The sequence below is a fragment of the Gavia stellata genome, chromosome 22 (genome assembly GCF_030936135.1).
Source record: "Gavia stellata isolate bGavSte3 chromosome 22, bGavSte3.hap2, whole genome shotgun sequence".
Classification (NCBI taxonomy): Eukaryota; Metazoa; Chordata; class Aves; order Gaviiformes; family Gaviidae; genus Gavia; species Gavia stellata.
The window spans coordinates 5,879,784-6,017,962 of NC_082615.1; the positions used below are offsets into that span (position 1 = coordinate 5,879,784).

Here is a 138,179-nt window from a genome sequence, read left to right on the forward strand (position 1 = left end):
TCCTGCAGTGGGACGACTGGGCTCGTGCCACATGCCACAGCTCCATTGGCACCCGGGTTTGTGCACCGACATCCTTGGGAGGCAAAAATGCAGCTGCCCTGAAAGCAAATGCCCTCTTCCAAACATACTTGAATTATATGAGAAAAAGTCCTGCTACAGGGATACCAAGGCCAAGGGAAGCGGGCTGAGCTTGTGTCTGAAAATCCTCTTTAAAATGCCCTGAAACCTTGGCTCTGGTTTCTAACGAAGCAAACCCGATGCTGCTCAGATCTCCTCCCTGCCGGGCGCTGCAATATGTCTCCATGTCGAGGGACGGGACCTGCCCTGGCAGCAGCCACCTCCCAGCCTTCGGCAGGACCTTGCCCAGCCCCGAGCTGCTGGGGACGGATCCCACCCTGGAGGATTTCATGGCGTCACAGGGAGGGATGGCTCCTGCCGAGATGACCCAGCCCCAAGCCTGGGACATTGCACCGGGAGCTCCCAGCAGCACCGCTGCAGGGTGCACCCTGCACAGAGCGGGTCTCCCAACGCCGGGGTGCGCAGCGCTGTGTCCCCTCCCTGCTTTCCTTTGGGGACAGGCCAGCTGGGATATTTCTGGCCAGACTGGGCTGTGGGCTGGTTTGCACCGCAGAGGGAAGTGCTCTGCAGAGCATCTCCCCAGCACGCTGACGCAATGCCCTGACATTGCTGACTTGGGGTTTTTTGGTCATTTCTTTCGCTTCCTTATTGCCCAACGCTCCACGGGGTTTGCACAGGTGGCAGTCACCATCCTCCCTTTCCCTCCGTGGGCCTCCCCAGCCCACACGGGGCTCTGCCCGGCTCCTCCACGGAAGGAGATATCCTGCAGGTCCAAGCCTTGGAGCGGGATGCAGGCAGGGCCATGGCAGCGATGCATTTTGTCGGCCGTTGTTTGTCCCAGCCGAAGACAGGCTGGTCTGTCCCCACCCAGACGCAGGGAGAAGTCAATGCCTGGTGTCTTGGCACAGGTCCCTGCTTGCCACCTGCCCCAGCTTGCAGCTCGGACACCCCCACCTCACCCCTCCCTCACCCCTGAGTCACAGGCAGGGAGCATCCACCCACCCCACGGCACAGCCTGCGTCGGGGTGTCCGTGCCCAGCCACCCACCCCAGCACCTGCCCGGCTCTCCCTTTCTCCACCCGCTTCAAAACACAACTTCAAAGGAGCTGGGAGGAACCGAAAGCTTTTTCCACCCTTTTTTCTACCAGGAACTGGGAGCAGATCTGCTGAGCAAGAACCCATGGAAGTGGAAGGTGCAGGGCCACTGCGAGCACGAGCTCAACACCCTACTAGACATCAGCGAATCCAAGCTGGACCCGAGCTGCAGCACCCAGGGACAGTTTTAGCACAGCGGGCTTGCTTGAAGTGTCCCTGTGCGGGTAAGATAAATATAAAGGAAAAATGCAGTTTTGAACAGCGAGGCAAAATTAATTCCTGGTCTTGGCTGTGAATTCAGTCTGCGCTCACCTGAGACCTGCCGCCGGTCATGAACCAAGAATCTATTTTGTGGCAAAAACCAGGGCATATTTTCCCGTATAAAAGCCTCAGCAATATAGCCATGCCAAACCCACTCTATAAAGGTCTCTCCTCAGCCCCCCAAATCCTGCCGGCATCCGATCTCCTCCGTAGGGATGGGAGGAAGCTGACTGTGAAGCTGTTGTGGAAGAAGAGCGACCCAGTGCTGAGGGCGAGGGGAGCAGGGGCGGCTCCCCGGGGGGCTCAGCTCTGCCGGGCTCTGGGGGTGCCACCGCTGCGAAAGCCAACAGGACCGGCTCTGCCGCCGCTGCCCCGGCCTCGCCATGCGGCGCCTGGATCCGGCCCGGCCGGTGGGGCGTGCCTGAGCCCGCGGTGCGCTCTGGGGTGTGCCAGCCCGCACCGTGCCCGCCGCGCTGCCTGCCACGCCGGGGTCCCCGCTGCTTGGAGGTGGGGTTGGGGGGCCCATGCCCTGGGGTGACCAGTCCTAATAGTGTCCGGTCCTAATAGTGACCGGTCCTAGTAGTAGCTTGTCCTGATGGTGACCAGTCCTAATGGTGACCAGTCCTAATAGCGACCAGTCCTAATGGTGACCAGTCCTAATAGTGACTGGTCATAATACTGCCTTGTCCTAATAGTGACTGGTCCTAATAGTGGCCAGTCCTAATAGTGACCAGTCCTAATACTGGCCAGTCCTAATAGTGACTGGTCATAATACTGCCTGGTCTTAATAGAGACCGGTCCTAATAGTGGCCAGTCCTAATAGTGACCAGTCCTAATAGTGGTCAGTCCTAATAGTGACTGGTCATAATACTGCCTGGTCCTAATAGTGACCAGTCCCAATAGTGACCAGTCCTAATAGTGACCAGTCCTAATAGTGGCCAGTCCTAATAGTGACTGGTCATAATACTGCCTGGTCCTAATAGTGACTGGTCCTAATAGTGGCCAGTCCCAATAGTGGCCAGTCCTAATAGTGACTGGTCATAATGCTGCCTTGTCCTAATAGTGACTGGTCCTAATACTGCCTGGTCCTAATAGTGACCGGTCCTAATAGTGGCCAGTCCTAATAGTGACTGGTCATAATACTGCCTGGTCCTAATAGTGACTGGTCATAATACTGCCTGGTCCTAATAGTGACTGGTCCTAATAGTGGCCAGTCCTAATAGTGACTGGTCATAATGCTGCCTTGTCCTAATAGTGACTGGTCCTAATACTGCCTGGTCCTAATAGTGACCGGTCCTAATAGTGGCCAGTCCTAATAGTGCCCAGCTCTGACAGTGCCCGGCCCTGGCAGCGCCCGGTGCCGGCGGTGCCCCGTTCCCAGCTCCCAGTCCGGTGCCCCGGGGCAGAGGGCCGGGGGAGGCCGCAGGGGCTCAGGCCCCCCGTGCGGGCCGACAGCCGCCGGGGCCGCGGGGCGCGGGGACCGACCGGCGGGGCGGGGCCCCGCGGGAGAACGCACGCGTGACGCCGTGGGCGGGCGCTCTGCGGGGCGGACCCCGGGCGGGGGCCCCGCCCCCGGTGAGGCCCCGCCCCCGGTGAGGCCCCGCCCCGTGAGGCCCCGCCCCTGTGCCACCCCCCAGGCCCCGCCCGGCCCAGGTGGAGGCGGTGGCGAGCGGCGGCCGGTGCCGGCGGGACCGGGACCGGGACCGGGACCAGAGCCGGAGCCACGCCGAGGTGAGCGGGGCCGAGGGTGGCAGCGGAGCGGAACGCGGGGTTCCGGTGCCTCCGCTCCTCTCCGTGACCGCCCGGTTTGTTGCCGCTTTGTGATCGACCGCGTCCCGCCAGCTTCCTCCTCCGCCCCGCCGCCGCTCTGCCCGGCCCGGGGTACCGGCGCCGGCGGGGGAGGGCGCCTGCCCCTACCCCCCGGGGGCCCTTTGCCGGGGGAGGGGGGCGGATCTCCCTGCCCGGGCTGCGGCCGTGCCCCGCGCCCTCCCCGGCAGCCCGGGCGGGTGGCGGGGACCCTCCTCTTCCTCCTCTTCATCGCGGGGGGAAGTGGGTGCGGGTGACCCCACCGTGCGCTCCGGGCGGAGGGGAAACTGCGGGGCGGGGGGGCGGCCCTGCCCGCTCCCCTGCCCGCTCCCCTGCCCGCTCCCCTGCCCGCTCCCCCGCTCCCCTGCCCGCTCCCCTGCTCCCCTGCCCGTTCCCCCGCTCCCCCGCTCCCCTGCCCGCTCCCCCGCTCCCCTGCCCGCTCCCCTGCCCGCTCCCCTGCCCGCTCCCCTGCCCGCTCCCCTGCTCCCCTGCCCGTTCCCCCGCTCCCCCGCTCCCCTGCCCGCTCCCCCGCTCCCCTGCCCGCTCCCCTGCCCGCTCCCCCGCTCCCCTGCCCGCTGCCGGCTCCCCTGCCCGGGCTCGGGAGGAAAGCCCTAACCTACTTTCTGGAACCGATGGCCCGATAAACAAGCGAGCGTGCGGTTTTGTTTTTGTTTTGTGGGTTTCCCCCTTCCCGGGCGAGCGGGGTTGGCAGCGCCCTTCGGAAGCGGCAGCAGCCTCGAAGTCACAGGCGATGGTGCCCCGGTCCCTGCCCGCTCCCGCTCTGCCCGAGAGCATCGTCCTCCCCTCCCGACGCCGGGGTTCGGTGGTTGTTGCGGGGTTGAGGTTTGGTTTAAAGGCTCTGGCACGCTCGCACGTGCCGCCTGAAGTGGCGAGTGCTGCCGCCAGCCCTTTGCAAACAAACAAAACCCTTCGAGATCAGAAGGGCCCGGTCATCCTGCGTCCGCACGTGCATCCCCCCGGGAAGAGAGGGATGCTGGGTGGGGATGTTTTAGCCGGTTGGGTTTTTTGCTGTTGGCCCTCAGCGGTTTTGGGGCAGAGGGGGGAGGCTGGGCTTTACCCTGCTCCTGCCCTGCCGTGCTGCCAGGCCAGCAGGACCGGGAAGAAGCTGTCCCTCCAGCCTTGCCCGCCGCCAGATTGCAGTGCCCACAGTGGGCCACTGTGCCTGCTGCCCTCTTCCCCAGCGCGGCGCCATCATTCCTGCTGCAGGGAGCCGGGAAGTTCGCCTGCCTGCATGCGCCTGGGTCCTGGATTGTCACTCCCAGGGATTTCCAGGGTGAGCTCGTTGTGTCGCCACTGCCCCGGGCTTGCAACACATTGGCCCGGCTGGAGGGTTTGGGAGCGCACCCCACCACCATCCCATGGCTGCTCGGCTCGGCTCACTCCATCGTGGCCTCCAAACGAGCATCCTTTGGCTCCTGCCTGTTTTCCAAGTGGAAAACCTCCCACAGCTTGAAAACATCCCACCTCCAAAATGAGCTGGAGGATTCAACTGTAGCCATGCCCTGGAGAAACCGGGGCTGCCGCTGCCTGCTCTGCCCCGGGTGCCACGGGCTCTGCACCGTGGCTGGCTTCGCGAGTGGCTTCCTGGGCTCCCCAGCTGCTGTGCCTGGGCTCTGTCGTTCTGAGCTCCTTTGCAATTAACGGGGCGATCAACGCCTATTGCTGCTTGCTCATTTGGAGGATGGCTTCTGCCTGTTTTGCTCCTGTTTGCGGGTGACCGAAGCAAGCCTCGGTGGCCTCCCCGCCTGCCCTGCTTGGGGGTTTCTTTGGCACCGCTGCAGCTGCCTTGGAAACTGCACCTGGAGGTGCTGCAAGCCCCAGGGTGAGAAAGGGTAAACCACAGTGAGGGGAGCGGGGTTTGACACCCAAACAGCTGCCCCGGTACAAATTCTGCAAGATGGGGGTGAGCCTGATGTCGGTGTCGGAGGCATGTGTGAGCGCTTGATGTGTTTCGTGCGTGCCGGGAGAGCGGTACTGCCGGAGCGTGTCCGCAGATGCTGGCAGGAGGAACAATAGATGCTGGAGGGTGCTGGGAGAGCAGCTCAGAGGCTGGAGATGTGGAGCGCAGGAGTGGGGAAGGGGGCTGGCTGGGTCATCTCTCCTCGGGGGAGCTATATTCCTTGGGATGCGCTGGGGGAGCTGGGGAATTCAGGCGGTGTTTGCATTGTTTGGCTGCGCTGGGCTGAAAGACGAGCACGTGGCTCTTCTGGTTACGCATCTTTTTGCCTTTGATACTGCTCCTGTTTAACTGTTACAGTGAACCTGAGGGAACCCCCAGATAAATCCTTATTCCTTCCCTTGGGTTGTTGGTCTCGATCTGAAAACAACCCTTGGGATGAGCCTGGGGTCAAAGCAGCACTCGTCGCCAAAGAAAGTGGGGATGGGTGATGGAGAACCGGCCGGCGGAGGGGGGTTGCAAGGGGGGGGTGTGATAGTGGGAGCACTGGTCTCACATCTTAAAGCATCCGTGGCAGCGTGCCACAGTCTGCGAGGAGGGGGCTTGTTCTTCTCCCGCCGTCCCTTACCCGCTGGGCGGGTGCTGCCCAGGCCAGCACGGGGCTCCCAAGACATTTCCCACAGACACTGGGAGCCCTGCAGGGACCTGAGCCCGGAGGAGTGAGCGTGGGCTTGGTGCTGGCAGGGGCTCTGCACCAGAGGAGTCAATTAGTGTAGGCTGAAAGCTAATTACTTAAATCTACATGAGCCCAAGATCATAAACTCTTCTCCTCTTGAAGAGCTTTTTATCTAATGACCACTGGTCCCCGCTGTCCTGCCCGGCCAGGGGACGTCTGGTAACGTGACGAGCCCCCGGTGCAGATGGGCACAGTGCCTCTTAATTACGAGGATCCAGGAGCTGTGGTCGTTTGGGAGCATGTGGTGCTTTGGGTTCTGGTCGTTTCCCGGTCTCTCAGTGAGCACTGAAAGCTGTGCGTGTGCTTGAGAGTACGGAAGAAACCCTTGGCACTGGTACCCTTTTTCTCACTTAATCCCTGTTTCTTAAAGAACAAAAAGCAGTTGGTTGGTTGTTGCTCTCTTAATGAGGCATTTGGGGTGGTGAATGGACCCAGGGAGGACGCCTTGGGGAAGGTCCATGTGCTGGGTGGCCCTGGGACTGACCCTGCCCTCTGCTTGGCCACTGCACAGGACCCCCGTGTCTCCCTCATCCTCGGGGACCTGCACCCCAAAGGCCAGCATCAAGGGGTGCTGGTCGCGTTAGCCGAGCACGGGGCAGGGGCAACCCCCAAATAACTGTTTTAGGAGGGCAGGGGAGCAGCCCGCACCCCTCATGGAAATCAAGTATTCATGGGTTTTGCATGTGAGGACTTCCCCCCTCCTCCCTTGTCCTCCAGTAACTTAAATCTGGGGGAGTTGTAAGGACTTTATTGAAGTAAAGTCCTTACAAGCTGCCTGGGGCAGGGACCAGCTCCCTGCCTGCCAGGGCAGCAGGGGGGTGGGAAGCCAGGGAGTCTTATTGTACTGCAGTGCCTCAGTTTCCCCACCTGTAAAATGCCACAAGTGAGTCAGAAAGCTCCCCACCGTTTATCACCTGGAGGGGAGTTTGGGCAGCCACCGCTGCAGGACTCGCAACTGTGGCCGTACCCCGAGAGGGGGGAGCGTGGGTGCAAACCGACTCGCTTGACACCTGCGGCGCTGGGGGATGCGGCAGGGCATGGGGCACCCCGGGCTCTGCCACCCCATGGGAGTCACTGGTGCCTGCAAGGGGAGGGAGCAGGGCAAGCGCCCGGTGATGCTCCTTGGCCTTTTCCCAAGCTGCTGGTGTGGGGTCGGAGGGACAAATCAGCCAGTGCCCAGGGGACACGATCTCTGTGCTGGATGTCCAGCCCTGCAGTGACCCTCTCAGCCGGGTGGCACGTGGCCGGTCACTCCTCGGTGGGATGCTCCTGCTTTCCACTCCTATCCCGGCGGCTTTCACACGGCTGGCCATCCCTCCCATCCACGGGCGCCTTTTTGGGGTGCTGCAGCTCCCAGGGTGGTGGTCCCCTCTTTCCAGCAGTCTGTGGGGTTGTTTTAATTGGTCTTTTGCTTCAAAATAATAATTCCTCATGTATTCCTCTGGTGTGATGGACCACTTGGGGGAGGGCAGATGTGGCTTGCGCCCCCTGAGATGCCCAACGTGCTGGTGCCCCCCTCTCACACCACGGAGCTGCCACTGGCCTCACTGGGGCTGCCTTCGCTCCTCGTGCGTCATGCGGCAGCTTGTGCCGGGGATTTGACGTGGTTATCCCTGTAATTTGCCAGCCTGCAGGAACGCCGGGGCAGGGCTGGGAGTGACCTCCCATTACGTGTAAGCCCGAAGGCTGCATGCCGTGCTCATGGGCAGCCGGGGCGAATCCCCGACGCTTGGCGTTGGCGTGTCCTGCCCTTTCCTTGGCTCCTCTGCAGTGTGAGCAGGGAAGTCTTGCTGGGACCGGCATCGTGCTGCTGGCGTAAGGCTTTTCCATGGGTGATGCCATAACCAGGGTGAAGTCGGCTCACACATGTGGTGGCTTAACCCACTCCGAGCGCTTCTGGGGAAGACATGGAGATGGCTCCTTAAAAATCAGCATCTCCAACCCCTGCAGTGAAGTGTGTGGCTTCCCTGTGGGCGCAGCATCCCTGGGCTGGGATGGCAGGCAGGAGGAAGATGAGGATGGTGGGGGAGACCCCACCACCACCTCTTGGCAGCCGTGAGGCTGCAAAGTGCGTTGCTGGCACAGGTCCATGGCGATGCTGCGGTGGGGGAGAGCATCACACTGTTTCCGTAGGCACCGGTGAATGTAGGATCCCCCGTGCTGAGCTCGTGCTGCGTTGGATGGGGATGAGCTGTTCCTGCTCCAGCTTTCCTCTGCAGGGTGTGGACCTGGGTGCTTCTGGCCTCGTGGCAATCGGGAGCGAAGGGAAGGAGGCCGAGGAGTGGCCCAGGTTTGGCTGCTGGCTCTTGGGAGGAGGGAGGGGTGGGCAGGGAGCAGCCTCCCCGGGTTGCACCAGGGCCAGGGGAGCACCGAGGCTTTCGGGAGGGATTAGCCTCTGGTTTTGCGACCCGCCGGGGATGTGGCCCCTTTGCAGGGATGGCTGGAGGGCAGCGAAATGGGGTGTCCGAGGGGGCAGCCCCAGCCTGCTGCCAGCAGAGATGCCACCTTCATCCGCGGCGCAAAGGGACGCTCCCCCATGGCTGCCGGGTGCTGTGGGGTCCTTGTCCTGCCTTGGGGAGCTGCTGGCCCCGGGGGGGCTCAAAGGAGGCTGCTGGCGTCCACCCGGGGCTCTCCCTTTGCACGGGGGGCTGGCGGGGCGAGCAGCTGCATTGGACAAGCCTTGAAGTGGCTGCGTTGAGATAAGGAGCCTGTTCCCGGAGATAAGGAACTTTAGCTGAGGGGGCTCATCCTGCCGCCAGCCCAGGGCTCATCTCGTGCCTGGGATGAGCTGAATTCACGCAGGGGGCTGAGCATCACCTTCCGCTGCTGCGTCCCACGTGGCGCAGGGATGCTCACGGCGAGAGGACCCTCTGCAAATATGGGGCACTTCTCCCAGACGGTGCTGCTCCGGATGGCTCGGTGCTCTCTGAAACAGGCAGCGGAGGATTGGAGAAGTCTGCAAGTCCGGCCTGAGCCCTCGTGTCAAGAGTTGCTGTCAAAACGAGTGTTTTGCAGAGGAACCGGAGGAAGAAACGTGTTCCCCCCTCATCCCCATTGTGCTCTCGCACCAAGAATTTTGCTTCAAAGAGGGAAGCGAGAATGAACTCAGTAACAACCCGTGGCGTGGGGATTGCAGGCGGATGGCCCGCAGGGAGGCTGCCCTCTCCTCGCCTCGGGGAAATAATGACCTGGGACCCCTCAGCCCCTTCCAGAAGGTGCAGCCGGGGCAGGAGCACTTTTGCACCATCATGCTTATACACCCCACGTTTAAGCCAAGCTAATGAGGAATTGGAGTAGCTCTAGGTAATTACGCAGCTCTTGGATAAAACCAAGTTAAATCAATCTGGTAGCCTGAGGAATGCATGTGGCACCTGGAAAAGACCTTTCCTTGGGTCTGGAGAGTCCTGCAACCCTGCCTGCAGTGCTGCCAGGGAGCAGCCGACCCCTCCATGCTTTCACTGGTGGAGCCACCCTTGCTTCCCTCGCCGCCGGTGGAGACTTTCGCCCTTTGCTCTTTCCGAAGCCGTTGAGGTGACTCAAAGCCTCCACGTGCGCGTCCCCTGCTCGGCTGGGGCTCCAGCACGGGGAAAGGGCCGGCAGGCTTGGGGTCCCCCTGCGCAGCCACGGCCCCGCCAGCAGCACCGGCTGCCCTGGCCGGTGCATCTCCACCCTGGGAAGCAGAGTGGGTTTGTGCAGTGCCGCCCGTTTGGGGTTATTTTGCTGTGCAGGTGCGTGGACCCCCCCAGAGCCCCCCGGGAAGGGGGAGCGGGGAGGTGCTGGGGTGGGTGGGCAGCGGCGCAGAGGGACCCTGGCTCGCAGGGGCTCGCTGCCCACCCCAGCAGGTTGGGAAGCCTTTGGGTGCTGGCACTTGCTCTGCCAGGGCAGGGGCTTTGCTGCACTGGGAAAAATTAACGAGGGTGGGAAACGGGCCGTGGCTGGGATGTGGGAAATCCTCCACGTGGCTTTTTCCATCTGCTCGCATATCCTGCGGGCAAATCTTTCCCTTTCTGTGCAGATACTGGTGGCGTCACCCAGGACTGCCGGAGAGACCGGGGCCACGCACGCTCCCAGCGATCAAGCCCTTGCAGTGGGGAAGCCCAGCGCATGGCTGCCTTGTGCAACCACGCGAGCAGCCGTGCACCCTCCCCGGCCCTCGCTTCCTTCCCTGCAGGCAGGCAGGGCTCTGCCCACTGTGCCTTTATCAACGGCATCCAGCGCAGCTCTCCCAGGCCGGCTCTATCTCCCCTGGTAGTTTTGCTTCCTTCCAGGGTGTGCCGCGCGCTCCAAGCTCGCCCAGGCTCAACAAACCCGCTGCAGTTGCCCAATGTCCTGCCCGACGCAGAAAATGGGAGAGGATTTCCTAATGGCAGCGTGGGTGAGGTGCGTGCCGGCTGCCTGCGCACCCTGGGAACCGGCCGGGCTCTCGCCACCCATCAGGCACCCGTACCCCATCTTCTTACCCCAGCAGCCGTGCTGGAGACGGGGAGTAAAGCTCCTGCAGGTGTTGGTGCTGACTGAGTGGCTCAGCGATGCGGGAGAAGGAGGGGGCAACTTAAAATACCCCCTGAAACACAACGGTCCGCTCTCAAGACTCAGAGTGAAACCTTGCATCTTGCAGGTTTGCCGTCCGGTCCCGTTGCGGTGGGGTTGGTACATGGAGTTGCCTTCTTTCTGGTGGGGGGAGAGAAAAATCAGCCTGATGTCGTGGTGTGAAAAGGGTGTGCGAGGGCTGGGGGGGGGGTTCTATGCCGTGGGCACGGGGCCACACAGGGACACAAAGTCCCTTAGAGACAGGAGGGTTCCTGCAGCAATGCCGTAAAGTGTATTTTGTCCTTTTAAAAAAAAAAAAAGCCTAAATATTCAAAGCACAAAAAATAAGCGGAGCTTGAGAGGAGGGAGGCAGCGGACGGAGCCTGGCTGCTCCTCAGCTTGCAGGGTTGATGCTCTCTGGGTCTCCCCATTTGAGTGGGTCCACGAGGGACTGAGACACACACGGGGTCCGGGCTTTCTGAGAAGAGAGAAAAATATTAAGATACTTCTGGGGTAGGGAACTAAGTATTTTTCCTTTTTTTTTTAATATCTTTTCATTTCAAGAGCTGTTTGTCTTGGGCTGCTTTTCTCAGGTCTGAAATTTGAGACTGGAAAATGGTAAAAAGCTTTTAGAAAGGGAGCAGAAGGGGGGGAAGGTGCTGGGCGGCCGCTCGGGGTCCTCTGCTCGGGTGCGACTCCACAGGGGCTTGATGCTCGGAGTGATTGGACCAATTGACTTTCCTATCCGGGGCTCTTAATAACCAGGAGCACCTTTTAACGAGGCTCCAGCCTTGAGAGAGGTCTTTAACGCGCTGGTGAATCATTTATGGGCAGCCGTTGGCGCGCGGCAGTGGCACGCTCTGCCTAATGGACTCTTGGGTGCGAGCGTCGGTGATGACTGCAGGTGTGTTTTGGGGGCTCCGCAGCATCGCTGACCCCTTTCTCGCTCCCCTACAGAGATGGAGAGGGAAGAGCAGGGGCTTGTCGTGCTCGGGATGATGGGAGTGATGGGTGCTCACAGGGGTCCCGCTCCCAGCCCCTCAGCCTCGGGTGGCTCAGAGCTGCTTTCTCCTCCTGGCTTAATTGCACCAGCCTGATGCACTTTTATTCCAGCGTCAGTAATGCCGGCTCCCCACACGCCAACAGGCGTGGGGAGAGTGATCCTGGTCTTTCTCTGAGTCTCTCTGCATCTGCTGTGTGCTGTGTACATCCCCCTGCGATCAGGGCTGCTCTTCAGGGTTGTCTCTGGTGTCTCGTACGACAGTTGTATTCAGTTGTCCCCAGCTCTGCTCTGCAGGTTGCCACTTGGCCTTGCTGACGGTCCCTTTGCATTGCTCGGAGCATCCCGGCGTGTCCCATGGTAATGCCTTGTATGAGCCGCATCACTTTTTCCATCGCTTTCTTCCTTGGGCGTGCTTCCTTGGGGCAGCGTCTGTCATGATTCACCCTGGGACTGGGAGCCAGCCCTGGTTGCCCTCGCTGTGCCCTCCCTGGTTAAAGACTAAAGCCTCGTCCCAGTTGCTCACCAGTGCCCCCCCCCATACCTGCCCTCTTAGGAGGGGATGGGGGCTTCACCTGCTTGTTGCTGGGGCAAGGGCAGTGTCCCTCGATGTCAGGCTTTGGTGAGCTTCGGTGGGCAGCTTTGACAGCTTTGGGAGGGAAGGTGGTGATGGTCGACCGGACCAGGTTACCCCCCTCTGCCCCCCACCCATTTATCATTCCCCCACAGGTCATGGCAGCATCCCCAGTGCATTTTTCACTCTCCCTGGAGATCTTTTCCAGCCTGAAGTGACACTGTGCTGTCCTGCGACCCATCTTCCAGCTGGAAGCACAGCTCCTACCAAGCTCAGGACATGCTCATGGGTGCTGACTCCCGTGTCTGTCACCCCTGCGCTGCTGTCACCGCTTTGTCCCCGTGGCAGGGCGTTCACACAGCTGTCCCCATGCCAGCTCACCACGTCGCCTTTCACTTCCCTTTCCTCTCCCCAGAGCAGAGCCATCATGTCCACCCTGAGCGCCTGGGGACCGGGCTGAGGCTCCCTGGGGACGCGCAGCCGCCAGCGCCGAGGGGCTGTGCCCTGCGGATGGGGGTGCCGAGGCTGCCAGGCAGAGAGCGATGCTCCCGGCGGCATAGCCCTCCATCCCGGGGCCACGGGAGGGTGAAGGGGACCTGGAGGGCTGAGCTCATCGCGGGCTTGCTCTGGATGGAGGTGCTGGCTTGCTTGTTCTCATGCCCAGCACGCTGGGCGAGAGCAGTGCCAGCACCAGAGGGGTTGGGTGCCAGCGGTAAACACGTGGGGAGCTGGAAAACGCCTTCCCAGCACTGTCCCTGGGGGATTTCTCCGGCTGGCACGGGGTAGAACTTCTTGCAGGTCAGGATCTGTGCTCGGGGGACGGCCGCTGTACCTAACCCATATGGCCAAGGGGACTTCAGCCCTCAGGGGCTGCTCCCTTCCTCCCCCCCTCTCTCAGTGCCAAATATTGCGTTAACGCACAGAGCCGTGAAAACTGCTGCGGCCGCACCGCGTGACCGGGACGGCAGGTGCCCGCCGGGTTGTGCCAGCTCCCCCGGGAGCTGCGTCACCTCGCCCACGGCTCGGGGGAGGCCGGGTCTGTCCCTCCACGCGCACTGCCCGGGAGCTGGCGGGGACTGGGACCAGGCTTTTAAATGTGCTGCAAACCCGCTTCGCCAGGAAGCACGGAGGTCCTCGCCAAGGGCTGCCTGGGGTGTGATGGGAGCAATTGGGGATGGGATTTTGGGACAGGGGGGTAAGAGCGGGGCTGTGCGAGAGCACCTTGTCCTCTTGCATCGCTGAACAACGCAGTTCGGCTCCAATTTCTGCGCTCCTGGCTGTCTCGGCTCCCACCACCAAGAGCCATTTCTCAGGGCTGGAGGAGGATGAGGGTGTCCCAGGACTCACTCTGACCTCAGCGTGTTCCCATCCCCGGCTCTCCGGAGCAGCTGGCATCTCGAGCTCATTGCTGGCTGCCCAGGGAGGAAAACAAACAGCGTCTCCAGCTCACCAGTGGGACGGAAAGTTTTGCTTGCAGGGGCTGGACCGGCCGGCTGGCATTCTCCCAGCTTAGCAGCTATTAAATACCGCAGCGAGGCACCCGTGTTTCGTGCCCGCTCTTTGCGGGTGTCTTGCTTCCCAAAAGCTTTGCCAGGCAGCAGGCAAACACTCCCTGCCTGTCCTGCATGATTCCCCTGCCACGGAGCAAGGTGCATCGCTGCAAACAGCAGCTTTTCCTCCTTCTGCCGCCCTGTGCCAGCGGCTGGTCCATGTCCCCGGTGTCTGGTCACGAGCAGCCCCGTCCCCAGGGCCTGGGGAGTGTTGAGCTCAGCTCTCCCTTTGCCCAGGATGCTCCTGCAGCCCTCTGCTTTCCCTCGCCTGGCTTTTCACTGCAGCCTCTCTCCTCACCAGGCAAGGCAGGAGGAGTTTGGCCGTGCCCCGGGGCTCCCGTGCGTGAAGGACGGAGAAGGAGGAGGAAGAATAAGAGGAAGGCTGCTGCGGGTGTTTGCCATCGACACGCGCTGCATGGGATCCCTGCCACTCTTATGAGGTAAGGAGACCCTGGAAAGGACCGGCACTGGCTGAGCCCCCAGGAGAAATTTGGGAGCTGGTTGCTCCCAGCTTTGGTGCTTAATGGCAGCAAGGGGTGAGAGAGCAGCTGAGCTGCCAGCAGCACCCAAGGGTGCTGCTTTGGTGCCTCTGGGGAGGAGGGGAGGCAGGCACTGCCTCCAGCAACATCTTGCCCGGTCCTAGTGGTGTTTGTGTGACGACTGCCTTGCGTCTTCCCGTCTGGATCCCCACCATGAACTGATTTATCGCTGGAGAGGAGCAGGGCTAATTTGGGAATGAGGACCCTGCCCTGCCACCAGCCGGGGCTGCTGGTGCCCCTCGAGGGAGGGGTCTCAGTGAAGCCACTGCTTGGGTTGCATCTGACATTCCCCCCTCGCGTGTCTCACGCGTCTCCAGCGTCTCGCCCCGTCCCTGCCCTGCAGCACCCCAGCTAGCCCAGCACCCGTTTTAAGCTGTGCAGGGGCAGGCAGGAGCAGCAGGCTGTCACCTGGCCCAGGAGCCGGCGGAGAGCAGCGATGCCCTCTAATGCTACCGGCTCGGGGCTCCCATGTCCCCAGGGAGCTGGTCCTGGACTCCGGCATCCCCAGGGAGCTGGTCCCATGGGGTCCCCATCCTCCTAAAGCCAGGCTTTGCTTGTGGTGGGGTCTGAGGGGAGGGTCGTGCTCGGGACTCGGGAGTGGTGGCGGAGCTACGGAAGTGCCCCTGTGCCTGAGTCCTGCTTCGGGAACGGGCTGCCAAGGGGGGACCCTGTTGCAGAGGGGGCTGGTGGGGTCCCAATCACTCAGCTGATGGCTCAAGCGCCATTACCTAAGGAGAGCGGAGCCGTACGAGGCTGGTTATTGGGATCCTGGGCAGAGAGAGGAGCCAGGCCTGTGGATCGGGTTTTGCAGCCAGTGCCACTGTTGGACTCTGAGCTCCACTCGCAGCCGGGGAGCCCCAGCGGGACGCCTGGTCCCCCCAGGGTACTCTGCCGTCCCCCTCGGGTGGAGAGGGCCAGCTTCCATCTCCCCTTGGGAGCAGATCCTGTGGGGATGCCAGTCCTCGTGGCCGGCCCGCGGCAGGGCTCAGTGCATGCCGCATGGGGTGAGCGCTGCAGGTGACACCGTTCCTATGGCCACGGCTGTGCCGGGAGGATGAGGGATGCTCACGAGACCTGTGCAAGTCCCCTGGGTGCTGGCACGTGGCCGGGGGGATGTGGAGAGGCCAGAGAGGGCCGTGCCTCCCTTCGAGAGCCCCAGTAGCCCCTAATAGGATCTGGGACTCGCTCCCTTGCTCTAGGATGGAATTATCTTTCCTGCAAGGTCCTGCCCGGGGACCCTTGGGAGGGGATTGCTTGAGGAATTAACCACCTCTTGGCCATTAAGCTTGCCCCTCCTTGCACGTGGTGCCAAGGAGGATTCAGTCTCTCAGCCTGGTGTGTGCATGCACGTGCTGGAGGGGAGCATCCCGCATCTCCCCTCCCATGGGACACCCCGACATGCAGCAGGTCCCGGCCCTGTGGCTGGAGGTGGCACGGGCTGCCCCAGCCCCTCTCCCTGCAGCAGGAGCCATCCTCTGCATGGGGGCTGTGGTGCAGGTGGGGATGTGAAGAATTTGCTGAGCACGGGGTGTTTTCAGGCTTTGCATGTCCCCTGCCTGGCTGCGTCCCCTCCCTTCCCACCACTTGCCCCTGCATGGGCAGCTCAAGCTCTTTGCAGACCCTCCAGGAGCACCTGCGATCCCCCCTCGGCTCCCTCGCTGTGCCGAACCGTGGGGGCCGGTCCCCCTGTGTCCAAGAGCCGCGGCTGTGTTCCGTGGGCCCAGCCAGGGCTCGCAGGGACCCCCCCCCAGATTTCCCATGCACGTGCCAAGCGGGTCAGGCACATCCTGACGGGGTGGGGACTGCAACCTGGGCATCCCACAGGCACGTGCAGGGGCGATGGGGATGGTCTGACGCTCTCTCTCCTGCCATCACTCGCTCTGCTCCCGGCAGGTGAAGGGGTGGTGGTCCCGGGGGACTGGGAGTGAGTGGGAGATGGAACCCACTGTCCACCCAGACCCAGGGAGGGGGTGCAGGCGTCAGGGATGCGGTGGCTGGGCTGATGACGATGAGGTCGACAGCACAGCCAGTGGCATGGGGGGCTGAGGCTGGTGAGATCCTGCTGGTGAGGCCCCATCTCCTGCTGGGACCCCGCATCTCCTCATGCGTGAGCTCCTGGGGCCATATTTCTTCTCATCTCGCTGACTCCTTGCACCTTCCCAGCGTGCCAACCACCACTGGCCCAAGATGTCAACTGGCGACAAGAACGGGGGCAGCCGCTCCAACAGCAGCCGCCTGCAGAGCAAGAAGCCCCCCAACCTCTCCATCATCATCCCCCCGCGGGAGGCGGAGGAGGACGGTGCCCACAAGGAGGTGAGTGACAGGGAGCTGCATCCATCCCATGCTGGGCTTGGGGGTCTGCTGTCCCCGGGGGACTCCCCCATGCCATCCCATCCCTAACACACTGCTCTGCCTTCCAGCCCTCCAAGGTCCCCATCTACCGAAAGAGCAAGAGCCTGCAGGAGCCCCGCTCGAAGGGATGCGACGGCTCGGAGCGCCGGCCCGGCTTCCGCCGGCAGACTTCCCTGTCCCAGAGCATCCGCAAGTGAGGGCCGGGGAGCGGTGGCGTGAGGGCAGGGCAGGCTCCAGCAGCGGCTGGATCACCGGAGGGGTCCCTTGGTCCCCATCGGAGTGTTGTGGCTGTGGGTACTGGCAGAGGACTTGGGATGGGGATGGAGAGTTGGGGCTCGGAAGGGAATGCCTTGGAGGTTTTTCTGCAGCTCTGCTTTGACTCGCTGGTGTCTGCCTGGGAATAATCCTGCAGCAGAATTGTTTAGCGCTAATTCACACCATTGTTTTGTACATTGAGGAAATTTCTCAGCCCCATTTTTGTAGGACCTTCACAAGCACCTCGAGCTGGATGTCTGCTGCAGCCCAGAGCTGATGCGCTGTCCTGTGCAAGGTGCAAGTCTTGATGGAGTTACCTCTCCAGAGAGACCCAAAGGCCAGCGACCGCTCTGCAGCATCCCTTTCCGACCCGTAGCCAGGTCAAAACTACCCTGCTAAGGGCTGAACTGAGACATCCTAACCCAACTCACCTGCCAGAGGGGATGCCCGGGTGGGGCGGCAGTACCTGGGGTGGGGGGACCAGCTGGGTGACAGGCGTGCCCATCGTGTGTCCAGGGGCACGGCGCAATGGTTTGGCGTCAGCAGCGACTGGGAGGGGAAGCGGCAGCAGTGGCAACGCAAGAGCTTGCAGCACTGCAGCATGAGATACGGCAAGTTGAAGCCTGCCTACCGCGACATGGAGCTGCCCAGCCAGGAGGTTCCCTCCTTCCAAGGCACCGAGTCGCCCAAGCCTGCCAAGATGCCTAAGGTAGAGCTCGGGATACGGGGTCCAGCTCCCAGCCTTGCTCTCCCAGCACCGACACCTCTTCCCTCCTCCAGATCGTGGACCCACTGGCCAGGGGCCGTCCCTTCCGCCATCCCGATGAGACCGACCGTCCCCACACGCCCCACCATGTCCTGCCCCCGCTCACCCCCGGCGTCGTTTCCTTGGCGTCCTTCAACAGCATTCGCTCCGGCTACGGCCGCCTGCCGCGCAGGAAGAGGGAGTCCGTTGCCCATATGAGCTTCAAGGCGGCAGCAGCCCTTCTCCGCGTGAGTTTTGGGGACCTGGGGGGCGTCATCTTCTTCCTGACCCAGATTTCAGCTCTGTCCCTCGTGGGACAAGCCTTGCTTCTTGGCTTTTTGCTTTGCACAGAGACCGTTGTCTCTCCAGGGTGGGTTTGAGGGGGGAGATTGGTGTTTTTTAACCTGAGCTCTCTTAAAAAGAGAAGTTTTGGTGATAACTGGACATCTCTAGAAAAAAGTAGCTTCTGGGTTTCACTGCTGAGGAGCCAGGAATCTTCTCCGGCAGCTTTCTAGCCCCTGGGGAGCCCTGGGCAAGCCTCGGTGCCGGGTTTGTGGGACCAATACCAAACAGGGGGTTTAGAGTTCGCTTGTCGTGCTGACTAACGTGGTCATGGTCCAACGCTGGCTCTCAGGAGCTAAAGGCAGTATCTGCTGCCAGCTCCTGCTGCCTGCCCTTCCCATGCAGGGGAAATGGCAGCCGGTTGGGATTTAATTCTTGCCACTTGGCTTTGGGGAGGGAAGCTACAAGAAGCCCTCGGTGCTGCAAAAACTGGGGGGCTTCTGGTTGCTTACCCTCCTTTGCTTCCCCTGCCAAAGGGACGCTCTGTCCTGGAGCCACTGGCTCCCAAGCGGAGGATCAACAAGAGGAGCTTCGTGTACCCCAGCTTCATGGACGAGGACATGGTGGATGCTGCCGATACCCTGGACTCGTCCTTCTTCAGTAAGGCAAGCGCCGTTCCATGCCAGCCGCCGGAGCGGGGAGGGGTCCCGGTGCCCCAGCCCCCGCTGGGCATGGAGCGGGGCTCTGACGGGGACCCCCGTGTCAGTGCTGCCCCGGGAGCAGGGGCATCGGTGGCCACTGCACCCGGCGCTGCAGAGCCCCGGTCTTGGTGATGCTCCTTGGGGGTGGCAGGGAGCGACACCACCATCGTGGGCACGTTTCACACCCTGTGACATGCAGTTAATGGGGTGTCGATGGGGATCCCCAGAAGTGGAGCCGGGCTGGCCTGGTGATGGGCATCCTCGGTCAGGGGGAGCTTTCTCACCCATTGCACACATCCAAGAACGCGTCTCCATCCTCCTTCCAGATGGATATGCACGACGAGACGTACTCCATGCCCGATGATGTCTTCGAGTCGCCGCCTCTATCGGCCACGTATTTACGCATGCACCCGGTGGGGGAGGATGCCAGGGTGTCCCCCGAGGTGGAGCAGCCCACCCCGTGAGTACCAGCTGTCGGAGGGTGCTGCCCCCAAGGCTGCCCAGCTCCCCTGCCGCGGTCAGGACAATGTCCCCAGCCATCCCTGCCGTGGGGCACTGGGCACTTTTGGCGTGCTCCTAGGAGGATGAAGCCAAGAGGTGCCCTAGCCCACATCCCAGGCATCCTCTGGCCTTCCCCAGCTCTGGGCTGTGGCCGTGGGGTTGCACGTGGGGGATTTCTCAGCAGGCATGATGGGTTTCTCCTCTCTCTGCAGGCGGGAGGGTGTCCGGCTCACTTCGGCCTCCACCGGCACTGGCCCGGCTCCCCGGCGAGGCAGGCGCATCGCTTCCAAAGTGAAGCACTTTGCCTTTGACCGCAAGAAACGTTACTATGGGCTGGGGGTGGTGGGGAAGTGGCTGAACAGGACGTACCGCCGCAGCCTGAGCAGCATCGTGCAGTCGCAGCTGGAGATCACCGACAGCCACCGGTGAGGAGGGACCGATGGGACGGGGATGGGCACGGGGCTCCTTGGGGCTCCCCAGCTGTAACTCAGATGTGTGTCCCCCTCGATGCTTGGGGACCAGGGCTTGGGGGACTGCAGTGCCCCTTCGCCCAGCCATCCTTGAGCTGCTCAAATTTTGGGTCCTTTCCCCCGCAGGCCATATTTCACGTACTGGATCACCTTTGTCCACATCCTCATCACCTTGCTGGTCATCGGCACCTACGGCATTGCTCCCATCGGCTTCGCCCAGCATGTGACGACAGAGTTAGTAAGTTTAAAAGCTTCTGGCTGGGACTGTCCCCTCCCAGCTCTCCAATGACATGTCTGGCTCTGAAATGGCAACCAGCTAGCTGCTAAGGAAAGCAAGGCTGGTGTCTGAGGGGTGCCTTCAACATCTCAGAGGGGCGATCCTCCCTCTGGGGTTAATCCTAGGAACCTGCAGCTGGCTGCATTGCTCCCCGGCACCCAGGCTGGAGAGAAGAGCGGGCATCCATCTTCCCGGGGGGGACTGTGACCACCTGTGTCCCGCGCTGTCGTGCTCCCTGCTAGGGCTGGGAGCATCCTGGGGTGCCGCTGGCTCCTGCTGTTTGGGGGGCTCCATTAAATAACCAGGGCAGGGGGTCCACGTGTGCTGGACGAGCAGCGGCATGTTGCAGCAACACACGTGCTGGCAGCAGTGCTGCTCTCCCTCCCACCTTGCTGGTGGGACCCAGAGCCCTTCCCCTCAGATGAAGGGGGCTGCTCAGCCCCCTACGAGCAGAGGGAGAGGGGGCTGCGCCTGACCCGGCCCCCTCGGTGGGAGCTGACCCTGGCCTGGCTCGGCAGGTGCTGAGGAACAAGGGCGTCTACGAGAGTGTCAAGTACATCCAGCAGGAAAACTTCTGGATCGGGCCCAGCTCGGTAAGGGCTCTGCCGGACCCTCGCCCCCCAGCCCAAGGCTCTGCCCTCTGCCAGCCTCTGCTCCCCCTGCCCTGAGCCGAGGGGTGGCCCTGGGGCGCTCCTCTCCCCGGGGGGAAAGCTCGACCCCTCGTCCCAGCCTGCTGCCCCACACCCTCGGTGCCCCGATCCATCCGGGACCTGCTGCCCGGTCCCAGCCTGGGCTGGGGGCTCAGCAGCGCTTCCCAGAGCTGCAGCATCATGGTGGGAAGGTCAGAAGAGATCCCATCCCCTTCCCACCTGCCTTCCCCCCCACTGGGGTAACGGAGACTCAGGGCTGTCGCCTGTGGGGACCCCCTGCCCCTGCTGAGCTCTCCCTGGGGGCAACTGGAGGGAAGGAAGGTGCGGGAGGGCCACGGAGTATCCCCTGGACTGGCATCTCCCTCCCAGATCGACCTGATCCACCTGGGAGCCAAGTTCTCCCCCTGCATCCGGAAGGATCAGCAGGTGGAGCGGCTCATCCAGCGCGAGCGGGACCGGGAGCGTGGCTCCGGCTGCTGCGTCCAGAATGACAACTCGGGCTGCATCCAGACCCTGCCGCAGGACTGTTCGGTGCGTGCCACCACTGCCATGGGCTCCGGGAAGTGCTGGGGATCCCTGGGGAAAAGGGGGAAAACCATCTCCGCCCTGCACAACACCAGTGCAGGATGTGTGCAGGGTCAGAGCGGTGCATTCCTGCCACATCCTCAATCTCTTCGTCCTCCCCAGGAGACGCTGGCGACGTTCATCAAGTGGCCAGGCACCAACGCACCAGCCGTGGGCTCGGGTGCGAGGCGGACATCGGGGGCCGTGTGTCACCAGGACCCTAGGTAGGAGTGACGGCTGGGGAGAGGCACCACGGTCACCCAGCTGTATGTGGGGCTGTGTTTCCAGCTTGGATGCCTTGAATCCTCTTGTCCAAGGGGCTGGGGAGCTTTTACACACCATAGGAGAGTGATAAGGAAGAGGGAGGCAGTGGGGAAACTGAGGTGGGGTCTGTCCAAAATGTAGGCAGCAATGGGTGATGCCGTTGTCTTGCGCTGGCTCCTGCCTGCCCTGCTCCGCTGGGATGGGTGATGCTGGGAGGGGGTGTCAATGGGCTTGTCCGACAGATGCGAGTGCCGTGGGGCTCACCGGCAGAAGGTGCTGCTGTGGAGTGTTGCAGGACACCGATGTGCAGGATCCCTCCCAAACCAGGGGAAGGGGCAGGTCCCGGGGCTGTCTGTGCCCGAGGGCGGTTACTAGTCTGTGGGGAGTGATGTGTTAGGGGGGGACCCATCCTGACCCCCACCTCCTTCCGCCAGGACGTGTGAGGAGCCGGCATCCAACCCACCCCACGTTTGGCCAGACGATATCACCAAGTGGCCGGTAAGAGCCCGGTGCCACTGCGGGCTGGGTGGCACCGTGGCGGCAGCCGCCGTGGGAGGCACGGTGGGTGACAAGCCAGGCACGGGGGCCGCAGGGAGCGCTTGGGGCCAGACCCTGACCTTGGCTCCTCTCCCTCCTGCTTGTAGATCTGCACCTACGAGACTAAAACCAATCACACGGGCTTCACCCACATGGACTGCCAGATCAAGGGCAGGCCCTGCTGCATCGGCACCAAGGGCAGGTGGGTCGCAGCGATGGGGGCACCCAGCCGGGCTCGGCTCCCCCCTCTGCTCCGCTGCCTGTTGTTGTCCCATTAGCATCCTGTGCCAGGGGGGAGAGGGAGGTTACGGAGCCTTGGCAGGGTGGGAAGTGCAGTGGCGGCACTGCGGGAACGGAGGGGGATGCTTGGGGGATCAGGGAGCGAGCCCTGCCCCGAGCGAGCCCGCTGCCTGCCCTCTGCCCAGCTGCGAGATCACGACGCGGGAGTACTGCGAGTTCATGCACGGCTACTTCCATGAGGAGGCAACGCTCTGCTCGCAGGTGAGTGGGGTCGGGGACACGGGACGCGATGCTATCAGCCGGGTCACACGTTGCCATGCTGATGCCAAAGGGTTTTATAGTATCCTGGGATGTGGCTGGGATGGGTGTGAGCAGGGGGGATGCAAAGTGCAGGGACTTGCCCAGCTATCGGCTGGACTGCTGCTGCTGTGGCATGCCTGCCTTGCTGCTGTGGGGCAGGAGGATACGGGGCTTGAGCCAGCCTCACCCGGGCATCACCGCTGTCCTTGGGAGGGGCACATTCCGGGCAGGAAAACGGCCCTTCAGCATCTCCTGGGGCAGTAGGGATGCTCGGTTGCTCCATCCCCAGTGTCATCAGTCATATGTCCCCATGACCCGTCCGTTGCTCCCTGCGGCTCTGGGCCCCCGTCACCTCCCCATCCTCCCTGTCTTCGTAGGTGCACTGCCTGGACGAGGTCTGCGGCCTCCTGCCCTTCCTCAACCCGGAGGTCCCCGACCAGTTCTACCGCCTGTGGCTGTCCCTGTTCCTGCACGCCGGGTGAGCCGCGGCCCCTCGCACCCCCAGGGGATGATAGGGGTGACTGGGGACCGGAGTGTCCGTTGGGATGGTCTGTGATCCCTGATGGGCTGGGAGAGAAGAGGGGAGGACACCCCCAGACTACAGTTGACACATGCCATTGGCGGAGGGTGTCTTGTAAGATGTCTCGTGCCCCGGGGCGGTGGGTGGGAGGGCTGGGCAGGGGCTCTGGCAGGGCAGGGGTCTCTAACGCAGGGTCTCTCCCCATAGCATCATCCACTGCCTGGTGTCAGTGACTTTCCAGATGACGGTGCTGAGGGACCTGGAGAAGCTGGCGGGCTGGCATCGCATCTCCATCATTTTCATCCTCAGCGGTATCACGGGCAATCTGGCCAGTGCCATCTTCCTGCCATACAGGGCGGAGGTGAGGGCTGGGGGGGGGGTGCTCTGCCCACATCACCCTGAACCCAGCCAGCTCCCCAGGGACCAAAGGACGCCCCTCCCTGCCCCTGTCCTGGCAGAGGTTTGGGGAAGGGGCTGCAGCTCTCAGCACGAAGCTCTCAGCCACTGGCAGGTTTTGGTGCGGGGGGGTGGGAGGCTGGTGCCCCTGCGGCGGGGGGAGTCTCTGCCCCACGTGTAGAGTTCAGACATGCCGCGTGGGTCACACGTCGTCACGTGTCGGTGTGTACGCGGGGTCCCCGGGCAGGCAGATGGCTAATCTGCTGGCAGCAAAACCCTGCCAGGCTTTAAATGAGATCACGCCAAGCACCCTAATCCCCCCCGGGGGTGCGTCAGGACCGGGGAGGGGGGGCTGTGGCCTGGGAGGGGGTGATGCTGCCTGGCTGCTGAGTCACCAAAAGCACCGGCTCTGCTGAAACAGGGCTGGCGTGCTCCCCTCCCCTTTCTCCCGTGCCAGGGCTCCCACCCTGTGCCAGTACGAGTGTGGCTGCCCCATTGTAGCGCAGCCTCGGAGGGATGCAGGAGCCAAATGCATTTTGCGAGGGGAAGAGGTGGTCTCTGGGGACAGGAGGACATGTCCTGGGTGATGTGCACAGGGTCCGGCCATGACTTTCCCCATCCCCGCAGGTGGGCCCCGCTGGGTCCCAGTTTGGCTTGCTGGCCTGCCTCTTCGTGGAGCTCTTCCAGAGCTGGCAAGTACTGGAGAAACCCTGGAAAGCCTTCCTCAACCTCTTCGGCATCGTCCTCTTCCTCTTCATCTGCGGCCTCTTGCCATGGATTGATAACATCGCTCACCTCTTCGGCTTCCTCAGCGGTCTCCTCCTCTCCTTCGCCTTCCTGCCCTACATCACCTTTGGCACGGTGGACAAATACCGCAAGCGAGCCATGATCATCATCTCCTTGCTGGTCTTCGTGGGGCTTTTCGCCTCGCTGGTGGTCTGGCTCTACGTCTACCCCGTGAACTGGCGCTGGGTGGAGTATCTCACCTGCCTGCCCTTCACCAGCAAGTTCTGCGAGAAGTACGAGCTGGAGCAGGTCCTGCACTGACCCCGCCGGCGGGGACGGGGCTGGGAGAGGCGCTGGCGGTGATGCTTTCCATGGGGTGGGTCTTCACCATCCTGCAGGAGACAGTGGCTGCTCCGGGATGGGGCAGACCCCGGGCACAGCTTCATCCCCGGGGCTGGCGGGTTTGGGCTCACCCCTGTTAAATGCTGGGGATGCGCTGGGGAGCGGGGCTGGAGCCACCCTGCTTTGCACCCCTTTGGGGCTGCCTCTTGAAAAGCCATAACTGATTTGGGGACGGACCCCAGCTGCTGCCTGTGTGGGGAAAGGGCTGAGGGAAGCAGGATTTCGGTGCATCCATGGCCAGGCTGGGCTCCTGGCCTCGGGGCTGAAGCTGCTGACATCTCTTGCCTGTGCCCCTGCCTGCACGGGGTCCCGTCCCACCTCGGTGCCCCGGGGTGCTGCAGCTCATACTGTGAACACAACCCCCTTTTTTGCAGGGGCAATTTTTTTTTATCCGCAGCTCTTTGGCCCGAGGGTTTCCCCAGCTTTGGGCTCCCCGGAGCCTCTGCTGCAGCTCGGAGGTGTTCAGAGCTGAGCCTCGAAGGTATTTTTCAGTCCTGCTCTCACATCTAATGCTCCCCTGAGGCTGTGGAAGGAGGCTTGTGCTTCCCCAGCTGGGCTCCTTGCTGGATGGAGAGTCAGGACTCGGCGTGGGGGTGCTTCTTTTCCCCTTATTTCAGTGAAATTCCCTTTTTGGAAGCAGAGAAGTGGCACATACTGCCTTTGTAGCACTGTGCCGGGAGGCAGGCATGGAGAAAAATACCATGGGGGGTTTGTGTGGCTGCTCCTGAAGCCCATGGACCCCTCTGGAAGCCATCGGTGCTCCCACCTTTCACTGCTGCCTCCAGTGCCTGCTGTTACCCCTTTCCCTTTTTCAAAGGTGTGGAGATCCAGGCAGCCTTCCCCACATCAAGTGGTGCTGGACGGATGAAGCGCAGGACAGGGGCCGTCGCCTTCCCCCTTCCCTGCCTTGAGGCTGCAGGTCCCCACCTGCCCCCAGCCCTGGGCTGCTGCTCCCCAGCATCTCCTCCTCCCTCCCACCGGCCTCGGTGCGAAGGCAGGTCCTTCCTGGGGTCTGGGTGACTCCTCTGGGCTGGTTTGGAACCAGACTGGTGCCGGGCAGTCTCTCCCCTTGTATGTGTCGCTTTGGTGCTGGTGGGTCTCAGCGCTGCTAAACAGGGGAAGATGTGAATCCCCCAGCTGGGATGTCCCAGGATGAGTATTCAAGGGCTGGGAGCTCAGCTCCCTCTGCCACAACTGCTCTCCGGGTGACCCCAGGAGCTCTCTGGCACCTGCATCCCTACCTCCACCACGGGCCAGTTTTCAGCCCCGCTCCATCACTCCGGTTGCAGCTCCAGCCAAAGACAGAGACTCCACCTCATTTGTCTCTTTTTGATACTTTTTTTTTTTTAAAAGCTGTGGGTTTTTTTCCCCCTCAATAAATTTCTACCTGTATTTAATGAGATGCACAAGGCCTCTTCTCCCTTCTCGAGCGTGGGGATGCAGCACTTTTAGGGGGTTTTGGTTGTTTTGGTGATGGTCAGCGTGGCAGGGAGAGAGGCAGAGATAGGAGTGCCTGCGGCTGGTACCCTGATATGCAGGGCTGTACTCTCCCCCGGTACCCCTGAAACCCCTCCCTGGGAGGGGGACAGGGTTTGGAGGGTCTCTAGCAGAAGGGGAAGCCAAATGCCTGGAGAAAAAAGTCCCACGGAGCCTCCTCACCCTGCCCAAGGGCAGAGCCACCCCTGCCTGTATCCCACCCTTCGTCGCATGACCCAGGGCGGGATTCGCCCCAGCTCCCCCAAAGCTGCGATGCCCCGAGGGGTGTTGGATGGCTCCCCTCCTGCCAGCTGGTGCCCTGCCTCTGGCTGTCGTGGCAAGGTGATGGTTGGAGTAGGGCAGGAACACACACGGGCTGCGTAGAAAACCACTGCCACATCTTTATTTGCTGCTTCCCAACAGCCCAAGGCATTTGTAGAAGGCTTGCCCTGGGCCAGCTGTGGGTCTGGGTGGGGGGGGAACTGCTTTGGGTTGGCCCCCCCCAGGGAGGCTCTGCAATGTGTGGCTGGGGGTGGCCGTGGGCTGGGAGTGCGCTCCAAGGGGTCTGGAAAAATGTCTGCGGGCAGAGGGTGGCTGCCGGAACCCCTGCCTGGTCTGGGGGCTGCTCAGGGGGGGCTTGGCCATGGTGTGCTTCACTTGTGGTGGTGGGAGGGGGGCGCAGGGCTGGGGGCACATGGATGTAGGGGCTCTGCTGGGTGTCTCAGCGACACGTGGCTGTGAGTGCCCTTAAATCAGCGGAGCTCCTAGGGTAATGCCTTTCCATCCCCGTGGGGCAAGTGGCCCTGCAGCCCACACTGGCTTGGTGTACAGCCCCAGCTAAAGCAGAGACTGGGGGGTTGGTGCTTCCAGTGGGGCCGGGGGGGGAGATTGTGGTCCCCAGCCCTGCAGGGCTGGGATGGGGCTGGGCTGATCTCCTGGCTAGAAGGCGGATGTGGCAGAGGGATCAGCTGGAGCCAGAGCCAACCAAGAAAGATGTAGAGCCATGATGGGGATGGAGAGGGGTCACAGCCCCCCTCGAACCTGTCTGCTGCCCCCCCCCAAGCAGAGCCGGACCCAGGGGGGGGACTCAGCAGCCGCTGTTCCTGCGCATGAAGGCGTGTCCCTGCACGGGATGCTGCATCTCGATGAAGGCCAGCTCCCCCACCGTCACCTCGCAGGGACCCAGCGCCTCGAAACCGCACTTCTGGTAGAAGGGCACGAGGAAGTCTTCGCACATGAGCAGGGCGCGCCGGGCGAAGGGCAGGCACCGCAGGTATTGCAGGTACCGCCACATGAGGATGGAGCCCTTGCCCTGCTGCCGGAAGGTGCGGTGCACGGCCAGCACGTGGATGTGCACCGCCGTGCCCCGCGGCTTGTGCAGGGTCAGCGCCGCCTGCCAAGGGGGGAACGGGGGTTAGTGTGACTGGGGGAGGTCCCATCCTGCATATGTCTTGGTTCCCCACCCCAATGAACCAGGGTCCATGTCCTTCCCCCAAAGGGAGAAGGGTCCCAGTGTCATCCCCCTTCACCTCTCCCCGTCATCCCTGCAGGCTTTTTAATTTTAAAATGAATGTTGTGGGGAAATGCTGAGCCTATTCTTTACCAGCATCAGTAAAATTAATTAATGAGAAAGTTCATTTCTGCCAGAGCAGCCCTGTAGCAATGAGTCTTGGGAGAAGATTGGTGAGTAGTCTCAGGGCCCCGGGGAGCTTCTCCTCGTCCCCAGGCTCCGGCAGTGCCTCTCCCAGCACACGAGCCGGGAAGAGCAGGGTCCGGCTCTTACCTGGCTGAGCCTCTCCTGGTCCCAGAGGGAGCCAATGATGAACGCCACGAGCCGCCCTTCCTCAAACCAGCCGAGGGAGAGCTCCGGGCACAGGTTCAGAAAGTGGCGGATCTCATCCAGGTGGAGGGGACAGTCCCCAGAGACGGATATAAAGGCTGGAGGGGGACAGTGGTGAGCACAGCGAGGGGGACCGAGGACACCCGGACCCAGAAAACCCCCCAGCACCAATGCAGTGGGGAAAAGCGGGATGTGATGGGGGGCGATGGCATGTGTCCTGCTGCCTACTTGGTCTACAGGAGCTCTAAGGGACAGGACAGCTCCAGGGAGCAGCTCTGCTCCTCCCCAGGCAGCCCCCCACAGCCCAGGGACCTGCTCTCTGTTCTCGTTGCTGATTCCAGGGCTACAGCAGCGGGGGCTGAGATGAACCCTCCCTCCCGGCATCCCCCTGGCTGCCCTTGCCCTTTGGAGAGGAGGGAGAAATGGGCCGGTGAGTCTGGGTGAGGGGAGCTGGGGTCCCTGGGATGGAGGGGAAGGGGGAGGTTGCTGGGGGTGCATCTCAAAGTGCCCCTGTGCAATAGGAGGTTGAATATGGTGTCCTTCCTCCCGTCTTCCCCCTCTCCTGTCCGCTTGCTTCTGGCAGGGCTGTTTCGGGAAAGCTGTTCCCCATTTGCCTGGTCCTGCTTCAGGATCGTCTCCCACCATCCCCATCCCGGGGAGCTGGCGGCCGTGTTCTCCAACTCCGTAGCCACAGCCTCCCCCACCCCATCAGGGAGCCCGTGGTGGCCTGGCCACAAGTCACGTCCGTTGGCTCCCTCCCTCATCACCCACGAGGGCATACATGGGGGTTTTGCCACCATGGTGTACCCCCAAGAAGCATGAGGGACCGGGGGAGGGACGGGACAGGGCATCTCCAGCCGACGCCACCAGGCAGGACCTCCCCGGGGCAGCCCCTCACCTTCCCGCTCGATCTCGAACACGCTGACGGCGTCCTCGGGGCTGAGACAGCGGAACTCGCTGGCGGGCAGCGTGTGGCGGCGCTGGCCCCCCGGCAAGCTTCGGGGGGACCGCAGGTGAACGGGCTTCAGGAACGGCAACGCGCTGAGCGCCGACATCCTCCTCCTCCTTCTCCTGCCCTGCTTCCCACCGCTCCCTCTGTTCGGGGCAGCCTCTGCCGGCTCCCGGCCCCAGCGGTGGCACGGCACCCTTTATTTCAGCCAATCTCCTCCAGCGCTCTTAGTCACCAAAAATACCTGTTGATCACGCACAGGATTAGGCTGCTTGCTGCCCTTTTCCTATACATATGTGTGTGTATATATATATATATATAAATAAAGCAAATACCCGCCCACAGTGACCCCATTGCCCGTCTGCCATCGCCGTGAGCTGCGGCTGGTGCTTGGGGACCGGCAGCCTGGCACCAGCCGTGGGCTGTAGCAAACCCGTGGCCCCAGGGACTAGGGGGACAAAAGCCCGGTGACCAGCTAGGGGGGCCGGGTGGTGGGACAGAGCAGGGACAGGGGCTGTTGGAGCTAGAGCAGGGGGAGCAGGCGTGGAGCTGAGCATCCTGCCCAGCACCTCCCAACCCATGGCAAAGCCAGGTGGTGGGACAGGCAGGAGAGCCCTGGGACAAGAAAAGCCACAGGCCCTGGGGACAGGCAGGGTGGGATGTGGCTGCAGGAAGCCAAGAGATGGCAAAATAAGCCTTTCTGGGTGAACCTTCTCGCATTTGTGGTGCTGCAGGGCTGTATGCGAGCAGGAGGACAGTGCCGGCCCACGGTACATGCACTGTGGTGTCCCGGCACGGACACGTCAGGCAGCCAGAGCTATTGGGATTTACTCCCTTTTCCGGCTCGCTCAGCGGCTAAGCAACACAGCTTAGCCCCTTTGGGCTCTTAGGTCACGTCCACGCTCACAGACAGAGCTGAGATGGGTCTGTGGCAGGACAAGTGGGTGCCTGTGGCCGCAAGCCTCGGGCATCCTGCCTGGGTGAGGTGGCCCCAGGCTTTGCCCCCTGTCCCAGGAACTTCAGGCAGTGTGATCCCACCTGGCACAGCCAGCCCTGGGACGCACCACCTGCAACATGGGACCCCAGACCCCTCGGTTCCCCCAGGAGGGTCATTGGTCCCCAAGCTCATCCGGCAGCACCCATCCTGCACAGCACGTCCAAATCCCTCAACCTGGGTCAGAGCCTGTAGCTTCAATCTGCCTCTGGTTTCATATGTGAGCAACCCAAGTTAATAAATCCGGAGAGAACCACAGACTGAGCTAATAACTTTGCTAAGCACAGGCAGCCCACAGGCAGAAATAGTGGGAATTGCTCCCGGAGCCATCCATCCATCCGTCCCTGCTCAGCCCAATACTCAAGCAATTTGCAGCAAAGCCAGGTCATTTTTGATTATTGTTTGAGAGGTGCCAGCTTTCCCTGCTAATTATAGGCTTGCCTCCAGCTAATAGGATTTATAGAAACAAAAGCATTACCAGCACAAACATTGCGCAGGGCAGAACCAGCGCAAGCTGGGAATTTTCCATCCTGAAATGCCGAAGGCCGGGTGCTTGAAACGCCTGTTTTATCCAGTCTGAGGTGAGACGGGGTGTCGTCGTGATTTATTTTCAGTGAATTGCTGGTTTGGCGGTGGATGTGTATCTAAGGGATGGGGTCCATCAGGGAGAGGGGGTTTCTTTGACGGGGGAATTTTAGCATCCCCAGTGCCAGTTCTAGGCACCAAGGACTAACTGAAATGGTGCTGGGAATGGGTGATTCATGCTCCCGGGAACAGCGCATGGGTGGCCAAGCTGGAGGGGAGAGCAGGGTGCTGGGGGAGTTGTAGTGTTTGTAGAGCTTATTATCAAATCATCTGGAACTCCTCATCCTGCTAATTGGATTAGGGGCTCATCTACCTGGATAAATCCCAGAGCAGGCAAGAGGGTAGGCTCTGGGCACCTAGAAAATGCAACGATGGTTTGATCCTGGGCAGTGCTGAGCGCCTGGGGCAGGTTCTGGGGATGCTGCTGGATCAGGCCTGGGGATGGCTGTGAGGGGATGGCAGGGCAGAGCGGCCAGCTGAGTACGGCCTCCGTCAGGGCTGGCGTTTCAGCTGCCGCGGGAATTATGGAGCAGGATCACGGAATCATAGAACAGTTTGGGTTGGGAGGGACCATTAAAGGTCATCTAGTCCAACCCCCCTGCAATGAACAGGGACATCTTCAACCAGATCAGGTTGCTCAGGGATGTTTGCTCACTGATAGCCACTGTTAAAGAGTTCACTGTCCAAGAGCAAGTCTTTATCCCAGATCATATAAAGTCTGGAAAGAACTGAAGAGTGGAAAATCTCTACAGGGGCATCCACAGAGCAGTGGGGTTCAAGACCTCTTCTGTGAGTGGCTGCTGCGTTCCCATTAGAGATAACCAGGAAAGGGGAATCAGATCCCTCCAGCTATTTTTAGAGATTTCTTGAGACCCCAACCAGTCAGAGCAGAAGTGGGAGATGGGGAAAGGCTGCTCCTTGGCTTGTTTTCCTTGTATTTTTTCTCCTCCAGCACTTTATTCCTGGCAACCCGGGTTACACAGCTGGAGGGCTGATATATTTGTGGGTTTTTTTGGAAATGAACTTTTTGCTTTGCTTCTCAGCTCCCGTCCCCAGAGCCACCCCCGGGCCCTTGCATGGCCATGGGGGTACCAGCAGTGCAGTTACACCCGGGAAGCATCCAACTTGCAGAGGTGAAGGAAACTCACCCCAGGTCACAGAGTAAGTGAGAACCAGCGTGAGGAGGAAAATCCCCTCTCCCTGGCTCAAGACATCTGTCTTCCATGCGCCAACACAGCCTCCTGTATATTGTTCAAGTCACTTACACCCCAAGCTAAATTTTGTGCCATAGCTCCTTACCAGACCTGCCTGAGATGAGTCCAATACAATTGTGTGTATGTGGCAGCGTACTAAAAGCTCGCTCTGTAAATTTTTCCCCTACTTGTGTTTGTGCGCTAGAGATCAAAGCATCCACACGGTCCGTAGAGATGCTCACATGGAAAAAAACAGGCAAGTCCACAGTACCCCCCCCCTTAACAGCATCTTTTTATTATGTTATGAATGTCTGCCTGGATTTGAAGCTTGAATTTTTGAATTAGTTGATAGTAAGGAGTTATTCACGCAGTTTTGAAGTCAAATATTCTTTGCAAAAGAGCTTGAGTTCTTCCCACCCCCCCCCAGTATGGAGGGTTTCAATGAGAAGAGTCCCTACTACACCAAGGTTTTGATAGCACGTGTTGGAAGTGTAGGGATGAGACATGGGCTGTGATGAGTCACGCTCCTATCTCCACCAAAGTCATGTTTCAGGCAAGCTAAGCTCCATGCACCAACCTCCCTCCCCTCTGGGGCAATTCCCCCCATCCTGGGATACTGGGGCTGGCAAGTCGCAGTGGCCTTGGGACCACCAGCTGTCCCCAGGGCTGTTAGTACCACCGGGATGCGACAGAAACATGGGTGCTTACCGGACGGGGACCCCGCGCCGCTCCTCTGCCTGGCTGGCTCCTGTGGTGCTGCCTCGCAGCTGGCGGGAGAGGAGGACCAGGGGTTTTGCCTCCCCTCTTCTTCGTCTGCCTCACCCTCCACAGCCCTTGCTTATATATTTGTTATTTATGGAGCACGTGATGACATCCTAAGGAGTTTATAACCCCGATGAAAGACAGGGAGAGGTGAGAGGCTTTAAGGTGACAGGCCAGCAAAAGGATCCCATCAGGCTTTTATTTTTTTCTTTCCCCTGGCGTGACTGCCTGCAGAGGGATAAAGCATTTAGCTGATTGCTCTGCGCTGAGTCCCCGCTGCAAGCCGGGCAGGGAGAGCAGAGGACTTAGCTAGGAAAGGAGAGCAACGTACTGTGCCTGATCCAGACCTCTCTGACGGCAGCGGGAACCCAGAGGAAGCTGAAGGCAGCCCTGCCGAGCGTGGATGAGCTCTCTTTGTGCCAAGGATGGGGGGAGGCTGCTGACTGTGCCAGGCACGATCATCCCTTGGGCTTGAGCAGTGGGGAGTTTCTCAGGGAAACCAGCTGGTTTCTTGTAGGATGGGGGGCTAGACCTAGGGTTTCTGCCCCAAGGAGCTTCCTCCAAGCATCTCTCCTCCACGCAGCCCACAGTCCCTGGGTGCTACTTACATGAGAAACTCGATGGACGAAGCCAGCGCTATGTGTCCCCATCAGGACACGTGTAATAAAAGGGGGATTATCCCAGGCATGAGCTCCTAGAAAGGAAATGGCTGGGAAGGTCAGCAAAAATAATAATTAAAAAATGTTAGCATTATCATCATGGACCAGATGCAGCCATAAAGAAGCCCAGAGCAGAAGGCAGAGCTGGCTTTGCTCCACCAGAGACGCTTCCAGGGAAGCTCAGGACCTGCTTTTGTTTCCAGTCATGGGCAAAGTGACCTGGGGCTACACCCTTATCTCCCTCTTTCAAGTCTTTTTCGTGGAATTGAAACAGAAATATGACCCAGCAGATTTCTGCTCTTCAGAAATAGTATTTCAAAGCAACTCCCAGCCGTTCAGACTGAGCCCAGCCGAGCAGAGGCTGGCCCACGGCCGGAATAGTCAAGCAGGGATGCTGCTCTCAGTGGTTTTAGCTGGGTTCATCTCTCCCTGATCCTACACAGCTGCAGAGGGTCAAAAACTCCATTAAATGCGAGCCACAGCAGTGTGCTGAGATTTGCATATGTAGCAGCTCTCTCAGCATCTTCAAAGAGCCCCAAGCTGTCACTCCGGCCCCGCAGCCAGGCTGGTCCCTCCATTGGGGTGCCGGCTCAGGAAGACAGCAATTATCTCCGGGTAGGATTTGCAGCAAGGGGCGACACGTGGGAGGCAGATGAATCACGACTCGTCCCCCCGCTCTGCCAGGACTGGGGAACGAAGCGACACGCATGCAGCCCAGGGCCTCCTCAGCTGTGGTGCTGGGTTATTGCGGTGCTCAGGGGGGATTAAGCTGCTTTTGGTGGCTGCAGCCTTTGCAGTCCCTTGGCCTCAAGGGACAGGGTCTGCCATCACAGGGGACACGGGTGGCCTCAGGGTCCTCCCCACGTGGGGAGGTTTCTCTCCCAACCTCACATAATTACTCACGTAATTACCAAGCTGGGCACTGGATTTATATCCCTGTTTTGCACCTTCCCCTGGCTTAGCCAAGGGGATCCACGTACCCAAAGAGGGTGACGCTTTTCTCCTGGCAGTGGCATAACAGAGGTGGCAGCAGGGCTCTGCAGTTTGGCATCGCCGCAAGGTCAGCTGCGGGCTCTGATTTCATTCTCCCTTGTCTCCTGCCTTTTCATCAGCTGCCGCAGACTGGCAGCATGCAAGTGCTTCTCGTTGCTGTAACTTCACAGCAGGACGCAGCTCTTTGGACATACATGGTATTCTCAGCATTGCCAGGCTGGCTACCTGCTGCTTTTAGCCCCCAGTGCTCCCCTCTCGTGCTGCCAAGGGCAGTTCAAAATGGCTAGCAGGTCCTGCGAAGCCAGCGTGCCTCCAGCCTCTCCGCTGGAGCGGGGCATTCGGTGTGGCTTAGGAGCCTGCGAGCTGATGCTCTTTTGAAATAGCAACACAGGGCTCCTATGGATGGTGGCCAGACCCCAGCCCCAGGCTCTAAACAGACCCCAGAGGGGCTGGTTTTGCTCTGCGCTTTGAAATGCTTATATATATAAAATATACATAATATGTAAATATACATGTATGTGGCTTTCCTCTGGCATAGTCCTCTTGGCCCATCAGTGCAGCTGATGCCCTTCTGCGAGGGTGCAGGGGTGACTCCCTCGCAGACAGTCACAGGGAGCTGGGGAAGGGATGAAGGGATGCTACTTCACAGCTTATTTGGGATCCCAGCGATGGTCAGGGGCAGCAAGCTTTGAACTCTGGCTTTGACCTGCACTAGATTAACACATGCCTTTGCAGGGCTGGTGTAGCTTGTTAGTCCTCTACGTGGGCCATTGAGGGAAGAGTGCAAGCAGAGAAGGAGACAGTTTCAGCCACGTCTGCTTGGCCATGGCAACCTCAGCCAAAAGCAGGAGGCCAAGACCCAGCCGGGACCTCTTTTATCCCCTCTAGAGCACAGGCACTGGTGGTGATTAGCTTCTTTTCCTTCTCTCGTCTGTAACTAGGTGACGGCCACTCATGACAATCCCCGGGAGGAAGGAGGATGGGGTTCAGTGGGGGCTGCACAGGCTCCTTTGGGAAAAACGGGCCGGGCAATGGGAAGAGGTCTGGCAGAGGCAGCCCCCATCCTCCAGTCCCAGACCTCCAGGCAGTTTAGATCCAGTTCTGACTTTGGGATCTGGCAGTTGGGTGATTGTTGTGGGGGCATCCTGCTTCTGAGAGGAGCTCTCCTGCCCTTGGTCCAGCCCCAGCCCCGGCACGCTGCTGGTGGGAGCCAGGGTGACCCCATGGAGATGGCTGGGGACCAGATGCCACCTATGAGGAAGCCAAATCCTGCATCCTAGAGCAAGGCTGGGCCTGGATCAGTCCTGTCAGGGGATTTGTAAGGTCTTGGTCTCAGCGAAGAGGATGAGAGAGTGTGAAGGAGGATTGCGCTTGCATGAAGTTATACGGATACAAGGTGACGCCACTCCAAGGCCATTTGTGGGGAGGGCCGGAGGTGTTTGACCAGGGCAGCACAAGCAAGGAGGGAAGGGCCAGGTATCCCGTGCCGGAGAGGGACACCGGGCACTGCTCTGGGCCCCTCCTGCAGGGGAGGGGTTCTCCCCTGCCCACCCGGCCTTGGGAGATTTGCTGGGCTCACCGAAGCAGGACGAAAGATTTCCATTGCGTCACTTGCTAATATTTCTGTTCCTTGATGTGATCAGGGCGCAGCGATTCCTGCTAAGCTGTTACGGCCATAAACTCCCAGCCTGTCGCTGTGGGAGGGTCTGGAGGCATTTCCCGGGACCTGAGCAGCAAGCTCTACTCCGAAGCACCTTTTCTGAAGGTATCAGCTCTTCCGAGCAGCTGGTAGCGGTGGTGCAGGAACACGTGTGCTTCTGGGAAGCAGCAAAAGAAGAAAATATTGGCAGGCTTGGCCAGGGAGGAGCTGCACAGCAGAGCAGAGGGGTGCTGAGAGCTCTCCAGCCTCTGAGCCAGGAGCCCCACCAGCCGCCCAGAGCGGCGGCCGGACCCCGTCTGCAGGTGCCGGGGCTGCCCAGCAAAGCCTCTGCTCCTCCGCACCAACGAGCCCGTACCGCCCTGGGGAGCCCCGCCGGGAGCCGCGGGGCCGGACCCTGCGCGGCGGCGGGAGGCGGCAGCCCACGAGGTGGCACCAGAGCCCCGCCGCAGCGCGGGCACCGGGCACCCTGCGGGCACCCAGCACCCTGCGGGCACCCTGCGGGCACCCAGCACCGTGTGGGCATCCCCGGCACCCTGCGGGCATCCCGGCACCCTGCGGGCACCCAGCACCGTGTGGGCATCCCGGCACCCTGCGGGCACCCTGCGGGCACCCAGCACCGTGTGGGCATCCCGGCACCCTGCGGGCACCCTGCGGGCACCCAGCACCCTGCGGGCACCCTGCGGGCATCCCCGGCATCGTGTGGGCATCCCGGCACCCTGCGGGCATCCCCGGCACCCTGCGGGCACCCAGCACCCTGAGGGCACCCTGGCACCCTGCGGGCACCCAGCACCCTGCGGGCACCCTGCGGGTATCCCCGGCACCGTGTGGGCATCCCGGCACCCTGCGGGCACCCAGCACCCTGCGGGCACCCTGCGGGCATCCCTGGCACCCTGCGGGCACCCTGGCAGCCTGCGGGCATCCCCAGCACCGTGCGGGCATCCCGGCACCCTGCGGGCATCCCCAGCACCCTGTGGGCATCCCGGCACCCTTTGGGCACCCAGCACCCTGCGGCATCACGGCACCCTGCGGGCATTCCCAGCACCCTGCAGGCACCCAGCACCCTGTGGGCACTCCGGCACCCTGCGGGCACCCTGGCACCCTGCGGGCACCCAGCACCGTGTGGGCATCCCGGCACCCTGCAGGCACCCTGCAGGCATCCTGACACCCTGCGGGCATCCCCAGCACGCTGTGGGCACCCTGTGGGCACCCAGCACCCTGTGGGCATCCCCAGCACCCTGCAGGCACCCTGCGGGCATCCCCGGCACCCTGCGGGCACCCAGCACCCTGCGGGCATCCCCGGCACCCTGCGGGCATCCTGGCAACCTGCGGGCATCCCAGCACCCTGCGGGCATCCCAGCACCCTCCGGGCATCCTGGCACCCTGCGGGCATCCCCAGCATCCTGCCAGCACCCCGGCATCCAGCAGGCATCCCAGCACCCTTTGGGCACCCTGGCATACAGCAGGCACCCCGGCACCCTTTGGGCACCCCAGCACCCTCCGGGCATCCGGTGGGCATCCCAGCACCCTTTGGGCACCTTGGCACTCTGCAGGCATCCTGACAGCCAGTGGGCACCCCAGCACCCTGTGGGCATCACAGCACCCTGCAGGCATCTCCAGCACCCTGTGGGTACCCTGGCACCCTGCAGGCATGCCAGCATCTGCTCCTTAACCCCCACAAGGCCCGTGCAAAGATGCCCCATGAGAGGTGCTCCCAGCACCAGCCAGGTCTCAGGGAGGAAGAACTGGTCTTGCTTTTCACCAGTATCTTGGTCCAGCGATAGGTAGGCGGTTAGATCACACGAGCAACTTGCTTGCAGGGAGGATGTTCTCCTGCAAAGAGAGTAAAGGCCAATGCTTCCCGAAACAACCTAACACCAGGGATTGTTACTAAACAGGGTGGGAAGCTGTTTGATGTGTGTCACTTTGCAGAAGTCCTGCGTGTTCAAGACCTCCTACTGAAACAGTCTCATTCTCAAAAAAAAAAAAAAAAAAAAAAATCATGCACGCAAAATGTTTCTTGGGTTTGCCTTAGTATTTTGCAGGGTGGTCTGTCTTGCTGAGGTCCCTCAGCGGAGATCCGAACGGCCTGGCTTGTAGAATGGGAGATGCTCCTTTCGACACCCAGGGACTGTAATGTGCCCAAAGCACGTCAGTGTTGTGGCAGTCCAGGCCCCGGGTTCTTGTGTCCTGAAAAAGCGCTGAGTTCTCCTTCAGTGCCACTTCCCGATGGAAGCACGTCAGAGCCCCAGCTGGGATCACAGTGCAAAAACACACCCAGCTCAGCTCCTGCTAATGAGCAAACAGCCCTGACTTGTCCCCATTAAAATCCCCCTACCATGAGCCCGGTGGGTTGTATAATGTGGTTGTTTGCATGGCTATTTGTGGCTACCTGAAACCCCACCGCTGCTCTTCAGCATGTAATTGCTCCGAAGGGGGACAGTTTCCATCTACACGCACGCTTATGCCCATTATGTGTATCTTTATTTTATTAGTGGCTGTTAGAATGTACGTTAAGGAGGTGATGAGAAGCATCACCGTGCTGGATAAAGCTGCGCTTTGAAACCTTAAGAACATGCCACCGATTCCAATGGAGCCAGAGGGCACTCTCTCCCCATCCCAAAGGCCTCATCCTGTTCCCACAAAGGCACAAATCTCCCTGGCTACAGAGGGAGAGAGGTCAGTACCTTATCCCCAGCTCCAGGTGGGCTGGCTGAGTGCCCTGGGGAGCTGTGCCACACTCCCCGCTCCAGCACAGCAATGGTCGGAGGGTGAAATCCTCGTGCCAGAGGCACTCGCGTGCTCAGCAAGTGCTGAGCACTGCCTTGCTACTCTCCGCCTCATCCACTTTACAGAGGTCATGGCTTACGGACAGAGGTCTGTACTCCCAGAAGCACATCCCTGTAAAAAGCTGTGGCACTGAACAGATACTTAAACTGTCTTTCCCCAAGGGTATGCCGCTATTTTCCCACCCAGTCGTCCCTTTTAGCTCTATTCCATTCCTTATCCCTGGAGTCGATGCTGAGAAATGCTCCAGCAGGGAACCACATCAACATGATACCCCTCTGATTAAAATGATGCTGGACCGAGGAATTAAACACTGGCGTGGAGGTCGGGCTGGCCCAGGGGAAGACAGGCGTTGAGAGCGCTGCATCACCTGCAGCTCCCTGATTTGGAGGCAGGACAGGAATAGTTCGTACTTAGCCAGTACTTAGAGCTGCTGCCCACACCTGGGGATAGCTGAGGAGCTGGGCAGAGCTGAAACACCAGCCAGCTCCCAGCGTATCCCTCACCCACACACCACCCGTCTGCTCCAGCCTCTTCCCAGCTGCTTCCCAGGGGTTTAGGGCCATTTGCAAGGTTGGAAAATCCCAGCAGACCTGAGGAGAGGGTCCCTGTTCCCTCGCAGGGCAGTGAATCTCAGAGGTGAGCATGGGCAGACCTTTATCCTGGTTGCTTTTCTTAAAAGGAGAAACTTTGGATGGAGAACCGATAGCCAGCTCGTTGATCCAAGCAAGGCAGAGCAGCCTCGCGTTTGCGGGAGGGAGAGGGCAAGAGGGAAAACACTACTCTGCTGTTCCTGGGGTCTTCCCTGCAACAAAATAAGTCAAGCTGAGGATTTCAGGCATTTCCCTGATATTCCAGCCAGTGCCACACAGGTGGGGAGATCTAGGGAGTGAAGAGGCAGGATATCTTTGGGTGAAGGACAGGCAGTGAAGGCTGTTTTGGATTCCTTTAGCCCTTCACCTGCCAGAGCAGAGGGACCCGCTCAAGAAACCACTTTATTCCAAAAATCCCTGCAGATGGAGGGGAAAAAAACCCCAACATTAGAGTCACTGAAGCCAAATATTTGGCTCATTTGTACACCCCAATGAGGTTCTTCTAGCAGCCATAAAATCAAGACTGGGCTTTGCTGTCGGCTGGGGAGCACCTCCCAGCACGGGGCAGTGCCGGGTGCCAGGGTGGACCCCCACCCAGCGCCCAGGGTGGCCACCTCGGCAGGGCAGGGGGGGCCGGGTGGGGGTGAGGGGTGGTGGGTGGGCTTTGTACCCCCTCCCCGTGCAGATACCTGCATCTGTGTTGCAATATCGAGGCTTTTTATAGTAGAGGCACACACGATTCTGGGGGAAGACCCATCAGCCGCTCCAGCTGAGCACCAGGGCTGGGGACAGCTCTGCCCCCCCATGACCGGGGACCCGGGGACGATGCGGTGCAGCCCCCCGGTGACCGGGGACCCGGTGGTGATGCGGTGCAGCCCCCCGGTGACCGGGGACCCGGGGACGATGCGGTGCAGCCCCCCGGTGACCGGGGACACGGCGGTGATGCAGTGCAGCCCCCCCGGTGACCGGGGACCCGGGACGATGCGGTGCAGCCCCCCGGTGACCGGGGACCCGGTGGTGATGCGGTGCAGCCCACCGGTGACCGGGGACCCGGGGACGATGCGGTGCAGCCCCCCGGTGACCGGGGACCCGGGGACGATGCGGTGCAGCCCCCCGGTGACCGGGGACCCGGGGACGATGCAGTGCAGCCCCCCGGTGACCGGGGACCCGGTGGTGATGCGGTGCAGCCCCCCCGGTGACCGGGGACCCGGTGGTGATGCAGTGCAGCCCCCGGTGACCGGGGACCCCGGGACGATGCGGTGCAGCCCCCCGGTGACCGGGGACACGGCGGTGATGCACTGCAGCCCCCCCGGTGAGCGGGGACCCCGGGACGATGCGGTGCAGCCCCCCGGTGACCGGGGACCCCGGGACGATGCGGTGCAGCCCCCCCGCCGGCCGGCTCCGAACCCGTCACCTCCCGCCCCTCCCGCGCGGTGGGCGTGGCGCGGCGGTGGGCGTGTCCCCACCGGGCCCCGCCCCCGGGCCGTTACTTGCGCGCGGCCCGCGCCGCCCCTCCCCTCCCCCAGCCTGCGCCGGCGGCCGCGCGCTCTCCCGCTCTGCCCGGCGCCATGGCGGACCAGCCCGCTGAGGCGGCCCCGGCCCCCGCCGCCCCGGCCCCCCCCGCCGCCCTGCCCCTGCCGGCCCCGCCGGGCGGCTCGCAGCGCCTCCTCTTCTCCCACGGGGCGGCGGGGGCGGGCCCGCCTCAGCGGGCTGGTCTCGCCATCGGCGCCCGGGCCACGAGCGGCGAGTGCGCGCGGCCGCCGAGCCGCAGGCTCGGGCGGACCGGCGGCGGCGGCGGCGCCGCCAGCTCGGGAGGCTCCGAGTCGGGAGGCCCCGGCACGGGCGGCGCGGAGGAGGGCCGCGCCAGCCCGCTGCGGCGGGGCTACGTGCGGGTGCAGTGGTACCCGGAGGGCATCAAGCAGCACGTCAAGGAGACCAAGGTAACCGGGGCGGCCTCGGGCTCCGCCGGCTCCCGCCGAGGGGGGCTGCCCGCCGCCGGGCTCGGCCTCCGCGGCCCTGTGTCCCGCCCCGGGGGGCCCGGCTCCGGCTGCAAGGCCGGGGCTCCGCCTTGGAGGCCTCCCGGGGCCGGGGCCTGCCGGCTTGCGGGGCTGCCGGCCGGCTGCCTCCCCCGCGGGCGGTGGCGTTTGTCCGCTGCGGGGGCAGCCGGGAAGGGGGTTACTGCTCCTTTTCCCGCATTACCCCCCGGCCTCGCCCGCCGGTGGTGGCGTGCAGCAGCCTGAGCCTGGGGAAGGTGGACGGTGTCTTCCAGAGGCTGAAATCCCTTTCCCCTCCTTCGTCGCGCTCCTTCTGGAAGGCCGGTGCGGGTACCGCTGGTAGCCAAGCCCGGCTGTTTCGCTGGGGTTTGATGGCATAGGGAAAGGCCTGCCTGTGAAGGTGGTTTGAGCGAGCTTCCAGACCCCTCTTACTCGCTGGGGATGTGGGCCAGTATCTGCCTTTATTCGACAGTGTTGTCATCGCCTGTTTCAGGGGAGTCAGCAGCCCAAGAGGGAAGCCTCGACTAGATAAAGATTTCAGCAGCGAGTAACCATGGTTTGGCTCTGCCCTTGTTTACGTGAGCGTTTCCCCCCTGCTGCTGAGGCATACGTAAATCCCTGACCTCTTAATTATATCTGAAGAGCCACAAGGTGCAGGTCTGCGTTAGGATATTCCCACTTCCCAAAGTTCGTCTGGCGTGGGGTTTCGCACAGGCTGACTGACAGTACGGAGACAAAAGCGAGCGAGGGGGCACTGTAATATAGCACAAAGGGGCCTGCGAGGAATGAGGAATGGGCGAGGAATGAGGAATGGGCGTTGCACTGAACAAAACAGGCGGCCTGCGCTGTCCTTGCAGCGGAGTGGGTCCAAGTGCTCCTCTGGGGTGGCAGGGAAAAGCGGGAGGCTTCTGGTATGTCGTCTGCTTTGCTGTTTTAGAAATGGCCCCGTACGCCGAAGGAGAGACTGGGAGGAAGAAAGGTGTGTTGCAGTCCTACAGGCATCGGTAGGATTGCAAGTGCTAACAGAATGAGCTAAATTTAGGTGGTAGTGTCATTAAACACGTGACCGGTTGGAGATAAGGAAAATGAAAACAGGTATTCAGAAAAGATATCGCCGTGTGATGTATTTCTACCTTAAAAAAAAAAAAAGCCTTTCTCTAAAGAACCACAGTTCAATCACTGCAGCCTTCCAATAAAATCCTTGTGTGCTCTTGCAACAAAAATTTGTCCCAAGCTGAGTGTTCTTTTCAGCATCTAAACAAAGCTGCCTCAATTTTGGTGAGTAAACACGGTCTTAGGAGTTTGTTATTGGGTTCCCAAATCCAGAAGTGTTAGCTCTGACGTCAGTCGCTTGGTAACTATACTCTTTGCAATGTTAGAAAAAAGCTAGAGGGGAGAGGGTCAGAAATCAAAGACAGTTACATAAATAAACGGTCTGTCCATCTTTCCTTTCCGTGGTCCTTCTCCTCTGGTGTAGGCGTCTTTACCACTCAGGTAATAGACCCTGGGGGGAAGTTTCCTAAGCGCTTGAGGAATTTAGGTGTACTTATCATATTGATTTTTCCATTTGAAAAGCTGCCCGCCAGCAAAATTGAGAGGCATTGTGTACCATCTGCGCTGCAGCTCAGGGTTGGTAAAAACAAATCTGACGCCATTGGAAGCATGTTACGGGACCTACCATTTCGTGGTTATAATCAGGTTTTTTTAGCTGTCCACTGACCCAGCCCTTTCTGCGTTACACTATGTGTGAGAACCAGCCAGGTAAGCCTGACGTCCGTGTCATTGTCCGCGCTGGGAGGGGTACAAACCGTCAGCACCACGTGGTTGTTCTGGGCTTAAAGTTTGTTGGCTTTTGGGTGCTGTTGCCTGTTGTTATTTGCAGGTACATCTTTTGGCTGTGACTCTGACTCCCTAGCATCTTTGGCTGTGAGTTTCTACTTTGACGTCCTTAAAAATGTTAACCTGTCTTCGTCGCAGCCCAACCATGGATTCAAGAGGGTGCTTGTTGCACCCTTTTATTTCCTTTTATTTCCCTGAGCTCTTAATTCTGCAATGGGCAGAGGGTAAAGGTGCTCCTGGAGCCAGAGCTTTCACTAGCCCCGTCTTGTGCCATTGTGTGCCTGTTTTATGTTAGATCCTGCTTTCATGTAGAAGGCTGGGTGCCTGTTTATATCCTGTTTGTCAAGCACTTTAAGGTCTATGAATCCCGGCACATGTGTTGGATAGAGCGAGTGTTGTAACCGAGGAAGGGGAGAAATAAAGTTGTTGCAAACTTTGAGGATAGTGAAACAACACCTTTGGCTCCCAGTGCAAAGGTCAAAAGCAGCTTTCTGTACCCAATTATAATCCTAGAGCTTTCCTGTCTTTTCTGTAAACTATGGGTGGTTAAATAATTTTGATTTTCAGCTAGGGAGGGCTAATCACTTTTACTGTTGCTTCTAGAGGTTCAACGCTTGCTGTTGCTTTTTCCTGTTGGAAATGGTAGGCAGACTGCCACTTAAACCCAACCACACGATTACTGATGTTAGTAAGTAATAGAAACTTTCTCTTAAAATAGAGCTAGCATTTGGTACAAAGCCCCGCTAGCTCCTCTAACTGAATAAGTGGCTTATCTGAGTGCATTCCTGCCTTTGATTCCTGTGTTGATAGTCATTAGCAGTATCATGACAATGATGTGAATAAAATAAGAGCCAGGATTTTTTACCCTCTGGCTCCAGGTGCTCCTTTCCTGCCTTCCATGACCACTTCCCCATGCAAAACACCAGGAGCTCATTGTTGCTGAATACTGTAAAGCCCAAGCAGCCCTGGAAGCAGAAAGCTTCCCTTCCCAAATATGTTGGCCATCAATGTCTTGCCTGACCCAACAAACCTGAAGAGCAGTTCCTCTTCTATGGCTAAAGCTATCTCTTGTCTTCGTGGTACTGTTTGAATGGTTGATGTAATTTGCAACTCAGGTTTTGAAAGTACTGCAAACCGGTGTGAACACTTGATGCTTTTTCCAACAAATTAGCGGGAGTACTTGAGACCCAGCTGAATTTTAATTTCAGGATTTCTCAGCTGTAGGTTAGCATTCCTGCTGCACACTTGAGCTGCCTTTGGGAACTTTACAAAAGTGCTCCAACATATTAGATATTAGGAAGGCTCATAGGGTGCTTTAAAATGCTGCTACCCTTCCTCCTGCCTCTGACCTGAAAGCCTCAGAGCTCTCTGCCACCTTTAATTTTCACAAAGCCTGTGCGAGGCAGATATGCCTCTTCTGCAGCTGGGGGAAATGGAAAGTGCAGGTGTTGTATTTCAGCACCTTATCTAAAGGCCTTCAGCTGGCCAAGTTCCCTGCCTCCCAGTTCCCTTCCTCCTGCTCCGGCTCTGCCCCTGGGAGTGGATACTTGCATTAGTGTCTTGGTGTGACGCTGTGGTATGCACGCCCAGTGCTGACTGATTAACCTGTAGGGAACCCTACAGGGCCCCAGGATTGCCATAACAGTCAAGGTGTAATTTTTTTTAAAGTTTTCAGCAGCCTTTTGTTTTGTAAGGCCTAGAATACTACTTGGTTCGGGTGGCACGCTTACTGCATTCAGCTTTGCTTTGGAAACGGATTCAAACTATCAGGGCTCCTCAGACATAATCCAGTGCCTGATCAGCTTGTTAGCTGGAAATTATCTGATGTTATCTCCACAAGTCTGTCTATGAATTCACCTCTGCTTCATCCCACACAGTCCTTCTGTTCCTTCCCACCCTTCACTGCTATAATTTCTTGACCTCAAATACTGAGTCATGAATATAAGGTTGCAGGAGAAGTTTCTGAAGACGTTATGCTTGCATCATTTCAATATTTTAGTGAATATTTTGTTTCTTGTCTGAATTCTGCCATGTAGTTATTGCCGTGACCTAAACTTTTAAGTTGCAATCTTTCTGTGCTTATACCATGGGAGAAGGAAATATTTCCTTTTACTGAAGGTCTGGGTTTTCCCTCTCTGTCCCTTTACAGCCACTCTCAGCCCTCGCTGAGATCCCAGCCCACCAATGTGCGCTCTTCAGATGTTAATCCTAGCTAGTGACTCTGTGGAACCTATTTGCAATTGAGGGAGGAGAATAGAGAGCCTTTAAAAATCTTCCATCTTCAAACTTGGCGAGGCGTTGGCCGTCTGAAGCGCGGCGATGCAGCGTAGGTACGTTGTAGCCGGTGAAGAGGGTAGCTCTGCCTTCCGCGGGCAGGGTCCTTTTCAGGAGCCGTGAGGAAACGCTGCTCACAGTGCAGAACTCTAGTTTTGTTGCAGTGCACAAATTCAAGGCCCATGAACTATGAATACTGGGTTTTATTGCGTGAGGAAGCTGTATCTAACCCTCTTCTTGCATCTGACATTTCAGTTCGTCTCCCAGGGGTGTTCTCTGAAACCACCTGATGTTTGTAGCTGTTAAGAGACAGGAGAGGAGAAAAGGCTTACTGGAATTTTTGCAGTTCTGTGTAAAGTAGAACCACTTTAATGGGTGACCTTTCCATCCCGTGAGTATCCATTGCAAGATGACATACACGTGAGTCAGTTCCCTGTTTTACTTTGATTTGTTTGGCTCTTGCAATATAGACTTGGGGATCATCATTAATATTTTACTGCAAAAGTGGAATCCGGCGCAGCTCGCAGTATGGAAGTCTCAGGAGTACTAAATAGTGTACGCTGTTATTGTACGGAGAATTGTTTTGTGTACAGTGTGCAGAGCGAATTGATAATTCGGGAGTTGCAAGTGGTCACCTGGGCTGAGCAATTAATTATAACTATTCCAAATCTAGACAGGAGTGTTATTTTTAAAATGGACAAAACCTCTCCCCAGGCAAGCAGTTTTTGTGATGCACTCTCTTCCAAGGTGTGCTCACTTTCAGTGTGCTGGTATAGCTTAAAAAAAAAAAAAGGCTAAATTAGTAATGCTCTTAGGACTAGTAAACAAACTAATGTGCACTAAAAGCTTTAGAAGGAATGAATCAAAGCCCATGACAGGCTTTGAAATACCTGTGTGAGGCATTTTGCTGCAAAGTTCTCATACAAGTTCTTCCTTTTCTGATGTGATGCAGCTCCAATGCAGACTTCTGCAAAGAAGCATCTTTAAGCAATTTTGTAAAGTTACTTTTTTGGCTGAAGATTCTTCACTGAAGTTAAATGGCAGAAGCTTTGGCAGATGCTTTTTGGGGCAAGGTCTTCCTTGCTTATGGCAGCTGTCCTCAGCTCCTCTCAGAGGAAAGACACTGTTTTTAATGTTCGGCATCCGTGTTGGTGCTGGGAAGTAATTGGTGTTGGCGAAGCTAAAAGCCTCTTCTTGTTTGACTGTTTAATTGCTTGGGGGATTTCAAAGGCTCAGAAGGTGATGACACCTTCCTAAATGCTACTCAGGAAAAACCTGCCTCATTGTTTCCACTCTACTGTTACCTCCCACCATGTGCTGGGTTTTTGCCCAAATGGGTCCTTGTAAGTACAGGAGCTGATACTTTCATCTGAAGTCTTTGCATTTGCTTTTGAGGTTGTCAGTGCTGAATTTCCTGGAACTGAGAGATGTGAGATGATGGCTTGATTTGCTCTCTTCTTTTTATGCTGTGCTCTGGAGCACTCGACCTGTAACTTGGTTCAGGCTCTACCTTGTATAGCTGGTGTGTCCCACTCTTGAGACCTTTAGACCTGTGGCAAGGTAGGAGAATACTAACTCCATGTCTGGAACAACAAAAAAAACCATAGGGAGACTCCATGGTAGTGTTTGAGCTTTTTACTATTGGCTGTTAGGCTGCTAAATAGATGTGTGCATGTTTGTGGCTGAAACTAAAATTTTCTGCTGACTTGAATTTGCAAAGTTACCAAACTTCAGCAAAAGTGATTTTCTCTTATTGGCAAGGTCCTGGGACTGCGTGGGGATTTACTTTTGACAGATATTAATAAGTATTTTTATATTTCTGAATATGAAGTGTTTCTGTGAAGGGAACAGGAGGCTGTCTGGAGGGTAGAGCAATAACGATTTAAGGGGTGATTACAAACATCAAACCCTATGAAAAACATGTGGTTTTGGCTGTAGAGGTGGTGGGGATTACTGATAACCATAATAGCTACAGTGCTTTCAGATGTGCCTGAGTTTCAAGCTGACAGGTGTCCTTTCAGTTTTATTGCTCTTTTCGGTCTGTGCCGAATGAATTGCGTGGAGGATCCTCTGCCTGCGGTGGCAAGCCAGAGCACACGCAGCCCGGCTTCACGCACTTCCCTGCCTTGTGGGCTCGACTGTGTTTCTTGATGGAAAGCATCTCTTACTGTGCGTTTCAGGATTATTCTTACCTACCTCATGCATTTGACTGTCCATATGTCAAAAAGAGAGGTATGGAGTCATGTCTGCTGCGCTCTCTGCCCCAGCATTTGGGGAGTGCTTGGCCCAGGCGATGGAAGCAGCCCAAGTGGAAGCTGTGAATGTTTACTGGGCTGAAATCTTCAGAGCGTGGTGTAAGATGGAAACAAACATACTCATTGGAGTGGATGTGGACTCGATAACTGTATTGTGTGGGAGAGGTAAGGGGAAGTACAGGTGACGTTACATTTGTCTTCTGCCTTTAGTTGTGTAGGGTTTAAAGCAGCTTAATGAAGAGAAAGATCTAGTAAGCACCTGTAGCTGAAATTCTTCCCTCTTACAGAATATGACATGTAGGTTGAGGACAAAAACATGAGTTGAAAGCGGTCAGATTTTAATACTAAGAAATCTGTACCCCTGTATACTAGACTATGCTTTTTAGGTTGTGTTTTAAAGAAATGGCATCACCTTTATGCTTCATTCATCCTTCTCCATTGGTCAGGTGCATGTTGCACCAGAGTAGCTCTGTGATTGAGGAGGGGGTTGCAGTTCAGTGCAGGTTATGGGGAAGACTTAAGCTAAACAGCATTGATACCTGTATGCTGTGAGCTTAGAGCGTGCGCCATGTATCCACTAACCTGCTGGTCTAAACTTCAACAAATGGATAGTTAGAGATGTGTGGAAGTGGTGTCTAGAGCAGTATCTTGATGAGACTCTGTAGCTCTGGGGTGATTTTTTGGACTTGCTTGCTCTGTTAGCTTCTTGCGTGGGGTAGAAGGTTGCTTGGGTATATAAGGAGAGCAGGTGGAAGCCAAAATAAAAAATGTTTTTGTGCATATATGCTGAGATCTTGAAAGTGGGATGCATCAAGCTACATCTTAAATAATTTGCCCAGTTTTTCAAGGGGTAGCTCCCTGCTACAGAGATACGTTGGATGCTCTAGGTAGGTAGTTAGGCTTCTTTGTGATTGCAAAGCTGCATTTGTTTCTTGCTTTTGCCATCGTCTTTAAAATCATGACCTCTTTTTCTTTCCTCAACAGCTGGTGCTGTAACTCTTTGTGAGATGAATGGGCAGCGTGAAGGTTGTTGATAGGAGCTGAGGCCAAGGACTTGCAGGAAAGCAGGCTAGGAGAGGACAGGAGCGTTCAGTATCTTACTGTAGCTTCCAGGCCAGGAAAAAATTTAATTCACAGGAGCAAATTTGAAACAAGGAAACCCTGCTCAGCTTGCATTTGCAGTGGTATCACTTCACAGCCTCTGGTTACAGTCTCTTGAGTTGAAGAGAAACTAGGTAGCTATGCCCTTGGTCCATTAAGCAGCATTCATTTTGTACCATAAAATTGCAACAGTGGTACCATGTGGTTCTCTATTCAGCACACATCAAACACAGCCTCTGCGGTTTGTTCTTACTGCTGCCTGTAAAGCTATAAGCTTTTCTGCTTGTGAGGGAGGGGTTTGGAGACTGGCAAGTGAAGAGGGCTATTTAATCACCAGCTGAAAAGATGAGGAGCTTAAGGCTTTTAACTGTGTTTCTTAGCCCAAAGCTGGGAGCTCCTGGTGCATCATTCCTGTTGAAGTGACGGGGTACAGTTTTCATTTGTCAGTGGACAATGAACCTTCTGCTTAGTGAAATATGCTAACACTGGGAGAGCTGGAATTAGTTCCATCACGACTGATTTATTTTTTTACCTACTTTTGAAAGGATATAACTTTGAGAATAAAAGAATTTTACGTATGAACCATTTCGGTTGTAGGAAACGGTGCTGCTTCTCTGCTGATAAGGATACTTAGCAAGTAAGTAGCACTTTTCATCTCCAAAGTGTTTTCTGGGCTCTGATGTGGCAGTGCCTCTTTGGCTGTGTGTGTTGGAAAGGTGACAAAAACTTCCCCCTTGGGTGACTCTGGGTAAGACAGCCTGCATCAGTGCTGCCAGGCCCTGGTGCTGGTTTTGGTGGCTGCTCAGTGCCTTCTGTGACCCTTTTTGATCAGGGCTGGAGAGCATGACCTGTCTGGATGGTGGAAAAACTTTTGACGTTCCTCAGTGCAGCTATAGCTAGAGACTTCTGTCTGGGCAAGTTATTCTTACCCCAAACCACAATACATTGGTTATTTGGCATATGTGTAAAATAGGATGCTTGGAAACTAGATGGCATACTGTATCTCTTGCTGTTGAGGAACTCGAGTTTGATTTGATTGTACTCACGTGAGTAGCTAAAGTGAGTAACCTAGCATTTTGAAGTTAGTTTAGGTATAAATCTAGTGAGCTGTGGGTTTTGCAAGGCTGGGTTAGAAATGTAGTCAGTGAAGAGCAGCCTAGATGTAGGCTGTTAACTTAGTTCATAGTGGTGTTTCTAGAATCAAGTGGGTGTTTCAGGCCTCTTGGCTCAAGAGATATTGTTAAATTACTGGTCCTAGATCTCAGTCCTCAGCAAAAATGTTGGCAGCAGCTACGCTGAAACACAGTTGGAGCTTGAGTAGTGCTCTGATCACCAAGGAGCCTTTGTATTTTCCTTCCTCCAGCTTTACTCCACATGGCACTAAAATGGCCACTTCTGCCTTACCTGCTGCTGGAGAGGGGCCGGAGGTCTGGGCCCCCGCAGCGTGGGGCTCTCTGCCCTTCCCGGCTGCTGCCCGGCTCACGTGGCCGGTGCTGCCACTGGCCTCTGCCCTCACACCTTCGCTTCTCGCTGTTTGAGGTGAGTGTGCAAGGAGCGCTGCTTAATATTTTTGCTCAGAGTTGATCAGATTTCCAGCAAGGCCCTATTTGTCCTTTGGCTTTGCCTGTCTGTCTGCTTTTGAAGATGAAAGTTGTTTTTTTTCCTTGGAAGGTGGGTTATGTATCTAATCCAAGTGAATAATTCTCATGACTATTGCAAGAAACATTCATGCTTCTGTTCAGCGTCTTGAGTCCAAGTTCCTTGAAACAGCATTAGTCCTGAGACAAAATAGCCACATTTTCTAAATTTAGAGTTACTATGCAGTTGTGTAACTGGCTGGAAATGGTACATAATGAACCACCTCTTCATATTTATTGTTTTGTCCTTAACACATGCAACTTCTGTCAAAGCCTTTTCTCTGTCCTTGTGCCACAGGTTGTAAAAATTGCTCTGGTTTCCTGTGCTGAAGTACAATCTTCTCTTAGCGAATTGTCTGTGGGCTTCAGTTTAAAGCAGAAAATGGAAGCGGGGGAGACAGAGGAATCTCCATCCTTCCTGGAAAACTTCTAGTTTTGTTTTTTATTTTTTTTAAGTCTGCAGATGTGGATGATTCATTTGCTTCCTGTAAGAGGCGGGCTGGCCAACATTTCGGGTGTATTCCAAAGAGCTTGGGAAGCTCTTCCTAAGGAGGTGTAGTAGTGTATAATGTTTCCTCCTTGGGGTATATTTAATGCAGCTTGTGATTGATGAACATAGACCTGAATTATCCCTGACCTTGGAAGCTTTCTGAACTGGAGCAAACTTCACAGGATGAAGCAAGTTGATTTCTAGACTATGCACCTCTGTATATTCCTGAAATATAAGAAAGAAGAGAGCACCTTGCAGAATTACACAGCAGGGAAGGTGACACTGCACAGGAAAAACCAGAATTCCTGGCTTCTTGGATTAGGATTTTTTTAATACATTGATATTTTTAGCATCGTAATGTGCCAGCTGTCAATGTTTTGAGATCTCACTTTACATGTAAAAAATAGACAATCAGATTGAGTGTGTTATTGGCTCAGTAACTACCTTTTCACCCAGAACATCTGACCTGTGTAGCTGAATTGGCTTATTTGCCCTTTTGACTCTGGGGCTAGAAACTTCCTCTATTTAGTTTTCTGTGGTGTTGGGGATTGTGCTGGTACGTGACAGAGGAATGTCTCATTTGGTTCACAAACAAAATCTGCCCTGTAATGATAAAGCAAAGTGCTAAGTACAGGGTGACTTCACTATAATAAAACGTGTGCCGGGCAGGAGCTCCCTGTGATTACTGATGAGCACTCCAGGCTAGTACTAGCCTGGGCATCCTGAGCCAGTCCCTGCTCTCACTGCAGCAGCAGCCTGCTCCTGTATCCATCAGGGAAGGTCTCTCATAAAAACAGTTAGTTAACTACTTGCTTTGATTTCCTGAATTAAGAAGCTGTCCCAATCTTGATGAGAAAATTTGTAATTTCTAGCATAAACGTGCAAGCAGTTTACACCCATCTCTTGTAAAAAGCAAACCTGGCTCCTAAATAGCTTCTTGTCTTTATAAATGTGCTATTAATGTGGTGAAACACAATCATTTTCGCCCTCAGACTGTATATCGCTATCTTCCTTGCCAGATAGGCTCTTTCCCTGCTCGTCTTGCAGCCCTTGTCTGCACCTACTCCAGCTCACACCGTGCCTTCTTGGTCAGAATTGGCTCTGGCTGCCTTGATCAGCCTCGAGAATCTCGTTGAATGGTATTAACGCTTCTTTCCTGAGGCTGCTTTTATCGGAGCCCAAGTGTTAGCTGAAAACTTAACACTTCCCATATCGACCACTCTTTGTATTTCACAGGAGTATTATGTGATCAGTTCTCATATTTCTTGTTTTGTTGGGGATCTTGGAGAAAGATTAGTAATTTATAGGAAATAAATATCACAAATATGGTAATTGATCTGGTCACTGTAAAATCTTTAATTGGAGGAGCCTTTCTGTTTTTTCCAGTGTTGACACTTTGAGCTTTGGAAAAAATCCAGGCTAAGTTCCTGGCTTCCTCTTAATTGTGCTGTCTGTATTTTTTTTCCTATTCTCAGTAACATAATTTAGTACCAGATTGCCATCCATAGATACTGGTTACCATTTGGAATCTATCTGCTCCTCCACAATGGTTAAAATAATTGTGGATTGAATTATGTTTTATGTTAGCATAGTGGAAGTGGTCTGACTCTGTGTGGCGCTAATTCTGTGTATTCTACTGTTTATTTGGCATTCAGGTGCAAACACACAACGTGTATTCACACCTATTGTCGTCTCTCTCACAGTGATGCTTTGGCTTCTTTTGTTTCTGCCCCACGCAGTTGCTTTCTCTTCAGTTTACGGCAGTCTTTCTGATTAGCATATGTACAACCATGCAAGCAAGGCAGTTTTGTAGAGAAAATACTCTTATCTGAGAATTCCCATAGCTGGCATACTTGCTGTAAAGCGAGTGCTCAGTGCAAAAGCTGTTTTCTTTTTTCCTTTAGTGGTTGTGGAGATGGTTGGGAACTGATGGTGAGCGCTACATGTTGGGTTTGACAAACTGCATTTGACCTTCTTGGCCATAGTCAGTTGGGTAGACTGGTCTCATCACCCACTCTACCTCTGGTAGTTACTATTGAGTGTCCTACACTGCCCACGGTGACTGACGTGAACCTTAACTTTCTCTTGTGACAACTGAATTAATCTCTTCTAATCTGGCATTGATAAGTGTTTGCTGTCAGGAGAGCTGTGATGAGAAGCGAAGGGACTGAAAAGATCAGCTTTTAAAGGTGGTGTTTGTAGGGCAGATTCCTGTCTCCATGCTCCTGTACCTGCTTCTCTAAATGAGTGTTGTGCTCTTACGCTGCTAAGGGTGAGCATGTGGAGGGGGCAACAAACTCAGGGTGGAAAGCTCTTACTTTCCAGAATTTGGATCTTTACGACTGCTTAGTACCGTTTAGGGTAGCAAGCCATTTTGTAGAAGCATTTATGAGCAATCTTAGAAGTCTGCTGTGTGGCTCCTATCTGCATCTCCCTGGCGCTGGAAGAATCGTGTTGATGTAATGATGGCAGTGAACAGAACACCCCAGGGGCTGGAGAGTCCGTGATACTCGTTCTGGAAAGCAGCCTAAGAAATCTTTATGAAATGCTGTTCTCGTTAGTGCTGCTAACTTAGCTCAGCTACAGTTCAGTTCAGATTGCCTGCCTCTGATCTACAGTGCTGGCAGTGCTTGAATGAAGGCTTAAAACAAAAGATCAAGGACTAGACACAGAATGACATTCATAGCCTCATTGTCCAACCTGTATGTACTACTGAGCATGGTAGAAAAGACAGTTCTTAAGTATTTGCTAGCTTGGCTCTTAGCTCAGCTGGTTCCTGCTGTGCTGTAAGAGGATCAGGTGTGTTACTGCTACTGTAGACAAAAGTTTGTTGTGGTAGCAGGTCTTTTTTCATAGCTCTTTCTTTCATTTTTATACCGTTTTGCTGCTTCAGAGGCCATTAACTCTTCATGCCCTTTGATTAGGTTTAGGTTTATCCCCACACCAGGCTCTCTGGCACCTCAAAGACCCTTTCTCCCCACGCATTTATCCTCACATCTCTTATCTTTGCTTTTTTCCAGTTTTCTTTGGGAGTTAAGTCAATAGCAATAGCATGTTTGTTGCTCTTGAGAGTGGTCCCTACCCTGCTCTGGACAGTGGCAGACCTGTCCGATGCTTTGCCTGGCGGTCAGGGCATCTATTTGCCCTCTCGTTTTTCCAGTTTCATCAGAAAAAAAAATCCCTGGATGTTCTCAAGGTGCTGAATTGGCGAAGTATGACGACCTAGTCTGGGAGTGTTGCATCTGAACTGAGGAGTGATGTTGAGCAGGGGTTTTAGTTTTCCTGCTAATGAACGATGCTGGGATGTGAGCTGAAAGGGCATCTTTTCCCCTAAATTGCTTTGGGGTATTTGAAATGAAGCAGTTAGGATTATCGGTGTTCTGAAGAAGAGTAAAATAAAGGATGTTTGTTACGGTCCCATGTGGAAACGAGGCTCCGGTAGGAACATTGCAAGGTTAGTACATCCTGCATGCATAGCTGGTACTGCTACTTCCAGCTTAACCTCATCCAGCCATTGCCTTTGAGTTTATCTTGTGCTTTCAGGAAAAGAAGGCATCTGTCATGTTCAGCTACGCTGTGATTTAGCAAAGTGGCAAATCTCCATTAGAGCCCAGGAAGAGGAAGAGCTTTTAATCATAAATGACAACATGCGGTCTGTCATTTGCACCCAGGCCTCAAGTGATGGGTGAAATTACCCTTCTTGACACCCGCCTTGCTATAAATAGTTATTTTAACTGGGGGCAGGTGCTACTGAAATGTCACTTGGGTGAAATCTGAGTGATGTGTTGAATGCATGTCTCTGACAAGAGAGAGGTATTGTCTTGCTTCGTCGGATGTATCGAAAGCTGCACATAGCTGCCAAGTGATGTTGTAATGGTGAGATAGCTATTTATCAGATCTTCTTTTTGAAGTGTTTTGAAACTGTAATATTATTTTCTTGAATCATCTCAATAGTCCATTCACAAAAGCTGCTGTTGTTATTATAATGTCACACTGATAGATATGTATTGTTTTTATCCCACCCTACTCCCCCACCATAAGTGATTTTTTTAGGAAACTCTACACTTTTCAGTTACTTACTTCTGTGCACATCACAAGGGGGTTTTTTTTCCATTATTATGAAAAGAAGTGTTGTTTGAGTGCCCAGACTGGTGGTAACATCTAGCAATATGCTTTTTGGTGCAGTGTTCAAGTATCTTCACAATTCTCTTTTTATAGTTGTGCTCTGAAAGAGTAAGCTATAGTGACTTCCCCATTGAAATATTTACCCATCACGTGTCATCTCTGCAGTGTTGCGGTGGGACCAGGCTTCTGATGCTGAGGTTTTCTGCAAAAGGAAAATTGCAGTTTGTCTTGATCCGTTCAACCCCGAAGTGTGACTTGAACTTTGTGGAGAGGTCTGTGGTTGGTGCATGTGGTAGAAGAAAAGTAGGATTCTATTGCGAGTTTTACTTGCCTTTATCACGATCACTTTCTGAGGTGAACTTTACCGATCCTCACTTACTCTTGAGATGAGAGCAGCAGCTCCTTCTTAAATTTCGTTGGCATCATATTTAAAGCTACTGTATCAAAATCATCTTTGCTAGATGAAATTGATCTGGGACTTTTGAATTATAGGCTTTGACTTTTAAGCCAACTTCTGATCTTTGGGCTGTTCCTGTTCAAAAGGTGTGCAACACCGAAATGCTTTGACACTGAAGTGCTTAGAGGGTTCAGGTGGCTAGATGGAAAACTTGACTGGAGAGTGCCCTTTTGCAGCTACTGTTATTGCTGTATTAAGCGATAGTAAGGTATTGGTAAAAATCACTAACACCCAAAGCCTGTGGAATTTCTGAAAATGCTTACAAGTTATCTCTGCCTTGTCCTTCTTGTGACTGTCAAGGAGGCTTAGTGCTGATGCCTGCGGGTGATGTAATTCCAGTGACAATATAATCCTGAAAAGGTTCTGCAACGTGGCTGTGGCAGAATATTCAAGCACTGATGGACGGGCACGTACCACACCACTGTATAAAGGATTTTTAGTAATTCCCATTTTTGTGTTACCATCTCAGCCTAGCTTGTTGACCAAACTGAAAGCTAGGAAGAACTTGGGATTTGGGGCTGAAACAACATGTATGCTTTGTCTGTGGAAGACCCAAGTGTGGTAAGAATATAGTTGGAGGCTCCATCCTGAGGAGTACAGAAATCAGGGTGGTAAGAGTTGGAGTTGCCTTGAAATCCTTTCACCCAAAAGGTGGCATTTGCCTCTTCTCTTGGGTTGAAAATGCAGATTTCTCATAGGAGAACTGTAGGGTTGTCTGCTATTCAATTAATACTTTACTAATTATTGTGGGGCTTCAATAGAAACCATCCATCAGTGCAACCCTTGCAGGCAGGGGATGGTTTCAGAGGTGACTTGTATTTCTGCTGGGACTCTGCCACAAACAGTTTGTTACTGCTGGTCAGGTACACAGAAGGGGAGACCCTTCTTGTTGCATTTCAGCTTAAATATAAATGTTGGCTTAAGTTCCCCTAAAAATCTGGGGTTAAACTTTACTTCTAAAACAGGTAAGTGTTCTACTATGGGCTCTTCATGTTTTTAGGTAATTGTGAAAAGTAACTTTATCTTGTTCTAGGGTCTGAACATTGACAAAAGTAAAGAGATCAGTTTACAGCATGCTTAGTACATTCAGTTGCCCTTGAGGGTGTTATACAACAGGCTCCACAAACGCTTCTGTATGGATTTTCAGTGAGATTGGTTATTTCTTGTTGTGTAGAGAGTAGTAGCTCTGTAGGCAGGCAGCCCCTCGTGGGTTGAAGCCTTTGGAAAATCTGCTTGTCCTGCCTCCTCCAGTTGCTTGGACTCCAGGCCAGTAGTTAGTTAATGGCTTTGTGCTCCCAGGTTATGCTTCTCTGGCTGAGATTTGAAAACAAAATACTTAAAAATGGCAAGGGAAATAACAGTTCTGCAGAGGGCTGTGCGAGGAAAGGGAGGAAGATGAGCAGACTTCACCTCTTCATCCCTTACCAAGACTATCATGCTCTACCAGAGTACCGTGAGCGTGCATGCTTGCACACAGCTGAGTTTAGGATCTTTGTTTCATTTTCCCAAGTCTGGCACATGGGATGGAAAAGCTTAAGATGTGATGCTGAGCGGCACCAGGAACTGGAGAGATGTCGGTGCCGCAGTGAAGGAGCGGGATGTGGTAGGAATGGTGCCCGTGGTGGTGGTGGTGGGTCCTGCCGCAGCGCGAGGTTCGGGTCTGTCCTGCGGTAGGTAGCCTGGACCTGGATGCGGTCTGGCTGCCAGACCTGCCCTGACGGCAGGCTCAGTGCAGGGAAGGCCCTTTTCGCTAACACCCACCAGCCTGTGTCTCAGTAGAGCTGCGCTTGTGAAGGAGAGGAGTTTATACCGTAACAAAGGAGAGGGCGTGCTTGTTTCCTTCCAGTTGGAGAGAACTTCAAGCCTGATCGCTCCTTAGTTTGTTCTGTTTGGGACGATGTGAACAAAAGGGAAAATCGTGGGATTTTTTTGTCTGTGGCTTTCTTACCATGCCCCTGGTGATCTCATATCTGTTTAAATCTCAGACATATTTCTGTGCAATATAATCCTTGTCGTTCTGTGACAGCTTATTGTATGCACATTCTCTGTGCGCCTCCTGATCTTAACTGCTTAGTGTACCGAAGCAGGAGTTATTTTTACTGCTGTCAGTATAGTTGAGCTTTGCAGTGTTGGGCGTATCCTGTTCTGCATCAACAAAGCTAACAGCCTTCGGAGGTATTGGGGATCTTTATTGCTGGTGGTGATGGAGAGGGCAGAAAAATGATGTGGGGTACCTCGTGAAAACTGTTGGGTTTTTACATATCTAAAATTGATACGGGATTGAAAAAGTGTAAATCTGCAACACATCCTGATGGGGAGAATGCATTGATCAAATCAGTGTTTTCCAAAGATTGTGGCAGTGAGGTGTGTTGTTCTGTCACTCCTTTTTCTAGCCTTTCTCAGTGGCTGTTGCAGCCCTGACCCCCTCGGAGTGAGCTGTTCTCCCTGTAGCCTGCACAGGCAGGCTGTGTCCGTGTCCGTGGAGTGCCCGCGGGAAGCCCCAAGCAGCTCATGCTAGAGCCCTGAGGGATGGGCCTGGCTCCCTGGACACGCTGTCCCAGAGCAGCTTTGCACAGATTCCTTCTCTTTTGAGCTTTCTGAGGTTCCTTTCTGGTTTTTTGGGTTTTCTTAGGGTGGGTTTGGGGGAGGGGGGTGTTTTGAGGGGTTGGTTTTTGCTGGCTGTGCATTAGTAGAGAGGAGAGGCTGTATCTTGGAAGCAGTTCGAATTTCCCAAAACTTTTGGAAAACAAGGGTAAGGTGTAATCCTTATGTGTGAGTTGCTGCTCCCTTTTTGTATTTTAATGCAGCCGGTGAGTCTGCTTGTCTATATGTTCTCTTCATTAATGGCTCATAGACTCCTTTCCTGTGCAGACAAGAGTTAAGGTTGCTGACTGCCCCAAAGACTTCTCCTGATTTTTCTCCTCCTCCTCAAACCTGATCTTGACTGCAGTTTCCAGGAGACAACCCCTTGCACAGGAAGGTAAAGCAACCGGCCAGGCTCACTGGGGGCATGTGGAGGCTTTGGTGTCACCGATCCCAGCGGTCTCTGGAGCAGAGGGTGCCTGTCGGATCAGGCTGCAGATCCTGCCTGCCCTTATTTGAACTTGATGGCTTTTTTACCACTCTTTCCTGGAGCTTCTGTAAGCTGTGTGTTATCTGAAGGGACATGAGGCTGTTCCATCCATCCCTGCTGAACCCTGAGAAAATGCTGGAGCTGATTAAAGAAGCACATTCCCTCTGGAGATGGGCCTCCTTCGAGCAAAGGAATGTAGGTCATGGTTAAGTATATAAAATGAAAAAAGACTCCATTGTAATGGCAGCATTTCACCTCAATAATCCAGTGAGGTCCTTGCACTAATAGAAAACCTGTTCTTACATATACGCTATTTCATATGACTCATTAAGCAAACCTAATTAAGTAGCAGCTTCAGCCCTACTAAATGCCGTGGCACATGTGAATCTTAAGGCTTTAGGGCTGGCGTCCTGACCAGTGCATCCTCCTGTCTGCCATGTTTTCTCTGTCCAAATCGGTATTCTCAGCCTTCAGTGCCCAAGGCAAGGGTAAAGGAGGAAAGCGGTGAGGTGTGAGGCACTGTTAAGTACCTGATAGGATAAAGGTAATGTTGCATACATGGCTGGCTGAGCCAGGCACGTAGCTCCGGGGTAATGAGAAATGAATCCAGGCAGATGAATTAAGTGGGATGGATGGAAGCTGGCTCTGCACAGAGAAGGGGGTGCTCTGTGTTTGCTGCATGAATCTGTTGTGAAGGCACGTGTTGTAACATGCAGGAGATCTCCTAACGCACACCTGATAAGGAGTGTATCCAAAAAAAAATCTGACAAAGACAAATGCCTGATGGCAGCGAGTCTAAGGCTGGTGGGTATATTATGCAGATTTTCACGGTTGAGGACCTTTCACTACAGGATTCTGCCACATCAGGTGCTTTCTGGATTTTTTAGTTTGTGGTAAGAACACAGTGTGTCATTTCATATTCATAGCAAAAGTATCCATTTTGCTGCTTTTTCTGTATACTCAACATACTTTCTAATCTTGGCACTATCTTGCGTACTTGAGTATATGCGGAGTGTACCCCTTCAAAGGGAGAAGTGCCATGTTCTTGGCTTATTATTATCCACTATTCAACGGTCCATCTGATTTCATAGCTACCATGTTCAACCCCAGCACTAGCTGCATTTCAGTGGCTGGTGACACAGTACCTAGGCATAGCCTGCAAAGCTGGAGAGTCTTTTTCAAGTAAAAATCACTGTTGCAAGCGTAGGAGCATCCTGGTAGCGGCTGGTCTGACTTGGTTTGAGTTGCTCTGGAGGAGCAGCTCCTATTCAGGAACCTGCCAAATCTGAAGTGTATACAGTACCAATTAATGAGTAGGGGCAGTTTTAAGGAAAAACCTCGTTTGTATGTTTAATTAGAAACGACAGGCCACGTAATGCAGCCTAAGGCTTATCAACCCACGGACCCTTCCCGGAACACGGCTGGGGCTCAGTATCTCGGAGCAGTTCTGTTTACAGTTGTGCTAATGCTGTTCAGTTCACGCCACTGGCTTTTCAGTGACTCTGAAATGTGCTGTCCGGTCATTATTTTTCGCAGTCACAGGCCTGCAGCTTTGTCCGCCTTTCAAGGGTTTGCAGGACAGTCCTCACCATGGCGTTTTGGCAGTGCTCGTTAGAGGCAGAGCTCGGTTAACCTCCATTTTGCTGGAAGCAGGGAGGAGGAGGCAGAGCACTGCTCCAGCTGTCAGGGGAGCAGAGCTCTCTAAATCATCTTGTGAGGGTATTTTTAGTGTTTGCAAACCTGCTCTAACTGTGTTTATGGCTCGGTGTTTCACTGGGGTTGTGATGGGCTGAAATCCCTCTATTATAACTGAAGTCATTAAAGCAAAGAACATGTTATGTATATTGCACATAACAAAGAGCCTGGTGTTAAAGCAAAATACACACTTTCCTACTGTATATGTGCATAGCAATATATCCTCAAAAAAGGTCATTTTAGGAAGTAGGCATCAAGTAAATTACAGTTCCAGGAAATATGGGGCCCCCTGGCAAGGATAACTGACTTGGTTTAAGAAGGTAAAATGTATTTTGCAGACAGGGCTATTGATCAGTTGTTCACCAGACTGTTTGTGTTCTTCGGTGTGTAGATGCAAAGGCATCCAGATGTACAGAGCATACACTTGGAGTCATGCCACTGTAGGGACAGGGATCAGTGGCTTTGTGTAATTGATTAGCTGCATCATTTGTCCGTAGTATTTTTTCTTCTTGGTTAAGATATTCCCAAGAGGCTGTTAGCACAGGTACAATGCAAGACTCAGTATCACATCTGTGCTAGGAATCTAGAAAGCTAGTGCTTTTTTTTTAAAGGGGGGAAAAGAAGAAGCCTCTCACTGACGAGCTGTGTGTCTGTTTGGAGGCAGAACTGCTGACTTCAGGCAAACAGGCTTTTTACTGCTTTTTGTTCATGCTGTCTGGAGTGAGCACTTATTCCTCTAAGGGCATCCTCAGCAGAGCTACTTACATCCAGTCAGGTTACACCTGAAAGAGTCCACGAAGGCAGTGAAGATGCTTAAGATGAAAGACCTCAGCTCATCTCAGACCTTAGGCTGAGCTAGTGGGTCTGAAGGAGGGGTGGGAAGGATAGGAGGGGAACAAATGCACTTTATAAGTATAAAATATTTGACAGAGCTGCCAAGTCAAATGTGGCATCCCTCAATGCCACTTTAGCATCTTTTCTAACCAGATCTACATTGAAATATCTTACAGGTGATGTTACTGTCTGATGTTTGTCATATTCGGCCAGGAAGAGAATAGAGACATGTTCCTGTGTTCCTGCTGGAGGTGTACAAATTCAGAGAAGGCTTTTTAAAAAACCTGCTAGGAGCAGCCTGCTGACCTGTATGCAGATGTGATGGATGCAACAAAGCATGCTTAAAACAGTTTTAAACCCCAGTTAGGAAAATTCTGAGACTTTAGTCTTTGACATTTATGGGCAGACAGTCAGCTCCAAGGTGAGTTCTCTTAACAGTCAATCTCCCCTTGCGTGCTTGTAAGAGGTGACCTTTTAGAAATGTTTTTAGTGAAGGGGCAGTTCCAGGTTTCTCTGAGACATTCGTCTTGTTAAAAATGGAAGATTTTACAGTTTTCTGGTTGGCCTAGAAGTGTGCTACTCCCCTGGGGACTTTTCTGATGCTGGGTCTCCTAAACACCTAAGCCATTCTTGAAAACTGGATTCAAGCATCTTGGGAAATATTTTTTCCCAGGAATTTGTGATTCCTGTACAGCTGTTGGGCCGTGTTGTACTGTAGAGCATATGCAAAGTTGAGGAGCATAAAGATGCACTCCTGCAAGAAGTTTACTGTTGTCTGTATGCCATGTCCAGAGGAAAACCAGGCTGGCAAGGATTAATGCAGCTATAAAGGGTTTTGCCCTTAAAACCTGTGTATGGGGAGATACTTAACAATCTAACTTCAGCAGGTTCAGAATGGGAACTGTGTGTACTTCATACAAAACCAGGGAACATCTGGCTTTATTGCTCCTCTGGTTTCTGTGTCATTGTTATAAATGTTTACTTATACCAGTGGCTCAGTGACTTCTGAGAGCCATCTAGATATGTGCTTTTTGGTTGTTCAGCTGCCAGGGAAGGGACAGGGGGAGAAAGGAAGATTCTCTGAGCTATAATCTTGAATTACTGTCACACTAAGTGTGCTGCTGAATAACTGAATGGATACCTGCGGAGCAATGCGGAGAGGAGCGCGGTGTTTCCATGCAGATGTTGGATGTTCTGCTGGGTAAGTGCTGTGTTGTCTTAGGTTGCTGGCACAAATCTGGAGAGCTTATGATATAAATGCTTTAGAAGTCAGCCTAGGAAACACCTGAATGCAGAATGATATAGTAGTGTTGTATGATCGCGTTGATGGGTTTTAAATGATGTTGAAAGCTTTGTGCTCTGGCTGAGGTGGTAAGGAAGAAAAAGTCAGTCCGCTAGACTTACCTGTGCAAGCGGGGTGAAACAATGCTTTACTCCAGGAGTATTAAGTCAGACTCTAAAGGGCTTTTACACTTCTGTCCCTATTGCATCATTGTTGTAACCAGTCCTGATGAGATTTTTCTCAGAGTTATCGAAGGCAATTGAAGGTTGGTTGCTTTTGTATTATAGGATGCACAAAAAGGAGGCAGCGAATTAATCCTGCTCTGGCTGGGAGATGTTTTAGTCTTCCCCCAGCCGTTCCACAAGTGGTGAATTCACCCCTTGAATAAAAAGGCATGTAGCAGTGCAGGGGTTGCAGAAATTCAGTTGTTAAATAACTGGGCTTCTGTAGCCTGGTGTATGGATTCAGTAGGGGCTGTTCCTTCTTTTTGTAATGGCCAATACAGCATTTATGTATGGGGGGGATAATTGAAACTCTTTCAGTGAATAGAAAATGCAGCTGAGGTTTTTTGGGCAATGATGCAATTGTGCTGCATTGTCCCAGTAGCATTCACACACTCTTGTCTGCAGTGTGAGCTGTGGGAGTGGCTTTGCTGTTTTTCAGAAATACACGCATGCACGGGGTACCTACGCTATCACTGAATTTTGGGTGGATTCTCTGTAGCATTCCAGAGATTGCCTGAACTGGTTTTGAAGGCTTTGATTTTTTTTTAAACCGATATCTCACTTAACTGTGGATACAGCTGGTTCAGAAGGCGTGTTATTTAACAGAAAGCCTTTGCAGAACACTTGCTATGTCTTGCAGCCAGTGTTAAACATTGTACCTCTTAAAACAGCGCTTGCCTTCGCTCTGTGCGAGGAGGGACTGGAGAGATGACCCTAGACCTCTGCCCTGGCTGTGTCCTGATGAGGAGGCAGTGATACTGGTTACCTTGTGAGCTCAATTTCAGAGTTTCCCTGAGTGCTTTTAATCACCAGCTGTGGAAACTGCCCCCATCTCCAGCCTGAGCATCCTATATTTCCCAGCTAAGCTAGCAAATTTACCCAGGTCCTGATCGGCTTTGTTGAATTCACTGCTCTCTGCCTGTTCTCCTTGGGCTTCGGACAGCCCGTCTGTCCATGCAGCATCCCTTACATGTAGCAGAGCAGTGAGACACTGCAGTGAGTTTGGGGAGTGTGTTCTACACGTGAGATCAACCAAGAATATTTCTCCGGGAAGATGCTGTCGTTTCAGAGCAGACATGAAACTCGCAGAAGCTACAAGAGAGACCGGTCAGCTCCGTGCACTCGCTGCCCAGGACTGACTCGGGAGTGTGGCATGACACAGCATTTGCTGTGCTTTCAGCTACAGCTATTTATACATGGCTTTTCAGTGTTATTTTGTCTCCTCTAGGAGATGTGTACTTGATAAAATAATCCTGCTTAAGTTTATTGAATTTGCTGCAGTTCCTAGACCTAGATGAGTATTTGGCTCTGTGGCAGTGCTGTACCTCTGGCTCCAAACATGGCTGAATATAAGGGAATTTCATTGTTCAGGTATGTCTGGATTCAGTCCCCTAAAGTGATTTGACCTGCGGACTGGAATTGCATTGGGTCTTATGTATGAACCAAAACTGGCGTGCTAGAGATTTAAAGATAATAGGCTAATATCTTCCCTCTCTCCTAGGAGAGAAAATTGCAGCAATTGTGAAACATTGCTGTCTGTGTTTGGGGGAAGGGACTCGTGTGAGGGTGGTAGTGGAGGCTCTGGGTGAAAGAAAGGGAAAGAAGAGTGGGCTGTATTACACTAACCATCCTGTGTCAACCTCCTACGTTCGGGTGTCGCATGGCTGACATCCTATCAAAGAGCTCCGGCTGTGTCCAGAATTTTAAGCAGCTTTATAAATAGTGGTGTTCAAACTGCCTGCGTGTGCAGAGACTGTGAACGACTTGGGTAGACCAAAATATTATTGGTTTAATTTTTGAACCAGTCTAAAAACTGGAGCAAGAAAGAGAGGAAATACCTATGGGTTATCTTCCTCCGATGCATGCAAAGCACACATCTTGGGGGGGGTCTGTTAGAGAGGCAGCATTGCTGGAGATTACAGGCTGTAAGACTTGCAAAGCACATATATTTGAATCTTGTTAAGGCCTCTTAAACCATTCTTTCTCTCCTACTTGCCTGTTGTCTTAGAGCTACTTGCAGGTTATGCTGTCTCTGAATAACTGTGAACAATTAGAAGCTAATTTAAATGGCTGGTTTGTATTCACAGCAGCAGCATATGAGCTAACCAGCTGGAAAGCAGACATGGTGATTTTCTGTTGATACATCTCCCTCTTGTTGTTCCCTGGCAGTTTTTGCAAGGTGGATTTTTGCTGCGGGCTAGTGGTGAGTTCCTCCTGCACACTGCTGACCCTGACGGCAAGGGGAGAGGAGATGTTTTGTTCCATGGCAGAGAGTTACCACCAACCCAGCAGAGTCCGGTTTTGGCTCAGCAGAAGAGCCCTCCCTGATTTACTCCAGGAATGGAGCAGAAGACTATTTCTCATGGATATACTCTTTATTCCTACTCCCCAAGATCTAGAAAGGGCAGTGCACTTATTGTGCCTCATGAGTGAATCGGTCAGCAATAGTCATGCAGATTTCCTCGCAGCATCCTTTTTATCCTCTGGAAAGGCAGATGGAGGTTCCAGCAGTCCCCCTCTTTCCTCCAGGCCTGGCAGTGTGCCCCAAATGCCACTCAGAGTGGCGAGTGACTAATTTCTACACCACTGAATGCTGTCCAGATGGCAACCCCAGCGTGGTCCAGCAAAAAGGTGGAAAACCTGTTGCATAACACCTGCCATCTCCCTCCCAAGGCGATAATTGGAGGAATCCTTCTGCTTCAGGTAAATGAAAGAGCTACTGGACAGACTCTTTTTGCACACAAGGAGGAACACAGCTTAATTGGCAAGCTAAAACAGGGAGTTGTTGGGAATCCCAGGAATCTAGGCTGGTGGCTCTCTCCCTGTCACACTGGTTGGCGTTAGCATCCAGGTGAGCTTTTCCTTAGGGGAGTCTGTTCTAGCAGTCAAACGCATCTCGCTTAGACCTTGTTAGATCCTGCCAAAAAGATCAGCACAACCATTGCTTTCACCCTGGATGGTTAGGTATTCACCAAGGTTTCCACAGCCATCTCCTTAGGTCCTGTTTGAACTGGGCATCTCTCAACAAGCTGGGCTGGGTGTCTCTAGCTGCGCTCCTCACGGCTGTTTTCTCCTTGGTGGGGATTGCTAGCTCTGACCTGTGTTTCAGATGAGGCTTTACTGAGGGAGTGTTGAGGCAGCCTGTCTCGTGAGAAGCGTTGGCTGATGTATAGGCAAAACGTTGTCTACTTTTCTGCTTACTGCTTCCAACCAGCTTCTCCTGTGTCTTTAACCGCAGTCTCATGTGGGTTTTTTCAGGTAACAGTGCCATCTGGTGCTAGAGCACTGCTCTTTATCAAGCTTTTATCAAATTCTTAGGCAGAGGTAGTAGGGAGAGTATTGCTTTTAATCAGCCATCTTACGATAGAAAATGGGGGGGCTGTCCCCTGTAATAATCTGTGCTGTTGGGACATTGCACCCGGAGGAGATCTCTTAGACTTGTCTTGTCTTTTCTATTAAGCAACTGATTTTCCCAGAACTGCTATACTCAGAAGACTGGGTATGTGAAGCAAGAAGTATAAACACTGAAAAGGGGGATCATATCTTTTACTATAAACTGCTGCTGAGAAGAAAAAGCCTATGTTTAGTTTAAATCCTGTAATTGGGGTCATCTTTGAAAGATTCCCCATAGGACTCGATGTAGGCAGTGGCTTACTGCTAGACTTACTAGTCAGTAAATCTTCTCTTACAAGATCTTGCTATATTTTGCATTTTTAAACTTTAGCCTTCCATATCTTTATGCTGAGCATCATTATCATGTTCATTCTTTCTGAATTATTTTTCAGGTCTCCTCTAAGGTTTTGTAAACCTTTTTGCATACGCAGGGTTTGCTTTGCATTCCCAGATGGAAAGACCTGGTTATTGGTTGATGTGCATGTGAGGATATGGAATGTAAGCCTGTTTGAACAAATAATTCAGCAACACTTAATGACAAGGTTGGACAAAGTCAAACTTTTCTGTAACTCTTTTCCCAATTGCACTGAAGCTCATTCTTGCCTGTTGAGTCTAGAAAGCTCAGTAGGCTGTTGAGGTCCTCTTCCTTCAAGCCAGAGCTGGCACTTTAGTTACCAGGTTGTCTTTGCTGCTTTACCCCTTCTTCAGGTATCTAACCCAGGCTCACATGGGAGTGGGTTCCCTGTTGCCGCATCCCTTTTGTGATGAGTGGTGGTGCTCAACTTTTACACACATTGTATAGAAATGTGAAACTAAGGATGCTGAAAAGCTGAGAGCTGCTGTTGCTGGTTGTAGGTGGGATTCGTGTTCCAAGCGAAGCAGAGAGCAAGGTGGATTTGTGCAGCTTTCCCAGTTCTGCCTCCAGGATCCTCCACTCTTCCAACCGCATTGCTGCCTCTGCTAGGAAATGCTCCCAAACCTACTACTTTTCCTTTAAATAATAACCCAGTAACCTTCCTGTTGTCTTGTTTCCTTCCCTTGAATTACTGCCTTGTACTTTGTCTTCGTTTTTACATTGCTGCATTCACTAGGCCAGGGAATCTGTCTTGCAGTGTTTTCCAATGTGTCATGTAAATTTGCAGAGCTACAGAATTGATTTGTTGCCAGTACAATAAATAATGCTTGACAGTCTTGGACAAGGGAAATCCAAGTAAAAGATTTACTTTTGCTACACAAAAGATTTATGTTAAAGCCCGATTCCTCAGCTCCAAAGCACAGCATTTACCCACATTATAATTAAACTGAACTTTTGTTGTATCCAATGATTTGTTCAGACTTTTTAGCCAAATTCCACTTCTTGGAAAAGGAAAGTAGAGCCTTTCAGTGTCTTCCTGTCAGAAGGCTCAAAGGTGATATTTGGGGCAGGGGGAGGAAGATGCTGTAGCATGTGGCTGTGAGTGAAGGACCAGAACTGTGCTGCGGAAAGAGTTTTGTACTTAGAAAGGATGGAAAGATATTCTGCCACCAAAGAATTTTACTGCCCCAAAATAATGGGGAGGGTAAAAAAAACCCCAACAGGTAGAGTGACCAGAAATGTAGGTGGGGACAAAAGTAGTACAAGTCCATTGCAGGTAGATGTGTAGATAGGGGAGGCTCAGGAAGCTTCAGTCTGAAGTTGGAAGGAACTCAACTGAGTGGCACAACTTCAGGTTTCTGTGTCTCCATAATATGTCATAAAGACAAATGAAAGAGCTGTCAGTTTGTCTTATGAGAGCTGCAGGTCCCTGGGGAGGCTTGCTGTGTTGGGAGATTATAAGAACTAATGACACAGCTGGATTTTGAAGCTGCCTGTGTAACAAGCCTTCCCGCACTGCTAGCAGTGTTGAAAGGGAATAGTGATGTGGAGCCAGTGATTTGATTCTTGTTTTTCAGATTGCCTCATCTCCTGTGGGTGATGCAAAGGCTTCCCTCCTCTGCTGCCTTCCCCGCAGTCACTTGCCTGGTGTTTCCTAAATGACTCTTAAGAAGATCGCCGGTGCTGCCTGTCTCTGGCAGTCCAGTAAACAATTGGTGTGTAATTTGATAAAAAAATCATGTCCCCTTAGTTCAGTGGCTTCAAAGCTGTTGTAGATGTTCAGCTGGTGAAGGCAAATTTATTTCAGAGTGGTGTGTGATGGCCTGGAGCTGGAAGCCGCTGTGTTCATCCCCACCGGCAATGGGATCTTTGTAAGCTACATTAGGAAATCCTACTTTAGGTCATGCCTTTTGCTTGTTTACTGAAAAAAATTATATGTCCACACTGTACAATTAAATCCACAGTAGTTTGCTCGTACCAGGCACTACTCAGGGTAGGCTTAGTGGTGAATCTTAGTGTGTACTGCTGGTTGTGAATGTGCTGAATGTTGGATGATTGGCAGATTGAGATCTGCTAGTTGCATGAACAAAAGAATTGTAATATGTCATCAATTGACTGCCTGCAGGTAGTGCTGCACGCGATGCCAAGCTGTCTTGATTTTGTGTTAGCTTCTCTGAAGTCCTTTAAAGCATTTTTTTCAGTTTTGGGGGTCATTTTAGCACTTCCCTGCCTACCCCTGCTCTGTTCTTCCTGCGGCTGAAGTTAATCGTCAACCTGACCTTTTGCAGAGTGGTGTTTTGCGCTGCCCAGCACAGCCTCATGAACCAGCTTTTGGACTCTTTTGCACTGAATATAGGAAACAAAGATCCTGCTCACTGTCCTTCACCTGCTTTGACCAATCCAAACGGGGAACTGCGTGTTCCTGAATCACTCAAGGTTTTTGAGCTAGTTTAATACAGGCCATGTTGAACAATTTTTTTAATCTCCTGGTGTAATTCCTAAGTAACTCTAAATATTTTCTCCTTTTGTAATTCTTTGAGGGCTTTGAGATGACAAGTCATATCATGATATTATGAAAATGCAGAATGATGTTAAAAAGCAAAATGGCTAAAAACCTAAATTCATCTAAAGGCATTAGTTATGTGGTAGAGTGGTGAATGATGCTGTTCTATAGCAGGGTTGTAGGGAGCAACATACCACTCTGATGTCTACTACTTGATTAGGCAGAAGCCTAGACCTTGTCCCAGAAGGGCATAGTTCTTCTCTAAGTAATGTGGGAGTCTCTACAACCTCCTGTCTCAAACAGTTTTTGAGCTTTTTGTCTGGAAGAGCCATAGACTACATGTGCTTGCCATGTAGGAGTAGCCAGGAGCTGTCATGGGCAGAACTTCTGTGCCAATCAATGCAGAAGATTTATACTCATAGTTTTGCAGCTACATCCCTCAAGGGTTTTTTTTAAACCCTCTGTATTGTCGAGCTCTTTGTTCAGCTCTTCTGGGTAGTAGAATTGCGGTTCTCAGGAGTTTTAAGTTTCTAGTACTCCTTCTGCCCCATTCTCCCATCTTCCTTCACTATAAAACCCAGTGTGGTTGGAAAGCTCCAGCTGTTAGAAGTGAAGCAACATGTGCCACTTCAAACGTCGCAGTGTGAACCAAATCTGAGCTTCCATGGGATTCTCTGCTCTTGCTGCTTTATACTCTCTCCTCCTGCTTTTTAGACAGCTCGTGTGCAATGCAATATGATCAATGTAACAGAAGTCTTTCAAGGGAAGTGAACTTTGTATGTGGAACATATTTTCCCGAGAGTAGTATGTGATGCCGCTAGTAGTGTGTTGATACTGAAATGATATTAAAAATATCTTGGCTTTGGATCTTCTGGGTCTTTGAATTTCTGAACCTTTGTCATCTAACTCTGTGTATCCATGCTATATTTGGACAGCTGACTTGCTATTTTAGACACCTCATTTGGATTTAAATAAAAACAGCTTGTGTTGAGATGGTTGCTACACTACTGTTTTAGTTGAAGTGAATTTGGGTCTGTAATCAGACCTTAGAGTTAAAAAAAAAAAAAATAAAATAAAAATTGGGGGGTGCTGACTTGGACTGGCTGCTGCCAGCTGTGCTGCCAGCTGTGCTCCCTCCTGTCCCACCTCCAGGAACACCCGTCCCACAGCCACCCCTGCACAGAGGCAGCTATTGAGCTGCTCCAGGTTACAGCCGGCCATAGCATCAGTTGACACCACTTTGTTTTCTCTTAGTGCCTGGGACTGGAGCTGGTGGTGGGCCAGAAGCAGCTTCATGCAGGAAGGACGTTTCCCCTTAACCTCCAGTAAGAGCCTCGCAGTGGTCCCAGTCACAAACCAGTGCTATCTGGTGTAGGTTTCTGAATCGTGGCTTCACCTTTGGAGAGAAGGACCTAATAGCTTTCAGGTTTAGAAACCAGGCACGGAAATACTGCTTCATGGAAATACTTCGTGTCCTGCTTCACATGGACTTCCAGGTGCTGAGAGGCCGGGTCATTCAAAAGACCTATGAGGAGCCTGTGTGTCAGCTGAATGAAGCAAGGTTGTATGTTTTCACAGCATCAGGTACTTGGATTTAGCTTGAACTGATTATGGAGCATCCTCTGAGTGTGTACTGAGGTTTGGGGAGCTCTGCAGTGCCTTGTTACCTGTTGCTGCAGTAGACCGCTTCCCCTATGGTTTGCTCTTAACCTGAGGGGTTTTTTTTGCTCTGTGCATTGATGCTACAAGTTTCCATGACAACTTCCAAGCTAACACGCTGTCCTTTCAAAACAAAAATACTAAAGTGGGGATTGTAGGACACCGACAGTCAGAGTTGGTGACCTGGAGGCATGTCCCAGGGAGGGGATTAATTTTTAACTCCAGAACAGATTCAGCCAGTTGACTTGCCAGCAGCACTCTCCAGTGCAGTTTAAAAACGCCTCGATACATGCAAGACTAAAATCCTAACTGTTAAACTTGGACAGAAATCAGATATCTAGTTCATCTCTCCTCCATCACGACATTTGTTCATTGGCACAGAAAAGACAAGTGTGACATGTTTTCTGTGTATAGTACCTTGGTTTGACTAAAAAGGAGACCGTAGAGTGATAATATATCCAAAAGGCATTATTGCTTTTCCCCGCATGCTTTCTTTCTTAGTCCCACTGAGAGAACTCACCCTCCCTATTACAAGACAGGCTTTATAAAATTGCAAGTAATTTTTTCTTTTTTACTTTTTTGTTTGCGAATGTAGGAGGAGAGCCTGGGAACAGTGGTTTAAATGAGATCAGTTACACAAGATGTATGAGGAAAGTGCTGGGACACGTGAGGTGGAGAAATAGCCCGGAATGACTAGTGGTAGCAGGTCTGTGCAGGTCAAAGCCTGGCTTCCCTGCGCTCGTGGTGGTGACCACTGCTAGCCAAGTCCATGCTTAACTCAAACGGCAGCAGCAACTTCCATAATAGATGGTTCGCTCTGACTCTTAGTTGGATAAACACCTCAACCATCATATAGCGGTTCAGGTAAATGTATGGAGTTTCATCTCCAGTATTGTGCTTTCCTCCTTTTTTTTTTTGTGGTGCCTTGTGTTCCCATTTTTATAAGCGGTTACCAAGGGAGGGTGGGTGTGTGCTGCTTTTTATCCTCCATCCTTATGTGCTTATTTCCAGAGCTCTTGTTTTGGAGGATAAAATCTGGAATGTGTCTGGAATAGAAACTGATGTTCTCCTCACCACAGCGATTGCGTTGGAGGTAGAGGCTGTGGGATCACACTAGCACCTTCGAGCAAATTTTATTCTTTATTGGTCAGACACTGCAGTTATGAGACAGCACTGACCGAGCATGAACTTTAACAGTTTAAGTTGGTATGGGCAAGCTTTATACTGGATCAGGTGTCATCTTCCACAGCCAAGGGTGAACTGTATCGCTGGGCAGCTGAGCAGAAATGCGGTTGTAGAACCATGGCTGATCCAGGTGAAAGGCGTGCGCACGAGTCCGTGTGTCACCGAGTCCATGTGTCACTGGGTGTTGAAGATCAAGGAACTGTGATCTGAAGTTCAGCCTTGGGCGATGATGAGTCACAGTGATAAGGTCTCCTGGCCTTCCTCCTGTCCAAGCATGGGTTGACCTGCAAGGTCCGCTAAACAGTCGGGCAGCTCTTCTGCGCAAAAGGTGCGTGCTGGCGTATTTGAGGCTGAACAACCAATGAACTGCATGTAGATGCATTCAGCCTTTTGAAACTATGCGTTCCTTCTGTATTTAAGCTTGTCCCCCAGCTTCTGTTCTTGGGTTATTCGGAGCAGGGGACAGTTTGTTCGTAATTATCTCCTGTGACAGCATTGCCCACTTCACTCAGGTGTGGCAGTAGCAAAACCAAATGCTGCTATTTGCAGGCAGAATTACCTTCTTTTATTTCTCCTAAAGTAAAATATCAAGACTCCTGCCCCATGCAGAAAAGAGACTGTATGGGAATAGGAAAGGAAGAGACGTGCTGGCAGTAAGCATGTACATGTTGTCTTTCCCTTTTGTTGGCTAAAATGTGGCAGGGGACAACACTGGTAGCTGGAGCCTGTGTAGAGGTGTTTTTGTCCACTGTTGGGTACCAATGATGTTAGAAGCAAACCCAAGCAGCTAATTAGCTAATTTAAGCTCTGCTTTTAAATATGCAGATAGTGACCAGGGATTTATGCCGCTACTGAGTACTTCCAGTGCTGGTTTTGTTTGGATACACACCAACCAGGGCTGTTGTCCCTATATCAATCTCAGCAACTCCTGTTATTTGTTATTAAACTTCAGAAGCGATTGCTACTTATTTACCTGCCATGATACTTGGCACTGGCGGGTAGTCCGAGTTGTCAAGATAAATTGTTCTGGTTTTGATCTCTTGTCAGTAGGTAGCTGTTGGAGAGGAAGATTGGCCCCACGTCTCCCATTTGCTTTATGGAATTGAGAGGTTATACCCAGAGAGTTTTACACTGGGAGTTTAGCCCACCCCTGCCCAAGGATGCTTACACCTAGCTAAAGCAAACAATTTACTGCCACAGGTATTTCTCCAACCTCTGCAGTTAATTAAAAAAAAACCCACAAAGATTTTGCTTCAAATGACAAGTTTGTTTTTGATAAGAAATTAGACAAATGGTTGGAAGCATTAAGCTGCCAAGGCTTAATGAGTTAACGCTCAGCAGCTAGGCAGAAATGTCTGTCCTTCTCTCCTAGTGTACCCAGTTTCAGGTGAGAGCTGTGCTGGCTACCTTATTTCATCTGAGGTGAGGTGACTCAGCTGGGAAGGGGAACATGCTCCTCTTGGTGCTTGTTCTCTATGGAAAAATCAATTATCTGTAGTCCTTCTGCTGTGTGTGGTATGAGAGCATCATCAGACCTGGTGAAGTATCAGATGTTCTCCAAATTGAAGCTAGTGCCTTTTGACTGGGAGATGGGCCGTGGAGCTCAAGCATTGATTCAGTGTTGAGCACCAAGAAAGCATCTGACTAGCAGAGGAAATAAATGGGTGCCAGAGCTATTCTGCCTCTTCTCTTTGCAGTCAGTGCACTAACCAATGTAACCCACTCCTGGTGGGTGGGTCTTGGTCGTCCCTTTTTGCCTGGGTAAAATGTGTGCAGCGTCTTCGGTTTGCCTTATTTAACATAGATAAATGTGAACTTATTTTTCAAAAGGCAACACAAAACATGCCTTGTATTTGAGGTGTTTGGAGGCGTTTGGCATATAGGAGTGCAGGGCTATAGCTGAGAGCATCTCTGGGAAACTGATATTTCTCATTCTTGGGGCTGTTATCAAGGTGCATGGTTAGACTGTACAACTACTCATGTTAATACTGACTTTCATAGAAGTAAATATAGCAACTGAGCTCTAAGTACCTATTTAAAAAGTGCTTCTCCAATATTGAGTTCCCTCACTGCTGAGCGTGGGGGCTGAGCTTCGGCCGATGATCACTTAGGGCATAACAGATGAGAGGAGGAATGACTGAACTGTCATGTGTTCATCCACAGCCGTTCTGGCTTCCTCTGGTTGGGTTTCTTCTGGGTTTTGACAGTCTTTTGTGTGATGACAGACCTGCTAAGTATTTATTGTTGATGCTGGCATTCTGCCTACTACTTGGCTTGCTTATCCTAGCAACTGAGGCAGGTGGGTCTGGCACATGAAGCTGAAAATAGTTGCGCTGCCTTTAAAAATCAAGAGATCTGAAAACAGGTTAAATGTAGTTCCCCTGCAGAGAAAGTTTCATGCGTTGCTCTGGAAAGAATTTATAGAATCATAGAATCATTTAGGTTGGAATTTGTGTGATTATGTCCTTCAGGAAGGATCACAAAATGAGAAAGCTATTCATTTACAACTTTTGATTTGCCAGAGTTGACTAACACACAAATATTGCTGCTGCCAGGTAGCATTGGATCATTTTGTCAGTCTGGGTTCTTCAGACAGTGTTTAATACAGAACAGAGAGGTATGGCTCAGTGGTATGTTGAAACGTAATGCGTCAATTTAAACACCATGTGTCAGAGATTAAATTGCCTTAATACATGTTGAAATGAAAGTATCATTATACACTCAGAGCTCTGCAGCAAGAGAACTCCAGTTAAAATACCCAAACTGCTGCTTACGCGTGAGTACTTACTGGAATGTGAATGTTGCTGCCTGCTTCTGGGTGTTAAGAGGCTATCTACACAGTACTTATTTTAAAAAATAATTTTAGAAAGCTGTATAAAAATTGATGTCTATCTATATACCCTGGTGGGATGTGGGAGGCGACCAAAATCCTTCCACAACCTGGAAATGGGCTGTGGAAGGCTTCAGGTTTCCCACTCCGGTGGAGTTCTGACTCCAGAAGTTGGGTCTAAAAGCCTAGCTGGCTGACTCTCTTCCTCTCTTACTGAAACGTGCAATCAAGACGGCAATAAATACTCAGGTACTTTGGTTTTATTCCGGATCCTGTCCTTGGATTATAGATTTATGTCTAATTTAGTAAAGCAGGCTGTAAGCCAGGGTATGGGTTAGGATGAAGTGCTGACAAAGCACAGTGGATTTTGGGCTGGGGATCAACAAGGAAAAGCAAAGAATGCGGCAGTAGTGGAGAAGTGGATTCTGAAAGTGAGATGTGAAAGAAGCTGTCCCTGATACTACGTACACATGGTGCTTCCTGAAACATGTGGTGTGTAACTAGTGTATTTGCAGGGCTCAGAATGATGTACCAATGCAAATGTGTTCTCGACCACTGAAATGCAGATAAGACTTCTCCCTGTTCAGCAGAAGGAAATCATAACTTAGTTATTGTGAGGCTGAGCAAGCCTGAAATTAGAGTTCAGTCTTGTGGCCTCCCTGTTAATAAGCTTAGGACGTTATCCCTCGTGTAGAACTTTAGTATTAGTGTATTCGATGGCAACTGCATTTTGTAGTTTTGAGCTTGCTGATAACGCTTCACGAAATAGCCTGCAGGTAGTCTTGAGGTCGCTGAAACAGCCTGATGAAGGACCACTTTTGGAAGGACATCACTTGGTTAACTGGCCAGTAATCACTGGACGTTCATCAAGTGATACCTCCCCTTACCGGTAATGACTGCTGGTGCCCACAACTCTGTGTGAACTGATGTAGAATATGTAATGATGGTCCAGCCGCATCTTTTGTTGCCAGCACTAGCTCTTTGCCAGCAAGTGTTTTAGCAGGAGCTGGAGTATGAGCAGTGCTTTGACTTTATCCATGCTTTTATCGATGTTTTGTGTTACCTGCATAGACCTGGGGGCTACTAAGTGCAGCGACAGCCATTTCTTTCCCTTTTCTTCAAGGGAGGCACTTGCTGCAGTGAATTTGGCACCAATTCCTCTGCCAGCTAAGACTTCTCACTGTACAGTACCTTGCTTAAAATGTTCCAGGCCAATCAGGATTTCCACAGATATTTGGGGGTATCTTGGGTGAAAAGCATGCAGGATGAGACACAGAACTGTGGTGTGATGCGCCTCTTCCCATATCTTCTGTCTTCTCTAGTACATAGACTGGATGTGGGTAGGAAGTGATGCGGACAGAGGAAGAGGAGAGGGAGACTTGAAGTGATGAACAAGTCAGAATGTCTGCACTGTTTTTGATGTGTCTGCTGACTTAGAGCACAGTCGTGGACAGATAGCCTGGCTGCTGTGTTTCAGAACTGTCAACTAGATTTTGCAAAGGTGCCAAGAGGGTTAACTCTGTGTGTGGAAGTGCCTCAGCATCCTCTGCAGAAAACCTTCTCAGTCCAGAGGATTGGCATACTGTGCATTTGTATTTGTCGTGTTATTTCTGACCAAGTATCATCTGGGATCACTAAACCCAGTATCTCTCTCTTCCCTTAGCTGAAGCTTGAAGATCGCTCTGTGGTCCCTCGAGATGTGGTCAGACATATGAGCTCCAGCGTAAGTGCTTTTTTCTTTGTCCCTTTTCGATCATGATACTGCTGCATGGATTTCTAAGACATTGCCAAATTGCCTGAATGGAACTGAACAGTAATGCTTTGAGCGTGTTCTATTTTTAGTGTGTTTGATAGACCTAGCTGCATCCTTTGAAAATGAAATGCTGATAAGGCTGCCTCTCTGCTGTTGCATATCTGCAAAGGTCTCCTGAGCAAGCGAGCCTGATAATGTCAGGTAATGAGACAAGAAGCTTGTCTGTCCTGCCACCCTTTAAGTTTTAAATCAAGCCATTCCAAGATGTGGGGAGTATGGACCTGCTCTCCCGGGGAGGCTGGAGTGGAGGTAGATCACATTGCCGCTGCGTGCCTTTTGGTGTGCTGTGGTAAAGAATTTAGAAGAAATATTTTCAGGGAGGCCTCTCAATCTACAGTAAGCACCATCTTGTCCAGTTTCTCCCAGAAATACAGCAAATCTCAACACCGCTGAAGCATCTACCACAGCTAGCTCTACAGAAAACTGATTAGCAGCCTGTAATTGTTACTTTTACTCTTTCTGCATACTATTTTAAGTCCTAGTCATTCTGTTCTAGTTGTACAGCACTTGTGCTTATCAGAGATGTGTGGATTTGTTTTTTTGTGTAGGAAATACTGGGAACGTTGTTCAGTATCGATTATCAGCTAAGATGTGGTCTCTTTAGGAGCTTAGCTAGGTCGGCAATTTCTTGCTGTTGCTCACACCTAACCTATAACCCTAAGCCATATGGTCTGCCATGTGCATGCCTGTATCTTCTCTTGACTTGCTTCCAGCAATGTGGCTACCAAGGCTGTGATGAAGCAGGCAGCTGGCCACTAACTGCTGCAGTTGCACCACATGGTGTGCAGCCTGGTGCAGGGATGGGGAAGGCCATTCTCTGACCTGGGTGTTTTGGTTTTTTAAACAAAGCCTTTTTTATCAATTAAAAAAAAAAGTAAACCCACCCCTTTTTCACAGAATCTTCCAAAGAGAAGAAATGGGAGACAAAACTTGAAGGGTAGTTTGAAAAATGCTGAAACAAATGATTTCCTTAAAAAAATGTAATTTTTCTTTGAAATGGGAATTTAGAGTCAACATAGTTTACTAAAACCGCAGCTTTATGAAAGCATTTCTATCCAAAACAAAGAACTGCTAGCAAATTGAAGTATCAGCTGTTCACGCTGTTGTACCTGGCACAGCTGGACTCTGTAGTATATCCTTCTCGCTCAGAGGGAAGCTTTGAATCCTGCCTCTCAACTGTTTGTTCTCCAATGCTGCTCTTAAAGTCATTTTAAGCAAGTTGTTCTCGTCTTGGCAAACATGGATGTGCTGCTTTTGTTTGCAATTTCCATACTCATCTGAGCAGAAATCGGCTTCTCTGGCTTGCTGCATGTGTATCGGTAGATACGTTACCCAGCAGTTGTTCTGCACGCTTGTTTATTGTCTGTTTGCATGTTTAAACACTGTCTTTTGCTTTACCATTTGTACTAGTGGCTGATAACTTCATTTTTTTAATTGATGGAATGGTGAGGGTATAACTCAATTTATTCTCTCTATTCAGAAGCATTGCAAATATGAAGATGACTTATACTCCCCCTTACCCTCAAGTATGTTTTAAATGTCAGTGGTAAATGAAACAATGAACCCCTTCTATCCCAAAGAAAATCTTCACTTGGTAATCAGATATATTCCAAAAATTACAAGAGCATTTAAAATAGAAATCTGCAAGTGTCAGCCTGCCAAAATCAGGATGTGGGACGGTTGCCCTGTACCAGTTGGCCTGGCAAGTGCACAATGTGGAACTTATTCTGTATTCACCACACTCTCTTGTTTTTAACCTTGAGCGGGAAGGACTCAAAATCCTCTCTTCCTCAAGAGAAGAGAGCTGACTCAAATTGGTGTGCTTCTCATCGAGCAGTGAATGTGGGGAAAGACTGCTTCAGGGGGTAATGCATAAAATGAGACCACTTTCTCTGAATGCAGTTGGGCCTGTAAGTCTAATCCAGATGGATGAGAAGTGGTAAAAGTGGCAGAGTTCATTTTTTCAGGTGATGTGCTAATTTGGGGGAAAGATTAGAAGTAGGTCTGTAATCTGTCAGACACCTGGATTTTGTTGCTTCAGAGGGTCCTGGGCTATGCTGTCCCGTTTAAATAAAGGAATAAGAGGGTGGCATAAAGATCCCCCTTATTAGAAAAGACAGCGTTGAGGGAAAGAGTAGAAGGATGGGAGATAGAAGATGTGGGACTGCAGCCTATGCTCGCTGCTTTTCTCTCCGATGGGAGTTTGCTGGTCTGCCTTAAAGCCTTGCCTCTGATGGGGAAGGGAGGGAGTCATTCTCCATCCATCCACTGCTTAAATACTCGGTATCTCCAGTGTGGTGAGTGCCGTCAGGGTACCAGGAGAAACAAGGAGAAAGTCTAGGGAGTGCACTTAATTCCACTGTGAGCGGGGCTTGAACCCACCAACTCTTCTAACAAAGATTGCTCAGCTCCCTTTTCCAGTTCTGCTCTTAGGGTTGATGGAAATTTATTTTTGTGACGGAGCTGGGAAGTGTCAGCTCATTTCATTTGGTCCCTCCTTTAATGGGAGCATCTAATGAACAGGACGGGTCAGTTGTGTTCGAGCAGGCTGGTGGGGAGCTGTGCTCCGGCTGTAGACCTGCCCTGGAAGACAAGAGACAAGTTGATGACTTTTCACGCTGGGACTGCATTGCTGAGCACTGCTATAGTCTCACGGAGTGATTCAGCAGAACCCCTCGGCCTGCAAATCTTCCTCCCCTGTTGCAGGCTAATGTTTCATGCGACTGTGAAAGAAATAAACTCATAACAAACAAGGGTTCAGTGGCAGGTGAGGGAGGAGAGCTGTGACTCAACAGCCCTGTAGCTTCTGGGGCTGCACACAACATTGATCTCTGCTTTCTTAACCAGATGGTGCTCTGTGCTTGCTCAAGCGTTTTGCAACTGGAAGGAGAAGCAAGCTGAACTAAACCCGGTGCTCTTGCCCATGACTAGGTGGCACCCAATTGTGTTAGGTGGGAGGCAGGCTTGTAGGGTGGTGTGGGCACCTTCTCCGTGGGGAAACTGTCACTTAGAGAATGGGCAGAGGGTATTGGTGTACGTCAGTCACCCCAGTCCTGGTTTTATTACTTGTTATTCTTTCAGTAAAAGAGGGCATTTAGGCCCAGGGACAAGATGATCCTCAAACTGCAGGTGTTGGATTGTATCATGTCTCAGAGCTGCCGTCATGTTGGCTGCTGATAAAGGAAAAATTAATTGTGAAATGCTCAGTATAGGGCAAGGGATTTGGTTCTGACTACTAAGAAATCTAAAACACAGGGCCTGAGCTGCAAAGCATGGGCAGAGGATGGACTGGGCATACTTAATTTAGCTTATTCTGCAGGAAAAACAGGGTGCGTGGCTGTGCTCTGGCCTTCAGAAGCTGTGGGTTTCAGTTGAGCAGATGCCACTTCTGAGCAGGCCTCGCTCATCCTACAGCTCAGAACCGTGCTGGCAGCAGCTATCATGAATCTGGCGTAGTTCTGGCAAACCCTCTTCAGGTGAGAGTTACAGTGCAGCTCTGCTGGGCTCTTTTCTGGCAGCCTGTGCAGGCTGCAAGCTACGTTAAGCTTAGCTGCTGTCTGTCATGATGGAGCTGTAGCGGGGAAAGGCTCCCTTTGCTTCCCAGCCTTTCTAGAAAGAAATGGGAGTGATACATGGAGCAGCTGGAGGGAACGAGCCCCTACTGCTTTGGGCTCTGGCAGCCCAGCTCTCCTGGCCACGCTGGCACAGGTACGCATGGGCGATGCGTGGGGCAGGACCCACTCCCATCATTGCCGCCACCTCGGGAACCAGGGGGCTGAGGAGCGCAGGGTTTGTGTGATGTGAGGAAGAGGACTTGCAGCAGGCAGGTGGAAAGCAAGCCAGGCAAATGGGCTGAGCAGTCTGTCCGGGAATTATCCTGGACTGCGGGCGTCTGTAGGGTGTCTTTGCTCTAACTACCAGTCCCCAAGATGAGAGTGGATGAGCACCAGCTAACTCCTGAACTCCCAAAAGGGCTGCCCAGGGCTCTGGGTGAAAGCCTTGAATAAATACTTAATGTGGTCAAAAGAACAGCACGTTTATAAGTGGACTGAGCAAACAAATCCACTTCTTGCAGGGTATAAGCCCTTCGAGTGTTATGCTCAAGTCCTGTTGGAGCAGAGACCTTGATGTTTGAGATAAGGACAGCTTCAGAAGTTGCTGATACCAGGGCATTTGTCATGCTGGCCCTCAGTCAGCTTTTATAATGGACTTGTGGTCTTTAATAAATAAGAATATCGATTGTCCCAGCTGTCAGGAGGCCAGGGCAGCTGCCGCATTTGACAGTGTTTGGGTTAGCAGCCCTTCCTTGCAGGCCTCTGCCATATGTGTAAGCAACGTGTGCTCCCTGCCAAACTATCCCCAGAAGGCTCTTGACAGCATGGGTTATTTTCTCGGGGACAGAAAAAGATTAAAACTTTGCTAAAAAGTGAGGGAGATAATGACAACCATCTCGTAATTGGACCAACTGTAAATTATCTGGCTTGAAACCTTGAAATCTGACTAAAGGTGCCAGATTATTTTTTTTTTTTAGTATGGCAGCAAGTGAAGACCATTTATGTTCTGCAAAATCAGGCTGTACATGAGAAGTCACAGACAGCTTTAAAGAATTTCTCTTTTGTTTTGGGGTTGATGATCTACCCCTGCCTTTGCTGACTCAGGGCAATACCTGCAGGATGGTCCTATGGAGTTGCAGAAATCTGCTCAGTTGGATAGACCAAGGAGCCAGGCAGATTTTAAAGCAAGGAAATGCTTATCACCTGATGTAGTGTGGTCTTATTTGACCAGATACAGGAATTTCTGGGCTCATGCATTAGCAGCTGTTGCAAATTTTAACTGGGAAGAAAACACTGCAGGTCTTTTATAGTGTTCTCACCTTCCGAGTTGCCTCAGGGTCAAGTGGAATGCCCCTTCAGAACAAGGGCCTGAAGGGTACGAGGTGGGTTTACTCTTGAGACTTGTCTCTGCACTTCCCATGTGTACACAGGGCACGTATGTGTGTATGTAGGACCTTCCCTAGGCGATAACTGTTTTTTCTCTTTTGTGTTTTCAGGACAGCCAGTGTGGGACTGTAATTGATGTCAACATAGAGTGTGCTGTGAAGCTGGTAGGAACTAACTGCATCCTCTACCCTGTCAACAGCAAAGACCTGCAACACATCTGGGTGAGAACAGAGTCAAAATACACGTGGGAGCCAGGGCTTGGTGGTTTGGAGGGACGTTGCTGTATTCCAAGTAACACATGCAAGAGAGGCATACATATTGTGCAAGATGCATTTGCGACTTGGTTTTATTTTAAACTTACTGAAAGCATCCTCCCTGGAAGATGATGCAGCATCGCCTCATCTCCCCATCTGCTCTGTTTCTGATCACATTGCAGAGACCAAATCGACTTGGAGGGCTAGCTTGACATGAAATTGTGTGAGAACTTCTGCATTGAGATGGGCTGGTGTGACGACCTGATTGGGGCAGCCCCATGGCAGTGGCACGGAGCTTCTGAGCTGCAGTATTGTTATTGTTCAAACAGGCTATAAAAATGCTGGGTGGAGTTGAGTATCTTTCTGTTGAGCTGGAACAGTCTGAACCATACCTGGTTCTCCCTCTTGAATGGGTGGGTGATTTCCAGAGACCAGGTGGGATACGATTTCATAATTCTTTTTCCTCTGAGAAAAAGGTCATTTGGGAGGAAGAGCAGGAGTGTACAACCCTTCTCAAGAAACAGCTTGTGGAAGGGCAGTGGGATGCAGGCTTCTCTGCTTGGGATGGAATATTAGGCTCAGTAGTGAAAGTCAATTGCTAATACTGGCTGGAGGCAAGTGCGACTTAGCAAGTTTAAGATCCTAGGAAAAAATCCCAGAAAGGCTGAGCTGTTTAACTGGAGAATCCAGGCTATGTGCTGACTGTCAAGCAAACTCTTCAATGTACATTTATTCTGGTTTACAGCGAGATCTGCAGTTGCTGTCATAAATCCCTTCGAGATTGCTATCCAGTCTGCATTTTCTGAGGACTTACTTGATGGCTCAAAGTACAAGGGTTGATGTTTCTAAGGCTTGTTTCCTGTTTTCTTCACAGCCTTTCATGTATGGTGACTACATAGCCTATGACTGCTGGCTGGGCAAGGTCTATGATTTGAAGAACCAAGTCATCCTCAAGCTTTCCAATGGAGCCAGGTACTTATTTCTGTTGAAGACTGTCCCCCTTGGGTTTCACAATCCTGATCTATTTTGGGAGAACTAGAAGCAGGCTGGGCTTCTCATTTGCACGCTGCTAAATCGTCTGCTTCTGTTACCTTCAGATGTAGAGTAAGATTACATTTTTCTCTGAAAACATTGAGAATCATTGGTCACCCTCTGGAAAAGCTGTTGTCTGAAAGGTGACAATGTCTTTCAATCCCAGCAGATCAGTGCTCCAGAACTAAAGCACGTTGGTCTTTAAACTGTGCTTCTTCTCCAGAAAAGTAGCTGTTTAAGATGGATCGCTATTCCAGACCTTTTCTCAGTAGGAAAGCATAACTTCACTGAGATGCAGGGAGAATTCTTACCTTAAAAAAAGGTCTGTGAAAGTGTAGGAACTTGCAGGCTAGTGGTTTTTATCAAAGATGAAAAAGCAGACCAAGATTGAACAGCTTTCCTTTTTCACTGTTAATTCGCAACTGTATTAGGAATGTTTTTTCAATGAAGACGTAATCCAAAGTCATATCTCTAGAGAGATTTAATGGAAAGAAATATCTGGTTAACTTATTTCTGCAAAGCCAGCAGAAGGGTCTGAATTCTGTTCCTTGTGCATGTCAGGCAGTTACTTGTGAACTAAAGCCCTCTGAATTCACTACATTCACTATGTTACTGAGGCCTGTCTTGTCAACAAACTTTTATTACTGATGCAAGGGAAGGAAGGAACCAGTGGAGGGCCAAGAGGCTTATGGGCCTGGCAGCTGGGGAATAACCCATCTGTCTTGTAAATTGAGTGTTGACATTGATGTTTTAAAAAAAAAAAAAAAACCCACAACCCTGCAGCCAGCTCTGAGTCTTTCTAAGAGAAGTGAGTAATGCGAGAGCTATAACAGATGATTGGTGGATGCATCTGTGACTTTGATTGTTTTAGCTTTCGGTTAACCCAGGCTGGAAGGCTCTTACGCATATGTTAAACTGGGAGTGAAAAATAGCTACACTTCGCTATCTGTAGCGCCTGCAGTTACTGGTGCAATTCAAAGCCTTGCTTGGTTTCTGTTACCAGCTCATGCATAGCTATGTAAAATGAGGTAACTGTTTTCAAAACCTCTTCCTAATGAATCATTTGAAATCTCACCAGAATTCACTCTGGAAATGAAGCTATTACTGAAGCAAGTATACCCAAATTGCCTTTAGGTTCCAGTGTCAGTGTGAATAACAAATGGGACCTTTGCAGCAGAGAAATCTTGTCCAGCACCCTGCATATTACTTAATTGGTTTTTTACATGCTGAAGGGAACATTTAAATACCAGGCAGTGCTTTTAGAGCTTGTCTAGAGTCAGTTTTGCTGTGGACCATAAAGGCTCAAGGATATACTGCTGGGCATGTGGACAGACCTGCTCAGGCAGTGGCAGTTAATTTGGTGCTGTTTGCTTTTGAGGTGGATGGCTCTGGAAACATGACCGTGTCGCTTGTCTGTTTTCCAGGTGTTCTATGAGCACAGAAGATGGAGCCAAGCTCTATGACGTTTGTCCTCACGTCAGTGATTCGGTGAGCTTCTGGTTCTCCTGAGTGTCTTTTTGATCCACTTCATCTTGTAAGCTTTTTGTGCAGGAGGGAGGGAGGAGGTAAAGCTATAGGCACTTACTAATCCTAAAAATCAAACGATGCATGACAGCTGAAAAACACTTCACTAGATCTTCACTTGAAGCGAGTGTAACAGGATGTAGCTTAAAGGTAATGTTAGTAATGAGCAGGTTTTGAGGAGGTATTACAATTAGTATATCCAACTGCTTGCTTTGCAAACAACTTGCATAACATGCAGTCAGATGGCTGATGTCAAGGCAGTTCACTATCTGCTCGTTATAGCTGCACACGCTTGAAAAGGCTCTTACTCCATTTAATGCTTTCAAAAGTGTTCCTCTTCTGGAAAAGGGCATATTGTTTAAAAGGTGTTCTGCTAGAAGCACTTTTCCAGATCATGTAAAATGCTGTGTCTCTTGCTATTCTAGTCCATCACACTCTCTGAATGGAGACCTGCCACCATACTGGCATTTTCCAAATCACGTGGTTTTGCTAGCTTTTGGGTGTGATGATGTGTGATCATCCCTGTGTGATGATGGGATCTAACCTCTCACCTTCAAAGGCCAGTACTTAGAGGCCACACTTAGAAGGCAGTACTGCTGATCGTTAGGGTAGTAGAAGCACCTCTTCTATTGAAACTTAATGTTGCGTGCTATCAAAGGCTGATGACAGCTTGCTTGTTCTTCCAAACAGCATCAGTAGGACTTTGCTGCACTCCTGGCAGCTGGTGTTGGGAGTTGAGTGAGAATGGCGTGTAATTCTTAAGAACTAGCAATGCAGTCAGCCCTTAGTCTTCCCAGCCTTCAAAGCAAAGGTCCCTTTGATCTAAAACTGCACTGCTGTTAAAATTTGATGCCTATTTCTTGAAGAGTAAGTGGAATATCAGTTTTAATAGGATGTGCTGCTGTGGTTTTCTTGTTCTGTACAGAAAAGGTGTGGTCTGTTGCTAGATATTCTCCAGTATCTTAGTCTCTGCTGCTTAGGGTTGTGCAGCGTATTTTCTGCTTGCTAAATGGATAATGTAGCAGCATCCAGCTTCTGGGTACCCAATTTTGAGATACCTTGTTTTGAGTCAGGCTGCTTTTAAAGTGTACATAGTCCTGTGGAGGCTTGCAGTTTGGTCTCCAGTGTTGTCTGGAGTTGGGTGGTCTCCAGCGTTGTCTGGAGTTGGGTTGTCTCCAGTGTTCCTCTTGATCCCATATTCAGAAGTGCTGTGTGTTAGATACTTACCTGACTTAGATCTTGTCGCATTGCTCTTATCCTTTCTGACAAATTACAAGACTTGATACGGTTTTGTGCTCAGTATTTTATCTACCCTAAACTGCTCTGTCCACCCCCACATTCTGATTCTTTGGCTCATCAAGTCACTCTAAAGTGGGAAAGAGCTCTAGGGAAGCAATTGCTGTGTTTACCATCCTGTTTTGTTTTCAAAGAACTGTCATATTAAGTAATCCACTTAAGACAGGAGTAATGCTTACAAACTTAATTTGACAAGCAGAGGCGTGAAGGCAGGCATCCTCTGGCTCCGAAAGCTGTAGGTGCTTGAATTAGAACATGGAGAAGAGATGGGTCTCCTTGCCCAGGACTCAGCCCGCCTTGGCTACCTTGTTACTGAGAACATTCATGTTGAAATATGCATCTTTTGTTTCTTGCAAGTACTTTTGCTTCTCCCCCACTGAGTCATAGTCCTGTTCGGATGTGTGACAGAGCGGGTTGCTATAGGAACTGCTGGGCTGACTTCAGGAGAGGAATGAGCTTTAGTTGATGGGCAACTTCCAGACTTTACCTTTATGGTTGATCTTACTGATCGCAAATGAGAGAAGAGAAATGCTGGAATCTTAAATCTTAGAATCCTTTGTGCTGTTTTCTCCCTTTCCCTCACAGGGTCTCTTCTTTGATGATTCATACGGCTTTTATCCTGGGCAAGTCCTCATCGGGCCTTCTAAAGTCTTCTCCAGTGTGCAGTGGCTCTCGGGTGTGAAGCCTGTTCTGAGCACAAAGAGCAAGTTCCGAGTGGTGGTGGAAGAGGTAAGGGCTGACAGGCTGACACACGGCCACCTTCTGCACAGAATGGTCCCTGGCTGGCGTTTTGGAGCAGAGTCAGCTTGCCATGGTAACCTTCCAAGAGCAAATGCACTGTGGCTGTGTTCTGAGGTGACAAATTTCTCTTTGTGGACTGACAGGACTTTTGAGCGTGGTTTGGCTTTTCTTTTCAAGGGTCCCTGACGGCACCCTGTAAGGTGACCGTGTGCCAATACACGTAGAGGCCAGTACTGCTGATCGTTAGGGTAGTAGAAGCACCTCTTCTATTGAAACTTAATGTTGCATGCTATCCAAAAAGGGAGAAACGTTGCTGACTCTTTGCTGAAAGAGAGAGCAGCTCCAAGTCCATTAGCATATCTCTTTGTGACATTGGACCACTGATTTGTATGTACTATAGCTTCCTTCCCCAGACAGATGTTGTCTGTCTTGAAGTTAAAAACTGTAGAAGCTCTCGGTGTTGCCAAGAGCGACGCTATGGGAGCACTGTAGTGGTCCTGGATGTGGTGAAACTGCACTTGGCCATCTTAAATGACAAAAGCAAGTTTGCAGCTTTCCTGTGCGTAAATGTTCAGAACCTAGACACTGGTCTAGGAAAGCTTCTGAAAAATTAAATTGCCTTCTCTCCTTTTCCATTGTAGGTACAGGTAGTAGAACTAAAGGTTACTTGGATCACTAAAAGCTTCTGTCCTGGAGGTACTGACAGTGTGAGCCCTCCTCCCACGATAATCAGCCAGGAGAACCTGTCCAGGTGAGATCAGTTGAAAACCTCTTTTCACTCCCAGCACCCAGGGCCTGCACAGACTATGGGTGTTGTGCCTACCAACTGATTAGATGCAATGCTGCTGTTTCCAGTGGGTTTTTCTCCTGGTTGTATGCCTGTATATTCCAGATCTTCAAAAAATGTGAGAGAATGCCTTCCAAATTAGTTTAGCTGACACTTGAGTTACCAACACAGGGGCTAGCATCCCACCAGTCCTCTCCAAGCGCTCTCCAGCTGACCAGTGCATAGAGGAAAGCAGTGTCTGGCACACAGCTCACTACTTCTCTTGTCCTTCCACTTGCGTCTGGAGCAGGCTGCATCTTTTAACTGTGTGTGTCTAGTAGGCAGCTAAGGTGTCCTGCTCTGGACCCAGGCTGGTGCTGAGGGAGCATCTGATGCCCTCTGCAGGCAGAAGCTGCAAAAATGGGCTGGATGAAACTCAGAAGGAAAAATCAGATGAGGAATAATAGCACAATGCAGCGTGGTTCCTGCCTTGGAGTTCATAAGCTGGAGGAGAGCAGCTCTCAGATGACAGCAAAAAAAAAAAAACAACAATGCCAACTTCAAATGTCTCTTGGCAGCTGTCTCTGGGAGGGGGAGCTAGAGGGAGAGGAGTGACTGGTGTCCCACCCAAACCCTTTGTATCCCCACCCAGTCCCTGGTGAGATTCCCACTCCTCCTTTAGAATTGTGAGCCTGGAAAAGATTTGGTGTGGTGTTAGCTTCTGCCACCCCAGAAGAAGTGCCGTTGGCATGAGGTCATGCCAGCCGTGTGAAGGCCCTGGTCATTGCTAGGTTCTGTTACTGCTTTTGCTCTTTGCTCATGGCTGTCCTCCTGTTCTACCAGGGTAAAGCGTCTGGGGTGCTTTGACCATGCCCAAAGGCAGCTTGGGGAAAGGTGCCTCTATGTGTTCCCGGACAAAGTGGAACCTGCAAAAATCACCTGTGAATGCCCCGAGAGGAACTGTGTCCTGGGTGAAGGATCAGTTGCCAAAAAGGTGAGCTGAGGGGTCAAGGGAGGCATTGAGTTCTCTAAGCATTTCTGGTCACTGTGGCTTTTAAAGCAGAAATCTTCCTGGTAGTCATGTGGTCTGAAATGTGACTCCTGAAGCAGTTGTTGTAAAGAGTAATGACTTCTTGTTGCCAGCAGCGAAGTCACCTTGTATCGCAGTCTGACTGCACTGGGTGAAGCGTGCAGCTAATGCCATGAGAGAACATGAACAGGACCTTGAACATAGAGGTGTCACCTTGCAAGGGTCAAGCTGTGTCAGAGCTGCTGTGCTCCAACAGCCGGGACTGTTAGACACATGTCGTTTTCATTAGCATGACCTCAGGTTTCTCGTGGAGCTGAACTGTTCAGTTAAATCTTTGCTACAGTGAGACAAGAAAGAAGTCTTTGCTTCCTAGGCCAAATGAGTCATGCTATGGTTTCTACATGCTGGCTGTAGAGCAGCAGTGTTCCTAGAATAACAGGATATCATCAGTGTGGATGGTGACCTCCCTGCATAGCTGTGTCTGTTACATAGATTAACTTCTGCAGCCTCTTGTGACCTTCCATAACAAAACGTTCGGAACATGCTTAAAATAGCCTTAAGGAGCAAAGCTCACTTTCCTCGGACTAGTGCTGCTCCTGAGCAGAGCGGTGGTGAGATACCGGTTTGCAGAACACTCTGGTGCAGGTGAAATGTGCAGAAGCCCGTGAGGTGCTGTTTTCCTCTGTGTACAAAGCTAAGTATTCCCCAGGTTGGCTGGCAGCTTGCTGAGTGTAGAGGTGTATTGTCTGACCCAGGTCTGCTTTCTCTAGGTGAGGCGGCTGCTGAAGAAGCAAATAGTGAAGATCATGTCATGCTCCCCAGAGTCTCAGGGTACCAGTGAAGCCCCTGACAAAGAGTCTGCTGCAGCTGCTGACCAAAAATCAGAAGAGCTTAAGCCTGGATCAAAGTGTGAGCTGGATGACTCTTCCAACAGTGCACCAAGTCCTGGGGAGAGAAAGGAGGAGCAGCCTGAAGAAACAGGGAAGGACAAAGGGGGAGCAGCAGCGCGACAGCAGCAGCCTCCCTTTCTGCTGAAAGACGAAGGGTCGTCCGACTACCGGCTTCAGTCCATGGAGCAAGATGCTGATGATGAGGCAGCTGATGACACTGATGACACTAGCTCTGTCACCTCTTCTGCTAGCTCCACTGCTTCATCCCAGAGTGGCAGCGGCACTGGCCGCAAGAAGAGCATACCTCTTTCCATCAAAAACTTGAAGCGGAAGCACAAGAAGAAGAAGACCAAGATTTCACGAGAGTTTAAGCCAGGAGACAGGTGAGCTGGATTTCCAAACCCAGGTATACTTGCCAAAATATCCCTTATCGAAGTTTTCAGATGTAGACCACTTCCTCAGCTTGGGTGGAGGATGATGGTGTGCATTATGTTAGAACACCCCTTAGTAGTCTTGTGATAACTATGCAGTGGCCTGGTTGAAATCAGTTTGGTCTCAGTCCCGCTTCTGATGAAAGCAGGGCCATGTGATGTGACACTGATGCTATTCTATCTCAGCTATGCCTCGGGGTATTGATTCTTGCTTCGCTGGACTCTGTATGCAGAGAAAGAGACAGGTGAATAAAGATCATACAGCTTAAACATGACACTAATGGGTTACCTCGTTGGCAGCTTCCGCAGAGAGGCTGAGGATAGACCACGCTAGGAGGAATGGACAGCTTATCCTCAGAGCTGTCTCCAGATCCGCATGGAGGTCTGTGCTGGCAGGAGTTCGTACTGCAGTGGTCTCTGTTATCCTTACCCTGCTCTGGAGAGAGATCTGCAAAGTCTGCCAGCAGTATACTTACTGGGTTTTTAATGAACAAAACGCACTCCTTGAGAGCCTTGGAGGAATTTATTTCAGTAGCTTGGGGGAGGGAGCATTGCATGTATCTGCCCATTTCTAGATAAAACTGGATCTCAGCAGCTTTTACCTTTTACCTAGCTTGAGAATGTTTAAACTGTTTTCAGGGGATGCAAAGACATCTGACAGTTGGCTAGCCTGTCTTGCTGGCTTCCCTGGGCTACTTAGTTGTGTACAGATTCTGCATCAGAAATGAACTAGTGCAGGTAATATGTGAGAATCCTCCCAGAAAAGTGATGTTATCAGGATTCAAGGGATTCAGTAGTCTGAGAATGGTGTGAACTTAATTCACATTTTTGTCTGGGTATTTTAGCTTTGCCTGTATGCAAGGACAGTTGTTCCTTTAGTCCTTATGGGATTTGGAGAAATTGGATTTGAAGGTCACAAACATGAGCAGAGCAGTATTCAAATGAAAGGAAAAAAAAAAATGGGAGTGCATGATAGAGTGCCTGGGAACTGATTCTCAGTTCACTTTTCACTTCTCACGCCCCTGCTGAGTGCCTCTACTTCACTAAAGGCTTTGCTAAGGAGAGCTTAGCTAGTAAACCTGAGAGCTTGCTGCACCGTACAGGCAGTGGGGAGAAATCCCTGTGACAACACCGAGAGATTCCTGTGCTGGATCTGGGCAGCTCCGTACAAGGAGATGCAGAGATCAGATGTTGGAACACTGTGCAGAGATGACCACGTGCCAGAGAATAAGAAATACAGGTTTTTAAGCACAGAATGTGAAACCCCAGCTGGTACTTCAAGGGGTGTATGTGGCAGGTGGTCACAGCTCAGTGTGAGGGGTCTCTGCTGTTTGAATATTCAGACGAAGCTGGCCAGACCATCAGTAGGTGTGCTGCCAGGCACTGCTGAGAAATGCAAAGTGAATGGGCTTGCTGCAGTTAGTCACCAGATCTGATGTGTCAGCTCATGGGCATCTCTGACTGCAGGGGGCCAGCTCAGCATGTGGCTTTACCATCATTTAGTGACTTGCTGCAAGCTCTCCAGGCAGCGCGTAGACCTCTGGTTATTTTTTAGTGAGGATATACAGGGATTTTTACTAATGCCAAGTCGTGATTTTTGTTTGCGAAGCAGCATAGACTGCACTGCAGACAGGACTCTATCGTTTCCTTGGGTGGCCTGCCTTTCCACTCTCCCATCTCAGCTGCACATGCCCCCGTTTCCCCCAAGGAACCGTCTGTTGGCATGTCACCTACCACACTTGATCTGGTACAGATTTCCTTCTCTGATAATTTCTGCTGTTGAGTGCTGGCCCTACTAGAAACTTCATATTATTTTGACTTAAAAATATTTCTCTGACATTCATAAAAACAGCACTGGAAGAAAACAGTTGTATTTGCCTCTTGTATCTTCTTTATGGTTTGACTTGAAACCAACATAAATGCAGCACTTGTGTTATGTCTTGGAAGGCCTGGCCAGCAAAACAAAGACAAAATTTAAAATCGGCATGGGATTCAATTTGTTCTGTGCTGTAGGAGACAGGAAAATGGTGGAGAGCTCATTAGAAAAGCCTGTCCAGCTAGACTGAAGCTCTGTTCCTCCTGCCCCCAAGCAACTTGTCTCTTCAAGCAACTCTGTCAAGCTCCGCAGCAGAGTACCAGCATGTGGTCCATTGTTGCATGTTTGGGTCTCATTTCTGAGCTGCAGAGACACACATGTATGTGTTTGAACAGCTGGGAAGGAGACTTGTCTCTTTTAAACAAAATCCTTTTCCTTTACCCACATTCAATGTGTTGCCTCTTTTTTTTTATTCTTTCTGGAAGGGCTGAGATGGATGCTGCTTTATCTTTCCTTTCCAGTCCCATGCTCCTAGCTTCAAAGACTCCTCAGAGCTGCCAGGCTAGAATGTGCTTCAGTGGAGAAGATCTTAAATTTCAAAGTATTTGAAGTGCCTGTTGTGCTTCTGCCAGGGATAGAAAGTGGGTGCTAGTAGATGTTAATTTGCTCCACTAGGAATAAAAGTGAGCTCAGCATCAGCTCCCTGGAAAGTAAGTCCTCCTGCAATGTAGACTTGCAGCAACGTAACATCTGCAGTGATTGAGAACCCGTCAAAACAAAACCTGCTGTGTAGCTGCTTCCGCTGGGACTAGATGGGGTTTCCTGACTTGCTTCCCAGCCTGCTGATATGTGTGCCCTTGTGTTGCTGAGATCCATCTTGATTCCTTGTGTTGGCAGCATCATGTTCTGTTTGCGCTCATGCACGTTCCCTCTGGTAACTCATTGCCTTTCTGTGTTCCCAGGGTTGCTGTAGAAGTGGTGACCACGATGACTTCAGCTGATGTGATGTGGCAGGATGGCACTGTGGAGACAAACATTCGCTCCAACGAGCTGATTCCAGTCCACCATCTGGACAACAACGAGTTCTGCCCTGGGGATTTTGTGGTGGACAAAAGAGGTATTGGGTGTCAAAACAATGCTCTCCTCAGGGAACAAATGTGCTCTTAATTGTGAAGTATTCTTCAATCTGGATCTCCTAATGTACATTGTAGCCCTTCTTACTCACTTGAGGTAGGCACAAGAGCCTAACAAGGAACAGACAGTGATTCAGGTAACTTAACATGAATGTCAGCAGAGAACCATTATTTAAATACCAGGGTTGAACTGTGACAACAGGCAAGATGTGAAAAGATTAAATGCCAAGGAACAAAGCTAGGATTCTCAGTATTTCTGCAGAGTAGAGGTGGCCCACCTTCTCCTTGAAAGTGCAAATGGCTCTGAGCTCTCTCGCAGAGTAAGGGGAGAAATGGAACAACTCTCCCTGCTTTCTCTGTGTGGCTTACCTATCATGACCCTCTTTTTTTTCCTTGGAGGGTTTTGGGATCCAGAGGTATCTTCTTGCATCCATTTTCTTCACCAAACCAATTGGTGACACTAGTGAGGGTCACAGTACAAGTTCAAGGAGACTTACAGCTTTGGATATGAAATATTGATGGCATGCCATCTGGCACTCGGCTCCTCTTCTTCTGTTCTCGCAGGGATAGACCCACAACAGTGGGGAGCACAAGATACTGTCGGATTGGGAAGAGGGAAAGCTGGCTTAGCAAAAAAAAATGCTGTTTTGTGTGGTCATTTCTGATGACTAATAGTTTGATTGGTTTTGTGGGTTAGACGTGGTTTGTGGAAACTAGTTATCCATCAGCTCTAGCTCTGCTGTTCTAGTTCGGCCTCTGGGAATCTGTGTTCCTCTGTGTCTGTCAAACATACAAACATACTCCAAGCAGTCTGGGATGCCTGCAGTTCCTTGTATCCCCCTGCTAAGGATGCCCGGAGGTGGACCTTGTCAGCCAGATAAATCTGAAAAGTATCTGGATACCAGTGTGCTGGGTAACACCCCAGGCATAGAGAGGTGGTCCAGGCTCAGCTTTGGATCCCCGATGCACGTATACGCACACGTATGCCTGCCTGCATCCTGCCTGCCTTCCACCTCTGTTGTCCATTTTTCCAGAGGAGCAAAACTGCTGTGGGTGGTGCGTTTCTAGATGAAGAGCTTTGCAGCCAGGGCTGCTCTCAGGGAACTCTTGGCCAGCCTGTCCAGAAACTCCCGACAGTCTTGGTATGAAGCTAATTTGGAGAGCAGAGCGCTAAGGTGACAGCGTGTTTTCTCTTGGTGACAGAGCTCGAAAGTGGTCCCAAAGTGAATGTGTTCACCCAGTCCGATGCAATATAATCTTATTTATCATCGCTCCCTGCCCTGTTAAAATGCAACTTGTTAGCTGAGTACAATTTTGACTGTGTAGGAAGAACTGTTTTTCCTTATGCCATTCACAAATGGAAGGTTTCAGCTGTGAGAGCTTGGGAGCTGACAGCCTCGGTTGCTGTGCGAAGTCTGTGCTCTTCCGCTTAACTTGTCTATTTTCTTCCCTGCCGTTGCAACCAAAAGCTCAGAGCTCCCAGGACCCCGGGTTGTATGGAGTCGTGCAGTCTGGTGACCATATTGGCCGTACCTGTGTGGTGAAGTGGTTCAAGTTGAAATCCAGTGGAGATGATGTGGAGGTAAGTGCATGAGCCGGTGCCTGTTGCAACCAGCTAAGAGAAAGCAGCCGCAGAACAGCATGAACTTCACAGATAAACACAGATAAGCCTGAGAGTCAGCTCTGCGGTGGAGTTTGTCCTTGAGGATGGGAACAGTAATGTGCTTTCGGGCCTGGGAGACTTAGCTAGAGGTGGTGTCGCTGCATGTTTGTAGATGCCTGCAAGGCAATGAAGACCAAGCAGGGGGTTTACATCCCGTAATCAACATCAGCCTCTGGTATGGATGAGGATTGTTGCTGTAGTGGTCACAGACAGTTGATTTCTTGAGTTCACTATGAGAATTTTTCCTTTCCATGTCTTTGCCAGTTCACGGAAAGAGAATCAGTCTATTGCCTGTTGTCCTGCTTACCTCTGCCAGGCACTCTGCTTACAGCCAGCCCAATACCTTTTTCTCGGGGCTTATAGAAACGCTGTGTTTTAGAGATCCTTGATGGACTAAAGTCTAGTTGGAGATGTGTGTTTCAAGTCCCCCCCTCAAATCTGGTGTACTGCTGTCTGCCTTAAGATGGGAGACCACATTGTCATAACTGAGTAGGGCCCTTTACATCTAGAAACAGAACATCAGTCTGGCCTGGGGTTGTGTTCCACTTTACCCGTTTCTCATTATCCGTGGGCTCCTAGTGCTTCTCCAGGAGAAATTAAAGGAAAGATGGTTTCCATCAAATGACAAGCTTATTATCAGGCACCTCTTGTTGCCTTAGTTTCAAAAGTAAAGGCTGTTCTTTGGGCCTCACTGAACAGTTTTTGAGAAATCTGGGTGTTCAGAATGGAATAAAATGGTCTTGCATGTCTCGATCATAGTGAAGTGGAACCTGAAGTAAAGGTGAGGGTGAGCAGATGAGACAGAATATCAGTTTCCCTTTCATTGTTGTGCCTTGATTGATGTGCTACAGGATGAGGTGACAAGAAGGGACGTTAGCAGCCCCTTGCAGGCTGTTGGAGCAACTGAAAATGGACAAAAAGTAACACAAAGTACTTTCAAGTGCTGAAGGCATGCTCTGAAGGTCAGTGCAGCATCCTGGGGCTGACGGGTTCGCATTCTGTCTCCGATGCAGCTGATCGGGGAGGAGGAGGATGTGAGCGTGTATGATATTGCTGATCATCCAGACTTTCGCTTCCGCACTACCGACATTGTGATTCGCATTGGCAACTCGGATGGAGCCACAGCTAAGGAAGATGAGGTAGGTTCTGGGCACAAGTTATGTCACCAGGACATTGTCACCAGGTATTAGTGGAGGCACTTGAAGGAGTCAGTAGGAGGGCCTTAGGCCCCACATGAATGTCCTGAACTCCCTAGCTTGCTCGTTTTGTATCAGTGTTCCCTGCTGTCATGAGTAACATATCAAATCTGCAAGTCTGGTGGAGGTGTAACCTTGAAATCCTTTGACCTTGGTGACAGTCTATAGCAGAACAAGAACAAAATTGAGACAAGAATCGAACATGTGCCTGATGGCTTTTATTAAAACCCTTGCTTAGGATTTCAGAGTAACTTCTAACATGAGGATATTCTGTGGGCTCCCAAGCAATAGTGAAGGTGGATTTGTCATGAAACCAGTTTCACTTGGCAACAGAAGACTGGGGTTCTGGTTTTCATCTGAGTTATGTTCATGTTAATTTTGTTAAGCTGGTTGATCTCCTGGGGAGAAAGAGAGAACAATTTATATTGTAGAGAATATGCTCTTTGCTAGGAAACAGGCTTCCTTACTGTGCAGGGAAGACCTCCAGCTTTTGAGACTGCTACCCTAAAAAGGGTTAAAAGGTATAGTGTGTCTCTTATTGCGGTTCTAGTTTCAGCAGCATGAAACACATCCGAGCTTGCTCAGCTGACCTAAATAACCTTCTTGCAGTGCAAGATGCTACTTACTGTGCACACCCTGTGCCAACAGTGACTTGTGTGTTCATGCCCGCACTCTCTCTGCTGGGAGAAGGTGCTGGGAGGCTCTGGTGCGGGGTGTCGGAGCAGGGGGCCGGCTGTTGGCACCCCACTAGAGGGCAGCCCCATTCCGGGGAAGGTCCTGTCCCCTTGCTGGCACAGCCCCAGCACTGCTGCCTGTGGAGAGGCCACAGCCCTGCAGTGGCCCTGGTCTTGATCAGAAGTCAGGATCTGCTGCCAGTCCAGCCTCCCTGATCCTTTCCTCCTTGCCGGGGAGAATTTTCCCCATTTCCTTGGCAGCGTTGTGAGGTTTCTCACGGAAACCCTGTCTGTAGGATTCTTCTCCCCCTTGGCATGGGACCCCATGGCTCCTGCCACTTCTGCGGCAGGCTGCAAGCATTGCTTTAGGTGGGTCTCCAACCTGGGGAATATCTGTTTCTCAAAACCTTCCTGGCTCTGCACTGAAATGCCTGGGAAAGAAAAGGGACTGACCAACTGCTCTTGTTTCCACAGCCTTCGGTCGGACAGGTGGCTCGTGTGGATGTCAGCAGTAAAGTGGAAGTGGTGTGGGCTGATAACTCCAAGACTATCATTCTGCCTCAGGTGAGGTCCTCTTCCAGCTTGCGATATCCCTGTAATTCTTAGCTGACAAATCTTGGGTTTAAATCCTGGGTGCAGAGAGATTCACTGGGTAAGGGAATCTTGCTTTGTTTATTGGTGCCTTCCCATATGATAGGGTGGCTTCCCAATTCTCTTAGCCCAAGAAAATCCTTCCTTTGTCAGGACTGGGCAACTAATTGGTCATCACTTCTCTTGAATATAGAGAATAGGAAAGTATGGGCAGACTGTTGCTCCCTTCACACGCTGTGCTGCATGTTCACAGCTCTGACCACAGCTCCTGGCCTCCAGCACCTGCTGCTTTGCAGAGGGGGTTGCAGAGCTCAGGGATCATCAGTTCTGACTTGAGCCCGGGTTCACTGCGTTGCCCAACTAAGGCACTACTGAAAGACGATTGCTTGTTCTGTCTTGCTTGTGAAATGGCACCATAGTGTTTTCCTTGGCTAAAGAAGCTCGTCCAGAAGCTACGCTAGAGCCACAAGTTGTCGTCACCTTAGCTAACCTGGGGATCAGACCCAAATCTCTTCCCGGGGAGGGAAAGGAGTTGTGTGCAAACTTAAAAATATAGATATAGCCACACTAATCCACTTAACCCCATTGATTTGTCTTCTGCATTGTTCTAAGGTTTTTGTTGTACCGTCTTATAGTCTTAGTCACTACTCCACGTACAGTTTCATCCCATGTCTCTCCTCCTTGTTGCCTCAAATTAAGGCAGACAGCCTAAAGATAAGAGAAGACCTGCTTCTGTAGGTTCCCATCTCTGTCACTGTGGCAGAGAACACCGCTGCCTCGGCTGCAGAGATGCATTTGCAAGTAGAAAGCACTTGATCAAGATTTCTTTTTAAACCAAGCAGCTCTGCATTAATTACACTAGAATAGTCAATGCTTGCACTATGGCAGTGGGCTAGAGCATTACAAAGCAGGCTGCTGTCTCCCTTCCCCCTGTTGTCACATGTGCTTGGATCACAGGCACAATCGGAGGTCTGATGTGTGCTCCACAAAGGGCTGTTCTCACACTGCGGTGCTGGGGCTCTGCAGCAGCTCCTGCTGTGTCACGCCAGTCCCTTCGATTCTGCTCATCTGCGTAATTATGGGAGTTGGGGAAATGTCAGGAGTGTGAATTATCACTTGGTAAAACCGTGATTTATCAATGCCTGTCCATGTGCCCAGAGACAAGCTGTCTGGGTGCTTTTTCTCAGCTCTAAAAATAAAGATGGCATAACTAGCTAATTAACTTTCCGACTCAGATTTGGATTAGCTTTGAGGGCAGTGAGTTTTGATGGCTTTTCCTGCCTGCAGTCACTCGTGTTGAACCCAACTAACCCCTGCTGGCTGCCTCTCTCTGGGTGGCACAGGACTAGCCGAACAGTGCTGGTTCAATTCAAGGCTTTGACAAGATGACTGGGTGTCCATGTGCTTTAGCCTCTGGGGTCATATCTTAGAAGATTAAGAGGATTCTTGGTCCATCATTCAAGTGTCAGAAGCCTGTGGATAAAAAGCTCCATCTTGAAACTCTTAACACAGCCTTACAAAGTTGTTCTTGCTCACCTGCTTCTATGCTGCAGCTCGTAGCTGGAGTATGTCTGTAAGCCTCTGCAGGGGAACTTTGTGAGGGATGTAGCATGTGCAAAAGCATGATTATAACAGGTGAGGCTAGACAGAGTGTGAATGGGTTCAGCTTCCAGTAGTGAAGAGGAAGGGAGCGTTTTATGTAAGAGCTTATTCAGCAACTTGGGTTGAGCTTCATTGTCCCAGCTGAATTTTAAGCAGTAGTGACATACAACAGCTAAAGCAGCGATGTGTGCCACAGAAGAAGAAAGCTGGTGTGGGAATGTTTTCCTGGTTCCAGCATTGTCTCTGTGGAAGGCACAGAGTGTGGAGGCAGCCAAACCAGGGCTCTGTGCCAACACAGTTGCTGGTGCAGAAGCAGGACCAGAAATACTAACTCCACACATGATACCCCATACCTCCTGAACTAGCTCTACGTTCAGAAACCCTGGGGCATCCAGGTAGCTGTTCAGCACCTGCATGCTCTCCTTGGCTGGATCCCAGCCACTGGGATGACTGCAGCCCTTCTAGAACTTTCCCTAGTTTTCCCCCAGTGCCCTGCTTTGAAAGGTGGAGGATGGGGCTATGCTGATTGATAATCTGTTCCAGTCATTGATGAGCACATTATTTGGATCAAACACAGCCCACCCTGTATAGATGGAAGGGGTTGAAACAGCCCAACCAATCCTAGGTGGAAGCTCCCTTTTCACAGGGAGAACTGACTTGCATTTAAAAACAACGAAAACTCTGTGCTTCAGACTAAATCTCTTGTAACTCTGCTCTCCTTTAGCACTTATACAATATCGAATCAGAAATTGAGGAGTCGGACTACGATTCTGTTGACGGCAGCACCAGCGGGGCATCCTCTGAGTGGGAGGATGAAAGCGACAGCTGGGAGACAGACAATGGCCTCATGGAAGACGACCACCCAAAAATTGAGGAGTTAGAGCCTGAGGAGCCGGCAGCAGAGGAGGTGAAAAAAGTAGAGGAACAAGTCCAGGGAGCTGTGGCTATGGCAGTTGCAGATCTTGCTGCAGAGAAAGCTGGCAAGGACGGAGCCCCAAAGAGCTTCCGGGAACTAAAGGAGGCCATCAAGATCTTGGAAAGCCTGAAAAATATGACTGTGGAGCAGCTGCTGACTGGCTCTCCCACCTCCCCAACTGTGGAGCTGGAAAAACCCACTCGGGAGAAGAAGTTCTTGGACGATATTAAAAAGCTGCAGGAAAATCTAAAGAAGACCTTGGATAATGTGGCTATTGCAGAGGAGGAGAAGATGGAAGCCATGGTAGAGACAGAGAAGAAAGAAGAAAAAGCAGAGGCACAGACACCAGTGAGGTCAGAGTGGCCCAGTGAGACACCAGTGCTCTGCCAGCAGAGTGGAGGCAAGCCTGGGGTCACGTTCACCAGTGCCAAGGGAGAAGTCTTCTCCGTGTTGGAGTACGCTCCAGGTGAGTCTGTCAGGTCAGGCCAGTGCAGGATACTCTGTCCTTCATTGCTGTCCTGCAGTTTCTTTCTCCAAAACCTTTGCTTCTAGGCCTCTTGGATTGGGTATCCTCTCTTCTTCCTAGTCCTTTTCACAGCTCATTAATTGGGAGGAGAAATTAAGACAACTTCTGTAGCGCAATCTGTTCTGGGACTTAAACCTGGCTTTTAGATGGCCTCTCTAGGTACTACCGTACCTTTTCAAGCCACAGAAGTGGGCTTCCCCTTTGTCCACGTTCGTAACTAACTTTGGAGGTTCGTGGAGATCAGTCACTTTCCATTGCAGGTACTTTCTTGAAAGCTACAGGGTTTGTTCAGGCTTTTTTTGCAGGGGTGGATTGGTTGAGAAGCAGAGCGGGAACAGCTGGTGTTCTTGTGCTGGGTGTCCTTGGTGGGTGAGTGTCCTTGTTCACTTGTGCCAATGTTAATCAGCCAAAAATAAAATAGAGCATCTGGTTGTGTGGAACACTGGTGACAGCGGAGCCCAAGGTGCTGGGTGAGCCAGGCAGTCGGGCCAGACCTGAGAAGAAAAGGTGGCCAAACTGTTCTGAACCTGCAGGTGTGTATAAATAAAGATGGGGAGCTATGCTTAAGTTTTGCAGAGAAAGGGTCATCGCTTTGTGCGATGCATCATTGTCCCGGCTGTGGGACAGGGCTCCTTGTGGGGCACGGGGACAATGTTGTGTGGGACCATGAGAACAGGAGATGCAGGTTGTGGCTGCTGTACAGTGTGGGAAAAATCAAATAAGATCTAGGCTGCCTCCTGGCTCAGCACCAAAGCAAGTCAACTCTTCCAAATTATGGGTTTAACACATGGGTAGATTTGCCTTCACCAGGAACCTGTGGCAGTTTTCAAAGGCAGACTTTAATTCCATTCTCCTCCTTGCCCCGCAGATACCCATGCCTTCAAGAAAATGGAGTTCCAGCCCCCAGAAGCAAAGAAGTTCTTCAGCACCGTGCGGAAAGAGATGGCTCTCCTGGCCACCTCCCTGCCTGATGGCATCATGGTTAAAACCTTCGAGGATCGAATGGCAAGTGTCTGCTCTCAAATGCCTGTGTGTTAGTGCTGGGCTCAGCATCCGGATTGCTTTCTTTGGAATTCCCTGCTTAGCCTTAATCCGTTGCATTAGAGCTACAGGAATGTGTGCAGCATGTGAAATATGGCTGTAATTACCGTAAATGGCTGCTTTTTTATTCCCCAAGTCAGGGTGGCAAACAATGGGGAGCTCCTCATTGCAGGAAGCCTATTTTGGGTGCTTTGTCCACTGGGCTGCCTGTCCCACCGAGCAGGAAAGGCAGGCAGGCAGCAAGGGGCTGATGTAGCCAGTGAGCAGCTTGGGGATTGCTGGCCTTCCTCTGAAGCCCTACTTCAGATCCGAAGCTTGTTCTGCTGTCAGGCCATAGTAGAAGTGCAGCATCTAGGGGGAAGGTGCCCTGAGATGTGTTGCTTGAGCTGACTCTTGCAAGGGCTGTTAATCACAGCTCCTCTCTCCCTCTATGTAAATACACCCCTGCCGAAGTAGGAGGACTTGTCACAGTGCCTGGCTTATCTCTTCTCTCCATAGGATCTCTTCTCAGCACTTATAAAAGGGCCCACCCGCACGCCCTATGAAGATGGCCTCTTTCTCTTCGATATCCAGCTCCCCAACATCTACCCTGCTGTCCCGCCTCTCTTCCGCTACCTCTCCCAGTGCAGTGGGAGACTGAATCCCAACCTGTACGACAATGGCAAAGTGTGTGTCAGCCTCCTGGGGACATGGATAGGCAAGGTAATGCTTTAATCCTCTCATCCATGGGGAGCAGTGGTTGTGCCAGGCTGCTTTTGGAACAAACCACTTCCTACCAGGCCAAGAGTCCTGGGTGGCTTCTGGTCTCAGTTGGTGCTTGAGCTGGGGATAGCTCTGGCTTTGGGCTGTTTCAGATGTCTGGAGCAGGTAACTGGTGTAGTTTGGCTTCTTCTGGGACTGTATTTGGCTCTTGTCTGTCCTTCCTTGATGAGAAGCCTGGGGTCAGACCAGCCGGGCTGTGTCGTGGTTGGACAGAGCAGAGATGCCAACACCAGCATGGGGTGTTCTTCTGTGGTTTGGGTCTGTGTCTCCCACACTACAGACAAACCATGTAGTGTGGCACAAAGTTCACTTGGAGACTTGGAATAAACAGAGCCAGGGAAATGCTGTGTTTTGGGCAGGTAGGTCGACAGGGCAGCTGGGAAGGGGTTGGAACTGGTGTCTGGTGTGTAGATTTACAGGGTTCCAGGCAGAACCGTGGTGCGGTGCTAGCAAAAAGTAACAGAGATGGCTTGGTACAATGGGATGCTAACACATCATGTGCTTGTCGAGTCAGTCCGTTGTTCCTGCTGGGAGCCACAGGACCTTAGCGATAGGGGTGCAGAGAAACTGGGGCCTCACTTCATCTAACAATTATCACAGGGTGAACTGGTGCTTCAGCCTTTTCATGCATTTGTATGTACATTTCAGGGGACAGAAAGGTGGACCAGTAAATCCAGCCTCCTTCAAGTACTCATCTCCATCCAAGGTAAATGCTTCCGCAGAGCCTGTGGGACAGGAAAAGGCGGAGGGAGGAGGGGGGATGCAGGCTTATGGGGGACACACAATTGGGATCTGCCACCCCGGTTCGGTTAGTGCTGCCTTTTGCTCTCACCTTGCTGGACAAAGCAGTGTCCTTATCTCTCCAGTTCAGCAGTGGAAGCAGGTGGAAGCTTTTCTCATGTCCTGATTTTTGGCTGCATCCCAGGTCTCTGACACAATGCTTTCCCTTCTTCCCACTGTGGCAGCTAAGCACAGAGCTGTTTTGCTTGTTATTCTGAGCTGACAAAGGTGAACCACTGTGTCCTCAGCCAGTTACCAAAGTTAGTTGAAGTTGCTGCTAAACCGGGCTTCATTTGCAGGACTGTTTTTTATCCCCACTGAGTCACCCGCCCATCCTACATTGGGCATATTTTTGCACATGATGATGGTATTTGTGCTCCTTCTGAAGCGAAGTATAATCAGGGGTGTGTCTAGACCAGCCCCAGGGCTTCCTGCTATAGGGCTTTGCCCTGCCATATCTAGTTTGAGAGCAGACAGACTAAATCAAATCTCTTCCTCAAGGCCAACTTTCTGTGCAGGGAGGCCAGGCATGTGACTTGAGAAACCTTTGACACAGAGCAAGGGCTCCTGCCTTGAGTCTGCAGGCAACTCCTGCTCCTCTGAAGTTTCACAGTCCACCAGTAATCCTCCTGTGGGCGAACGACACCGTGAGAAAAGCCTTTTCTTATTTACAAAGCTGAGGATCCAAATTTAGAAAATTAAATACTAAATGTTTTACTGGAGCAACTTGGTGCTAGTGGAAAAACCTCCTTTCCCCCTCCTGCTGCCTGGGCTTTGAGACTCATGATCTCACCTCCACCAGCTGTAATGCAGTTTGTGGCAGGCTGCCAGCAGCCTGGCAGTATTGGTGCCATTGCTACATACATGTAATTACATTAGACCAGCAGCAAGCAGGAGAAAGCTTGGTATGGGTGACTTGTCACAGTGTTCACTGTCTCACAACCGCACTGTCTGATGGGACTATGCTGGATAGGGTAGGACCTGGCCAGCTCAAAGCCTGTTTCTGAAGATTGGCCTTTGTTCTGATTAAGAGGAGGAGAAAAAAAACCTATTTAAGGAAAAAAAAAAAAAGCTTTGGGTGTGTTTGTGGCTTTTTTTGCTGGGAGGGGAGGGAGCTGTGAAACTTTTCCCCTTCTGCCCTTTTGACCTACTCCGCCGTTGTGTGCGCTTTGCATCGCACTGGTGGAAGACTGTTCTTGCCAGCCAAGGATCTTGAATGCCGCTCTCAGTAGCGTCCAAGATCCCTACTGCCCTAGCAGAAGGCCACAGCCCCATTCACGTGAGTGCTCCCCTTGCGATACCAGTCCAGTGCATCTTGCGGGTTCCTGGTTGTCCAACCTGGCCTCTGCTACCTCCTTGAAGTCAAAGCACGGCTTCCCTGCAACGCGTTCTCCTGTGGTCCCTTCCCTGCCCTGCCTGCTGCCAGCCTTGGGCCGCCTGCATCGGTGTGGCTGCAGGTGAAGCTGGCGTGATGCCTCAGTGAGGTGGTGACCCTCGAACCTCAACTGCCTTGGCAGAAATTGGGGCCCAGCAGTGTCTGCCTCGAATGGCGATTCACGGTGAAGTTCCTTCCTTAACCCCTTGGTCTCCCCTTATCTTGGCAGGTCTCATCCTAGTGAATGAGCCCTACTACAACGAGGCGGGCTTTGACAGCGACCGGGGCCTCCAGGAGGGCTATGAGAACAGTCGCTGCTACAATGAGATGACCCTGATCCGGGTGGTGCAGTCCATGATGCAGCTGCTGCGCAGGCCGGTGGAAGTCTTTGAGCATGAAATCCGTGAGCATTTTCGCTGCAACGGCTGGCGCCTGGTGTCCCGCATCGAGTCCTGGCTGGAGACGAACGAGCTGGTGGAGCGGAGCCACGAACAGGCCAACGGGGCGGATTCTGCCTCCCTCTTCTCTGCCTGCGGCACCCTGGCCGAGAGCCCAGGAGACAATGCGGGATCGCTGGGGGAGTACGGCAGCAGCTCGGAGCAGGGGGCGGCCGCTGAACTTTCCGACTCGGCACTCGACGGGAAGGAGGAGCTGGACGAGTCGGAGTTCACAACCTCGACACCCAACGCTGGTGATTTCCAACAGTACTCAGACTCGGAGAGCACAGGCCAAGCCAGGGGGGTAGACCTGGCCAGAGACCGAACGGACGAGGGGAAGGCTGCCCAGGACTCTGCCTTGCAGCCTAGTGTGAAACCAAAGAAAAGGAGAAAGAGCTACAGGAGTTTCCTTCCGGAGAAGAGCGGTTACCCTGATATTGGGTTCCCCCTCTTCCCTTTGTCCAAGGGGTTCATTAAAAGCATCCGCGGTGTCTTGCAGCAGTACCGGGCTGCCTTAGCAGGGGCCAATATCCCAGAGTGGACAGAGGACAAATAAACCGTCAGGTGAGGGACAGGCAGGTGCAGGGGAGAAGGGAAAGCAGCAGAAAGGAAATTGGCAAACGCTGTTACCAGTAAACTGGCTTCTCCTTCCAGCTTTTCTTCCTCAGCTTGGTTTGTTCCAAAGAAGGTGGTAGGCCTGATTGCTCCTCCAAGGAAAGGTTGTCTAAGCATGAATAACTCTTTGCCCCCAGCCCTTCTTCCTCTCCCTGTCCCATGTACGTGCTCCTTTTGCGAGTTTGACCCTGCAATGGTAAGATTTGAGACCTGCACAGAAGCAGTCTTGCAGCCACGTTCCCTCTGCACTTTCATCTTGGGGCACCTTTCCACACAAGGACTCTTCCCACCCAGCGCTACACCCAGCAGTTTGTTCTGCTGGGGTTCAAGCCAGGAGAAGTGATTGCTGTAGTATCTGGAAGTGAAGGGCAATGCCCTCCCAGTCTTTCATTTTTCTCTGCATTACCATGGGTTTTATGAAGTCTACCCCAGCTTATATGTATTTAGACATTGGATTGTGTTTGCATTGAAGTTGTCTACACCATACAGAGTTGCTCTAGTCTTAGTCGTTCACCGATAGCTACGAGGTTCTTCCGATCAGGACTTGGTAGGCAGAAGCAGAGCTCTGCGCTAGCACTTGTGCTGCCCTGGTAGTGCTGCAGGGTTTCCATCCTGTTCAGTGACTTCTAACCGGTTTTCTGGAAGCAATTCTCGCCATCCCCACTTCTTTTTCTCCAGAGTAAGACAGACTTCCCTTTCCCCTGCCATGCATGCCTGTCTTCTAGAAATACATGGGACTCAAGGTTCTGCCCTTGTTAACTTGCTTAGGTATCCACATCTTTTGTTCCCAGCCGTCCTGGCTGTCACACAGCACTACACCTACCCCTGGATCTCAGCCTTGCCTGGGCAGGCGGCAGTGAGTGATCTTGGGGCATATTGTAGATCTAGCAGCTAGTCTGGATGGTGAACCTGGCGTGGCTGCTGCTTCTCTGTTGTTCGGCTGTAGATGGGCATTTCGGAGCTGTTTGAGCCAGGGTCGTCCAAGGGAAAGGAGCTGTCGTGTCGTGTTGTAGCAGCAGCAGTCTGTGACCATTCCTGTGCTGTTACCCAGCCAGCAACTGGAGCACTTCAGGCACTGGTGCGGACTGTTATCAATTCCTTCCCTTGCCAGCTGTTTCCCGTGGTGGCCTGGGTCCGCTGTGACCGGCAGCATTGTGGGCACAGCACATACTATCCCTAATCTCAACTGCAGTGCTGCTGTGCTGCTCCAGGAAACGGCTGGCGAAGATCCGATGTGTTTCAGCAGCAGAGAGCTATCTGAGCTGGTGACCGTGAGCACTTAGAAGCAGTGACTTGCCAGAGTCTCCTGGTCAAGGCACCTTCCTGAAGCCTCTTTTTCTGTGTGCACGCACTTACTTTCACTTCTGGAGCTGGGAGATCACACTCCAGCACTCCTGCATTTGCCCAATGTTTATTTAGGCATTGGAAAAGCAGCCACTTAGCATCCATGTGGAGCACAGTCTGTCAGGGAGAGTCTGTTGGTCCTTCCAGCTGGCACAGGGAGCCAGTGGTGCCAGGCTTCCCGAGGAGGAGTAGGGTTGAGTGGTCAGCTCTGTCAGAAGTAAGGATGGAGCCAAAACTCTCCTTTGCTCTTGCTTAATGTGGCTGTGTCCTTTCTCCCCCACCCAGGCCAGGATCTGGCTGCCTCATTTTTGAAACGGAGAACAGCAGGCGAATCTCGGCACGTGTGCGCGGGGCTTTCTGCTCTTTGAAACACCAGGATCTGCACCCACTGGCCCAAATCCCCCCACCCAGCTCTCCGTGCTTGCTATTGCCAGCTGCCCCCGTGATGCTCCGGAGCCGGGGGGCTGGTGCACAAAGCCCTTCTCGTGTCACCATCCGCTGCTGGGATTTTGGAGGGCACATCCTGCTCCCAGTGCTCTGGAGGAAACAGAGCGTGGCTGTGAACGAAGACCCCGGCCCGCAGAGCTCTCGAAGCACTGCTCTGCGGGTGGATCGCCTACGCAGTGGCTCTGGCCCTGCTCCGGCACCGGGAGCCCTCCCTGCCCGGCAGGCAGGAGGTCTGACCATGCGGCAGACCCCTATCCAGGGTGCAGAGAGATGCTTTGAGCCACAGGCAGGACTGCACATGTAACTCACTGCTGCTTTCTGGCTGGGGCTGGTGCGAAATGAAATAATCCCTTTGAGCGAGGAGGAGTGGGGGCGTCTCTGAAATATAAAGGGCCGATTGGGGCAGAGGGGTGAGGCAACACGTTGCTTCAGGGCAGGGGAAGGGCAGGCAGAGAGTCTTGTTCCACAAATGATTAAACCTCTTACTCACCGGACAAAATTGCGGATGGTGATCTACAGACACTGACCTCCTCTGTCCCCTGTGTTGGGCTGTGGCTGTCCTTAGCCCCGCCGGCCAGGGGACGAGCGAGAAAACCCTTTAGGGCTGAGCTGTGGCTGGGGGCGGAGGGATGGAGGAGCTCTGGGGTTCCCTGCTTTGCCCCCCCCCCCTTTATTCTCTGCAGTACTCATTTCATGGGAAGGCAGTGGGCAGGGTCTGGTCGGGCTGCCCACTGCCTGGGGAGGAGGGCAGGCTGCTGGCGTGAGCTGCTCAGACCCCTCAAGTCCCCCCCTCAAGAAGTCTCTTTGTTTCCTCTGATTGTAATCAAGAGCTTTTGCACAGGTTCCTGGGGCTTCCTACCGAGGAGGTGTGTACTGGCCTTCTGGAAAGGGGATGCTGCTCCCGGCTGCCACTACCCCTGGCATCACTCGCTCTCCGTAGCTGGCTGTCCCAAACCGAAGCGTGCAGAGAGGTTTACAAATTTTCTAAAGCTTTTGATAATGTGAAGCTCCTGGGTGATGAGGTTGGTGGTGAGCACACTGCAGCTATGTAATTTTTTGTGTATGTATGTAATATTTAAGGGTAACAAAATTTAAAAGGCTAAAACCTTAAAAAAAAAATTAAAAACACACAAAAAAAGCCAAAGCATGATGCATATTGTTAGCCTTAAAACTGGCTACATGACTGTGTGATGTACAAATGAGAGCAGCCTGTAACTGTTTTAAGTGCTGGGGTTGGGGAAGAAGCATTACAAAATCAGTTTGTAGCCTTGATTCTGTACAGTATTTAATGAAGAAAAAAAAAAAAGACCTGACTATTGAGGCCATGCTTAGAGGTGTGTCGTTCACGTGCAGATGTGGATGCTTGGTTGCTTACGATATATGTATAAAGTGCTGTGTGACCATTAAAACTTTTTTTACCTGCAGAATTTTTTTTGTTTGGCTAACCAAGGTGTAATAAAGGAGGGAAGATGACTTGCCATTAAATTTTGCCTCTGTGAGTAGTTCTGACTGTTGTCTCTTTTCTTTTCCCCCCCTGCCATGCTTGGCACTTGCCCCGTCTCTGGCGTGCATCCCTGCGCCAGGGTCTGGGCTGGACGGGGTCCCGCTGGCTGAAGTCGATGGCGCAGAGAGGGCAGCGAGTCTGGAGGGAGCCAGGCAGATCTGGCAGCGAGGGGCTGCCCCTGTGGCTCCGTATAAACCAGCTCCCCCAAACCCTGATTCACAGGACATCTGTCAGGCTTTTTATTTTGATTTTTTCCGTGCTCTTTGCTGGCGTGTGCTGCACGCAGGCTGCCTGGCGTGTGCGGCAGCATGGCTGATGGCTCAACCACCCGCTGCCCCGGCGGATGGGGCCAGACCTGGGGCAAAGCAAAACCCTTTGCAGACCCCCCCAGCCTGGCAGCGGGATGGCACGTGGGCCCTGGCAACTCTGCCCTGCTGCTGCCTTCCCAGTCTCTCGCCTCGGCGCACAGGTAAGTGTGTGATGAGACACAAACGCAGCCGTGGCTGGGCTGCTGGGGCCGAGGGGCTCCTGCACCTCCTGGGTGCTGGGGGGGTGTTTAACCCTCGCGGATGTTTGCCCCCATGGCTGGCCTCCCTGGCCCCTCTCTGCCTGCAAGGAGAGGCTCGGAGGGTGCCGGGGCAGGTAGAGGAGAGGGGCAGTGATGTTAGTGGTTTGGTTGCACCAGGGGAGGTTCAGGCTGGATATTAGGAAAAATTTCTTTACTGAGAGAGTGGTGAAACATGAATAACCTGCCCAGGGAGGTGGTGGAGTCACCATCACCGGAGGTGTTCAAGGAACATGTGGATATGGCACTGTGGGACATGGTTTAGTGGGCATGGTGGGGTTGGGTTGGTGGTTGGGCTTGATGATCTTACAGGTCTTTTCCAACCTCTGTGATTCTGTGAAACTTGCAACTCTGCTGGAGTTGTTCAAAACCAGCAAGCATCTGCCTCTTGAGGGGTGCGTGGCAGCTGCTGCCACCTCCCTCGGGTGTCAAGAGTGGGGCTGTTGGGGGCTTGGGGGGCTCCCCTGGAAGGAAGAGGTTTGTGCAGCAAAACTTGGGAAAGGGAGATGCCAAACAACCTGCTGCTGTGAACAATACAATCGTCCCTGGGAGGGGCCCGGAGCAGACTCCAGGGAGCCTTTCGGGTGCTGTGAACCCAAACGGCTCAGCTCCGGTGAAGCATCTCGCTTGACGGAGGCAGCCAAGAGCTGTGAGCGCATCCCCTGCCCGGGGCTCTCCCCCCAGCCTCCTCCGGCAGCAGCAGCCCTTCAACACAGAGAGTTCAGCGAAGCATCGTTGAGCCTGTTTTTACACCTGGCCCAATGCCACAGGGAAAATAACTTTATTTTGGGAGGTGGTTCCCAGCTGCTGCCTGCCTTCCTGGCCTGGGACCAGGAGCTCTGCTCCCCAAGAGCAAGTGGGGCCGTGGCGGGGGAACAATTGTGCTCTTCTTTCCCGGCTCTGCAATCCTAATTGCATGCTTTGCAGATTAATAAAAGCAAGCAGCCACCACTGTTTACTCTTCTACTTTGTACTTCAGCACTGCAAATGAGGTTTAATTACTGCAATTTTATACCAAACAGGCTCAGTAGTGTCCCCCCCGAGGCAAGCCCCTGGTCAGGAACCTGTTGCAGGGCTCCAGCTGGCCCCGGGCTGCCCGGGGAAGGGGATGGGTGAGCTCCCCATAGGGCCCCTGCTCCCGGCAGAAAGCCAAACCCTTTGGCTCCGACAACCTCCTCCTTGAACCTCTTCTGCAACCCCTTCCCTACCCTTGCTCAGAGGCACTGAACCTTCCCCAAGATGTCCCAAACCATCACTGTGGGGCTGAGCTCTCTCTATTCGATCAGCCCCAGTGTGATGCTGGGCAAGGAGGCACCAGCACGCCCCAAAAATCGGGGCCCCGTGTCCTGCCTCCAGCACGTCTCCCCTGGGAACATCTTGTGGGGCCATAGCTCCATCCTGGTCCTGGCCCCGAGGTGATGGTGGTCTGGCAGCGCGGGCAGGATGCCGGGGAGCGAAGGGACGCAGCGCTGAGCTAAACCTGTCCTGACAGCCGCGTGGCCGGGGTGACAGCACCACAGCCCTACCCCTGACAGCAGCCCTGAGCTCGGATTTAAAACCCAGAGGGGATTTTTTTGCAAACGCTAGATATTTATTGCATTTCTCACAAGAATAAACTCTGCTTCTACAGGAAGCTTTGGGTAGAAACATTCTTAAAAAAGTCAATTTCTTCTGTTAGATATATTGGTCCTGAACCATCCCTGGGGGTGGCACTGGGTCTGCGGCAGGGACGCGAGCGGTGCCACCTTGTGCGTCCGAGCCAGGGAGGGGACGGGGCTGTGCCGGCGCAGCCCCCTGGGGCCAGGACCTCATCCTGGGATAAAACACACTGGTGTCTTGCCAGCACAGAGTACCTGATGGGGCTCGTGGCTCATTTTTGGGACAGCACTGGTGGCTGTCCTAAGGGGGTAAAGCTAAGCGTGGGGGCAAGCGAGGGGACGAGTGCCCCTGGCCCCCAAGAGCTATTGCTGTGGGAGGAGGAGGAGGTTCCTGAGTGGGAGGAAGACTCTGCCACCCTTGTGCCGGGCCGTGCCGGCGGCTCAGCGTTGCAGGGGGCTCAACCCATCTGCTCAGGAGCCGCTGAGGACGCGGCAGAGGCGGTCGTGGATCTGGCCCTGCACGGGCTCACAGGCCAGTGCCTCGCCGTCCACCGTCATGATGCCCGCGGCTGCCCGTGGCTCCAGGCGGAAAGCCCGGACGGGGACGTAGCAGAGGTGGGGACAGTTCAAGTCCAGGTGGGTCCCCCTGGCCATGGCCAGGAAGAGCCTCAGCAGCGCCATGCGGCTGATGCCGGCCTTCAGGTAGAAGAGATGGATGCAGCCGTCATGCAGCCGGGCTGCCGGTGCCATCAGCAGGTTGGTGCCCAGGTGGGACTGGTAGATGGCATAGACGGAGACAAACTCCTCCTCGGGGACCACCGTCCAGTGCGCCGGCACCGGCTGGCACAGTGGCACCAGCAGCGAGTCGACGGGCAGAGCCCCAGCCGCCTCCGTCCCCGCCAGCGGCAGGATGCGGCCAGCCTGGCCGTTGGTGACGGGCGCGTGGGGGTCCCTGGGTGCCGGGGGGGTGCCCTGCTCGGGGATGGCGGGCAGGTAGGAGAGGCGGCCCTGGTACACCCGCAGCTTGGCCAGGCACTGGAGGGTGCCCAGGGTGAAGCGGGCGTTGCCCAGCCGGCGGTACTTCTCGCTGTCGATGTCCACATCCGAGATGAAGCCCCAGCCGAAGCTGAGGAAGGAGAAGAGGCGTTTGCCCGAGGCTGTGCTCAGTGAGACCAGGTCCATCTGCGTGTGCAGCCCCTTGCACAGGATGAAGGCGCAGTTCGTGAGCAGCTTCTTCTTGGCAACATGATCATTGCTGCGAGGGATAGAGAGGGTGAGTTTGGGCCGGACCCAGCTCTCTGCTGTCCCAGCATCCACGTGCAACTCTCATCCCTGTGTCATGGCTGGGACATATCTCAGCTGGGTGACAGTGGCCCTCAGGGGCAGCTGCTGGGAGAGGTTTTGCTGGGGGTGGGAAGGATAAACCAGCTCCTGAAAGAGGCAACTGAGCTGGGGCTGCTGGGCCAGGGCAATCCTGGTGTTCCCGCTGTGGAGCGGGATCGGCTGTGCACCGGGGTGGCTCTTTGGGGTAAAGCTGTGCCAGGCTCAGAGCCTGGAGAGGAGAAAGGCCCTGGGGGGAGCTGGGGACCCAGGGATGCAATCCGATGTTTGCAGGGACCTACTGGGGCTGTGCCGCACCAGCGTGCAGGGGGGTGGGGACCCGGGTGGGCACCCCTGTGCCGGGCATCCCTGTACCCGGTACCCTTCCCCTGGGCTGAAGCCACACTCAGCCTTTTCGCTTCCCTCATTCCCCCCGCCTCCGGTGCCAGCGCAGCCCCATGTGCCGGCCGGTGCGGTGCCGGCAGCGGGTGCCCCCGCGGAGCCGGGGCTCACCCTGCGTAGTGGTTGATGGAGGCGGCCAGGGCGTTCCCAGAGCCCCCCGGCAGGATGCACAGCGGCTTCTTCATGCTGTCCTCCCAGTCCGGCCGCTCCATGAGCCCGTTCACCACCTGCGGGGATGGAGGGAGCTTGTGGCACCTGAACCCGGGCAAGGAACCCCGTGGACCCATACAGCCCGGGGGGAGCAGAGCCCACGGTGCCCCCAGCCAGGGCAGGACCGAGGCCACGGCTGTCCTGCTTTGCTCCAAGCTGGGTGTCATCTCTCCTTTGCCATTCCCTGCCTGCCTTCGTGTATCAAAGCTCGGCTTCTGCCCCGGGCACCCCTCTCCTCCCGGCTTGGTGCCCATCCTGGCCAGAGGGATGCCCTGGGGTGCTCCTCACCTCGTACAGCAGCCCGTCCCCGGCCATGACCACCAACGTGTCCCACCGTGACAGGTCTTCATCCCGTACCTTCTCATGTGCGTGGTGGGGTCTCTCTACGGGGGAAAGTGGAGAGAGTCAAGCGTCACCCTCCATCCTGTTGCCACCCCCCAGACGGTGACCCCAGCCCCACTGTCTCCATGAGGGTCCCAGCCGGGGGTGCAGGAGGTGAGGCAGTCACCTGTATTGAGTGTAGCCGTGTCCCCTTGCACCCTTTGCCACCACTGCCTGTGACAGCCCACCCATCGCATCGTCCAAACCAGCCCCGCAGGAGCCGGAGCCGTGGCGATGCGGGGGGTACAAGGCTGTCGGAGGAGCCCAACCCGGGGCAGCAGCACCCAGGTAGGATCCCAGGAAGGGAGGGGGAGGAGGAGGTGAGGGAGCCGCTTGCAGACTCACCAGTGACGAAGACGGTGGTGGCGATGTCGGCCTCGGCCAGCATGGGCTGCACCACTGCCTGGAAGTCCTCGAGTGCGCGGCCGGCGCCGCTCTGCGGGTTCAGCAGCACCAGCGCACGGCAGGGCCGGGGCAGCACCCCATAGCTGTCACCTGGGCGGGAGGGGACGGGGGGGGGTCAGGGTGGTGGGGCTGTGGTGCTGCCCAGGGAGGGCTTTGCGAGCCGGGGCAGTGTTTGCCACAGCCCCGCAGGAAGGGGAGCTGCCCCCGATCCCCTCAAGCTCCCCGGGCTGCATCCCTACCCAGAGGCAACTGGAGGTGAGCAGGGATGGAGGGTCCCTGCTGGGAAAGGAGGGGAGGTGGCAGAGACGGGAACACAGTGTCCTGCAGGGACTCATCAGGAGCTCTCCTGCCATCAGCAGAGATGTTTTATGCCCACACTGGAGCCGCGCAGCAACCCAGCGATGCTGCAGCGGAGCCGGGGTCTGCAACACCGAGCATCCCTGTGCATCCCAGGGCAGCAGGGTGCTGCTGCCTGCGCTTTCGGACACGCTGAGGAAAGAACGGTGGGAGCGAAGGGAAGGTTTGAAAACCAACCTCCCCAGGGGCATCTGGCCCCAAACACCCTTGGCTGTGAGTTTTCCCGGCTGAACGCCACAGCTCACAACGTGGCTCAGCCCCCCAACACACAGCGAGATAAGGATGCGGGGAAAAGGGCCGGAGGGACTCAAGATGCCAATTTCCCACATCCATCCCAGATGGAGCAGGGCCAGGACAGACACCTGTGCCAGCAGACGGACGCTTCTGCTTCCCCTGCTCCCCACGGGGCTCAGGTTTTGCGCATGACGGCCCTGGCTGGGCTGTAATTACAAGCCTGGCAGGGGCCCGCATCCCTCTGCCACCCTGCCTGCTTCCAGCACCCCCCAAGCCCAGCGGTCCCCGCGTGGGGGGACGGGGTGAGGCCGGGCTGCAGCTGCCCCCCAAGGGAGACGCAGGGAGGAGGAGCGATGCGATGGCACCCAGGGGAGCTGGCGGCTGCGTACTCAACGACAGGACCCCGGGGTGCTGCTCAGGCACACCAAGCCCCGAAATGAGCAGGGCAGCGTGCCTCGTGCTCCTGCAGCACCTCTGGAAAGTCCCTGATTTGCAGTGTGAAGTCAGATTTGGGGGGATGAGGGGGTGTCCCCACCAGCTCTGGTCCCCCTAAGCCGTGATCTGGCCCTGAGGTGGGCGGTGGGTGCCGGCCTGGGCGTGGGGGCTCTGTGGGACAGAGTGGGGGCTGCGCCTGCTGACTCAGCAGAAAGAGCTGCTCCGTCAGGAGCTGAGTCACCAAAGCAGACGGCATTTCCCGGCACTGCCCCAGGCCGGGAACCCCCCTCTAACCCCGGGCAGGGGGGCTGGGGCCAGCCGCCTACCCCCCGCCTTCTCTGCACACTTTGATTTGAGCTGTTTGAACACACGAGCAGTGTTTTTACAGCTAAAACCCCTCCTGCCACCCACACTGGGGATGGAGGTGGGGAGAGGAGAGCCTGGGGTGATGGAGGTCCCCGTGTGTGCCACCTCCCTGGGGTGACACCCAGCATCACACCGGCTTCCCCGATGGTTGGCAGAACTCCACAAGCTGCCCTGCGGGAAGACATGCCTGGAGCATCCGTCTCCGTGCCCGTCCCAGCCCTGAGAGCACACAGAGCTCCGCTCCTTTTGGTGCCATCAGGTTGATTTTTCTGTCCCTGGGAATGACCCGGTGAGGCTGTCACCCTCTGGGCCACCTCCTTGTCCCCACATCAGCTGCTTGGGACCTGCTACCAAGTCCCTGGGAAAGGTCCACCCGTAAGAGCCCCGTGAGCCAGGGCTGAGCCTGGGGCTGGGTGCTGGCTCTGGGCCGGCTCTCCCTGCTGCTGCTCAGGGCCGGGGGAAGCAGCCGGCTGCCCCCCACCCTCCCCGGCCCCTTATCAGTGGGTGCCAGATGCGAGGGGACCGGCTGCCCTCGGGGACGGTAGTGAAGCGCTGCGAGCAGAGGCCGCCCCAGCTCAGGTCATGGATAACGGGCAGCAACCCCAGGGCTGGGCTGCCCTGTTCCTCCCCTCCGGAGCCTTCCCCGTCACAACCGGCACTAAAGCCCTTGTTGACCAACGCAGCCGAGCCCCCAGGCAGGGAGTTCATGCTCAAGCCCCAGCTGCCGGAGGCAGGTGATGGGAGAGCTTTTCTCTCCTCTTTCTCCCTCCTACCCCAGAGGATGCAGAGCGAGAGCCTGAATGCAGTTTTTAAACCCACAATATTTCTTATCAGGCACATCATTTCTGATATGCACACAGAGCTGCGGTGGGGTCTTGCCTGAAACTCCTCCCTGGACCGGTAACTGCTGCCCCGTGGCCTCCGCTGGGCAGTGGGGTACAGCTGGGACCCCGAGGACCCGCTCCTTGGCTGGAACCCTGCTCGGGGCACGGAGGGATGCCGTGACTCCATCACCAGGGACAGATTGCTGGTACCAGGGTGCGAATAGGGATGGGGACACGATCCCAGTGTGGGACCAGTGACACCAGCAGCACGGGGCTCAGCCCAGGTTCCCATAGCAGGAGCGGAGTGTGCTGATTCAGAGCCGGAGCCCAGCAGCAACGATGCTCAGGCGGGGGACACACACACACAGAGATTTCAGCAGCATCCCTTTCCCTTGCGCAATGCCGGCCAGCCCCTGGCATCTCGGCGAGGCTCAGCCACTTCCCGGCACAGCGCGGTTGCTTTCAACCTCAAAGGCCGAGCAGAGCAGACACTGAGTCAGCAGGAGGAAGGGGCTCCAGCTGCTGCCAGCGCACAAACTCTGCTCTCCCCCCTCCGCCCGCATCCCCCCCATGGGACATGTGTCCCAGCCGTGCTCAGGCGGGGACCACACCGCCGCAGCTCCGCTGTCAGCAGCCCCAGCTGCTCCGTTGTGTCCCTGCATCCTTCTGGAAACTCTCTGGGCACAAGGAACAAGCGTGCAGGCTGGCGGGGGACAGGGCTGTTGTGCCTGGTGACCTGGCTGGCGTGAGGCTGGGATGGACCGGGACATGCCCGCTGCATCCCCTCTCCGCAGAGTGTCACCTCTGCACGGCGAGGGGATGAGCACGGCGAGTGGGTCCCCAAAAATGGGGGCTTGCAGCAGGGCCAGGTCCCGCTCGCTGCCGGCAGCACTGCCGACACGCCGCAACACCATGGCCGTTGCTGGCAGCTCGATGGCAGCTTCCTGCTGCGGCCGGGGGCTGGATTTCCCCACCAGGACACAAGCCCGGGAGCAGTTTGCTCCCTCCTGGCCGGCTGCAGGGTGGGACACTTCCCCACATGCTGTGGGCAGCCCCAGCTTTGGGGTTATTCACTGCTCAGGGACTTTTTTTCCCCCCTTGGGGTGAAATAAGGAGGGGAAAGCTTCACCCCTGCTGCAGCTCTCCACAGGGCTTTTATCCCAGAGGATGCTGGAGCTGAGATGACACCAGGGCGGGATCGCCAGTGGCTCCCCGGTTCCGTCCCCGCGGGGATGGGGTGGCAGGATTGCTCAGCACGGACTCCACGCAGCTTCCCAGGCACGGCCTTATCTGTCCCGCACACGCGGCGATGCCGGCACGTGAGGGTGCGTGCGAGCACAGGGTGTGGTGAGAGGCATTTTTAGCTCTGTCCCAAACTGGGAAAGGAGGTTTGCAAATCCTGCTGGCCCTCAGCTAGAAAAATAACTGCAATATCCCACACCGCCTTCTCCCGTCCTCCTTCCTCCGGCTCCCCTGAGGCCCCTGCCGTGCAACGAGCTGCTCCTGCCCCAGCACCCTCGCATCGCCTGCTAAAAGGGCGAGGGTTTTAAAATGCTTGGAGACATACAGCTGCAGAGTTCAGGCTGGAAATAGAGCCGGGGAACTGGTTTCGCCCTCACCCCTTTCCACTGGATTTGTTTTTATTCTTTAGGAAGAGTAGCAGAAAGTTGTTTTGTAGCTGCAGGTCATGTAAAAAAGCTGCATTTTAAAATCCAAGCAGGGAAGAGCTGGGCTAAATGTGATTTGACAGGATCCCTCTAACCGCATGCCTCTTAATTTCCAAGTCTGATCAGCGCGACTGGACAGCTAAATAAATGAAGTAGTGCATATAATTGAATCTCTGCTCGGATGTTCAAATATCCGCCAGCCTGCCCTGCCCCGACTGCCGGAGCTGGGGGTCTGGGCCCCCGAGCCAGCCGCTCCCCTTCGAGCTGGTGGCAGCTCCCGGGGTGAAAGGGAACTGAAACGCAGACCCCTCCGTGCTGCCCTGGAGCCCCGGGGGGGTCCCGGGGGGATTCGCCTGCTCCCCAGGGATGGATGGGACCTGTCGGGGACGGTGCCTGGCTCCCGTCCTGCCTGCGTCAGCACCCATGACTTTTTTTTTTTCCTTGGGTAATGCTGTCCCTTGGAGCTTTGCTGGTTATTGAACCGACGTGATGCGAGGGGAGGGGGGGGGGGGGCGTGCAAAGGGCCCCCGTGGTGCGACCACGTCCCTGCTGCCCCTTCGATTTAAAGGAGAAAGGGGGGAGAAGCCTCCCCCGGCCCCGGGGCTGTGCACAGGGCTGTCCCCGTCCCCCCAGGCTCGGGGTGGGGGCGGATCCAGGTGACCCTGCGGGGTGCGGATCGCCCCCCGTCCGTCCCGTGTGTCCCCCCCCGCCCCGCCCCGGCCCCGACCCGTCCCTTCGGGGCCCGACCACCGCGCAGCGCTCCCGGCTCGGCGCCAGCTGCCAGCCGCGTCCCCACGCCGCCCCTCGGGGACAGCCGTCCCGCGTGGGACGGGCAACGGAGAGCTGGCGGGCCCCACGCCCCACGCCCCACGCCCTCGGACGGCTGCTGGCCCCGGCACAACCCCCCCCCGCCCGGTCCCGGGGTTCGCTCCGTCGGGACCTGCGGCGGAGCGGGGACGGGTCCCCCCCCCCGGGGCGAGCGTGGGGCGGCCGGGGAAGGGGGGAAGGCCGGGGGGGGGGGGGCTGCAGGCGGCGGCTCGCCACTCACCGTCCTGCGTGGGCACGGCGGGCACCGAGAGCTCCCGGATCCGCCGGCTCCAGGCCTGGGCGATGCGCAGGTTGCCCTCGGCGTCGGGTCCCTGCGAGACGCGGAAGGTCCGCTCCAGGCGCTGGCGGGCGGGCGAGCCCCAGCGCGGCCCGCGGAAGGGGTAGCAGACGAGGGAGAAGCAGGCGGCGGCGGCGGCGGCGGGGAAGGCGGCGGAGCCCACGCAGTCGGCCAGGCGGAGCGCGGCGTCGGGACCGGCCGAGCCCCCGGAGGAGCCGCCGGGACGCCGCACCTGCAGCTCCCGGGCAGTCAGAGCCAGCGAGCAGGAGGCAGCACCGGGGCTCGGTCCCGCACCGAAGATGCCTTGAAGTAATACCGGGCCCCCGCCGGGCTCCGGGGGAGCGCGGCGGCCGGCGGCCATCGGCGGCAGAAGGGGAGCGGGACGCACCGGGGAGCGCCGCCCGCCGCTGCTCGCTGCTGACACCCGCCGCGCCGCCCGGCAATGGCAGGCGGGGCGGCCCCATTCATAAAAATTTAACCCACCCCCCCACCCCTCCCCGACGGGGGGGGCCCGTCCCGGGGCTGCCCGACCCCCCCCCCCCCCCCCCGCAGTCTGCCTCAGTTTCCCCAAGCGCCGCCCCGCGCTTGGTTGGAGCCAACCGCCCACCCCGGGGGGGGGTGGCAGCCGGACTGCCCGGCTGGAGCAAGGCTCTGCGGACACGCGTGGGCACAGCGAGGCCGTGGGTTTGCCGTGGGTGACTCTGCCCTGCCGGGGTGGGTGTCCGGCATGGGTGCTCCCACGGTCCTGCGGCTGGCACGGCACGGATCCACGCTCACGCCGGGCGAAGCACCGGGCAGCCGCGGAGGCCCGAGCTCGTGTGCGTGGTGTCCGGCAGCGCACGGACAGGCGTGGGCAGGGGGACCGCGGCTGCTCAGGCCCCTCGAGCCCCGCGCTGGGCGGAACAGCGTTGAACACCATTTCTGCATCTCTCCAGCCGGGACAAGGCGAGAGGAGCGGAGCGGGTGGCTGGAGAAATCAAGGCACGGCGAGGGCTGAGGAGGACAGCGGGCAGCCGGTGGGGACACCTCCAGGAGGGAGGATGGAAGAGGACAATGTCCTTCCCGTCACTGGTGGCTCGTCATCAGGTATCCATGAGGCTTGGAGGGTGCCATGGGCATGGAGCCCCATGGAGGGAGGTGGGTTGTGCCGTGAACCCCACCTCGGGGCACAGAGCACTGGGGACAGAGCCCAGGGGACCTGCGCGGAGGGTGTCAGCACGGCTGCGAGCCACTCCGTGCCCGTGGCGGCTGGCAAATGTCACCGACAGCAGCTTTTGATAGTGACAGGACTGACCTCACGCTCCCGAGGGGCTGCCGGGCTCCAGGGGGTCTGGCCCAGCCCAACAATGATATTTTTTGCCAGCCACTTCCCCATGGATGGAGCTCTGCCCCACATGTTTTTTGCCAGCCACTTCCCCATGGACGGAGCTCTGCCCCACATGCTCCAGCTGGCCCTTTGCTCTCCTGAGGCTCCAACCAAAGCGGAGCTGAGCCTCTGCACGGGGAAATGGGTGATAAGCGTTCGGAAAAGTGCCATGCGACTAGCGCCATACGACAAGCGCGTGCCCCAGTCCCTCCTTCTGCCTCCCCTGGGCCTTCCTCGCCCCTTCCTCATCACTCAGACCACCCTTCGTGGCAATGCTCACGCGGGTTTCGCACGCCGCGTGCTGCTGGGCTGGCAGCAGCCTGAGACCCTGTAACCTTGAGCTCGCACCTCGGGGAGGCATCGCTCTTCACACGTACAGCAGTTTAATTAGCGGTGAGCCCTCCGTCCCCGCTTAAACCCGCTGGAACTGGCCAAAAATTGCAGGGACAGCACAGGATGACCAGCTGGGTGGATAATGCGGTTAAGTCTTGCTTTCCCAGGGTGACCTAAAACGAGACCTGAGGTGCCATGATTTGGAGCACCACGCTTTCCAAAAACACTTCCCTGGGCGCTATGGGTTCAAAGAGATGCTTAGAGGGGGAGATGGGGCAAACCCTGCTCCCAGCCCTTTGCTGGCTGATGCTTTCGGCTGGGGAACCGCAGCACCCACAGCTGATTCTGGGTGAGATTTGGGCACAGCCGCTTCCCCGGCTGCTGCTGAGCCACGATCTGGCATTTGTAAACAGCCCCGAGGTCCTCGGCAAGGTGTCACGGGAGGAAATAGCTGGATGCTGGGGAGTGCGGTGTCCTGACCTGCCCCTCACCCTCCTCAGTGACTAACCCACTCCCGATTTCCGCACCGGAAAGCACGAGACGTGGTGGGAGGATGTGAGAGCAGCTGTCACACTGCTCCCGGCAGGTGCCACGGGGCGATGGGGCTGCTTTGGGCTCTATCCTCACCCCGCTACACCCGCGCGTGGCTACGTGCCACAGGGATTCCCCTCACCCTGCCTGCCTGTGCTTTAAATAGGAGTCGAATGCCCGGCTGGGCTCCACTGGCCACGGCCGTGCTGTGGGCTGGGGAAAGGGGCTGAGAGCGGCTTCATTGCGAGCTGTGGAAGACGGCAATGCCACAGCACTTGGGCACGGGAAGGGTTAGCCCAGAGATGCCCACGGGAGGGATGCCTGAGGCAGGGAGATGAGGGGGCTGCAGCCACTGTTATTCTTGGATGGGGAGTGGGACCAGCACAATCTCAGCCTCCGTGATGGCACATCACGCCCAGACAGAGCTTTTCCGTATTGGTGCTGGTCTTTGGGGACTTCACGTGAGCCCATCCCAATGCCGTGCCACCCTTGGCAGATGCCTGCTTCATGCCACTGCCAGCCCGGTGCCCACCACCAGCCCCACACGGGTCCCTTTGCTCTCCGCAGCCGTGGGCTGATTCGAGCTGGTCCCACATGGATGCCACTTGTTTGCCTCCAGATATGTCTAATGTGGAAGTGGGATCGCTTCCGTCACTGATCAGTGCTGATAAACAGTCGTTTGGGGCTACCTTAATTACAAGAGCCTTAATGAGCTCCCTTGACCCAACCAGCAGCCTGAAGGGTGCTCAGCACCATGGGCAGGCATCTGCCTGTTGAGTTTGTCCTGACCGGCTCCATTCCTGCCCACCCGGCACCACGGAGGCCACGTGTGTGGGATGGCAGCACGGGGACGTGGTGTGGGGATGTGGCATGGAACTGGCGTGCCGGTGGGGACAGCCGGTGCGGAATCCCTCCACCTCCTTTCTCATTGCAAAGGGGGCTCACCCAGGGCACAGGGTGTCTGGTCCAGCCATGACCACGGAGGCCACCAGGCTCCCTCAAAGAGCAAACACCCCTCAAACTCCTGTCCTGGGAGGGCTCGTGGGGTACCCCAGGCCCCACAGACATCATCTGGGGGAGAAGATTCATACGTCCAGAGTGCCTCGCCCTGGGCTCGCTGGAGAAGGTGATGGATGTTCTGTGTTTTGGGGAAACTGAGGCAGAAGCAGCAGACAAGGTTTGCCTTGAGTTGTGCAAGAAGCCAAGGGTTAAATACGGCAATTAAACACACCCTCAGCTCCCTCCTGCCCCCAGGATCTTCCTGCTCCTGCCCCCAGCTGCTAAAGGAGTTGGTCCCCCCAGGGAGCATGTCCTGGGGGAAGAAAGCAGAGAGGCCGGGCACTTCCCGGCCCTGCCATAACCCTTTGCTGATAACAAACATAATTATGATAACATAACCCTGGCTGATGCAGCCCAGCTGCAGCATGGACCCGAGGCTCTCTGTGCCAGGGCAGGCCCGGATTTCAGGCACACAGCAGCAGCAGGCAGCCCCGGAGGAGGCGTGCAGAGGACATGGCTCTGCTGCAGGATGAACTGCAGCATTTTGCTTCGAGGCACGCGGCTCCTCCAGATCCCTGCCCGCTCTGCCGAGTCTGCCAGCAGCCGCCTGGGAATGGGAAGGGGATGCACTCATCCCGGATCCGTCTCTTTTAGCATCGTTCCCACTGCTGAAGGTACATGTCTCAAGGTGGAGCCAGAAATAGCGCGGCTCTGCGCTGCATCGGGGCTGGCAGGGCTGCAGGGTTTGGCAGGGGGACAGGCACCAACTGCAGCAGTGGGAACTTTCCAGTCAGTGCCTGCGGGAGCGGCTGGTGCGGAGACGGAGCCGTTTCGGGGCACAGCCAGCCCAGGGACTGCGGCTTGGCCCCTCTCAGCCCCCAGCCACGGGGGCTCACAGGGAGCGGTTACCCTGCAGCTCCCCGGGGAGATGCTGGTGCCAACGCAGGGGCCAGTACCGAGCAGGAGGGGACAGAAATAACAGAGGTATCTCCCAGAGGAGAGTGATTGGGGTCAGATCGCACCTGAGGCGCACGAGTCGGGACGTGGGTTCTGGGTCTGCCACCGATTTTGCTGCAGGACTCTGGCAAGTGACTGCACCCTCGGTCTCTGCCTCTAGGACCCATAGGCAGCAGGTATCACCCAAAATCCCGGCCTCACACGGGGCCCAGGGCTTGACCCAGGAGGTTCTCAACCTCCGAGGAGCTGGGGGTTACGGCAGCTCCTAAATCACAGCCAGACTCTGCAACCCACCATGGGCTGCTACCCAGCCCTGACCCTCAGCTTGAGCTCTCAGCGGCCACCAGCACAGCCCAGGACCACAGGGTTTGCCGGGAAGCCCTGGGCAACGCTGGCAAGCTGGGCTCATTCCTCCCAGCTGACGGTTTACTCAGAAATGTTTCTGTGGTCAGGCCTCCTCTGGCGAAACGCTCCCAAATGCCCCGCGAGAAGCTGCTGAGTCTGGAGTAACCGCACGCACCGCTCGCTCAGCCGAAAAGTCACCCCAATGACTAGCCCTGGCGTCAGAGGGATTGAGGCCGAAATGCTGCTGTTTGATCTCCCCCTTTGCTGGGGGAAGCCAAGTTTCAGGCCGTTGCAGGGTTTTCATCACTTCCCAGTAGCGGTTTCCTGCCATGATGTGAGCGCAGGCATTTTTGGGAGGTGAGTCAGAGGCTGCAATGAGAACCACCTGGCCAGGCTGCCGCCGGCGGAGCTGGGAGGCTTGATCCTGATCCCAGGGTGAGCGGGATCCCCACTGCGATGCTCAGCACCTGCGGGCAGCATCCCGGAGGCAGAACTACTTATGGGGGACACAGTGTCCCACCACAGTTTCTGGCCTGGGTAAGAAGAAGAGGGATTTGCTGCTGCAGTTCCCACGGCTCTTCTTTCCTTGCTGGGCTGGGATCGGCGCGCTCCAGCCACCCCACCCGGGCTCCGGGGAGAAACTCAGTAAGGGAGAAAGGGCAAAACTTCATCCAGCTCTGCAGGAAGCTGCCTGCAATGGCTGTCCCGCCCCGGCGCTGGCTTGGCCCCATGCAAGAAGCTGCCCCAAAGCCTCCCGGCATTCACAGGGCGGCACCGAGGCTCTGGTTTTCTCCGGGAGAGATGTAGGTCTTTCTCTCATCAGTGCCGAGAAACTGCTCTCCTTGGTCGTTGAAGTTCAACAAATAAAGCCAGTTCCTGGTAAAGGAACCGGTCAGGTTTTCCCTGCTGGGCTTTACCATTTTTTGCTATTAAAAATGCAGGATCCCCTGCCCGCCCCCCTCCCCAGCATCACTCTAACCCCTCTGCTCAGCAAATAACTGCATCGCAGCCAGCGAGTGAGACTGAGCCCGGATAAGCCTTTTCAAAGGAGCTAAACCTGCTTAAAGCCGGCGCTGTTCCCTGACCCACCCTCCTAATCCTGCCTGGCTGATAATGAAATAATACATGGCTGCAAAGCCTTGCTCTCCGTGTGCTGTGGGGGAGGTTTCTGCTGCCTCTGTACATGCCAGGAGCTGGGATATTAATTACTCCCTAAGTAAACAGAATTGCTTCTTTCTTCCCCTTTGCCTGGCTGTAAAACCAGGTGTGACCGTCAGCCCGCAGAGCAGAGAAATCAGAGTCGCTCCCTTTTCCAGGAGAAAGGTTGGTTGTTGCAGCGATAACAGCCATGATCTCTGCCCGCTGCCCTGCCCGGGCTCCTTGGGCGCTGATCCCAACCCCACAGCTCCACTAGCCATCCCGGTGGGACCCACAGGGCCATCCCCGTGAGGCTGCCTGGCCTCTCCCTGCGGGGATGAAGCTGGGGATGTCGGGGGCGGGGAAATCTCAAAAACGCAAGAATGTGGTGCGTTTGGGGCAGTTGTGTTGTTGAGCCCCTCCAAGGTGACAGCGAGCAGAGGTGTCACCTGGGGTCCGCTGTGCCAGTGGCTGCTCTGCAGCAGAACGCACAAACTCGTTGCATCTCAGCCCCAGCAGCTGGGAAAGCGAGGGGAGGTGACAACATGGGTAGAATCCATCCCCTGTGGCCAGGATGGCTCTGAGCACCCCGCAGGGCAGCAGGGATGAGGATCAGAGAATGGTGCTCAGGGACCAGGAGGGCCAAACAGAGGCTGAGGGCACTCAAAGACGGCACAGCATCAGCCACGGACTGGTGTGCCAAGGCTGCCGGGTGGGAAGGGGTTAAACAGCCCTGCCTTCTCCGGCACACCTGAATTGCATGGCAAGCCAGGAGGGAAGGGCTTTTAAAGAGGAGGGCAGCAGCAAGCCCCTTCCCCGGGGGCTTGGGAAGGAACTGGTGAGAGGCTGAGCACCCTGCAGCGGTGCTGTGCCATGGCCCCCACGACGCTGGGTCTCCCTCCCCACCCTTGGGGCACGTCCCCTCCTTGCTTTCCCCTTCCAGGGTGCTGCTCTGGGGTTTGTCCCTGCTGCTACCCTTGACAGGGTGTCCCTGCAGGAGCCTGTCCCTGCTGTCCTCATCCCTTGGGGTGTCCCCGCTCCCCCGGGGAGCTGCCATTTCTCTGGTGGGTGCAGGAGGGACCTTGGGAAGCAGCCAACTTCCTATGTCCCAAAAATAGTCTGCCCCCCCCAATTTTTTCCCCAGCTTCTTCCTTTTGAAGGACAAAGCCAGCAACTTGTGACAAGTGAACGGCCGCAGCGTGGGTGCTGTGACCGCTGTCAAAGGAATGTGTCTTGCAGGGCGGCAGCGGCTGTCACTGAACACGCACTGGCATGTGTGGCCGAGGGAGAGCCTGGCCCAGGGTTGGGGTGCCCGTGAGCGGGGATCTGGGCTGCCTGGTGAACGGATGCTGCCGGTTCATCCCAAACTCCACGGTTATCGCCAGCCTGAAGGCCGGATTAGCATCGCACGCCCCGCTGGGCTGCCTTCTCGGAGTGAATCCAGGCAGCTGATGCTGTTAGCTCTCGCCTCGCCTTGCGCTGGCACTGGGGGACGAGTGGGGACGTGGGAGTCGCTCCTGCTGTGACGAGGCACGGATGAAGGACCTGCAGAGACACCGGTGACCCATCGGGGCTCACAGGCAGCTTTGGTGGCAGCAAATTGGAAGAGAGGTGTCCGGTGCCGCACCCGATCTGCCCCCGCGGCAAGCGAAGGGGGTGACGGCTGTGCCACGGCTCCCCTCGCCCTGCCAGCGCAGGCACGGCGCGGGCAGCCATGTACATCTTGGCCTCATCCCGCTGCAGCACGCGACCCCGCAGCCTGTTCCGCTGCGCTCGTGGCCGGCCCAGGCAAGGCTTCGGCTGCCATGGGGGATCCGCGCTGAGCCCTGCGGCCTGATCCGGCTGCGGGAGCAAACCCGGGTGGTTGGTGAGGTGACCGGGGACTCCCCCGGCCTGTGCTCCGGGTAAATAACCTTGGGGGGGTCTGGAGTGATGTGGGGATGGAAACAGACTGCAGGGACGAATATATGCCACCAGGCATGCTGAAGGGAGGCAAAACTTGCCACCTCGGTGCTGAGGAGGTGCAGCGGTGGCTTACGGAGGGGACACGGCCGCATTCGTATCTCGGCCGCACTGAGGACGCGGCCTCCAGCCCCGCCTGCCATAGAGCAAGGCTAGAGCGCCGCCGCAGCGCTTCCGTCGGGCCGCCGGCGCGGCCGCCATCTTAGGCGCGGGCAGTGAAGCCGCCGCATTGACGCCGCGCTTCGCACCGCCGGGCAGAAGGGGGAGGCGGCCGCGCTGTCAACCGCCCTCGGGAAGCAGTCGGTGCACCACTCCCCCCCACCGCCCCGAGGAGGGGGAGTTTAGGTCGTTCTCGCGGCTCCTCCTCAGGTACCGGCGCTGTTCGGGCAGTAGCTGATACCACCCTCCCGCTGCGAGGGGAGAGCGCGGACGCTGTGCCCTCACCTAAGATGGCAGCGGGGGCGGACTCTCCCCGCGGATAAGATGGCCGCCGAGGGGAGCGGCGCTCTAGCCGGGTGGCGGAACTCGCTTGGCTGGGTGAGGGGCGCGGGAGGGGACCTCTCCCCGGCCTCGTAGGCACCCCCCCCACGGGGACCCCTTACCCCACCACAGGGACCCCCCTCCACCCTTGCTGCCTCACAGGGAAGCCCCCTCGCGCCCCCCTCAGCTCACCCCCCCCCTTCCCCTGCCAAGGGAACCCTTCTCTGCCTTGCTACCCCCACACCCCGATTTTGGGGGTCTTCCCGCCCCTGGTGCACGAGGTGCCTCTGGGTTGGGGTGTGTTTGGGTTGGGGTGTGTTTGGGTTGGCGTTACCCGCGGCCTGGGTCCTGGGGGGTGGGAGTTGCTCTGCGGGGGGTGCTCTGCCCCCCCCCCCCCCCCCCCCCCCCCCCAGCTGCTGCTGCTCCATATTATTTTAATAGTCATCTTTTTCACCACCCCTCTTTTAATACGTTGCCACAGGAGTGGACCAGCAAGACCAGAGAGAGCGGAAGGGTTCCCCTCCTCCTCCCCACCCCTTAAGGGGCGGTGATCGTGGCGGAGAGGAAGAAAAGGATGCCACGGAAGCTGTTGTTGCCTTATAAATCTGTTTTTTCTCACTTTCGAGCTCCACGGGGGTTGCATGACTCTTTGGCGATGAACGCAGCCAGAAGTGGCTACCGGGTCTTCTCGGCCAACTCCACGGCAGCCTGCACCGAGCTGGCGAAGAGGATCACGGAGTAAGTTCCCTCTTTTTCAAGTTTCTCCCCCCGCCCCGAGCTCTCTGAGCAGGCAGGCTTTCGTCAAAGCGGCTGGAGAGGCTCTTGGCGTCCTCCCACCTTCCCAACCCAGAGGTGTCTGCTGCAAACACCTTTCCTGTAGAGGTTTTGCTCTGAGAGTGTTCAGCAGCTCTGCCCTTCTCCTCCTCGGCGCTGGCTCATCCCTCCTGGTAACTCAGTTTGACCCAGCGACGAAAATGGACTGGCTGCTTTCTGCCTCTTGTGTCTCTGACATCCATTTCAAAGCTGGAAAGGCCAGGTTGCAGCAAAGGCTGTGACTTTTGGGGAGGGAGAAGGTGAAACTTGGCTGAAGAAACCTCAGAAAGCATTTTAACTGGTTTGGGAAATGCTCAAAACTTTCTCTGCAGCTTTTCGTGGGGACGGGCTGGTGACCTTGTGTACTCAACAGCTTCACTGCTTGGGGCGTGGGATCATTGCCTGTGCAGACCTCGCTACAACACCAGCAATTGCACTAACCAAAGTGGAGTAGTGAATCTGCATTTTGGTGGGGTAGGAGAGGTGGGCAGCGCATGCTAAAAAAGAGAGTTGAGTTTAGGGATAGAAGTGTGTCGTGTCCCCCCCCCCCTTTTTTTTTTTCTTAGCCCATCGATTTGGGCAGTTTGACCTTGACTTGGCAGGGATGGATGCGCTGGGTCCTGCTGAAGGAGGGGTGTAACAGCTGGCTCCAAAATGGGGCTCTTGCTGCACAGAGGAGCACTGAGTTTATCCTGACACTTGATCTTTTGTTTTGAATTAGTTTGGTTCAAACTGGGGCACTCCCAGGCAAAGGGGCTTTTCTGAGGCAGGCATCTGTGTATTGGGGAGCTGTCATCCTAAAGCAGGATTTGGGTTTCCTTTCTGCTTCTTCTCAGCTACAGTTCCTAGGAAGCTGCTCCCAAAATCGAGGGGGCTTAGTGCTTGTTTGCCTGCCACAGCAGATAGCATCCTTGCTACCCCGTAGGCAGCCGCTGGCCTGTTTCTGTCTCCAAGAGCATGCTTAAATTGGAAACATTACTAAATACGGGTGTGCTGACACCTTAAACTGCAAGGACATTTTGCTATTTGTCCAGCTAGCTTAATAAACAGTGTGTTCAGTCCTTAGCACAGATTATCTCCACGAAGCTGACTTCGCTGTTTGGCTGGGATCGCTGGTGTTGATGGGATGCGTGTTGGATAATAACGATAGACTTCTTTGAGTGTGAGGTGGAGAGGGAAATCCTTGTGTTTGGGACTGGAAAGCTTTTTTTTTTTTTTGCTATATTTGGTCAGTTCCATATCAATTTCCCTTCACAGATACAACTCTGAAAATAAAGTCTCTATATATAAAAAAGTAAGTTTTGCTGCAACAGATGGGACATGGTTTTACAAGGCTTGTCCTGTTGCATCAACACAGAACATAACAGAAGTCCCCTGGGGACAAGCTCCAAGTTCTCAGGACTGAAAGAGCAAATGGGCAATCTTTATTCTCTGCTCTTTGTCTTAAAAATAACTCACTTTTTTTAAAGATGTAATGAGAAGAGACATGGAGCAGCCTTCCCCGGGCCGTGGCACGCACAGCTGGCTGCATGACGTGCTGGTGTAACCGTCTGCGGGGTTCCCAGTGATGCTTTGAGGGTGAATGACAGAAGGATCTAGACAGTGACTTCCTGGCTGTCCTTCACAAAGTAAACTTTCAACAGAGGTGATGCGGGCTTTTTGCCTTGGCTCTAACATCAGCGAGGAAGTTGGATGCTCCGGTGGTGGTATGAGCAGTGTGATACACAGCTACTGCTTCAACTGAGACTTAAGGATATGTAGCTTTACTGTCTGTAAAATGGGAGCAGTGACCACTCTGAAATGGAAAGGTGTGAAGCATTATATGCGGATGAGGTTTTGTTGGAGGGGATGCAAAATCTGGAACCATTAATAGTACAAATTTGCCCACAGTAAAAAGTCTGTATTTTCAGTATCTCATGTGGTGGTTTTGCACTGACTTCCCTTAGGAGCTCAGGGGCTGTTTGAACACGTTTGTAATACATCCCTTGTTTTTTCAGGTTGCAAAAGATGCGTGGCTGCTGGCTTTCCCACTGTGTCACATCCCAGCCTGTACTTTGCTGGGGAGGTCAGTTGCGCCTTTTAATAGAGTTGGAGCAGTCTTATAAGGGTGAGTCTGTCCTCTAATATTGTGCGTTCTTTTTAAAGTTTTTTTATGACCTTTAGTATAAGTAGTAAAAGAACTTTAAAACAACACGCAATATTAGGAGTAGGGCCCCTTGAGACACTTGTCCATTTAGGCTCTGTTGCTCTTTGCCTGTAGGTATGATGTTAAAATCAATACTTGAGGAGTCCTGGCTTATTCTTTTTTAAAATCTCAGGCCTGGGGAGGAGCAGTGTGACATAAACCAGACATCTGAAAGCTGTTCAATCTCCTCGCTTCATTTAATGCAAAACTTCCAGAGTTGCTTTCGATTCAGGTTCTGAGCGTGGCATTCTGGCACACTTCCAATCTTTACAGTTTCCTATTATCCATTCTTGTCTGGTTATAGGATGAGTAACTAAATGGTTAGTCTAACTTTCACTTTGAGTTTTCAGGGCTTTTGTTTATCTTAGCATCTGCCAGGGAGAGGAGATGGTTCTGGCTTAAGAGAACCAAATACCTTGTGAAACTTTAAATAATAAAGATGCTCCTTAGATTCAGGACCACTGAAACATAAATAAGACCATATGTTTACTTGTATCTTACAAAATGAGAGGGGTGATGTTTTTTTTTTTAAATTCTTTCCCAGATGGAAAGAAAACTCCTGCTGTAATTAGGACATTTGGCACCTGATTACAAGCTGCATTTGCAGGGGAGAAAGATAATTTCTGTGACCAGTGCCGATCTCTAGAGTCCAACAGATGCATTTCGATCTCCCTCTGACTGCAGTGTTTGGCGCAGAGGGTACAAATACTACGTTCCACTCCCTGCTTGTGTGTTTGGGTTGGAAGGGATTGCTGATTAAAGCTTGCTAATGCTTCCCCAGCGCTCCTGCAGATCTGCGGTATGTGGGACACGATACTATCGTAAACTCGTTGCACACTGTGGATGTGAGTATTCTAGACCGTCATTTGGTTTGCAGGACAGAAAATGCTGGTGATCTAAAGATAAAGGCAATGCTGTGAGCCTGAACTACGTGGAGTGATGAGGAAAAGATGGAGACTTGTGTTCTGATCTCTGGTCGTAGGGAGCTGGGTACACAACGCTAAAACCAGGGTGGTGGTTTCTGTGAATGAGCAGGAGGTGAGCCCTGCTTTTGGAAGAGATGGTATGTTAGGGGGACTCACAGCAACCTCCCTCGGCTGAAGGAGAATTTCTGATGGGATGGAGGAAGAGTAATGTCAGCCTTCCTCATTAGGTCATCTTGCCAGCATGTGAGAGGATGGCACAGGAGAGTCAGATCACAGGAACCTGGTGATGCTGCTCTCCCCCATCTCCAAACCCTGTTCTTGCCTTCTGGAAAGGGCTCTTGTGTGGTGCTGCGGGAGGAGATGAGGTGGCACCAACTCTTTTCCACCTCAGAAGATGCAGCACTGTGGCAGCAGGCTAACAGATATTACAGGGTGAAAGTGCATCAAAGGATTTTGGAAAGGGAAAAGAATAACCAGCTAAAAAGTAGTGTAGTTGGAGAGTTACAGGCAGGGGACGGTGCTGGGGTAAGGTGACCGTGGAGCAGTTGGGCTTTGAGATTTTCTGTGCAGCTTAGATGGAGCATGTAACGTGGCTGAGCAGATTGGCTTTGCGTGGTAGCTTTCTGTGCTGGCCAGCGCCAGGTTTAGGGGAGGTTCTTTCACGAGGAGCAGGCTGGTAGGACTAGAGGAAAATCTGCATGGGGTTTGCTGGTAGTTCAGCTGCATGGCTTTGGCATGGTTGGAACAAATGATGCAGCTGCTGGATGGCTCTGGGTACAAGTGGCAGATGAGCAGCAGGGACTTTCTTCAAGTATCCAGTTGTGCAGGGTAGATGGAGAGAGGTAAAGGAGAGCTCAGATAGTTACAAGGATATTTGAACAAGGATGTTGCCTTGTATCCAGGAAGCTGCTGTTACTTTTCCCTTTCCTGGCTTGTTCTTGAAGTGGAAGATTAGGAAATACACCCTAGAGCTGCCACTGTGCTAGCTGGACCAGTTGACTGATCTTTAAATAAAGATTTGCTCGAGTTTGAAAAGCAATTCAAAGTCAGCCTGTGGCTTGCTTTGGCCACAGTTAAGCACTGAGCAGATCCTCTGCTGTCAGCTCCAGGTCCTTCCAGAGTCTGGAGCAGTTCGTGGAGTCTGTAGGTGTGGGGAGAGTCGGGTATTTGCAGAGCTGAGACCAGTGAAAGTGTTTGTAATGAAGAGGATATTGCCAAAATAAAATCATATCCTAGTCAAGGGCTTTGTCTGTATGCAGATTTCTCTTCAAATTGCATGTTTCCACTGCGAGCTGTCTGGAAGCTTCCTTCGGAGATAACTTTACAAATGTCTTTTAGGTGCTTGTCACAGAGTGGGAGAAGGAAACCCAGCCCAGGCTGAGAGCCCTTCCCAGCGGTACCAAAACATGCTTCGATGGCATGAAATACTGCAAGTGCGCTTGCTCTTGAATGTTGATTCAATTAAACTTCAAGTCTCTTTTAACTGACTGTCCTTTGTCTCAAGAGCCTGGTACAGTGGTTTTTGACGGTCTTCAGAGGAGCATTTTAAAGTACAGTCTAATACAATCTCGTAGTGTTTCCTAAAATACTGCAGTGTGTCAATTCCTCATTAAACTATAGGTGTCTTCTGAGCTGTTCACATTTAGGCTGTGAATGTGAGGCAGATTTTATAAACGCTCTTATATCCACAGCTTAGTATCCTCTTGGCATGTGTTGAGACTGCAGAAAGTTAGATCATCTTTCCTGGTCAGTGTTTACAGAGAGAGATATTCCAGATCAATATAAATTTTTACTGGCCAGTTGCTCTGAGTAGGATTTTTAAAGCCATAAAGAGAATTTTTCTCTTAAATGCTATCAGGTCCTAGAGGAGTCGGTTTAGTGACGGAGCTGCTGTGAGCACAGCAGAGCAGAGCGAGGAGCAGGGCTTTCACCATCAGGAGCAGCGAGTGGTCACACAGGGAAAGCCTACACTGAGTTAAAAACTTTAAAAGCTGGGAGCAGCCTGGATTAGCAATACCTTGATCGCGCTGTGCCCAGCCCTCTGCACTGAGCTTGGCAGGACTGTATGTGCATAGCTTTTAAAAGATCCCAGTTCTGAAGACTGCTGCTTTTAAAAACAATGTCAAACTGAGTTTCTGTCTCTCTTGGATGGAGAAGGGAGCTTCCAGAAGTGAACTCCTGCTCTGATGTCCGCTCGGTGCTGGTTAACAACTGAGATTTCTGCAAATACTGTAAAATCAGCCTGACCGTTCTCCAGTCTTAAATATTTCAGTATTGGCAAAAGCCCCCAGTTCCCAAATGCCAAATACCGCACCATACAGCCGGCCTTTTGTTGATGGAGCTCATTTTGCTTAGAGATGTGATTTATCTACAGGACCTAAAGTATTATTTTTGCCAGAAGAAGCTGTATCTCTCTGCAGGGGTGCGTGCGCTGGGTTACCTGTAGTGGCAGCCTTTTCTTTCCTAGTGCAGATCTCATGTCTGCAGACAAGTGATCCAGTAATTGTGATAGCCCCTGCTCATACAGTTATGCTGTTAGTCCTGAAGTCGAATGCAAACGGAGTTCTTGCTGTCAGTTTAATTCCTCTATTGCCTAAAGCAAAGAGAAATTGGGAACCTCTGCAGGGGGAGGGTTTAGAGAGGAAGGAGCTGGGGATGGAGGGGAAAAAGGGAGAGGTGATGGGAGGGGGGAATTTACTTTTGAACTCTGTTACAAATGGTTACTCCAAGGCTGTGTGGTGGCTGAGGCCGTGCTCTGCCCTTGATTTCTGTGTAAATCTCCCTTTTGATACAAGTCCTGTGAAATTCGGTGTTTTACAACAGGAGCTACACAAACAGTCCCCTCTTTAATAGCCTTGGCTAAATCAAGGTTTTATCAGACTCCTGCACTGGCTGAAGTCTGGGCTTATGCAAAGCCCTCAGAAATGGATTTAGTGGAAGGTGTGCCCCTTGGGTAAACATACCTGAACTGCTTTGGTGGAGCTGCCCGTCGATCCATCTGCCATGCCTGTAGCTGGTGGGACTGCAGAGTGCTGCAGGCGGGGTTGATGTATGACTTTTATGGGCAGTTTTATCTCATATCCTTCCCATTGCCTCCCCTCTTGTTTACTTGCAGTCAGCAGTTGGAGCAGAGATGAGATTTATTGTCTGACCAGAGCAATCTATGACTGCTCATTCCTTTAAGTTTGCAGCTGCTTACTGTCTCTTCTGCTGCTATCCCTGCACCCAGGTTTGACAAGCTGAGCTGTTTAGTATCCCTGTTTCCATCCAGGAGCAAACTTGCCTTTCTGATTTCTTGTTTCAGCAGCACAGAAACAGCATTGCTGCTGTGTGATCTGAATAGAGGACCCCTGAGCTCTGGTTTCTTCTTGCCAGCTACGTCCTCGCAGAGCGTCGCAAACCTCCGCTGTGTTTGTTTGCCACCTCTTAGTGTTGAAAGTGCCACCTTCCAAGGGGTGTTTTGCTGAAATGTGTCCAGCTGGACAGTTTTTGAAGCTTTCCTTCCTGCCATGAGCTGCAGGGCTGACTAAGGGCAGTTGCACAGTCTTGTTGATGGAGGTTTTTTCCGGTAGTGAGGTAGGAACATGCTGTCTGCAGTGAAGTCAGGGTGCACGTGCCTCCAAAGGGATCTTGCAAGACCTGCCGTGCAGTTGTGGAGGAACAAGTGTGAGTCATTAAACATTTCCCTCCACACGCTGGTTTATTTTGCGTGTGTGTGTGTGATTCTTGAGCTTGTTTCAACTTGGATGCCTTGGCAGTGATTAGGCCAAAGCTTAGTGGTGGCAAATGCCTGACTGTCATCAGAAAGACAGCAGGATCCCAATGGGTGGCAGTAAGAGTTTGACGGATCCCATCTGCAAAACTGACCTTTACCGTGTGTCCATCCTAGGGCATGGCTTTGCTTGACCAGCTGCCAGTTCTTTTTTGAAGATACAAAGGCATCCTCAGTACCTTCAGTATTGCAGCTGCAAGTTTTAACCCAGCAGGGCTGGTGAGAGAAGCCAAATTCGAGGTTTGGGTGGCTTGCCTGCTCTGCACTGCGTGGTCCCCGGGTGATGCTCCACTCGGTACCCAAGCTGGGCTGGTTACAATCTCACATGTATGATTCTTGATGTGGGAGTTTACTCACCAGCCCCAGCCATGGCAAAACGTGCTGCCAGACACACGATCGGGAACGTGTGCGTGCCAAATACAAGCTTTGCAGCCAGCTAAGCAAATATATCGCATTGCATTCGAGTATCTGTTATCGCAGCTGTCCCGGGCACGCTTTCCAGGACAGCTTCTAGCTGAGACCTCCAGCTCGTGGGCTCATAGCTGATCCAGCAGTTGCTGGTGGGCCAGCAGCATGCTGGTGTCGGGCTGTCTCACTCATTGACTTCTGAAAAAAACGTATCCTTGTGACAATTTAAGTACGAGGCCAAGTCTGTGGTTAAGGAGGTGGAGAGGGACCGACCTCTGAAGGCGGTAGACCAGGGGAAAGCCAGCAACATGGTGTGGGCTCTTTATGTAGGGTTAGTCCCGATTCACGTAATTTTGGCACGTGTCCAGGTAAATACAGTATATGTGCAGACAGGAAACTACCGCTGTAATCAATGCGTTGAATAAAGGTATTTTTCAGGCATAAACTGTGTCCAAATCCAGCGTGTGGGCATGGCCACTGCGCAGACCCTAGAAGAGAAGGAGGGACTTGCCCTGTGCTCCAGCCAGCTGAGTTGCAGCAGCACACCTATCCCAAGCGTCTCGCTGGTGCGGGGTCTCTCGCCTGAGGCTCATGGTTAAAGCACATGTGCCTCTAAATACTTACTAATGGATTACTTGTCAGTACAGTTAAATACAGAAGTGTCACCTGAGGGAATAGTCTGCCTTTTGGAGCCTTTTAAAATGCAATTCAAAATGAATCTTTCTTATATAAGAAAGTAATTTAAAAAAAAGAAAGAGGGGGCAACTGTAGTCTTTGTTGTGATGAATGTTGTAGGTTTGACATTTGAGAAGAGGAAGGAGTAATTTGAAAAAATCAGAAAACTTTTTTTGAAGTTCAAATCTCTTCAATCAGCTGAGTTATTTCAGAAGGAAGGTTGGGGGGGGGAGAAGGCAAAGATGTGGAAGTCAAAAGTAGTGACTCAGTTGCTGTTAACAAGTCTGAGTAAATCATTAATGTTTAGTTCCACAACAGATCTGCCTAAGGTGGCATTGCATAGGCCAGCAAGATGTCTTTTGCCATCAGGAGACACAGCCTCTGCCACAGAGCAGCGTTCCCCAGGGACCTTGGAGGGAAGGAGACCCCCGGGAAGGGGGAGGACGCGTAGTTCTGCCGCCTGGCTGGTGCACTCAGCTCCCTATTAGGCAATGCTGTGTTTTATTGGTGTGTAGTGGTTGGTCTGGTCTCTGCTTTGGATCATGAACTGCTGGGTTCCTCTATTTTTAATTTCCTTTTTTTCTCTCCAGACGTCTCGGTGCTGAGCTGGGGAAATCTGTGGTGTACCAGGAAACCAATGGAGGTAAGAGAAATCTTTACTATTTGCAACTGTTTTGAGGTAATCTTAAAAATACCGGGTAACTCCATTGGTCAAACCAGTCTAGTAAGTGCAGTGATTCAGCTGTGATGTTACTGCTGTTCCTGGCAGTGCTAAACCTCCATGTCTGACCTTGGACAAAGCAATTAAACATGTTCCTTGTTTTCCCTTATTATCTCATTTGCCTGCCCGTCAGCTAACTCTTGTCTGAATGAGAATCCTACCTTGGGTGTTAGCTGCTACAAAATCTTACACGGTCTTGTGCTTAGCAAAAGATCTGCCAGGTTTAAAAGTAATGGCCTGCTTTCTAAGTGTCTGCCTTGCAAACTTTTAAATTATCCCCTTCTTCCAGTCTTCCCCTACCACAGGCAGTTTACAGCTGCCCTATCAAGGACCTGTCCTCTTGCTTTAAAGAGTGCAAATTCAGGACTGTGCTGGGGAGCGTGCCTCTTGGAGCTTGCTTTCATCTCTTTAAATGTAGCAAGCATCCATTTTCAGATGCTGGGCTGAAACACAAGAATATTGGCTAACAGAGTTCAGTGGCTAAGAGTCATTTACTGTTTCAAGGTCTCGGTTACCTTATTGCAAGAGAGACTAGAACCAGAGAGCTGATACAGGCGAGAGGAAGGGATGGAAATGGCACTGGCTCGGTGTGAGGGTTTTTGATAGCGCTGCTGCTTTTTACAGCCGGAGCGGGCCATGCGGTGTGTAAGCTGCCATGGCTGCGTATGGTTATGGTTGGGTTGGCTGTTGCGCTAGTGAGAGCTTGCTGCCCTTTGGGGTTAGTTTTAAATCAGGTCGCTTGCTACAAGGTCTGAAGTAGTTCCTCATCACTGCACAGCAAATCAGTCTGCTTTCAGCAGAGGCCCTTAAGGTTACTGCCAGTGCCCAGGCAATTAGACTTTGAATTTGGTAGCTGGGTAGATATTTCTCTCCTTTCACTTATCCCTGCCCTCTAGTTCATGACTGTGTGGGAAATGAGTGGCTAAGACAGGCACCTCGGGAAACCTGGTGTCATTGCTTTGGCTTTGCAGAGCTGCTTTGGGGCTTGGCTTTTGCATTTGAGTCTGGGCTGTAGGAATTGTGTTCAGCCGAGACCCGGGTTTCCAGCTCGTGTCAGTGTTGAAATGTCTTGACCTTGGTAGGGAAGTTGGGGACTTCTCCCTCGGAACTCTGTGCTGCTGTTGTTGCCTTGGGCTGTCCAGCCTGTATGCAGCAGACCTGCCACCGAGTACTAGAGGTTGTTCTGCTTTGGGTGGTTCATTGTTCACTAATGAATGTGGTATTGACAGCTTTCAGCACTCAGCATGGAGAAGTGAAAAGGATCTCTCATTGAGAGTTAGGTAATTGTCTTCTAAGTGTAAGAGAACAGCTATTCAGCCTCATTTTGCATTGTGAATATAACTAACTCACTGGTATGTCATGCAAGCTCTTTACTTCTCAGGACCAGCCTTTGGAAAATGCACTTCGCTCATCTGTCTGTGTGTAGTGGGTGTACGTGCACAAAGGGCAAAGGCGCAAGTCCTTGTCTACCCTGACCAGTGGGCAAAGTTGCTGCTAAAATATGGTGGGTTATCACTGTGAATCTGATGTTTGGAAACAAAACTGATTGTGTTTTCAATCCTTTTCAGAAACAAGAGTTGAAATAAAAGAGTCTGTCCGGGGACAGGATATCTTCATTATACAGACAATCCCCAGGTAAGGGACTTGTGGCCCAGTTTTACAGCTGTGATATGCTCTGAATTTCTGGTTCAGCAGATAGTTCAATAGGTTTGCTCGCTGTTAGCCAGCATTATAACCGGTCTCTTTTCCAGTGTTGTCATTGCTTTGACTTACATTTAAGACACCACATAGTGTTAAGCTGTTAAAATTCCCAGAGGATTGCTGGCACCGCAGCAAACTGAAACGCTTCCCATCAAATAGCTTAAGTGTGTCACTTGAGGCAAGAACAAGTATGACTGATGGCTTCAAGTGAAACATCCCTGGTCGGTGTGTTGGTGTCCTTGCAGGCTCAGTTGCTTGGTGATTTTTGACTGACATTTCCATTTCAGGATGTGCAATTTCCTTTGCCTTCCAATTACCAAGCAGCAGAGCCAGCAACAAACAGCGGCTATTGCTTTCATTGCAGGCTGGATTACTCTTCGCCTTTCACTGTAGTGATGTGAAACTAAATGCAGGTGGAAGCCTGTAGCTTCCCTCCTGTACTCTTATAGTTCTTAATGATGTTGAGTCTTTTCTTAAGTGAGCCTGTTTGGTTTTTATTTTGGGCTGCTCTAGCCTTGGAATAGGAGGAAAAAGAAGTGCTGCAAGTAACCAGGGGCCTAGAAAAGCAGCTGCTAACCCCAGGAACCCTGCTGCTCACTGGCTGAGGAAGGGAGTAGTGAGATCGCACTGGGACGGTGGTAAGGGAGCCTTCGTACAAATGATAACTGCTAAGTGACCAACTATGAGTAAAGGAGGTGCTGTTTTCAGAGATGAGGTATTGATAGGATGCCTTCTGCACAATCAGCAAAACAAGGATATTCCTGCTCTAATAGCTTTTTCCAAGTTACCAAATTCTGCTCAGATCTTGGAGATCACAAGAACTAGTAAGTGCCAGGGCTCAAGCAGGTAGTAGAATACCCCTGAAACAGAATTTTTCCTTGCTTGCCAAAGAAATAGAGCCCAGTGAGAATTCAAGTTCATTTCCTCTTCGTAATGCTTGGCCTGTTGTTAAAGAAATCAGTAGGACTACAAGATCAGCTTGCTCACTTCTGGAGTTCCTCTTGCAGGCTGAGACATTTTCCTAGAGCTCATCTCTCTCCAGAGAGATGCTCCAAGTGTTTCCTCCCCCAGGGAGCAACTGAATCTCCACAAGATGAAAATCCACTGATGCAGGATTATGTTTCGGGTGAATAGTGCCATTCTGTTGTCCCTTGTGAGAGAGTTCTCTGAAATAACTTGTAACTGAGAGCTGTGTAAACATGAAGGAGATAAGGTATTCAGAGAGCGATAACTCATAGCATTAGGGACAGCAATAGTTTTGGGGAGGGGAAAAGCTCCCCTGCTTTTAACTTGTCGATCCCCTTATTTTTCCATAAACTGAATTCAGTGTTGTGGGCCAAGAAATGGATCCTTTTTAGCCAAAATGTTCAAGGCCCTCCAGGTAAAGAGCCACCGTTGTGCAGCCAGGTAATCTTCTTAAGTTGCAGCTGTGCCTTACTGCATTGCTTGAGGACAGGTTCAAGGGCTTCTCAGTTTTGCAGTGGGTTTCAGGGAGCTTTTCAGGAGAGTAAAAACAACAACTGTGTTGAATAATCTGAGAATAGGACTTCCGCACTCAGTAGTGGTTTGAAAAGCAAACAAAATATTACGACTTAGTAGGAAAGGAGTAGAGAGGGAAACAACCTTTTTATGCTGCAGTGTGAATTCACAGTCTGCATCTTAAACGCACAGAGAGAGAACAGAAAGACCTGAATATTTGATACAAGCTCCCTGTCCAAAAAGCATATAGCAGAACTAAAAAAGTTACAAAGACAGGTATCGTCCAAGACTGTTGGTGTGTGGACTAGCATTCGTATGAGGGAAAACCAAATAGCCACGTTTAGTCTGTAGAAAAATGAAGCAGTTAGTGATTTAGTGATACACTAAAGCCAAAAGGAGTCTTTTAGTGCTGAGTGTTG

The 138,179-nt window shown here is 53.2% G+C and overlaps 5 protein-coding genes across 7 annotated transcripts in view; 3 read left to right on the plus strand and 2 right to left on the minus strand.

Moving 5' to 3' along the window:
• The first annotated feature begins 16,274 nt into the window (after positions 1–16,274).
• RHBDF2 (rhomboid 5 homolog 2) lies at positions 16,275–24,209 on the plus strand. 2 transcript variants are annotated; one of them, XM_059828281.1, is made up of 17 exons: positions 16,275–16,428; positions 16,464–16,632; positions 17,211–17,403; positions 17,475–17,687; positions 18,258–18,392; positions 18,767–18,865; positions 19,143–19,348; positions 19,520–19,631; positions 20,189–20,263; positions 20,690–20,851; positions 21,008–21,108; positions 21,583–21,646; positions 21,793–21,887; positions 22,111–22,186; positions 22,603–22,703; positions 22,953–23,106; positions 23,769–24,209. In XM_059828281.1, exons 1-17 carry the CDS (start codon positions 16,275–16,277, stop codon positions 24,186–24,188), a joined length of 2,529 nt encoding a protein of 842 aa, XP_059684264.1. In that variant the 3' UTR covers positions 24,189–24,209. The 2 variants fall into 2 exon arrangements, with proteins under 2 accessions (XP_059684264.1, XP_059684265.1); XM_059828282.1 differs by having other exon boundaries at positions 16,275–16,400; positions 16,508–16,632.
• Positions 24,210–26,832: 2,623 nt separating this feature from the next.
• Positions 26,833–28,640, minus strand: AANAT (aralkylamine N-acetyltransferase). Its single transcript, XM_059828302.1, has 3 exons — positions 28,484–28,640; positions 27,529–27,683; positions 26,833–27,138 (listed from the first exon to the last, which is right to left on the minus strand). Exons 1-3 carry the CDS (start codon positions 28,638–28,640, stop codon positions 26,833–26,835), a joined length of 618 nt encoding a protein of 205 aa, XP_059684285.1.
• An 11,685-nt stretch (positions 28,641–40,325) lies between these two features.
• Positions 40,326–107,070, plus strand: UBE2O (ubiquitin conjugating enzyme E2 O). The gene is made up of 18 exons (XM_059828280.1): positions 40,326–40,697; positions 75,626–75,685; positions 80,826–80,936; positions 81,844–81,941; positions 83,426–83,489; positions 85,407–85,550; positions 86,204–86,313; positions 87,172–87,322; positions 88,129–88,631; positions 91,458–91,612; positions 93,098–93,210; positions 94,305–94,430; positions 95,636–95,725; positions 98,079–98,736; positions 99,665–99,801; positions 100,336–100,539; positions 101,248–101,305; positions 102,984–107,070. Exons 1-18 carry the CDS (start codon positions 40,326–40,328, stop codon positions 103,745–103,747), a joined length of 3,918 nt encoding a protein of 1,305 aa, XP_059684263.1. The 3' UTR covers positions 103,748–107,070.
• A 2,665-nt stretch (positions 107,071–109,735) lies between these two features.
• Positions 109,736–117,331, minus strand: SPHK1 (sphingosine kinase 1). The gene is made up of 5 exons (XM_059828295.1): positions 116,914–117,331; positions 111,923–112,072; positions 111,485–111,579; positions 111,098–111,213; positions 109,736–110,519 (listed from the first exon to the last, which is right to left on the minus strand). Exons 1-5 carry the CDS (start codon positions 117,329–117,331, stop codon positions 109,736–109,738), a joined length of 1,563 nt encoding a protein of 520 aa, XP_059684278.1.
• Positions 117,332–124,957: 7,626 nt separating this feature from the next.
• The window catches only part of PRPSAP1 (phosphoribosyl pyrophosphate synthetase associated protein 1), a 27,053-nt gene continuing 13,831 nt past the window's right edge, over positions 124,958–138,179 (plus strand). Inside the window, exons 1-4 of one of the 2 annotated variants that reach the window (XM_059828300.1) lie at positions 124,958–124,969; positions 125,707–125,818; positions 134,450–134,502; positions 136,149–136,215. In XM_059828300.1, the coding sequence (XP_059684283.1) occupies positions 125,736–125,818; positions 134,450–134,502; positions 136,149–136,215 (203 nt within the window). In that variant the 5' untranslated portion in view covers positions 124,958–124,969; positions 125,707–125,735. Of the gene's footprint in view, positions 124,970–125,654; positions 125,819–134,449; positions 134,503–136,148; positions 136,216–138,179 lie in introns of those variants that run through there. The other variant, XM_059828298.1, reaches the window with a different exon arrangement.

Bases quoted from the DNA above. Each gene is read 5' to 3' on its own strand.
- AANAT (XM_059828302.1), bottom strand. From the start codon at position 28,640: ATGTCGGCGCTCAGCGCGTTGCCGTTCCTGAAGCCCGTTCACCTGCGG. The intron at 27,684-28,483 runs GTGAGGGGCTGC...GTCCCCCTCCAG, and splicing joins GTTCGAGATCGAGCGGGAAG to CCTTTATATCCGTCTCTGGG. The intron at 27,139-27,528 runs GTAAGAGCCGGA...CCCCCTTGGCAG, and splicing joins ACCAGGAGAGGCTCAGCCAG to GCGGCGCTGACCCTGCACAA.
- UBE2O (XM_059828280.1), top strand. From the start codon at position 40,326: ATGGCGGACCAGCCCGCTGAGGCGGCCCCGGCCCCCGCCGCCCCGGCC. The intron at 86,314-87,171 runs GTGAGATCAGTT...CTGTTCTACCAG, and splicing joins AGCCAGGAGAACCTGTCCAG to GGTAAAGCGTCTGGGGTGCT. The intron at 94,431-95,635 runs GTAGGTTCTGGG...TTGTTTCCACAG, and splicing joins CCACAGCTAAGGAAGATGAG to CCTTCGGTCGGACAGGTGGC.
- SPHK1 (XM_059828295.1), bottom strand. From the start codon at position 117,331: ATGGCCGCCGGCCGCCGCGCTCCCCCGGAGCCCGGCGGGGGCCCGGTA. The intron at 111,214-111,484 runs GTGAGGAGCACC...CCATCCCCGCAG, and splicing joins GGGACGGGCTGCTGTACGAG to GTGGTGAACGGGCTCATGGA. The intron at 110,520-111,097 runs GTGAGCCCCGGC...TATCCCTCGCAG, and splicing joins TCCATCAACCACTACGCAGG to CAATGATCATGTTGCCAAGA.
- RHBDF2 (XM_059828281.1), top strand. From the start codon at position 16,275: ATGTCAACTGGCGACAAGAACGGGGGCAGCCGCTCCAACAGCAGCCGC. The intron at 16,429-16,463 runs ATGCTGGGCTTG...TCCCCGGGGGAC, and splicing joins CAGGGAGCTGCATCCATCCC to TCCCCCATGCCATCCCATCC. The intron at 19,632-20,188 runs GTAAGTTTAAAA...CTGGCTCGGCAG, and splicing joins AGCATGTGACGACAGAGTTA to GTGCTGAGGAACAAGGGCGT.